Here is a 119,718-nt window from a genome sequence, read left to right on the forward strand (position 1 = left end):
TGTTTCGGCAGGTGGGTTAATAGTTTCATCGACCAAACCTAGCTTGTTCTTAGCACTTAGACTGATGCGCATAGCACGACTCCATGTGTTGTAGTTATCTCCTTGAAGAGTTTTGGAGACCAAGATGTTCCCAGGTTGATCAGATGGGTGTAATAAGAACAGGTTCGAGAGATCAGTAACCATCTCTAATGGTTTTGTGTTAGTTCCTGAATCACTCATGATGACGATGTTGTTTGTTGTGGTGCGGAAGCGTTGGGGGGGGTATTCAGAGTCACCAGAAACGGTGCTCTGATACCATGTTAAAATATGGACCTGCTAGGGTTTCGCAGTTCCTAGGGTTTAGGCCGTGAGAGGGAAATATTGAAGATAGTTTTATTTCATATCTTTTCTTTACAAGAAGTACAAGATTTATACAATATGCATGAGGCTATTCTAGGAAGTCAACCATACAAGGATTACACGGATCAATCTGTTCCTATAATAAAGGAAAGAAAACAATCTTCAATGATACTCCAAGATATTGTCGCTCAATAACAACGGCCTATAAATGCCTATCCCCGATACCAAAGCTTCGTATGGGCAACAACGGTCAACCCGTAGGATTAAAACTAAATCTACCCCTTATAAATGCCTTATCCCTGACACTTATGGTTCGTACGGAAAACCTTACTTGACACGTGGGATTAAAACTAAACCATACCCCTATAAACGTTTTATCCCCAACACAATTGGTTCATACGAGCAATAATGGTTGCTCTTGAGATTAAAACTAAACCCTACCCCATATTGACATCAACTTATATATGCTCTAATGCTCCAACCAGAGCACCAATGTTTCGTGCAGGCAACCATGATGAACCCATGCACCCGGGTCCGTCTCATTTTTCATGCACTGCCTTGTCTCGTGTTTCGCACCATTTTTTTCTTTCGCTAAGCTTGCTCATTATACGTGCAAGGAGCATGCCCAGCTTTGCGTGCTCGTCTTGTTTTTTGCCTCGTTTTCTGTGCACCAAGCCCGCCTCATTTCGCATGCGCGGAAGTTCATCTCATTTCCTGTAAGCAAAGTGCTCCTCATTTTATTTGATCCCATTTGTCAGAATTATATGAATTCAAGTGCACCTGCAGACAAGAGTTGCAGAGCTTTTGCTGGGGTTTACGGTTTACCCTACACACACACACACACACACACACACACACACACTATATATATATATATATATATATATATATATATATAATACTTTCTTCTTCCCCATAGGGAGGTATTTATATAGGAGTAAGTAAATATGTGGTACGACTAGAATAACTCAAATTTTGACTTATAATGAATTTTATAAGAGTTCTTAAAATCGATTGGAAAATGTGGGTTATCTAACTCAATAGTTTTTGTGAAAAATTGAAACTTTTAGTTTTAAGAAATATTTTGCGTGGGAATCAACGAAAATGTTGAAAGACGTTTGGATGTGATTTTATCCTTTATTAGCTCCCGAAACTATTTTTCATTGATTTTTAAAGTGGAAAAATAGAAAAAGTAATGAAAACTAATAGCGGGGTACCCAAAGAGATTTGTAGGTGTCCGAAATCTTGGGAATGTCCTAAATTAATTTTAGGAAACATGTGGTGCGAGTAGAATGACTTTAACTTTGGCTTATAACAAACGTTTTGTGAAAAGTGAAAACATTGAAATTTTTAGCTTTAGGAAGTATTTTGCACCGAAGTTAAGAAAAATATTTGAAGATCTTTGGATGTGATCCTACCGTAGGTCCTCAAACTATTTTTTATTGATTGTTAAATTAAAAAATAGAAAAATATCTAGGTTTTAAATCATTGATTTCAAGTGTTTAAATATGAATTATAATAGATTTTGCATGAAAAAATATATTTTGAAGAACGCGAATATGATAGTTTTGTTGCAATCATATTTAGAATAGGAATGTGATTGTGTAAATCCTAGTAGATTTAGGAATGTATCTTATATTCCTATTAGAAGTTGATTACCTATTAAGAGTTGTAATCCTAAAGGGAAAGGTTTTTACCTATCCTACTACTATAGATAAAGACGCAATGGGGTGATACAAACACACCTCACAATTAAATCACTTTCTTTTCCCCCTCAATACCGCCGGCCCCCTCTCTCTAATCCCTTAGATTAGTTCAATCAAATAGGCCTATAACACGTTATCAGCATGTTCTTGCCAGAAGCTGAGGAATTAACGGATCGTAGGAGGAGGCTATCTTCTACAATATTTAAAAGCTTATATATGTTTTCTGCTAATCAGGTACGCTTAAAGGAAGATATTTGAAATGTCCATGAAGCACAAAAACATTCCCCATGATGCATGAACTCCTCTACGTTTATATTTTCCTTATGATATATATTGTATATGTTCATATATTTGTCAATATATATATATATATATATATATATTTGTTTCATGCATTACACAATTATATTTGCTATTGTTTTTTTTTTCCCCTATTGTCCACATGCAACGCTACATTTGCTAAACTCTGAGCACAAATTATTAAGCGAAGGGCTCACCACCCTAATTATCCGATTGGACAACATTGGAGAGTTTACGTCACAGACTTTTGACGATTATTACATGTAAATATGGATTGATGTAGAACATCTTGTACCCCATGTTCACACCCAAAACAGCTTGGCAGAAGCTTTCATAAAATGCCTTCAATTGATAGCTCAAACTTTGGTTATGCGAACCAAACTACCGGTATTTGCCTGGGGTTATGCAATATTGCACGAAGCCATGCTGGTCCATCTAAAGCCCACCGCTACTCAACCATATTCACTGTTATAGTTGGTCACTAGATACGAGCCCGATGTCTCGTATATAAGGGTGTTTGGGTGTGTAATTTATATGCTAATAGCGCTGCCACTTCGTACCAAAATGGGTCCTTAGAGAAAAATGGGAATCTATGTCGGTTATGATTTGCCATCAATTGTTCGCTATTTGGAACCATTGACAAGAGATCTCTTTACCCCATGTTTTGCAGATTATCACTTTGATGAGATAGTTTTCCCATTGTTAGGGGGAGATAAACATGCTAACGTTCCCGTAGAACGCCGCGAATTGTCGTGGTATGCTCCCATTATGTCTTATTTAGATCCCAGCATTACCCAGCTTGAAACTAAGGTGTGAAGAATTATAGATCTTCAGAGCATTGCTCAAAGCATGCTGGATGCTTTTAATGATCTAGCAAATGTGACAAGATCACATATACTTGTTACAAATGCACATGCAATGATAGATGTACCTAACGTGCGTCAACAACCTGCATGGGAAGGCCAGACCTTCCTCGAAGGTGGGGAAGCCGCACCTTTCACGCGGCAAAGTACATTGGCGACTAGCTAATCATCTGTTCTGACCCTGAAGGGTGGCAGACCCATTGGTTCAAAGGATTCACAACCCCAGAAGTGGAAAATGGCACCAACTAGTGACCTTAGTTTGAATTCGATCATAGCTCACTCATCTGTTCAAATGCATGAGGTTATTCTAGATTACGGTAATGTTTTAGATGAAACATATCGGCCTCCTAAGAATCGTGATATTTCAGTCCATTACGCAGTATTGGATGAGGTTTGGAATTGGAATGAGATGATCGTCGATGATGCATTTGCATACTCAGTACCTACTGACATCATGCTTAGCGATGACATTAAACCACGTTCCGTCGATGAATGCCGACGTAGAACCAATTGGTCAAATTGGAAACAAGCAATCCAGGTCGAACTCGATTCACTTGCGAAACGTAAGGTGTTTGGGCTCGTAGTTCCTACTCCTCCATATATAAAGCCTGTTGGTTACAAGTGGGTTTTTGTGAGGAAGCGTAGTGAGAAGAATGAAATAGTGCGTTACAAAGTACGTCTTGTAGTGCAAGGCTTCACTCAGCGCCCTGGAATTGATTACGAAGATATGTATTCCTCCGTAATGGACGTTATAACGTTCCGCTACTTAATCAGTTTGGTAGTTTTCAAAAAACTAAATATGCAACTTATGGACATGGTGATCACGTATCTCTATGGGGATCTAGATACGGCGAAATATATGAAAGTTCCAGAAGAACTTCCATTGACTAGTTCAAATAGCTCTAGACCACGAAACATTCTCTCAATGAGGTTGAGGAAGTCACTCTACGGATTGAAACAATCTGGACGGATGTGGTATAACCATCTGAGTGAATACTTGACAAGTTAGGGTTATGTGAATAATGAATTATGCACATACGTTCATAAAAAATCACATTCTGGATTTGAAATCGTTACAGTTTATGTCGATGACATGAACCTTATTGGAACTCCCATAGAGCTTGAGGAAATTGCTAAGCATTTGAAATTAGAATTTGAGATAAAAGAACTTAGGAAAACTAGATATTGCCTCAGCCTGGAGATTCAACATTGTTCGAATAGAATCCTGGTACATCAATCGAACTATACTTATAAGGTGTTACATCGTTTTAATGAGGATAAAGCGAAGCCTTCGACTACACTTATGGTTGTTCAGACTCTAGACGTTAAACGATATCCCTTTCGTCTAAATGAGGATAAGGAAAAGATTTTGGAACCCGAAGTTCCTTACCTAAGTGCAATTGGTGCTTTATTATACTTGGCTCAATGCACTAGACTCGATATTTCCTTGCAAATCTATTGGCTAAATACAACAACGCATTTATACGCAGACACTAGAATGGTGTTAAAGAGATTTTTCGCCACCTCAAGGGTACAATGGATTTTAGCTTGTTTTATACCAGCGAATCTTCAAGTGTTGCTGCCCCCTATGGTACTCGAATTGATTCCCGCCTTGTTGGTTACGCAGATGCTGGATATATGTCTGACCCACATAGGGCACACTCTCAAATAGGCTATGTCTTTCCATTGGAGGCACCGCTATATCTTGGAGATCTGTTAAGCAAACGCTAGTTGCAACTTCGTCGAATCATGCTGACATTCTTACCCTGCATGAGGCATCAGGTGAATGCTTTTGGCTGAAAGAAGTCATGGAACACATTCGAAGCACTAGTGATATTATATCTGTCGTTGACCTTCCTACGACGATCTTTGAAGACAATGCAGCATGTATCGAGCAGTTAAAAAAGGGATACATCAAGATAGACAACACCAAGCACATAGCGCCAAAGTTCTTTTACTTAACCAACAACAGTAGCATCAGAACATTGAAGTCAAGCAAATCCGTTCCCAGGACAACCTGGCCGATCTCTTCACCAAGTCATTGCCCAAGTCTACTTTTTAGAAGCTCGTCCAAGGAATTGGTATGCGTAAATTATCTAAGTTGAATCACTTGTAGTTCTCTTATTTACAAGTTATGTCTAATTTAGAGGGAGTATCCTGAAGCTACTCACTTGATCTTAATGTACTCTTTTTCCTACGATTAGGAGCATTTTTCCCACTGGGTTTTTGCTACCTAACGAGGTTTTGATAAGGCACCCATCCTGGGATGATCATACTCCGTTGAGTTCACTACTTTCGTCCTGTTTGACGTTTGTTTTAGACATTATGCATACTTCTTACTTTTCTCCTTAGTTTATGGGTTTTCCTCATACCTTGGGTTTTACCATAGCGAGCTTTTGTGAGTTGTACTACCAATGCATACTTTCTTAAAATTTGAGACTCATGTTCACCCATTGTGCCGATGACTTCATTAACTATTCCACTTTCTCTGCTGAAGATCTGATGCAATGGTTTGTTGAGTATTTACACACTCAAGGGGGAGTGTTACAGTCATATTTAGAATAGGAATGTGATTGTGTAAATCCTAGTAGATTTAGGAATGTATCTTATATTCCTATTAGGAGTTGATTACCTATTAAGAGTTGTAATCCTAAAGGGAAATGGTTTTACATATCCTACTACTATAAATAAAGGCACAAAGAGGTGATACAAACACACCTCACAATTAAATCACTCTCTCTTCTCCCTCAATACCACTGACCCCCCCTCTCTCTCTAATCCCTTATATTATTTCAATCAAATAGGCCTACAACAAGTTTGTTGTTATGGTAAGAAAGTAAAAGAAAAAAAAATAAAAACTGAAAAAAAATAAAAAATTGAAAAGGGATGGATCGGTATGAAACTAGCGACTTTATCTGAAAATAGTCGCTACTTTCTAGTGATACCCTTCAAGGATGATCGGGATACAATCGCTACGTTCATAGTGACATCCTTCAAGGATGATCGGTATCAAAGTAACGATCGTATCCTTTTCTCTTCTTTTTTTTCTCCTTTTTTATTTTTCCATTGATTTTTTTCCTACATTACTTTATTTAGATTCAAATCCCTTTACATTTGGATTTAGATTTATATCCTTGTTTTTGAAAATTTTGACATTGTTTTTGAAAATTTTGACATGAATTATAAGAAAATTTTCACCGAAAATACATTTTGTAGAACATAAAGATGATAGTTTGGTGTTGTTGTATGGGAAAAATGAAAATTTAACAAAAATAAAAAATAAAACATAAAATTAATAAAATTAATGGTTTAGGCTTACGGAGATGAGCTCAAACTCACGCAAATACCCAAATTCATGCCATCAGGAAGGCCCAAGGCGTAGTCAAGCAATGGAGGCCCATGAGGTTTAGGGTTTATGAGTGTGTGAATAGTAACAGGGGAATACTATAGTAGTGGGCGATAAAAATAAAACCCTGATTTTTGAGCGTTTCAACTCACGACGCATTCGAATTTTTTCCCACAGTCGGAAGTCTTTGCTGATGCCTAAATCAACCCTGGCGTTTACCATTGCTGCTTCAGTGCTAGGACAAGGCATTGGCTTCAGAGCAGAGCGGTACAGCCTTAAGGCCGTGGCTTCCAAAACATTGCCTCTGACGACTGAAACCTCCGTTGGTGAGGTGATATACGATAGAATAAAACCCTTGATAGGATACCTTGTATTCCGTGTTCCACACGAATTGTATTAACACTTAAAAATTGGATTTTGTCAATTCATTTGTTATAACTCTATATCTACATGACACATCACAAGTTTTTAGCTTCAAGGATTAGAATTCCTTGAAAAATATGTATAAAAAACGCCAACTTACATTTAGTTACGTGAAACAAAGAATCTTCAGACCCATTTTTTATTGCAAAGACACATGATGAACGTAAAACGGGTGGACTAGTGTGCACATTACCTAATATTAAAAGCACAAATAATTTCTATGAACTAGGGGTACAACTTGGGTTGGACAAATCCAAACCCGCTCATGTCCAATTCAACTTTAAACCTAAACAAGTGGGTTTTTTTTTTTAATTATAACCCGTCTGAAGCCAAGTCAATTTCAACCCGTTCATTGATTGTATTGAGTTGGGTTGATAATTTGCCCGTCCATCCCCAACCCTACCTAACCCGATTAACCAACCCAATCTAATTAGATTGTAGCCCATGTCAATTAATGCTCATACTACACGCAAGTGTGCCAAGTCCAAAAACCAACGCCCTTTCTAATAATTTTTAACAAATTACCCTTTATAATTACTTAAGCTTTTAGGGAATAAGAGGCTTTGATTAGTCAGCCTATATCCGTAGTCTCTAAATCCTAAAGCTTTATAGTAGATTGATTTATGAAATTAGAGTTAGCTAGCTTTGATGTTAATTGGCTTAATTGTTTCTGGGAATTCTTTGAAACTAAGTTGTTACAAGATTAAACTTGAAAAAGTTGGGCAACCTAAACTAAACCCAAGTAAACCCTAACCCAATTAAACCTGAGTCCAAATGAACCCGAATGAAACCCAACCCGAACCAGAGCCCGAATTGTAAAAAGTGGGTTCGAATTGAATTGACTTTCCAACCTGCCCGAGTTACCCCAACTATGAACTTATGAAACCTTTCACAAAAGAGTTTGTTATTTGCAACCAAATATTAATTTACCAACAAGCAGATAAAAGAAAATTCAAGCCCCATTTTATTCCAACTTGAATAAATATGGGGCATAGACATTCAAATTTACAAATTTTTATACAAGTGATGTCTTTTTTTTTTTTTTTTTTTTTTTCAAATGAAATGATAGGGGCTTTATTATGATTTTTTTTAGTACATTGATATTTTTACACTAGGAGGAGAGAGAGTTCGGTGAAGCCACACAATGGACAACCTAATTTGGTAACAACTTTGCCATCCATGAGATTCAAACCTAAAAACTCTCACTTCCAAGTGAAGAGGAATATTACCAGACCGTAGTACCAAGTGGCTATGATACTAAAAATATTAAAAATTGATACAATCTTCATCAACTAGAACATTTTGGATAAAATTCAAGAAGTCCTTAATCCAAAGAAACTTCAACAAAACATAAAACGTCAACTTGACCAAACTAGTTGTTATTAATATCCCCCTATACAAATGTTTTGTAACCAGATTTAATGAACAATCTGAATTTACGTATAACAAAATACGAAAATTTACTATGTCCTAGTATATAATGTGTACCACAATTTTATATTGTTAGAAAATTCTCAAAATATAATCAACTTCGGAGTTGAATTCAAGTTTATATATAGTTATCGAAATTTATAGTTTGACCTAAATATTAGATTTTGAGGAGTAAATAATTTGGTATCATAAAGTTGTTTTTTCGTTAGAGAAAAATGTTTGACTTTTTACATGTAAGAACTTATTTCTCCTTACAATCAAATTACAATATGACACATGTGTGCATAACAATTTTTTTTTTTTTTTTGCTTTGAAAATTTTAAATATATGTGAGGTCATGATTTGCCAATAAAAAGAGAAATGACTCCTTACTGGTATATGTCAAACAAAATTCTTCTATAGACAAGCATCCTTCCCTAAATGTAAAGAGAAATAAGTGTGTGTAGTAAATGTAAGCTTTGAGCAGTCATATTGTTCAAGGGCAATCGTATATAGAGTCAAGTCCCTTTCTTGTGTAAGTATCTTGTTCATTTCTTCACACCAAAGACCCTACCTTCACCAAACCTTACAAAACCATAGCCAACCAATAATACCAAAACAACGTGAAAATTATATACTAACGTGATTGATGATTGAATTCTCAGCCTGTAAACTGCAAGGCCGGACAAGAAAGTGATTAGGTACAGAGACTACACAGCATAGATACACTACATATATAATGGCCAGCATCTGTATTTTGTAGTAAACAATTGCCAAGATTTGTTTAATTAATATTTCGATTAAACACTAAACGTACTGAGGAGTAATGCACTAAAATTACAATATTTGTTTCCCACGCTAAAGTTCCAGTCATATATGGATCTTGTTTCCACAATAAATTCAGCCTCCAAGTTCCAATTTCTGAGTGAATACAATCGTTCTTTTTAACCTACTGTATCTGGCCTCAAACTTTTTCCTTCTCTTTTGATGAAAATTAAAGTACAATATTGATTGTAATAAAATAAAAAGGTCCATTTGACTAATTAATTAAGTTTAAGAAAATAGGGTTTGGTAATCATTGATATGTCTCATTTTCTAATCCACTTTTACAGGGATTTGTTTAATTCTAGTAATAAAAAAACAATATTGTCAGGAAGTTGAAAAAAAAAAGTCAAGAACAAAGTCGCATTTCCTTCATCTAAGTAGACAAGCACCATGTGCATACTGCATAGGTTTCTTCAAACCCAGCTTTCTGGTGGGAATCTTGAGGGTCTGTCTTAATGCGTTTATATTTCTTCAGAGTTCCCCAGGATTTGTTGACTAAGAACAGAATGGCAGAGTCTAGGAAGGGGCATTGTTCATATATCGTACAGTTAGTGGGTTTTCTTGGAAGCCAACTTAATCCAACAGCTGCCCTTTTATTTTTAAGAACCGGAAACTGTTTAGTTAGAGGATAGAAACATTGAAGCAAATATAGGGTAAATAATGAGGAAATTGTGAGGAAAGAATACTACCATTTCAATTTGTAATGCAATTACGTTCAAGTATAATATCAGTTCTTTACAGTATACTATGAGGTTCACAATGTAAAGACCAACTTTGGTATATTAATACTAACATCATTACATGGAATTAGGTATAACAATAAGATTATTATGTAACTTTAAAGTGTGAATTTGAACAATATAGTGTAATTTACACTTTTACATAATTCACACATTGAATGCAAACCTCATAGGGAGGCCGTAAGCGAATTACGGTTGTGATTTCATGACGTTCTCAAGTATTAACCTATATCTATACTGTAATAAGACATCTATGGTATAACCTATGTATATACCGTATAATCATCAACATTGGTAGTAGTAACGGAATCACGTCTAATTAATAATAACATAATTTGTCAACGTAATATGACGTCAACAACATTACCATCAACCTTGTTATACTAATTTTTTTTGTCAATCTTTCTTATAGTAATTACAACATCGTTTTGTGTTATTAACTATCATTTTACCAAATCATATTTACACTGTAAATATAGAATATAATACTTGAACGTGATTGCATTACATTATCAACGTCCAATTTATATACTAAACGATAACCAAGAATTTCCTTTTTAAAATTATGCTACCTACAGATACAAAACAAAAATAAGAGAAAATGATGATTAGGAAAGAACATAAGCAAGCAATCCCATCCCCAACTGCATGTGTTAGGAAAGAGAGTGGCGGCAAAGCAAAAGGCCAAAGGCGCTAACTTTTTCTCTTACGCCAATAAACACCGCAATTGCCAATGATAATTCTGAGGACTCCTTTCTAGTATTTCATCCAATCCAAGTAATAAAAGAATAGAATAAAAACAGCATCTTGTAAGTGGGGGAGGCACCAAACCAAAGGTTGAAATTTGTCAGATTAGGGTTCTTATTGTACCCTTACCACAGTTACAAGACACCGTCTCAGACTTCAGACCCCGAGAAGGAATCTGATTCCAGACACTTCAATTCCCTCCTCCGGATAAGGTAATTCGAACCTTCACTTCTTTCTTGCCCAGTTGCCCTTCCAGTATCATACTCTTATCCTATTTTTCTATGTTTATTTAATATTTTGTGCAGTTTTTTGGAGGGATTGAATTGAAAATTTGTTTTCTTTCTTTCTTTGGTTGGTTCCTTTTTTTTTATGTGGATGAGCCAACAGTTATCAAATTTTGGTTCTTTTGGATTAATTCCTTGATGGGTTTTTCTGGGTTTTCGATTCGGAATTAGGAGCTGAATCGATTGGTTGATTGGTTTTTCCTTGTGGTATTTTTAGGTGGAGGCGATGCTACAAGTGGCAGTTCTGGATCGATTCCTTGATGGGTTTTCTTGTTTGATTATTTAGAGATAGGCCTTGGAAGCCAGTGATTGGAAGGAACATTTGTTTGTGATTTGGAGAGATTTTGTTGAAAATACAGAGCTTCAGATTGATTGGTTGGTTGCTTGTGATTGGATTTTAGTAATAATCGCAGCTTTAAGTTTAGAATTTCAGAGTTATTGTGTAAGAAATGGAGGGTCAGGCAATTTCTGGTGATGAGGTTTCTGTTAATTTAGTTAGAGAGGAAGACGAAGAAGAGTTCCGGAGCTGTTGCGAAGACGAAGATGAAGTTTGGAAGGAGACTGAAGAACAAGTGAAAGGGGAGACAAAAGATGAGTCAAAATATGATCTCGACGAATTTTCTGTGAAAATGTTCTTCAAAGGCATGTCCATAGCTGGCTATGGGGACCCCGGTTGTGGACTTTCTGGAATCGGAGTTGTCATGGAAAGATCAACCAATGTTCCTGCAATTCAGGTGCAGAAAAGGCTTGATTTTTATGTGGAGGAGCTTGTGGCTGACTATTTAGCCCTGATGGATGGTTTAGTGGAGGCTGTGCAGAATAAAGTCCGTAGGGTGTATGCATTTACAGATTCTGAATTGCTATATGATCAGGTGAGTCCTTCACTACTAAACAGTAATGTTTTTTTTCTTCATGTCGGTTAACGTTTTAGAAAGTCGTATTAAATATGTAACCAAGACTTTTGTGTTAACCTTGATTTTTCTGGCCCATCTGTTTGCTTTCTGTGCGTACTTTGGAATATGATTTTGGGATTTTTCAACAACTTTCAGTTCGAATTTGGGTTTCATAAGTTCATTGCTAGATTCTCCACTGCAATATCAGCATTGTGAGCGCTTGAATTCATTAAATAAAAAAGGGTTTATTCTGTTTGATTATCCATTATATACCCTTTTTAGCAGCACAATTTTTATAGTTGAGAAGTGGATAATACCGTGTTATTTAGAAAACGACACTTTGAGTGATTGTTCTTGAGAATTACTTCATCTTTCTTCATTTGAGTTGTAGCACTAGCATTAAATTTCCAAATCATCTTATTGTATGTCAAGTTTGTTTTAACGACTTGAATTTCTGACAGGTTTCACATGAGGAGAAACTTGAAGTTCCAATCCTAGTGGCACTGAGGCAAAGGATTTTAGAGCATGCCAGTAATCTCGAAGCTTTTGTTCTGAAACTTGCCCCTGATGTAGATCTTGAGCGGCCATCAAAATTAGCCCAAGTGGCTATTGGAGTTGTCTCTTTTCCTGCTAAGGGTGTTGAATCTCTTGAAAACTGTTCCATCTGTTGCGATGATAAACCATCCTTGATGATGATCACCATGAAATGTTCTCATAAGTTCTGTTCACATTGCATGAGAACATACGTTGATGGGAAGGTACAGTCCTCTCAAGTCCCCATCAGATGTCCTCAACTGAGATGCAAGTATTACATCTCCACTGCTGAGTGCAAATCTTTTCTTCCACTCACTTCGTATGAGTCATTGGAGAAATCCTTTGCAGAAGCAAATATTCTCCACTCAGATAGAATGTACTGCCCATTTCCAAATTGTTCTGTCCTGCTTGATCCCCTTGAATGTTTCTCAGCTAGGGCAAGTTCATCAAGTCAGTCAGATAACAGCTGCATTGAATGTCCAGTTTGTCAGAGGTTCATCTGTGCGGATTGTGGGGTTCCTTGGCATACTTCTATGAGCTGCGAGGAGTTCCAGAATCTCCCATTGGAAGAGAGAGATGCTGCAGACATTACCTTACATCGCTTGGCACAAAGTAACAGCTGGAGGCGTTGCCAGCAGTGTCGTAGGATGATTGAGCTCTCTCAAGGTTGCTACCACATGACTTGCTGGTAAGAATATTTTCATTATATTACACATACTATTTCAATTTTAACAGCACCGACTAAGTTGATTGAGAATGGATCTTCATGTGTGTTTTTGTGCAAAAAAATGTCTTTTGTATGCTTTGAACCAATGTGTTTGAATTTCTTGGAAACTTGTTGCTTGCCTCTGAGGGAGAGTACAATCTTTATGAAAAAATGATTTGAGTTCTAGATTGTAGTCGGTTATTATGATCTCAGACAATTTTTAGCTCATTGGAATATTGATTTTAAGCAGTATATGCTGTGAGTAGGTTGCTGATAGAGGCATACGTTTGTTTATTGAATCATTGTGTAACTATTAGATAAGAAATCAGTGTGTCCTTTCCGTTACAAGTTGTTGAAATTTACTGAGCATTTTGTGTTCCTCATCTTCAGGTGTGGGCATGAGTTCTGTTATTCTTGTGGTGCTGAATATCGGGATAGCCAACAGACTTGTCAATGTGCCTTTTGGGACGAAGACAACAACAACACACAAGACTTGGTCACTCAGTCTATGCAAGAATCCGAGCAATGGGCGTGGGAAACATTCAATTCACTCCCCATGATAATGGATGCATACTCGGACCAAGAGAAATCGCAGCTGGCGCTGATCCAGAGATTCCTAGCGGGGGGTTTCAGTTTAAGCGACCATCCCCCTTATCAATCCCCACCTCGGTGTACAGATTCTTATGTAGACGCCATGAAAGATCTCCATCAGCTTCCTTGGCTCGAGAGGTTTGTTTCCGTTATAAGTGATAACTACTACGAAGAATATATCCAGTGAATTATAGGACTTTTGAAATTCGAAAATAATCTGCACAGCTACCCGAGAATACCTTTCGTAGGAGTAAAGAGTGTCTCGCTCTATTCACTGCGGAGATTTATGTGCCTCTTTTCCTTTGTAGTTTCATAAGCATTGTGTTAAAAAGATTTGCGGCCATTATAAGGTACCTTGTGTAAAACATTGAAGGGCAAGCGTGTATGCTGATAGGCGATAGCTTTCTTCTTGAAAGAAAAGAGGGGAAAAAAAAAGATAGTGTATTGAATTGAAATAACATTTATCATGTTATTGAATTGAAAAAATATTTTCCGTTTAAGATGCACTTTCTGAGATGAAAAATACTAAATACTCATCAAAGTAAGAGTTGATATCATTTTTTTCTAGTGACATTGTAAGTAAGGCCAACAAAGTTTTATGGCACAGAATGTTAGACGGTCAAGCATTGATACATGCAAAAAATGAGTGTAACGGCAATGAGAATGTTTCGTCTAATGTATAGGCATACGAGAAATGACAATATTAAGAATGAGGATATTCAAGGTAAAGTAGGAGTGATCGCAATTGAAGATAAGATGAGAGAAAATCGGTTAAGGTGGTTTGGACGTGAACTGAAGATTCACAAATGCTTCGGTTAGAACATGCAATTACAAGACAGATGCTTAGGGCAAAAGAGGTAGAGGAGGTCCTAGTTTGGTACCGAGATGATTCTGAAAAAAAGTGGCTATCAAAAAAAGCTGGGATCTTTTTTATGTTTAGTAAACATTCAGCTTCAGGTTTTTTTCATATTTTTGGGTGAAAAAAAGCCAAAAACACAAAGCTGCAAAACCCAGCTTTGAAAAACCAGTTTTTTTCACATCTGTTTTATATAAAAGTTTATCAAACACTATAATAATGCTTTTTTTTCTTTTCAAAAACACTTTTACAAAAAAATTTATCAAACACTCAGCCGCTTTATTTCATAGTTGCTTATTCTCACAGCTCAGTAGAAGCAATTTTTTTTTTCAAAGCACAACAATACCAAACCAGACATAGGAAGACTTGAAAAGAGACTTTAAGAAAAAACAAAGAGTATTTGGAGATAACAGAAGATTTGGCGCAAAATCGAGTACAATGACGTTCTAGGATTTATACAATCGATCCCAGTTAATTGGATAAAGCTTTGTTATTTTGTTGTTGACATTGTAAATGCTCGTTTTCCAAGCAAACTTAGTGCAAATGAGTTGTGTACGAGCTTTATCAGCCGAACAACCAAAGCTCAAGTTTGGGTTGTTTCCTGAACGAGCAAAGCTTAAGACAAACCAAATCCAATCCAAATTCAATACAAATTCCAGCTATTTCGAGCCAATTTACATTGTATTCATAGTTGTCCCATTTTGTATGATAGACACCCTCTTTGTCATGTTTGTTTTTTAAGTAAATGAGAAAGAGACCACACTGACCCACCACTTATGATTGTACGGGTGGTGGTTGTGGTGGTGTTTGGTTTTGCAAAGTGAGTAGAGGACAAGTTGCATTTTGGATAAGGGGAGTTTCAATCAAGTTCACCATCTCCACATGTTTAATGGAACCGTCGTGCTTAAGTGGCTTCAATCCAAACCTACTACCAATTACACATGGAAAGTTGGTGTTCGTTGGCTTTTTATGGACTTGGCTTTTTGCTAACCTTGTTCAAGCATGGCTTGGCTTGTTCTCAAGAATCGAAAATGGCCCATTGGGCTTCACTTTGTTTAGTATTTTTCAACTTCTTACGATTAGATAAAAGAGTAATGCTTGAGTTTGTCGTTAGTTTTTTAGCATTTATCATACTAGATGACATTCGAGTCTTAAACAGTGCATTCATTCTGTTGTCAATTCTTCCTACACACCTTCGTAAATGATCATGGAGTGCATTTCTAAATTTTTTTTGTGTGTATATTTCCACATCATTTAGCCTAAGTTCCTTGGAGCTAGAAAATTCCTCATCCAAATATAGCCCAAAAATTTAATCCAAAAGCGGAAGGCAAAAACAAAGGCAAGGAGCAAAGTCCAATGGATTCAGAAAGACTGCTCTTGAAAGTGGAATAAAACTTACTAGTTTACATAGAGTGTTAAAGAAGAAAAGAAATTATGATTACACTCCTAATTACAAGTAAACCCTAAAGCATTGAGGGTCCCACTAGTGTAAATTTTCACCCAATTTCCAAGTCCGAGCACACAAAAAGAAAGAGAAAGCAAAATTTTGAAGGAAAATACTAATGAGATTCTTTTAAAAGTGAAAATGTTCATGAACTTTATATCATCTTATGTTTTTTGTATTATATTTTATAATATTTGTACAAAAACTAATATTAAACTAAAAAATAAAAAGTTTCTCACTTTGAAAAAAATCGCTTCACCATTTCTCAATTTTCAAATAAATACAAAGAAGATGATGTGCCAAAAGCTCAAAGTGTACCAAGGGACATGACCCTACCACTGCCACTAAATAACTTTATTCATTGGATAGTGTTAGACGTAACAAAGTGAGGACAGACCGACCTCCTTTTTCTGTTCAATTTTGGCACCTTCTATGTGGGTCATATGTACCTTCTTTCATTTAGGGGAATTTCACCTTTTTCTCTCTTTCATGCAAGATGATTTAAATTGTTTATTTTTTAAAAATCATATTTGTAAAATTAATTAGATTATAAAATCATTTAGTCATCTAATGATTATTTAATATTGACTAGAATCATTTTCTCTTAAATAAATCCTAAAAGTTTGATAACTTTCATCAAATGGTTTAACGATTTCTAATTTGATTTATTTTTTATTACAAGGTTGATCTCTAAAGAATGACTTAGAACTTAGACGATTCTACAATGAAAAGAATAACCAAAAAGGTAAAACAAGAAGATTAGAGTATAATTTAAAACAAATTTTTTTATTGATTTTTAAAGTTAAAAAATAGGTATGCTGGTAAGAATGTAAAACAAAAATGTTGCTACCACATGACATGCTGGTAAGAATGTTTTGATTATATTACACGTACTATTGCATTTAACGCATCTTCATGTGTGTTATTGTGCCAAAAAATGTTCTTTGTATGCTTTGAACCAATTTGTTTGATTTTCTTGGAAACTTGTTGCTTGCCTCTGAGGGAGAGTACAATCTTTATGAAAAAATGATTTGAGTTCTAGATTGTAGTCGGTTATCATGATCTCAGACAATTTTTAGCTCATGGGAATATTGATTTTAAGCAGTATATGCTGTGAGTAGGTTTACTGATAGAGGCATACGTTTGTTTATTGAATCATTGTGTAACTATTAGATAAGAAATCAGTGTGTCCTTTCCGTTACAAGTTGTTGAAATTTACTGAGCATTTTGTGTTCCTCATCTTCAGGTGTGGGCATGAGTTCTGTTATTCTTGTGGTGCTGAATATCGGGATAGCCAACAGACTTGTCAATGTGCCTTTTGGGACGAAGACAACAACAACACACAAGACTTGGTCACTCAGTCTATGCAAGAATCCGAGCAATGGGCGTGGGAAACATTTAATTCACTCCCCATGATAATGGATGCATACTCGGACCAAGAGAAATCGCAGCTGGCGCTGATCCAGAGATTCCTAGCGGGGGGTTTCAGTTTAAGCGACCATCCCCCTTATCAATTCCCACCTCGGTGTACAGATTCTTATGTAGACGCCATGAAAGATCTCCATCAGCTTCCTTGGCTCGAGAGGTTTGTTTCCGTTATAAGTGATAACTACTACGAAGAATATATCCAGTGAATTATAGGACTTCTGAAATTCGAAAATAATCTGCACAGCTACCCGAGAATACCCTTCGTAGGAGTAAAGAGTGTCTCGCTCTATTCACAGCGGAGATTTATGTGCCTTTTTTCCTTTGTAGTTTCATAAGCATTGTGTTAAAAAGATTTGCGGCCATTATAAGGTACCTTGTGTAAAACAGTGAAGGGCAAGCGTGTATGCTGATAGGCGACAGCTTTCTTCTTGAAAGAAAAGAGGGGGAAAAAAAAGATAGTGTATTGAATTGAAATAACATTTATCATGTTATTGAATTGAAAAAATATTTTCCGTTTAAGATGCACTTTCTGAGATGAAAAATACTAAATACTCATCAAAGTAAGAGTTGATATCATTTTTTTCTAGTGACATTGTAAGTAAGGCCAACAAAGTTTTATGGCACGGAATGTTAGGCGGTCAAGCATTGATACGTGCAAAAAATGAGTGTAACGGCAATGAGAATGTTTCGTCTAATGTATAGGCACACGAGAAATGACAATATTAAGAATGAGGATATTCAAGGTAAAGTAGGAGTGATCGCAATTGAAGATAAGATAAGAGAAAATCGGTTAAGGTGGTTTGGACGTGAACTGAAGATTCACAAATGCTTCGGTTAGAACATGCAATTACAAGACAGATGCTTAGGGCAAAAGAGGTAGAGGAGGTCCTAGTTTGGTACCGAGGTGATTCTGAAAAAAAGTGGCTATCAAAAAAAGCTGAGATCTTTTTTATGTTTAGTAAACATTCAGCTTCAGGTTTTTTTCATATTTTTGGGTGAAAAAAAGCCAAAAACACAAAGCTGCAAAACCCAGCTTTGAAAAACCAGTTTTTTTCACATCTGTTTTATATAAAAGTTTATCAAACACTATAATAATGTTTTTTTTTCTTTTCAAAAACACTTTTACAAAAAAGTTTATCAAACACTCAGCCGCTTTATTTCATAGCTGCTTATTCTCACAGCTCAGTAGAAGCAATTTTTTTTTTCAAAGCACAACAATACCAAATCAGACCTAGGAAGACTTGAAAAGAGACTTTAAGAAAAAACAAAGAGTATTTGGAGATAACAGAAGATTTGGCGCAAAATCGAGTACAATGACGTTCTAGGATTTATACAATCGATCCCAGTTAATTGGATAAAGCTTTGTTATTTTGTTGTTGACATTGTAAATGCTCGTTTTCCAAGCAAACTTAGTGCAAATGAGTTGTGTACGAGCTTTATCAGCCGAACAACCAAAGCTCAAGTTTGGGTTGTTTCCTGAACGAGCAAAGCTTAAGACAAACCAAATCCAATCCAAATTCAATACAAATTCCAGCTATTTCGAGCCAATTTACATTGTATTCATAGTTGTCCCATTTTGTATGATAGACACCCTCTTTGTCATGTTTGTTTTTTAAGTAAATGAGAAAGAGACCACACTGACCCACCACTTATGATTGTACGGGTGGTGGTTGTGGTGGTGTTTGGTTTTGCAAAGTGAGTAGAGGACAAGTTGCATTTTGGATAAGGGGAGTTTCAATCAAGTTCACCATCTCCACATATTTAATGGAACCGTCGTGCTTAAGTGGCTTCAATCCAAACCTACTACCAATTCCACATGGAAAGTTGGTGTTCGTTGGCTTTTTATGGACTTGGCTTTTTGCTAACCTTGTTCAAGCATGGCTTGGCTTGTTCTCAAGAATCGAAAATGGCCCATTGGGCTTCACTTTGTTTAGTATTTTTCAACTTCTTACGATTAGATAAAAGAGTAATGCTTGAGTTTGTCGTTAGTTTTTTAGCATTTATCATACTAGATGACATTCGAGTCTTAAACAGTGCATTCATTGTTCTTGTACACCTCGAATTCAACCCCACTGGTGACCCTCACGCTATAGGTGCTGACGTACGTCACCTCCAAAGACTCATTATCAACTCGATTGTGGCGGAGCGTGAGCGAGGTCGAGTCCGACGCCGGAACCAGGTCTTGTTGATTTCAAGTGATACCCCAATCTCACGTCGGAGGTGGCGGAGCATGAGGTGGTCAGGAACGCTCCCAGTCATCTCCTCTGTCTGACTCAGAACCCATATTTGCAGTGCACGACTCTGCTCATAGTCCTCTTCAGTTTTAAGGTATTACGTTTTAGGGATTTAGGATTGAAAATTAAATTAGGGTTTTCTAGATTTAGGGATTTTGTTGGGTTCTTGAACCTTGACCTCTGTTATGTTCCAATTTCAAATCTTTTATTAAATTGAATTTGAATCAATTGAGTTTGAAACTTCTGTTAAATTAAATTGAATTTGAATCGATTGTGTGTGTGAGTATATTTATATGTATGTGTGTGTGTGCGTGTGTGTGTGTGTGTGTGTGTAAGAATTGATGTACTGAATTATATGTAAGAATTGATGTGCAATGCAACCTTAGTTTTAAAAAACAGCTCCTATAATTTTCAAATCTGTTGTGATTCAAGAGAGCTAAAGAACAGCTCCTGTAAGAATTGATCTCCTGGAACAATCGTGATTGGAGAACAATTCGAGAACGGGGTGGAGTTAGGAGGAGAGATCGAGCTCTGAGACGGAGTGAAATGAGAGGAGTTGAGACTCAGGAGGAGAGATTGAGAAGACTAAGATGAGGAAAATTGTAGAAACGGGCCAAGCCAAAGGACAATTCCTTCATATTTTAAGATCCGCCCTGCCCCGCTAATTTCGTATACCTGAACCGCCCCGCCCCGTTTTGTGTTTAAAAACTTTGGACCCGCCCCGAACCTGAATTACCTGCCTTTACCCGCGGTTCCTATACCCGTTTGCCCACCCCTAATAAAGCCAATGGAAAAAGAATAGTGATTTTGGCACCCCAAAATAATGCATCAAATAAGGCAGGGGCGTTTTCATCATTTTGATAGTATTTTTTTTAATAATTAATTTTTTTGTGGTTTTTTATTTTTTTTATTAGTATACCTCACAATAGCTAGCAATAATGTGATTCAATTTCTCTATTTTTAAATATGTTCAAAACATCTTAAGTGGCATGTAATGCTAGTTATAAAAAAGGTCATTCGCACGCGAATAATAATGTGATTAAATTAGTTGTCAAATGATTGTTTTTTTAACAAACGATATTATCTACACTAAGGGGGAGAAGGGTGGGCTTAGCCTCATAATGGGTTAGCAATAATGTGATTCAATCAGTTGTTTATTAAATATTATTTTCTTTATCTTAAACACATTCAAAACATCTTAAGAGGCGTGTAAAGCCGGTTATAAAAAAAAGTCTTTCGCACGCGGATAATAATGTGATTAAATTAGTTGTCAAATGATTATTATTACTTTTTTAACAAACGATATTATCTACACTAAGAGGGAGATGGTGGACTTAGCCTCACAACGGGCTAGTAATAATGTGATTCAATTAGTTGTTTTTTAAATATTATTTTCTCTATTTTTAAGCACGTTCAAAACATCTTAAGAGGTGTGTAATGCTAGTTATAAAAAAGGTCTTTCGCAAGTGGATAATAATGTAAATTCTATTCGAGACCGATTTTATTACTGCAGTTTAGTGGTATTCATCTTCACTTGTAGGTGGCTAGCCATAACCCAAATGATTATGTCTCAACTCTACCCCAAGAAAATAGCTTGGGCTATTAGGATATCTCCAGTGGAGTCCCTAAATAAAGTCATTACCACCCTCTACCACCGTATGTCTTTAAATTTAGAGACTTTGTGACTTCCAATGGGATGGAGCTCCAGTCCCTAAGGAATAGTGATTTTGGTGTCACCAAGCTTCAACAAAAGAATTTGGAATACAATGAAATACCCTCACATGATATGACACAAGGCTTCCAATTGAAACTTGAAATTGTAATACATTTCTGGAAACATGATTTCTCATTGTGAAGCTTGTTCGTTTCAGTGGAGAATTATACATGCCCGAAGCATATCTCCACAAGTAAATCCTTCAAGTATACATGGAAACAAGTTGCTCTGGATAAATTCTAAAGGAGAATATGTCACGAAGTATAGAAAATCCCTGAATGATTCAAATTGCTTGAAGAAAGCCCTGGACGTGTAAAGCATAAATTATGTACTTAATACCAATGAATGGTATAAATTGCCTTAATGAGTACTATCATTATGATATTGTTGCAACATACTAAATCTTTTGCAAGAGTTAATAATCTTAGAATGAGACTCTTGAAGAGTCTAGAAAGATTTTAAAGTGTTGAAAGGAATATTGTCTCGAGCTGTAGTCGAACAATATGCCAACGCAAGTCTTATCCATGATGTTTATAGTATTAAAGAACCATATGGATTGAAGATCATGAGTTGAACACTCAAGTGGTTAATTAATATTTAGACACTAAGAAAAATCATTCATCCTTGTGAGGGAAATGATGAGTTGATGTTTGGTCCAGGAGCATCCAAAACAGATTAAGGTTTTAACGAGGCAGCCGAAATTGACATATGACCATCCAAAGGGGAGTGTTGTAATATAATGTGTGGATGGCCCACATGAATAGTTCATTACTATTCATCCAAAGAAAAGTGGATGGATTATTGGATGAGTATTTCGCTATACATTTGAGAAAAGGTTGTAAAGTGAATAATGTTGCTATAGTGATTCTTTTGTCTATAAAATGAATGTGAGGAGAAGGAGGAGAACCATACAACAAACGGAAGAAAGAAAGAGGAAGGAAGCAAGAGAGAAAGAAAAGAAGAGAGAGGAGAGAAGGAAGAGAAAGAGAGATACATAATGAAATACCAGTGAACTGGGCTAGAGAGAAAAGAGAAAATAGTGAGATTTATCTTTATATTCCTATTATTTTACGTAATGAAAGAAAGTACTGCTGCTGCCCCGAGGATGTAGGCATACTTGCCGAACCTCATAAATATTATGTCTCATTTACTTTATATTCCACTACAAACATATCGTCGATTTTATAACACTTGATGCTTATTTTATTTCCGTGTCTTATTTTTCTGAGAGTGTTGGTGAGAGGTGTGGTATAGTTTCTAAACTTATCAACCACATTGGTTTGGTATTAGTTCATAAACTAAATACCAACAATTATTCCATTCACAATTGAATCTTAACCATGAATATTCCAATTGCAATTTTCCTTGCATCAATTGCAATCTTTCTTTTCCACTTCATCAGGTTGAAAACCAGCAAACGAAGCAAAGAAATTCTCCCTCCAGGTCCAAGGCCATGGCCAATTGTTGGTTGTGTACCACAAATGTGGAGGAACAGGCCAGCTTATAAATGGGTACATAGCATTTTGGAAGAATTCAACACGGACATTGCCTGCGTAAAATTAGGAAATGTTCATGTCATCGCAGTGAAATCACCAGAAATTGCCAGGGAGTTTTTGAAGAAAAATGATGCAGTTTTTGCATCAAGACCTGTTACAATGGCCACCCATATTTTAAGCAGTGGCTACGTGACCACAGGCGTTGTACCTTGGGGAAGCCAGTGGAAGAAAATGAGAAGGGTCTTGATTGCTGATGTGTTCAATCAGTCTAGGGTTCACTGGCTACTTGGTAAAAGAAATGAAGAAGCTGATAATCTTGTTAAGTTCCTATATAATCAGTGCTCGGTGAATCCGAATGGTTCAGTAGTGAATGTGAGAACTGCAGCCCTATTTTACTCAGGAGGTGTCATGAGAAGGATGATTTTCAACTCAAGGTACTTTGGCAAAGGGAGAGAGGATGGAGGGCCTGGTTTGGAAGAGGAAGAACACGTATCCGCCCTTTTGACCATTCTTTTGCATGTGTACGCATTCTGTGTATCGGATTATCTTCCGTGGCTCAGAGTGTTTGACATAGGCGGCCATGAGAAAAAGGTGAGAGATGCTTTGAAGATTACCAAGCAGTATCAAGACCCTGTTATAAACGAGAGATTACATCAATGGAGAGATGGGAAAAGGACGGAGCCTGCGGACCTGCTTGATGTTTTCATATCACTCAAAGATGCAAATGGACAGCCTTTACTCTCTAGTGAAGAAATCAAAGCGCAAATCACAGTGAGATATTCTTACCACCCTCGAATATTTTGGATCCTTTTGTAATGTTTAATTTCCTAAATAAAATTGTGCGCTTATGTTAAAACTATGATTTATACGTATTTCCATTTACTGTTTAATGTTTTGTTGTCAAAGTTGTGGTGTCGTCTCGATGTTTTGTTGATGTTTATTGAGCTAAAAAATTTCTCATGCCCTAATTTACGAAGATTTAGACTTTCATTTCATTTTTTGCCCAATTTAATTATATGAGTTCTAAATAGTAAAAATAAAACTAAATGTAAAACGTTCATAACTTTGAAATGCAAAAGCGTAAGCATAACATACTAGAAGCACATAAACATAAGCTGACAGTCCTATTTCTTATTGTTTACGTGCAGTCTAATTCGATTTTTGTCAAAAGAAAAATGGTTTCAATATTAGGAACTGAATGGAAATTTTTTTTTTTTTAACATTTTTGCATTTATATTTAGATCAAATTTGAAAATTTAAACTGAACAACCCTAAATGATTGAAAATTATGCAGACAGTAGTTTGAAACTATAATATTAACGGTATGTTTAATTCCATAAACTACTATAAGTCAGACTTAAAAAAGGAAATGGATACCATTTAATTCCCAAATTTAAAAACTATTTTGTAACCAAATCAAATTATCTAGAACCCAACTTATGTATGCATTGTATTAATTGAATAGGAACTGCAGCTTGCAACAGTGGATAATCCTTTCAATGCAGGAGAGTGGGCTCTATCGCAAATGCTGAACCAGCCTGAGATGCTTAAGAAAGCAGTAGAAGAACTAGATCGGGTGGTTGGAAAGCATAGGCTTGTTCAAGTGTCTGATATCCCTAAGCTCCCTTACATAAGGGCTTGCTCAAGAGAAGCTCTTAGGTTGCATCCAGTTGCACCATTTAACCTACCCCATGTGTCCAATGCAGATGCTGTAGTTGCAGGCTACTTCATCCCAAAGGGGAGTGCTGTTCTCCTCAGTCGTTTAGGCCTCGGGCGCAATCCTGAAGTTTGGGAAAATCCATTGAGATTCAACCCAGAACGCCATCTGAATGGAGATGCTGGTCAACAAGTTGAACTGGAAGAGCATGAGCTGAGATTCATTACGTTCTCTACCGGAAGGAGAGGATGCATGGGTGGTTCGCTTGGGACTACCATAACTGTAATGCTCCTTGCAAGGCTTCTACAAGGGTTTACGTGGAGCATGCCACCCAATGTAGACAAGATTGACCTCACTGAGGCTCTATCCCTCTTCAAAGCCAACCCTTTGTATGCACATGCTAAACCGCGGTTGCCTGCTACTCTATACTTGGTTTAGTGACCATGCATAGATAATTTGCCGTTAATAAAAAAGTAATTATGGCGTATTTCTTATGCAAGCAATAAATGAGATGTTTTGTTTGTCTTTTTTGTTTAAGAAACGATATTATCTACACTAAGGAGAATGAGTGGGCTTAGCCTCACAGTAGGCTAGCATGACACGCCCCGACCTCGATGTCCAAAGGACAACGAGATGGCCATGTGCTGGACGACACCCGAAAGTGACACAAGCCATTTCATGAATGCATATGACGAGAACATGTAAAACATGCATAAAATTTTCGCGCGTAACCATGCAATGTAATATCCAAAAACAAACCTTAACAAAATAAAAGTAATAAGGTACGGGTCACTGGATCAAAGGAGAATATTCAACTACGAACAATTTAAAAGTGATAATGCATGAACATGTTCAGAGTATACTACTAATTCAAAATACAAGCGGAAGGAATATTGAAAAGTGTGATTACAAGAGATGTCCTACGCAGAGAGGAGGACACAAATTCACTGATATGGAAATACCTCGTAGCTCGGATCGTATGCCTCATTCCTAGGTCCTGAAGGGGGGCAAAACAAAATATGGGTGGACGAAGTTAATATATATATGTAGTACTAAAACAATTACTCTTCATCTGAAAACCCTAGCATTCCATAATACCTTCATAAAACATATATCATATATAGTGTGCTTAGTAGTGATATCATAATCGCCGGAAAGCACCTACATCACCTGCTCGAAGGCACTACATTGCCTGCCTGAAGGCACATATATATTCCGCCCGAAGGCACATATATCATCCCCCGAAAGCATTACATCGCCCGCCCGAAGGCACATTGTATGAATATCCACTAACTAAGCACAGAAAATCATGAACATAATCTTTCCAAAATATATATCGTCGGAACTCAATAGCTTAAACATCGTATCATAAATCTATAGGAGCGTTCTAACTCAAATCATCATCATAAACCATGTTCATAAGTATATATATTCATAAATATTTCAAAGAACGTAAATTCGATAAAGCATGATATTTCATAAAGTATAAATCCGATAACTCATAAACGTTTCATAAAACGTAGTCATAAAATCATGTTTTTCATGTATGCATTTCTAGTAATAAGATCATGCATTTTAGAAGGGGTCCACTCACAAATACTCCGTCGTCGAAAAGCCGTTCGAATTAGAGAGGATGGGGTTGCCACTAACAAACGCACCTAAGCATATAAAAGGATCGATTAGTAAAACTCTACTAAAATGATTTAATTAAGGAAAACGGAGTGCGGATTTGGAATAAGGACTTCGAAATTTGTCTAGGAGGGGTCCTTACCAGAACCCAAAAACAGTTAACCAAAAGTCAACGTTCACGGTCAACGCTGATCGAGAAGTCAACGGCTGACTCAGCCGAGCCAAGCCACCAGAGCTCACCGAAAACTGGAAGTTTTGGCCTGAAGTTTGGACAAACTTCAAAACTTTGTAACTTCATCATTTATTAACCAAATTCGACCCATATTAGGACGCCCAATAGTTGTCGGAGATGATCGAAAAATGGCTTGTAAGGTGACTGGTCCGTGGGAAAACTATGGAACTCACCGAAAACTAAATAAACTTTAAATGTTCATAACTTCTTCAATACTCAAAGAAATTGAGTGATTCATAAACAAAAATCATACTTCTCGACGAGACGAAGAGAATAATACCTTCTCGATGGCTAACTCGTCGTGGTTTGACCGAAAAATGGCTGCAAAGTGGCGGTCCACGCCATAAAACTGGGGAAGTTTTCCCCTTGAGTTTCCTACGTCCAAACATCACCAAAACTTCTCAAAACCACTTCTAAATATACACTAAGACATGATCTACAACTTTTGAACAAGTTTTGAGGTTTACCTTCGTCGGAGAAGGTGGAAACTCGCCGGAGAACTTGGTGAACAGTTAAACTATACTGTGCAGCAATGTAAGAGCTGTTTGGAGGGTTTTCTGGGTTCGTGGGCACACAGGTAGGGTGGTGGTGGTGCCATGGTTGTTGTTTGTTGTGTGTTGCTGTTTATGTGTGTAAAGCCCTCGGGTAGGGTTGGTTCCAAGGAAAACCGAAAGAAAGAGAATAAAAAAGTGTAGAAAAATGTGAGAGTTAGAGAGAGAGAGGTTGACAAAAAATAAAAAGGGAAGAAGGGGTGTCATAAGACAAGGGGAAAAGCAAGGGGACAAACTTGTGTCATGGGACAAGGGGAAAAGCAGGGGGATAAACTTTCCATTATGGGTCCCAGTGGCTCACAATTTAAGATTACTAGAGACGAAACATAATATCTTTGTTATAGCTCCAAATTCGAATCCCTTTGCACCCACGTGTTCATGGCGATGAGTACAATAAGAATAAAATAAGAAAGTTAGTCATACGCGTTACGACAAGGTGGTTAACTAAAGTCAACATTCTTTCCACAAGGGTATTTTGGTAAATTCACATCATTTAATATTACAGAAACGTTAAATTAAGGACGGTGTATCACAATCTACCCCCTTAAGAGAATTTCGTCCTCAAAATTTACTACCTCAAGTAAACAGGTACGGATATTGGCTTCTCATCAGTTCTTTTGTTTCCCACGTCACTTCCTCGACTATGTGATTCCTCCACAACAACTTTATCAATGGAATGACTTTGTTTCTCAGCGTTTTTTCCTGTCGGTCGACGATTTCCATTGGCTCTCAACATGGCTCATGTCCTATCTCACTTCACGTATACGGCTTATTTGCCCACTTACTTAGCGAACTCAACAAATAAGCCATTGATATTACAGTCGGCAACCCGCAATATCAACAATTCATTGTTGTCTCGATAAACAAGTAGTAATTTCTCGAAGGTGCAAAATTACCATTTTGTCCAACTCCAAGGCGACATCATCTAAAGTACACATTTTCCCATGTCGAAATTTCGATCATTCGAATACCAGTTTGCATTACTCTTCTGTCTAACAAGTGTTGCCTGTAGAATCTCTCGTACCATGTCTCAAATCATGTTATACCCAAATTGAAAATATTAACTATCATCGTAAACAACTCCAGTAGAGACTGGTGAAAAATCTACTCATGCTGACACCACAAACTGATGAACACAACACGTCCTCCAAGGTCTGGATAGTTCGTTCAGACTAGCCAACAGTTTGAGAATGAAATGGGATACAATTTAATACTGCCAGCATGCATGACATATGCTTAAATGTGAGCCTCATCAAGAATTTTCCTTTTTCATAGCTTCATTACCCTTAGGCAAAGACAATTTGTTTCTTATCAATAGAGTTATAACTCCTCGAACTTTCAAATCCCGTAACATGTCATCCGACACTTGCTCTTCGTACATTACGAATCAAACTCTTGGGTTTCTTACCCGAAATCTACCGATACATGTTTGACTTAGAAGTGAGCCGACAGTACTCTAATGGATCAGGTGCCAAAGTAATGCCAATTCCTCGAAGAGAAAACAATAGTGGAACATGGATAGCTCGGATATAGATAAGATGTCCAAGGGATTTCTGGCTAAGAGCATCAACTACGACATTTGCCTGACCAAGATGATACTCAAAAGTGCAATTAGAATCATCGATGAGTTCCATCTACATTTTCTGTCTCAAACTCAACTCCTTCTATGTGACAACACACTACAATTTCTTTGGTCATAAAGGATGCAACACTTCTTGCTGTAGAGATAAAATCACCAGATTTTATAGCAAGGAAAATTGTTACTAGCTCTAGGTCATAGATAGGATAATTCTCTCCATGAGGTTTGAGATATTCGGGAGCATAGGCGATGACCTTCCCATGCTACATCAGAAAACAACCCTAAATGTGACAAGGATGCAAAATAAGAGACTTAAAACTCATCACCAACGTCACGAAAAGCAAGGACGGTAGCATGAGTATGATGATGCTCCAAACTCTAAAAAGTTTTGTGCCCAACTTTCGTCCCACATAAATTTCTACAAAGAAAGTGTGTCATTAGTTTTTCAAGTAAGACAATAACCATTGGCTCAAGGTCGCATATAAGATGGTTCACTTCATGCGGTTCTAACCATCAAGAAGCACATGCGTTACTAGATCATGCTGCATCAACGTGCAGCCAAACATTCAATAAAACATCATCGTAGAATTCGAAATTTATCGATGTTATCGAAAAGTGTAAGAACAATGATCAGGTGAGACAATATTTTTGTTGTTAGAAACTTCGTTCACCTTCAACATCTTAAACAAAATTGACTTGCTACTTAGCCAAAAAGGAAATAAGGCTATGAATCGTTAAGAACTACCGACAAAAATTGACAAGACCAAAGATATTTCGTATTTCACAACACCTTGTGAGGATTTTCAATTTTCAATTGTCGCAACCTTTTTTGGAAATTGATAAGAATAACGTTTGCTACAACAGAGTCTCCCAAGTGAAGTATCTTATCTAAACAAAATCAATGTTTGAAGAATTTGGTGTAAAGTTAACTGTCGATGTTTAGTGAACTTGACCTCGTTGTTGAAGTAGACAAGAAGGTTATCGAGCAATCTCAAGGACATTGCTTCGGTCTAAACAAACTAACAATTGCTAAACTTCGTATACATCTGATGTTTACTTACTTTTTCCACACGAACTTCAGAGGTTTTGAGCAATCTCCATATAGATACATGACTCTGCCCGCCATTCCTAAGGAACGCAAGTTGCAGAGTATCATCTTCGTTTCAGATCTTCAGCTGGTCTCATCCAGACTTCCTCTCACTGAGATTTTTCTAATTCACGTCACTTCAATGTAAATCCGACTCTGCTCGCCATTCCTAGGGAATACATGTTTCATAGTATCGGCCCGTTGTTGAAAGTCATCCATCAATCTATTTAGTCACTGACGAGACATAATCCCGACATGAATTTTTGTATTTGAAATAGATGTGACAATTCAGACAGAATAAGGTTTACACAACTGCGCCAAAAGGTACCAAATACGGAAGCCGTGACATCCAAATGATGTCAAGGTCGACACACTACTAAAGTAAAAGAAGATCCTAAGTATGCTCTGAATAAACTTTGCTATGATACTAATCTGACACTCCCCGATCTCGATGTCTGAAGGACAATGGGATGACCATGTGCTGGCCGACACCCGAATGTGACGTAAGCCATTTCATAAATGCATATGCCAAGAACATGTCAAACATGCACCAAAATTTTCAAGCGTAACCACACAATATAATATCCAAAAAACAAACCTTAAAAAAAATAATAGTAATAAGGTACGGGTCACTGGATCAAAGAAAAATACTCAACTGCCAACAATTTAAAAGTGATAATGCATGACCATGTTCAGAGCATACTGCTAATTCGAAATACAAGCAGAATGGATATTAGAAAGTGCAATTACAAGAGATGTCCTACGCAGAGAGGAGGACACAAATTCATTGATATGGAAATGCTTCGTAACTCAAATCGTACGCCTCATTCCTAGGTCCTGAAGGGGGTGCGAAAAAAAACACGAGTAGACAAAGTTGATATATATATGTAATACTAAAACAATTACTCTTCAAACGTACTAACCCCCAGGTTTTCGAAAAACTCATATAGTATAATAAGTAGTAGGTTTTCCGAACACCCTAGCATGCCATAAAACCTTCGTTTAAAACATATATCATATATAGTGTGCTTAGTAGTGATATCATGTTGGAAATGTGCCCTAAAACCAATCATATGATGATACTTTACGGACATTTCAAACTAATGTAGTTTAAAGGGCAAAGATTATTGTTTGAGCCGTCTAATATAAATGTTATATGCTTAAACGATAAGTCCAAGGAATATGTGATTGGAAGAATGTGATCTAAAGAAGTTAGATTCATGAGACCATTCTTTCGTTGACACATCCTAAACGTTCCTGATCATAGGATTGTCAATTGGGCATTGACAGTCCGTTAAGATCAGTACGTGCTATGTCTTCTCTCAGGGAGAGTGACTAGTCTCGAGTCATTGGTGTGTGTGACATCAAGACAAGTACGTAGGTGCTCAATAGAGAATGAGTTCACTGAACACGATCAACGAAGAGTTCTCATATTCATGTCACATGAGAACTCATGGTTGGGATAATGCAAATTAGTCTTTTGACCTGAGGCATCACAGTTGTCTTGTGGTTAGGTCCTTAATCTTTGATTATGTCAAAGTCACTCTATCAGGGTGTCCACGGCATCGTTGGGGTTAAGCCACTTAGCCATGGAGGCAAGTGAATGCGCAACAAGGGATCTCTAACCTTCAAACTGTTTGAGGGAGAATACTCTATGATATGATTTAGAATCTCTGGCCAGAGTATGAATAAGATGTTGGAATGCGTTCCAGATCACATTCAAGGTAATCATATAAGTACAAGATTCACATTGGATAGTAGACATGAATAAACTATCAAACCAAACAATGTGGTCAAGAGTATTGTATTAGAGAAAGACCGTATTGCATTTGTAATCCTAAACTGAATAGGTTCTCCACCTCTTCTGATTAGCTTGGGTAACCATGATATGCTGCTAGGTGTCACTCATGGTTTGTGGAAGCCCTAAAAGTGTATTATCACTAACGGGAGAATTGAAAGTAAGTTTCAATTCACAATCGATTTGAAAGAGTTTGAATCGCCCACTGCCTCGCTAAAAGGAACCTAATGGATCGTACACCGTGTAAGGTAGAGATTGAAGATTCAACGGAGATGAGTAAGAATAATTAAATGGTTTAATTATTTATGGCAAGGATTAATTAATATGATTATTAATCAAACGAATAAGTTCGTTAAAAGACCTCGGGTTAGTTTTGGGCCGCAAGGTCCAATGGGATTTGAATGTCAAGCCCATTAACTCAAGTTGTATGACAACTTGAATAAAACAAAGGGCTTGAAAGCCCAATAAACCTATAGGCTAGCCATGTGTAAAAGAATAGGGCTTTTGGTCCATTAGGTCACTTATTTGAAGTGACTATATAAAGGACTTTATAGCCTAAAATTTACTAAGGGATATTTTTTGGGGAAAGGATGAGAACACAAGCTCTCCTTTCTCTCAAAAATTTTGGCCAATCTAGAGGGGAATAGCTAGCAATCTTACTTCCTCTAGGTCACTCATTTCTTCTACAATATACCTTGGTGTGGAGACTTAGAGGTTCTCAATTTTGGGAACTTGGAGAAACCTTTTCATCCATCCAAATCCATGGATCTAAGATGCAAGGAATGAAGGCCCTCTCTTTGGGTGATTAGCCTTTGCTTATGCAAAGAGGAATCTACAAAGGTATTGATTTCTCAACTCACTTTGTTTTGAGTTGAGTCTTGGTTCACCTATCTACTAGGCTTTGAATTTCATGGGTAAATGTTTTGTTTTTAAGTGCATACAAGCATGATTCCGCCTTTAATTGTTAATTGCATGCTATTGATGTTGCTTAAATGAACATGTTTTTCACAAATCTTCCTTCATATCATAATCGCCCAAAAGCACCTACATCACACACCCGAAGGCACATATATTATCCGCTCGAAGGCACATATATCATCTGCCTAAAGGCACTAAATCGCCCGCCCGAAGGCACATTGTACGAATATCTACTATGAAGCACAGAAAATCATGAACATAATCTTTCCAAAATATATATCATAGGAGCTCAATAACTCAAACATCAATCATAAATCCATATGAGTGTTCTAGCTTAAATCATCATTGTAAACCATGTTCATAAGTATATATATTCATAAATATTTCAAACAACGTAAATTCAATAAAGCATGATATTTCATAAAGCGTAAATCCGATAACTCATAAACGTTTCATAAAACGTGTCATAAATTCCTGCTTTTCATGTATGCATTTCTAGTAATAAAATCATGCATTTTAGAATGGTCCACTCGCAAATGCTCCGTCGCCGAAAAGCCGTTCGAACTAGAGAGGATAGGGTTGCCACTAACAACGCACCTAAGCATATAAAAGGACTAATTAATAAAACTCTACTAAAAGGATTTAATTTTGGAAAACGGAGCGTGGATTTGGAATTAGGATGTCAAAATTAGTCTAGGAATGGTCCTGGCCGAAACCCAAAAAAAAGTCAACCACAAGTCAATGTTCACGATCAACGATCAACACTAACTGAGAAGTCAATGGTTGACTCAGCAGAACCAAGCCGAGCCAAGCCGTCGAAGCTCACCGGAAACTAGAATTTTTGACTGGAAGTTTGGGCAAATTTCAAAATTCCGTAACTTAGTCGTTTCTTAACCAAATTCATCTCATAATGTAACAAAATGAAGTTAAGAAAGTGTATACCTATTCAGAAGCCCAATGGTTGCCGGAGATGGCTGGAAAATGGCATGAAAGGTGACTGGTCTGCGGGAAAACTGGGAACTCGCCAGAAACTGGGTAAACTTTAAATGTTCATAACTTCTTCATACTCAACGAAATCAAGTGATTCAAAAATGAATATCATACTTCTCGACGAGACAAAGAGAATAATACCTTTCTTGATGACTAACTCACAGTGGTTTGGCCGGAACATGGCTGCAAAGTGGCGGTCCTCAATGATAAACTGAGGAAGCTTTTCCTGTGAATTCCCTACGTCCAAACATCAACAAAACTTCTCAAAACTACTTCTAAACATACACCAAGACATGATCTATAACTTTTAGACAAGTTTCGAGGCTTACCTTGGTCGGAGAACTCGGTGAACTATGAAACTGCATTGTGGAGCGATGGAGAATGTGTTTGGGGGGTTTTCTAGGTTCGTGGGTTCACAGGTAAGGTGGTGGTGGTACCATGGTTGTTGTTGTTTGTTGTGTGTTGCTGTTTGTGTGTGTAAATCATTCAGGGAGGGTTGGTTCCAAAGAAAACCGAGAGGTAGAGAGGGAGAGGGTGTAAAGAGATGTGAGAGTTAGAGAGAGAGGTTGACAGAAAATGAAAGGGGATTGGGGGTGTCACAGGACAAAAGGGAAAAGCATAGGGACAAACTTTCCATAGTGGGTATCAGTGGCTCACAATTTAAGGTCACTAAAGACGAAGCGTGGAATACCCGAAAAACATTTGACGTTTCGAAAACGTAAAATCTTCGTTATAGCTCCAAATTCGAATTCGTTCACGCCTATGCCTTCATGGCGATGAGTACAATAAGAATAAACTAAGAAAGTTAGTCATACGCATTTCAACGAGGTGGTCAACTAAAGTCAACATTCTTGCCGCGAGGGCATTTTGGTAAATTCACACCATCTAATATTACAAAAATGTTAAATTAAGAACGGGGTATCACATAGCAATAATGTGGTTCAAATTTACCTTTAGTGAGAATCGAATCGAATATCTCTCATTTACCAGTGAAAGCGTGTATATAAAAGTGTGCCTTAAATTGTTCTTATTTATGACGTGAAAGTGGAACATGGTGAAATAAGGTTACTTTGCTGCGAAATTATTTGGAAAAATTAAATTTCTCATCTTATATTAAATTCACGCCTTGTTTAGTGTTTACACTATTTTTGCATTCAGTCTATCTAATGACGCTTATATTCTAGGGTTCACGACTTCAAATCGATAAGGAAATATGATTTTGATCTCCATGTAAGTAGAACTTTTACCTTCCCGAAATCTCTCTTTCCTTAGTAAAACCTTCTTGTTATGAACCATATAGAGTTTCAGACACATCACGTCAGGTACCTGTTAGGAAAACTAAAACTCGGAATAAGTGTTTGTCCTATTTGCGCAGACTTTCAAAATTTTGTACGTCTGGATATTAACCCAAGGTAAAGATGCTATTATAAGAAAACAAATTAATTATAAAAAATGTTCAAATCCAAACAAGTGTCTATCAAAGAGCCATATCTTATTCTTTTATGGTTGAATTACTTTAAATAATTCATTCCAATTTACTATAGATAAACGCACAAGTGGTAGAAAATATGTATCACATAAATTCCTCAACTCTCACTTTCTCTCTGTTGCTGCACCTTCTCTCTCCCTTCAATAAAAAGGGGCCACAACAGCCTTATTGGATAAATAAATTGTAGACATCAAAATTTCGGTGAAATGAATGTTGACCAATAATTAAAATTTCAACACTCACGTATCACATAAATTTTACATGTAGCGTGTGCCTCAACGAAAAATCGAAATAAATTGGAAAAGTCATCAAATATGACACGTGTCAATACCTGGCAGAAATGATTTATTTCATCTGATTATTTAAATCCAAAAATCAAGTTTTGGAATTCTATAAATAGGAGGCCAAAGGCATTCATTTTGAGAAGGGAGGAAGAAAAGAAGGAGAAGGAGAAAGGAAGGAAGAAAGAAAGGAAGGAGGGAGGAAGAAAAGAAGGGGGGAAGGAAGAAAGAAAGAAAGGAAGAAAGGAAGAAGCTTTGAAACTCTAAAGCTCTCAAGCAAATCCCGAAGGATCAAGAAAGCAATCTTCGTTCTTCGTCAAATCCACCTTCAAGATCAAGCCCCGACGGCCCTTGAGGAAAGTGTTCATCGTTCATCATCCACCTTCAAGATCAAGCCCCGACGGCCCTTGAAGAACTTCCACCAACTCAAGATCAAGCCTCGACGGCCCTTGAGGAAAGTATTCATCGTTCATCATCCGTTCAATTCAAGATCAAGCCCCGACGGCCCTTGAAGAACTTCTACCAACTCAAGATCAAGCCCCGACGGGCCTTGAAGAAAGTGTTCATCGCTCATCATCCGTTCATCCTGAGATCAAGCCCCAACGGCCCTTTGGATCAACAACCTCAACAAACTCATACACCCATTCTTCAAGATTAAGCCCAAAAGCCCTTGAAGATCCGCTCGTCCAACCAACTCAAGATCAAGCCCCGACGGCCCTTGAAGAACTCCCACCAACTCAAGATCAAGCCCCGACGGCCCCTTGAAGAAAGTGTTCATCATTCATCATCCGTTCATCCTAAGATCAAGCCCCAACGGCCCTTTGGATCAACAACCTCAACAAACTCATACACCCATTCTTCAGGATCAAGCCCAACGCCCTTGAAGATCTATTCATCAACTGTTCATCCTTAGATTAAGCCCCGACGGCCCTTTGGATCAACAACTCATCCACAAACCTACACCCTACGAAGATAGAATCAGAGGATCAAATTACAAAGAGATTGTAACCCCAAAATCATTTAATACAAAAAATATTATTTTGTACACGTATTCTTGTCTCTTGTGTTTCAGGAATTATTCGTGTTTACATAAATATCACAGCTTGGCCAAATAAAATTAAAAAACCTAGTTAACGAGGGAGCTTGCACGGGTTTGAATTGGAAAACCCTTCCAAAAGCCAAAGAATAGTCTGACGGCTATGAAATAATTTTATGAAGCCCACCAAATTATTATTTGGCCAAAAAAATATCAGGTTGGCCAAATGTAGCCTCTATCTTAGCCTCTTTTTGGGGCCCAACTCATTAGTTGTAATAGTTGATTCAACTTCAACCGCTAGATTCGAAAACATCCAAAGGTAATTTAATTGAATTAACCAATAAAATTAAAGTGCTTATTTATTTTTTGAACAAACGATATTATCTTCATTAAGTGGGAGGGAGTTAGGCTAAGCCTCACAATAGGCTAACAATAATGTGGTTCAAATTCGCCTTTGACGAGAATCAAACCTAAGAGCTCTCACTTACAAGTGAAGAACTAATAAATTATTGAGGAAGCTACGTTTAACTCATTTGGTTGTAGATCGTATATGAGTATGACCTGACACTGTTTATTTAAAAATAATTTTTTGAAGGGCTATAGTTAGCCATTTCGGTTGGAGATGGCCTTAATGGTTTTTGTTTACTTGTAGAATGTATGGAATTTGATGACTCGGCTATTGGCAAGTGGCAAGACAATTGAGTGTATTTGTGATTTTTCCAACAGACAATAACTGGAAAGGAAAAGATGGTACATAGAGAGCTTTGGATTCAATATTGACTGAGGTCAACTTTATCTTCCATGTACCTAACACTGGTGTTCCCTTCCCGCTTACACCAGACACTTATGATGGTTTTGTAATATTCGCAAAATCATGTGGGTTTGTAGTTTGATTAGTCATATGATCACTGGCTCCAAAATCAATGATCCAACAATCATGCACAAGACTCACATTTAATGCACTTCTTCAAGTTGAATCACAACACATACACTAGCAAATGAAGGAAGTTCAGTATTCATCAAGATGTGACTACGAAGATCTTAGTAGTCAGAGCTCAAGCTAGCCAACAGTTGAAAGATTTTATCTTCCTCGGCCCTTTTTAAGAGAACAATGGCATCTGTAGCGTGAAGCCTATAGACATCTAACTCATTCCACATACCCGTCAAAGTACCAAGATGTTGAACAAATGTCTTACTTTCTTGTCGAAGGCTTGAGATGTCCTTCTTGAGTTGAAAAACGCAAGGGAAATTATTTTGGTTTCCATACATTTCTTTCATCTTTGACCGCAAGAGCAGTGATGACTCAGAATAACTAAAAATTTCAGCTATTTTTCTTTCCATAGAATTGAGAAACCATGACATAACCAGTTGGTCCTTGCACAACCATGCTTTATATTCTGGTGATGTGATCTTAGGAGTTGGAAGGCTGCCATTAATAAACCCTAGCTTTGATCTCCCACCAAGATCCAAAGTAACAGCTCTTGACCATGGCAGGTGATTAAACTTATTCAGTAACACTGAACTGAGCCTTTGATTGGGGTTGATATCAACCTTAGAAAATTTGCAAGAGGAGACGTAAGATTGCTTTCACCCTCCTAATTAACAGAGTTTTATTCCACTATGGTTTCAAAGCTAGAAACAACTCACAACAAGAAGGATGCAGAGACAGACTCGAAAGGATGTCCGCTCTGATCATTAGTCCTTGTAAAAGATGAGTTTAAAAAAGGGGTGTGCTATCCACACATCCTTTGTTAATTTATGTTCATTGATCTTCTACAATTCATCCGATTCGACAGCTGAAAATTAAAAAGGTGTGTGAGAAGTAAAAAGATGTGTGTGGATATCACACTCCTTTAAAAAAAAAACATGGTCCTAGATCACATATTCAATTTAATCCCTTAAAGTGTACTTTTATTAAATTTATATTATATTTTTGTTATTGAATGGGTATTTCTCCACATTAAAATTTTAATTTTATTAATACGCACATATTAGTTCTTTCAATTATAAATTAACATAAATGAGAAAATATTAAAAGAAATTAGTGACACAAATATGTAAATACATAAGTGTACATAAATGACTATACCGAAATGTTTATACCGACATATATAATTATAATGAACCTAAATGTATGTATCGGAATGTATTATATTAAATTAATGTACCTCAATGTCAATATCGAAATGTATGTACCGAAATGTACATACTAAAATATATGTATCGAAATGTATTATATTAGATTAATGTACCTATATAATTGTATAGATGGATATACCAAAATATAATCAAATGAATTGATGTACCTAAATATCGGAATATACTATATAAAAAAATTAGTTTACCTAAATGTAAACATCAAAATATATTATGATGAATGAAATGAAAATAAAAATTAAATGTAATTATTAAAAATAGGAAAAAAAGAATCAAACATCAAAACATAATTAATAAATGAGATGAATAAATGTATCAGAAACTAAACTAAAATTAGATTTTAATCTTACACAAGATTATAATCTAAAACTCTTTTTTTTTTTTCAAGGATTAAAATAAAATTTTCTTATTAAATTCAAAGAACGTATAGCTTTGAGTTGCACCAGCGAAACACGACGATGGAAACGAGATTAATCATTATGTATCCTTTCCCATTGCTGAGGGGCCTAGCTTGAAATGTAAAGAAAATCATGGAAATTAGATCCTAATTAAATACGCAAACTTATATAGCCGATATCATCGGACCGAGATTCAAATTGGGGAACTCATGAGATTGGAAAACGATCTTACTCGTTTGTCTATCCAATGTGATTAAAATAAATAAATAAATAAAAAGAGCTTTTTCCATTTAGTCACACTTATTTGTTCTTTCCTATTGTTTAATTTTTAAGATTTGTTTCAAGTTTTACCTATGCTTTTTATTAATATATATATATATATATATATAGATTTTTTAGCCAAAATGGTCCATGAAATTTACATAACACATCACTTTGGTCTCTGAGATTGAAAATCAAAAGAAATGGTCCATGAGATTGTTCACCATCCATTATTTTGGTGCTTCCAATAAAAACTCCGTTAAGTGTCCCGGAGCTCTTGGCCGGAAGTTGGGGCAATTTTCAATACTTCGTAACTCAATCGTTTTTTAACCAAATTCGACCCATAATATATCAAAATGAAGATAGGAAAGTGTAGAACAAGATTATACCTATTTGGAAGCCCAATGGTTTCCGAAAATGGCCGGAAAATAGCCTGAAAAGCTTTTGGTCCGCAGGAAAACTAGAAAACCCGTTGGAAACAGGATAAACTTTAAACATTCATAACTTCTTCAATACTCAACGAAATTGAGTGATTCAAAAACGAAAATCATACTTCTCGATGAGACGAAGAGAATGGTACCTTGTTGACTGCTAAATCACCATGGTTTGACCGGAAAACAACTCGAAAGTGGATGTTTTGGTCTCAAGTTAGCCACTTTCGAGCCGTTTCCAGCCAAACCACAGAGAGTTAACCGTCGAGAAAGGTACCATTCTCTTCATCTCGTCGAGAATTATGATTTTCGGTTTAAATCACTTGATTTCGTTGAGTATTGAAGAAGTTATGAACGTTTAAAATTTACTCAATTTCCGACGAGTTTTCCATTTTTCCCGCTGGCCAGTCACCTTTTAGGCTATTTTTCGGCCATCCCCAACAATCATTGGGCTTCCAAATAGGTATAATCTTGTTATACACCTTCCTATCTTCATTTTTATATATTATGGGTCGAATTTGGTTAAGAAACAATTAAGTTACAATGCTTTGAAAATTATCCAAACTTCTGACCAAGAGCTCTGACACTTAACGGAATTTTTAACGAAGAACCAAAATAATGGATGGTGGACAATCTTAGCGACCATTTCTATTGATTTTCAATCTTAGGGACCAAATTGATGTGTTATGCAAATTTCATGGACCATTTTGGCTAAAAAGCCATATATATAAGTGGTATAATTTGAAACCTTGTGTATTGTAATTTTATATTTTTGACTGGACTTTCTGGATAAGCTCCCTTCTCAAAATCTTTCCCGAAGCCGACTTCGGGACGCTGTTTATAGATGTCACTCTCCACAATCGTTTGAATTGTGCAACCTGTAAAAGTAGAGGAAAAATACCGTCAAACTTTCAATTATTCAGTGAAACATATGTCTAAAGAAGTGTTCAGATTCTAGACCACAATATCAACTAAATTTTTGACAGAAGCAATATTGGGGAGGCGGAATTGAACTCGGAACTTTAGGGGCAAGTCGCAAGGGTTCATGCTCTTAACTAACCAAGCTACGTCATGCATTCAGTATCAGGTAAAGTGAAACAAAAATCATGTAGTGCTATTCTGTGTTCTACGTTTTGCAGAAACCTTACCTGTTAACAAATTTCTGTATTTGTTGCTCAGCTAGCAAGCTATTTGGTGCACGAACAACGTACGCAATTGGGACTTCCCCGGCTTTAACATCTGGAAATCTGTAATGGAAAATTGATGTTAAAAATCGTGCAGTGTTTCGAAGTTATGGAAACTGAGAACAATGGTGTGGAAAAACAATGTATGGCTCTTGTACTTACGGGATCACAAGTTCACAACAGCATCCAATATTTCAGGGTGAGAAAGCAATATCCCTTCTAGCTCCGCAGGAGCCACCTGTTGTTACATTAACCACATTACCTTTTTTTCCCTACAAGCGATATTAGAGGAGGGAAGGTTCGAATTAAGAATCTTGAGTGCAGGGGCAAACACTCCAACCACTTTGCAAATCCCTTGCACTCGAAGCGCATAATATTTAGAAAATTAATTATACCTGAAAACCATAGCACTTTATGAGCTATTTAATTCGATCGACAACAAATAATTGCCCCTCTTCATCAAAATATCCAAGATCTCCAGTGTGTAGCCAACCTTGTTCATCTATCGTCAACTTTGTGGCTTCTGGATTATTATAATAACCTGAAAAGCAATTTATATACTTGGAGTTTATTTCTTTCATTATCTACAGAATCATTTACAGTCTTAATCTTGAAATTTAATAATTAATCTTGTATTACTTTGAAAGAAAAGTAAAAATGGCAGAAAGCAGATGAAAATATATATTAGGTTAACCTTGCATCATATTAGGTCCCCTAACCCATATTTCTCCCAACTGGTTAGGAGGAAGAAGCTCGAGGGTATCCACACTAACTATCTGGGAATTCAACTCCAGGAGCAAGAACGCCGCTCGATCCAGAAATTTGAGATCCTTCTGTAAAATTTTCCAAAGAAACGATCCCACAGGTTTCTGTCAAACCATACCCCTGCCACAAATACAACACAACATGGATTTTCAAGTCAAAATTCAATTTTTGTAATTGATGCTGTAGGTAGCACATTGATCATCTAATGTGACAGCCACTGTTCATTAACAATGATTGTAATTGATCAAATATATTTATTTGTTTGGTAAACTTCCACGTCATAAGGTCTACTAGGCAGAAAATGTGATCTTTTTTAGCATCTTAAATTATATATTTTTGTTTGTGAAATCTTTCAAGAGCAATTGTATAAGATTATTTCACAATAATCAACTTGTGTGGAACCCCTCATTGGTCGCCTTAATATTTTATATTAAGCATTCGATAGTGATAGAATTCCTTCTTTTTTATTTCGTCAAAGATAAATTAGTTAGATTAAATGTTAGATTAAAGAGTGGACAGGATTTGAAACCACGTCGTGATGCAAAAGATAACATTCAATTTTATCATTATGGTAGAGGACCACTTGCGATAATGAAATTAAATAGATGTGTTTTTAATGTTTTATCAACAAAATTTAAGATTAAGCGATCAAAGATTAATTTAAACCATATTATTATTAGCCCATCGTGAGGTTAATTGCACCCCTACCTTAGTGTAAATAATATAGTTTGGTAAGCAACAAAGACTCGACGAAGGTGACGATTCCAATTTACCTGACCAATCGCAGCGTGAGGAATGGTCTTAGCACAATCCTCCATCAAATCCTTACCCAGCGGCGCCGCAGCCGAAATGATGAACTCAACCGATGACAAGTCGTACTTCTAAACAACGCTCTGCTTTGTCAGCGCGATCACCAGCGGCGGAACCACGAATAAATACGTAACCCTGTACCTCTCCACCACCTTCAACGCCCTGTCGATGTCAAACTTCGCCATCGTAACGACAGCGTTCCCTCGCCGGAGTTGCGAGTACAAAATCACCAACAGCCCAAATAAGTGAAACATCGGGACAAAGCACAGAAACACGTGGCGCGGCTCGCTGTACCGGTCCTGATCGGCCGCGACCATCAACGACGTTCTAATGAAGTTCCGATGCGTCATAACCACTCCCTTGCTCTTCCCAGTCGTCCCGAACGAGTAGAGCAGCGCCGCCACGTCACTCTGATTCACATTAACCGCCGGTAAACCGGAAATCAGATTCGAATCGTCCGAAAGCTTAATCAAATCGGAGAAGGAATGGATATTCATATTCCGGTATCGAATTGGGAGATTGAAGCCCTCGATCTTCGGCAATAGTTCGGAGACGTGATGATGAGCTTCGGATTGCAATCGCTGACTTGACTGGCGAGCTCGGAGACGGTGTACATAGAATTACAGCTGGTGGCGGTGGCGTCGATTGCGGCGATTGAGAAGAAGCAGACGGGGAAGAGGATGGAATTGGAAGCGAAGATAAGAACGACGTCTTTTTTCTGGACGTTGAGATTGAGGAAGGCCTGTGAGATACGAAAGACTAAGGATTTGAGCTGGAGGAAGGTTAGGGTTTCGTCGGTTGCAGCGTCGGCGAGGGCGAGGCTCTGAGGGAAAGAGGAGGAGGTGTGGAAGAGAAAGGCGGTGAGAGAGAGGTTGGGATCGGTGGAGAAGGGGATGGGAGGTCGGGGAGAGGTGTAGATTTGGGTTTCGGGGTTGAAGGATTTTGGCGCCATGGATGTTTGGGACTGAGAAAATTTGGATTTTTCGTATGTATAGAACTGCATTGTGAGTGACGAGGAGGAGGACGAAGGGGTGTGATGAATTGACTTACCCGCCTAAAACCAAACTAAAATCTGTAAACGAGAATTTTTTTTTTTTTTTTTTTTTTAAACAAACGAAATTATTTATATTAAGAGGGTGTGAGAGTGGACTAAGCTTCATAAGTAAAAAGTATTACAATATCAGTATTGGTGGAAATATCGATATGCAAATTTTACAAAAATATCGATAATATATCAGATATCGATATCGATATCGGTTGCATTTGATGGAAATCATAGAAATTTGCTAAAAACATTAAAATTTGAAATTATTGTTTAGGGAATGTTGTATGAAGCCACAACACACATATGAATCAATAATTAATGACTAGATATTGTGTAAAAACAAGTATGTGATATGTGATAAGTGAGAATGAAAAACAAGTAATAAAATAAAACACTTCACGAGAACAAATAAATTACACATAACTGAATTGAAACTTTCATCATGAATCGGCACAAGTTTTATTGAATTAAACTAATACCATATAAAATGCATAAGTTCATGAAGTTAAAACTATAGTCAATCTTCATCTTTCATTTTGATTAGGCCTTCCAACGTAGTACATTTCAATTGCACCAATCTCCAAATATATGATAGATTGAAAACTGAATTCACATAGTAGAAAAAGAAATGAAGAAAGAAACGTGAAAAGACACAAAGAAGAAAACTCGACCACTAGTTTGTAACTTTTTGTCTAAATTTCTGCAAGGATAATAAAATATCGAAAAAATTGACTGATTTTTGGAAATATCGAGAATATGGGGTGAAATATACATTTCATCCTCCTCCCCTTTCATATGTTCCATGAATTTTTGGATATTTTTGTGAAAATATTGAACATATTCAGAATATTTTAAACATTTCCCGTAAACGAGATTATTAACCATTAACTAATCAATTTTTATTGAATGTCGAGCTTTTAATATCAGATTACCGTTTGGGTAAAAAAAAAAAATAAAAAAAATGGATGTCCCTAGGTTACTATCTGCCACAGGAGAATTTAGAGGAAGGGCTAGTTAGGAATTGTTGTGTTTTTTTTCAAAACTGCTTTTACTATGTAATGAGAATACATAGCTGTGGAAAAAAAAAAAAAAAACAAATGTTTGGTAAACTATAATAGTGAAAGTGCTTTCAGTAAAATTAAAAAAAAACAAAGTTAAAATGTTTTGTAAACTTTTATATAAAACTACTGTAACTTTGTAAAAAGACATGTTGCTAGATATATTATTAAGTTAATTAGGTTAATTGTTGATCAATTTGTTACAAATACTAGTTTCCTCTTATAACCTCTGTTTACTTTACCTAGCTCTAGAAAAAAAAAGAAAACTAATGAAAAGTCCTCAAAAACTTTAGTTTTTAATCAAAAAAACAAAATAAAGGTATCAATGAATAGTACCAGAAGTGGCTTTTCAAGGTAAAAATATCCTTAACGTTAAAAGTAAACAATACCGAAAGTATTTCATTAAGATTCCCCTAGAAAAACCCATAGCAATCTCGTGGTCTCATAGCAACCCCTAGTCTTGTAGCAATTAGCAAACCCCTGGGTCAAAACTAAACCCAAAAATAACAAAATAAAAATCTCTCTCGAAGTTACTTTTTCTCTCCGTGGTGAGAGCTTCTCAAGCTGAGAGTTTCTTCTCGCTTCTTGTGTGAGGCATTCAATCCATAGAAATCCTAGTGGCCTTAACTTTGGCTGGGGTCAGTTGTCGTTTCCTTTTTGCTCTCCTTCTGTTTTGTTTTTCTTGCTTCCACTGTTTTTTCTCCCAAATTTATACTCCGGTCTATTCTATTTCTCTATCCCCGTGGGTATTACTCTTTTCAGGCTCTTCCATGCTCCGATCTTTAGCCATGCATCGTACTGAGATCGTGCGTAGAGTTCCGGTGTATCCACCGGCTTGGGTGTTGTCAACACCACCACCTTCTCGTTTTGTCTGTCGATTCCAGCAACATTGTTCGTGGGTTTCCACGAGCTTCATATTGATAGTTGGCTTCTCTCGTTTAGACGCTGGTTATCTCTAGTTTATGGTTATGCTTGGTAGCATTTTGGGGCTGGATGTGGCGTTTATTGAGGCGGTGCTCGAGGGTGATGAAGGAATCGAATGGACTGACTGGTTCTGGATATAGGGGAGAAGGCTGTGGAAATCTGGTGAAGCTTTTGGCTTTGGAGGCTTACTGTAAAGTTTGGGCCTAAATGTTTTTTTGGGCTCAGTTTGTGTTCTCTAGTGTGTTTGGGCCTACTTTTGTTTGTTGATATGTTGTCTTTGGACCTTCATTGTACTGTTTGTTAGTTGTTGGTGGTTTAATAAATTATCCTTTTACAAAAAAAAAAAAAAAAAAAAAAAAAACTCACAAGTTTACATAAAGAGTGTTAAAGAAGAAAATAAATTATGATTACACTCCTAATTACAAGTAAACCCTAAAGCATTGAAGGTCCCACTAGTGTGAATTTTCACCCAATTTCCCAAGTCCAAGCAAACAAAAAGAGAGAGCAAAATTTTCAAGAGAAATACTAATGAAACTCTTTTAAAAGTAAAACTGTTTATAAGTTCCGTGTCATTTTATATTTTTTGCATTATGTTTATTTGTACAAAAATTAGCGTTAAACTAAAAAGTAGAGAATCCATAAAAAAATTCACAATCGCTTCGACAGATCTCAATTTTCAAATAAATACAAAGAAGATGATGTGTCAAAAACTCCAAGTGTACCAAAGGACATGACCCTACGACTGCCACTAAATAACTTTATTCCTTGGATTGTGTTACGCGTAACAAAGTGAAGACAGACTGACCTCCTTTTTTCTGTACAATTTTGGTATTTTCTGTTTTGGTCATATGTGCCTTTTTTTTTTTCTTTTTTTTTTTAAGAAACTTTAAATAAAAGCTTTCAGTATTGTTCTTTCATATTTTTACACTAAAAAATCAATCATGTTACTATTCACTTTATTCTTTATTTTGTCCTTATCGTTAAAATTCAAAATTTTCAAGCTCTTTTTATTAGTTTTTTTATTTTTTTTGGTGAACATGTACCTTCTTTCACTTACGAGAATTTCATCTTTTTGGCTCTCATTCCTGTAATGTTGTAAGATGATTTAAACCATCTATTTTTTAAATCATCTTTCAAGAATCATATCTACAAAATTAACTAAATTAAGAAATTATTTAATCATCTAACGATTATCTAATATTCATTTGAACCATATTATCTTAAATAAATCCTAAAAGTTTGACAACTTTCATCAACCGGTTTAATGATTTCAATTTGATTGATTTTTTATTGCTAGGTTGATCTCTATAGAATGACCTATAAATTAGACGATTCTAAAATAAAAAGCATAACCAAGAAGGTAAAACAAGAAGATTCTGAGTAAAAATTACTTACATTCCATCAAGATTCAAGGAAAAAAAAAATCAATCGCCTGAAAACTACATATAAAACTAAATTTTGAAATTTACATCAATAATATAATTTGGTGCTACTTCAAGATTCTCTGCTACTAATTTTCTCTACAAAAGGAAAAAGAAAATCTGAGAAACTATACCAACAAATTTGCGCCGGAGGGAAGAAATAATTTGGATTACGCGGCGGAGCATTGAGTATATCCATTGGCTGAAAAACTGATCGTCAGACTCGACAGGAGATGTCGTTGGAGCCATAGCTAATTGCTTGAAGACTTGAGCCAGACATATTTGTCATCCATCTTTGAGGGCCTTTGGATTCCCCTAATATGTTGTATGCATAAGAAGGCCACCTTACATCCACGCCACACGAGCTTGTGACGCCCGTCCTAATGAGCTTCTGCGTTCGATCCAGAACTATAAGATTCGAAAATGTTGAGAAACTGTTTCCCACAAAGACATCAGCCCTTAAACACACTTCGTAGTCGATTGCAGACTGAATGAGATAAGAGAACTTCTTGTAATTTCCTTCGACGCCCAATTTCTTCTTCTCGAAAGGAATCAGGCCTTCTTTCCAGCCGTTTAGAATAGACGGATCATGAAGAAGACTATCAGCTATAGCTAGATAAACAACGACAGGCGTTTTGAGGCCAACAATGTTGCCTACTCTTTCCATGATCTCCTCCTTGCTACTACAAATTTGGGTTATGTTTGATCTTTGCTCTAGCTTCTTACAATGAATCATCCAATCTATCTCTATCCTCATATGTACAGCCACATAAGGCACCGGCTGCACGAGAGAATTCTCCGCCGGGCTAATGCCAATTTGCGCAAACTCTTTCTGACTACTTACTTGTGCTGCTCCTATCTCTCTAATCCGTGACACAACTTTATCCGCTTCATTCATTATCTCATCAACCAAAACCATGCACTCAAAGATTTTCGCATAGTCCTTCACAGGCCAATGATCGTGCCACAGAAACGGATTCTTTCCTACGATTCGAATTACCTCGTACTCATTGTATGGATCCTCATTATGCTGTTTCAACTGATCCATGTCCCTCTCGGGAGTCCACCTCCTTCCGCTTCCTTTCTGAAGCTCAAATGCTCCTGTTCGGTTTCTAACATCTGAAAGTTCACCCAACTGAACGAATCCATTACAGAGAGAATTAAACTTCTTGAACTGGAACACCTTATCGAAGGAAATCGGCTCCAAGAGCTCAACTTCCTTGTAAAACAGGGAAGCACTCAAGCTAGGCATCAAAAGCGTCCGGTTCAGAAGCCTTGCGGTCAGACAAGCTCTTGCAAACGCTATTTTCTGGTTGTTTAGTCCCCAAACGATTTGAGGAACCTCCAGAAACTTATCTTTTCGGATCCCAGATTTCTGACCGAATGACAACGAGAGATTACCGATGAATACCAAGTTGTCCTGTTCAGTTCCATCAAAGATGGAGAATGTAGGAAGCAGAACAGCTCTAATTACCAGAGCAGTCACAGCTAAAACAACACATTTGCATGCGAACGAATTCAAATGGCAACCGAGAACTTTGAAATTCTTACAGTAAGGAGGCACGTCCATTTAAGATTAGCAAACCCTATTCAATCCAGAAATCCCAGAATTTCAAATCATCCCAAGAACATAAAATTCATCCGGTACCAAAAAATCAGCATGAACCCTTTTCAATGCAGAGACAATTTGCACAAAACCAGAAGAACAATCATTCCATCGTATGAAATTCGAGGCTTTTTATGCAGAGTTGTTGCAACAGCTGAATTCAAATACGTGCAGGACACATAAAATCTACATAAACCCAACAAATATATACAAATTATATGACCAGAATCAAATTCTATAAGGATTGTATGTGAATTGTGAGAAGAAAACTTACCAATTATTCACAAAATTAATCCGGAATTTGTAGAAAGAAGCAATCTTCCAATCGAACCCAGATTCCAAATTCAGAAGTAGAAGGCTCCGAGAAAGGCAAGCATGTGATATGGTTGTCCCACTGCAATAAAAATTCAATCACAAAACTGTTAAAAGGTGTGTCCTTTATACCCCATAATTCACAGAATAAAACAACATATAATCCTAAATTCCAAAGCCTGCAGGAGACCTGCAGATGTTGCTATAATAAAACAAACAAAAAAGACGGACGCAGAGAGAGAGAGAGAGAGAGAGAGAGAAACTGCATAAAACTCACATATTTGGAGTTTGAAAGCCTGAAACTCAAAACCCAACAACAAAGAATTCCAAAAACACAATTGGGTTATGATTTCATAAGAGTCCAATCTGAATTTTCTGATGACAACCCAGAAAGCAGAAGACACCACATAAGAAGAAGATGAACATGTGTCAAGGAAATACAGAAAAAAAAAAAAAAAAAAAAAAAAGCCTGAATTCCTGTAATCCAAAAAACGCATGCCAGCCCATCACTCTCATGACAACATCATATTTTTAATTAAATAAAACAGAGTTAGTAAAGGTGGAAAAACAACAACAACAAAAATAAAAAATAAAAAATAAAATTGAAAGAGGAGACATGCTTCAAGAAGGGAAATAAAATAATGGAGATGAAAGTAGGGCAAGAATCTTGTGTGACACAAAAGGATCTGATTTCTCTGCCTTCTCACTTCTCATACATTCTTATATTCTCTTATTTGTGCGGTCGCGATTAAGTCATATTAATATTTTATATTATTATTATTATTTATTTTATTATTTTTATAAAAAAATTAATATAAAATATTAATCTAACTTAATCATGATTACCTTAAATTAAAAAAAAATGAAAGTATATAAGAAATAAGAGGTCAAAGAAGCCAGGTCCGTGACAGAATGATGTGGTGGGAAATGGCAAGAAAAAGGCCAAATGGGAAGTGACAAGGACCTCTCAGAGATGAGCAATGTAGACAAACTGTCTAATCAGGCAAGGCAAAAAAGGACGGACAAATGAAGCTCTTATTCCTCTGAGCCTCTGCAACGTATCTTAGTAAATAGAAAACGAGTAATGCATAAACTAAATTTTTTAGATTACATTTTGTATGTCAAATAGCTATAAATAAAAAATAATCATGTTAATTAATAATTTTATTATTTAATTTACAAAATTTAGTTTATTAACATATTATCTACAAGAAAAATCTCATAATAGTGTAGTTGTTAAAAACATCATTTATTCTCATACATTGTTCTATTTTGTGACATATATTGCACATCCAAACCGCAATTATAGTTCTATATACTAAAAAGAAAAGTGATATGTAACATTCAGCAGTTAAGAATAATTATATTTCAAGTTTGAGTTTTTTAACGTACATAGTATAAAGATTATTTGATGTCGTTATGATTTGTATGTAATTACACATATTGAAAACTTATTTTACGATTTTTTTTCTACAAATATGAATGGTGAGATTGTCCTCCAATCATATAAAATTTGGGAGAACTAATAAAAAATCCCTCACCAAATGTTTTTTTATTAAAAAACACTTAGACAAGCTTTTCTTGTTATTAAGGATACTTTATGTATTGTAAGGAGAAAAAAAAACCTAAACGAAAGTCACACTTTATGAGGGTTTTAAATTAACAAAAAAATGTCCTTAATAATTAAAAAAGTGCCATTAACAATATAAAGATGTCCTTAATGATAAAGAAAGTTGTCTAAGTGTTTCGTGATGGACTTTGTATTAATTTTCTAAGAAAATTCGGGAAGTATAAAACAAAATAGAAAAAGCATTGGGGAAAACAAGAAAAGAATTATAAACTCTACCCTTTTATACATGTAATTTGTGTTTACTAAGGTAAGAAGCCAAGAAAAGCATGGGGAGCCAGGGGAGGGAGACCTTTTGTGAGTTGGGACCTGGGAAAGGTATGTCTGTTGTAATGCTTACGACGGGACTTTTGAGTTATACCATGTGGATGCATTTGTCTTCCAACGCTTTCGTATTGTTGAATGTGTTGACCCACACAATTAAACAAGTTCAAAGAAATTGGTGGAGGGTTTTCCAAATCTCTAGCAAAGGTCGTTGGTGATCCATCATCTTGAAATATGTGACATCATCGGTTGTATCTCTAAAAAAAAAAGAGCTTAGATATCTGAACTCTACTTAAATTAATATTGTGATATTTTTGTAAAGAAAATCTCATATTTGACGGATTGTGCAGATGATAGAACAAGTTGGGGACAATATCGATGTTATTGGAAGTGGGACATTTGACCAGTCTCTTTGATAATTTGACATAGTATCAGAGCCAGAGAGCATACTTGTACTGTCACGTAATAGGTGAGTCCCCTTGGCCTCGTGCAATGATGGTGGGTCATTTGGCCCTGTGTGTAAGGTGAATCTCCTTGGCTCCACCAATACTGAGTCACTTTGTGATAAAACCTCATAGCTGATTGATTGTGCATGTGTTGATTAACAAATTTAGAATAACATCGATGTTGTTGAAAGTAGACATTTAACCCGTCTCTAATAATTTGACAAATCATACATGTACATATCAAATCTTTATTTGCCCTTATTTATTTTGTTTAGCTGTCATCTATTTGTGAAATTGCTTGTGGGGCCCAGGAGTAACATGGATGGAGGTCGTGATTAACTAAAATAAACACAACCAATTAGCAAAGGTTAATCACGAGACTAAAAAAGCCTAACTGGTCGGGAAAAGAATTGCTGCAAGAGCTTACAACTTAGCTGGTTAAAATTATGGGAAAAAAACATATATATTGACTTCTCTCATTAGAGATTTTAAGTTCAAATCCCCCCTTCTTAGTATCATTTGCATGTAAGGACGGATGCAACTAAGGCTTATTGGGGACAACTACCACCATTGAAGTTTAATTTGTAGAGAGAAAACAAACCACAATGAACCGAACTTGAACTTATGGTATTCCAGTACTTTAATTGATAAGTTAAATTTTTTTAATAATATGTTGACACACCCCGACCCAGAAAGTCCACTTGGACCCTAAATCGAGCTGTGCTGGGCGACACCTGGAAGGTGACGAAGCCATAAAATGTGATAGTGCATAAAAAGTGAATAAATTTGAATCTAAAAGTGTCTAAGTACCAGAGTGCGCTACGAGTGGGAGCAAACTCATTTCACACGCGATGTCAGAGCATAAGTAAGGTGCAGTAATGTGGGTAAGAATCATACCCTCAAAAATATCCATCAATACTAAGATTCGCCATAGATTCTTTTCGATACAAACTCAGCAGCTAAAACCTGGAGGGCACCAAACAGAAGGTGTGAGTAAGCAATAAAACCAAGCTTCCCAAAGTTACTACCTCTCAAAAAGTAATGCCCCTAAATGTAAAACCCGTATCGTTTTCCATAAGACAGTACAACATATATACATATATCCAAACCATACTCAGAAATGACCAAAACCACGGTTTGCCATCACATCCACCATACATTCATAAGTAGGCCAAATGAACTAAATCAATACAAAGTGATATATCAGTCAGAGTCAGCTAAAATGACATGTACAACTTATCCGTATCTCATCAATCATGGCTAGCATATAAGTCGGAGTCACCTATAGTGACATGTACGACTTATCCATATCTCGTCAATCCTGGCTAGCATATAAGTCGGAGTCACCTATAGTGACCTGTACGACTTATCCATATCTCATCAATCTTGGCTAGCCAATAGCTCAATAGGTATACCTGCACACGAGTCGGAACCACCTAAAGTGGTATGTACGACAGGACTGGGTGTAAATAAATACGCTCAAGTGCTACGATCACGTGAAGACTGGGCGAATAATCATGGGTCACCTACGAGTCGGAACCACTTAAAGTGGTCTGTACGACAGGACTGTGCACCTACCTTGGATCCAAGGTGAGCGTAAGGTGCGGGAGGTGAACATCACGTGAAGGACTGTGCCCTGGCCACAGGCGGGAGCACTAACACCGAGGTGCAGGTTTATGAGCTCTCAATGCATCTCAATATAACATGTGCAACTCATGGCAACCAGTACGACCGTATCGAAGTTGCCTAACTCATAACTGTAGTCATGCTATAACGCAATCGATTCAACTAGTACCATAAACTCACCTGAACTTACCTGGGTGTCCTGAGTTCACCTTTGCACGTGAAAGCATTCCCAATAATTATATGCAAGTAATATACATATGGATATATCATGATGCAATCTACTACTCAACCATGTCGTAGCATTTTCAATTATAAACAATATAGTGTGAAGTGTACAATCAATAACGCCCTACTCCCAAACTACTTATTTTCAAGGATAATTATTCATGACAACCCAATTAACACTAATTTAACTAACTAATTCATAAAACTAAAACTTGCCTTAACCAATTTCCTTCGCATTACTCAATTTCCCAAGCAAGGCTTTTGTCTCAAATATTTTATGGCTGCATCTAACGTCTCGTTAGACTGCCTACGTACCCTAAACAGGGATCAAGCCATTCGTAGTTCACATAGTACTTCAAGCATTCACAATAATTATAAATGAAAGTAATATGCCTAATCAATTTAAAGGTGTCGATAGAACTCTCAATAATATGTACGATAAAAAGGAAAAAATACACTCACCTGGAGTCCACGCTATGATTCTCTAGCGCACGCATCGAGGCGTCCTAAATGATTGGTCCCTGCCATGAAGTCCAAAAGTGGACGGAAGATGGTCAATTTTGCCCACGAAGCCGGCGGATGCCTAAAACTTCCCGACGTCGATTCGTCGTCTACGGTGGTCCAACGGGGTCAAGGTTGGTTGGGTTTTGCTCCTGGGATGATGGGCTACAAAGCCCAAGTGGTGGCATCGGCCATTGCTTTGCCGATTTGCCGGAAAATCGAAAAGGGTGGCCGGAGCACCATTGATTTTCGTCAACTTTTGTGGCTTCAAACCTCCACATCCCATGGTTAATCAAGGTGGTTCTTGGGTGGATTTTGTAGAGGGGAATGAGAGCTTCAAGATGGTGGTGGTGGCATCGAAAAACTCCACCGGAGTTGGCCGGAATCGGCCTTGAAAAATGGGTGGTCGCGAGTGGGAAAAGCTGCGATTTTTTTTTTTTTTTTTTTATCTTTTTCTTTCTTTCCTTTTTCTGATTGGGCTTCACCTTAAATAACCAATTTCTGATTGGGGATTTAATTTAATTAACACTAAACCTTGAATAACCAATTTCGAACGTCCGTAACTATACCGTTATAATCCGGACTTGCAAACGGCTTTCGCCTATGCGTTCACATCCACGAGTATTACGAGAATATGTTAAAAGAATAAGTTATACGTCTCTCTAGACGATAGTCAACAGAAGTCAAAGTCCTTGCCTCTAGGGCAATTTCGTAAATTCACACTTTTAAAATAAAATAAAAACGTAAAATTTGGAACGGGTTGTCACATATGTATAATAAGATATCATTGTGAAAAAATATCTACAAATTAACTCAATAAAATTTGAGAAAAAACCGAAAAATAATAAAATTATAGAAGAAATTGTACTATAATGAATTTCTTTTCCTCAAATACAACAGGAGGTTAAGTTCGCCACCAACTGAAAAAACAAACAAGCTCCGTCCCTGTTTGTATGAACAAAAAGTATTTTTATTAATAAAGTTCATTTGAATCAACTCTGCCATACTATCTTTTCTAATCGACATATATATATATATATATGTTAGGAATGAAAGGGAAAGTTAATATATATATATATTTTATGTGCATGGAAATTCACGTTTGTATAAACACCATTAAATAATTTTCACGAGGCATATTAAAAAATAATAAAAATAAAAATATTCTTGCAAGGCACATGGGATGGTCGATCAAGTCATATTTCAAAATTATAGTAAACAAAAGTGATTAGTTCAAGTGACTACGTATACTACTGTGGCCTGTGGGCATTATTTTTTAACCTAATGGACATGTTTCGGTAATAAAAAACTAAAATACTATAACACATCACTAGACTAACATGTATTTAATTTATGCTTTATGTTTTAGGTAGCTAACTCAACTGCTGCCTTCAAAACCTCCTATTCTATTAACCAATAATAAATGACCAACAAGATCCTGGTTCTTACCTCCCTTCTACTTTCTCGTCATTTATTTGTTTTCCCTTCATGCATTCACCTGTCGCCCACCCCACGCCCTTTCTATAATTTGGCTCACATGCATGCAATGCAAGCTGATGCAGTAGTGCTTATTATTCCACTACTAAAATACGTGGATAATTTTTTTTTTTTAAACAAACGAAATTATTTATGTTAAGGAGATGGGGTGGAGGAGTCCGAGCCATAAGCTCTAAGGGAAAGAAGGGTGAGGTTAATAAATGTTTCATCTAGGAATTTGTGTGGTGAAGATGTTTTCAAACTAGTGGCAAAATGTTTTATCATGGGCACATTCTTGATGGTCTTGGCAGCACACTGATTACATTGGTGCTTAAAGTGCAAAACCCCTTCTCTATGGCCCAATTCAGCCCAATTTCTCTGGGTAACTAACACCATCTACAAATGTATCACAAAAACACTAAGGGGTATAAGAGTAGGCCAAGTCTTACAATCTCAAGCCTTATAATAGGTTTGCCATAATAATGCGGTTCAACATTGATTTTAACGAAAATCAAATATAAAATCTTTTACTTACAAACGAAGAAAAATACAATCAGACCGTAATAGTAAGTGGCAATAGATCAATGTATTTTATATGTGTTTTCAACTTTTCATGATTTAACATTTTGTAATCCTGTGAAAGTAAGAGACACGAAGCAATAAAAGTTTCAACTGTAATGAAACAAGTGCCAAAAATATTTGCATGGAGAAGTCTCGGAAGAAGAGATTCCTCTCTCTCAACTACAAGCAGCCTAGCCCAAGTTCCAGGCAACGGATTAACCCTGGCCCATTCACAAAAGGGTGTTAGAAAATGATCTGGGTCATCAAGCCCATACTGCCCAAATATTGATATAGATGATCTGTTCCAAATTACCATGGAAATCATGAACTTGAACTATGACCTTGGAACCCAACACGACCAAAGACATGACCGCAGCTCTTGAAATTGAACCGATCCTCTCCGGATCTTTGTTTGGAATCTAAGGACTTAGAGATTCACGCCGTTGAAAAGACAGAGAGATCTGAACTCTTAATTTGTGTAAGATGGCTCAGTGGGATGAACTAATGAAAACCGCATGATTTAAAATGAGTAGCCGGAATCTAAAAGTCCGTCGGCTCTGGACGCGTAGATCCAACGAACTTACCTGCATAAGCATGATGAGCTCAGAAGATGTGTGTTTTAGCAATGTTTTTGTTGTAGTTATTGTTTCTATCCAATTGTACATGTTGTTATTTGTACCTAAATATGGTGCGCATAAGGTTTGCTTACCTGCCCTCACGGTGGAACGACTGGACCTCAATATTTGTACAGATGCCCTAACTGATCCCCACTTTGCAAGTCAAGCATATATATATAGCACCTTAAACTCGAACAAGTTGCGCCATGCAATTGTAATTTTAATTACTAATTGAAAAACTGAGGAAGAAGATGGCTAAAACCTCAATGTCAATCTGCCTTTCTGTGCTCTTGGTTTTTTTCATCGTCTTTGCAGTTGCAGGTAAGAAAAGACAAGTCTTTAAATGTATTGGAAACACTAATTGCCATGGGGTGTGTAATTCTGCCTGTTATAATACGGGTGGAAGATATATTTGATATGTTTCACTTTTTAAGTATATTAATAAATAGCAAATACACGTGTTATAATTTGAGTGGAACAGTAACACTGTGTGGACACACGAAGCATTTGAGAAACAAAGTGGGGAAACCCTATTTCTCAAGAGTAAAAATTAACTCTAATTTTCTATCTTAATGATGATGGTTTTATGAGTTTATATAGCACCCAAGTACTTCTTGTTAAAGAGATGTAACTTTTCATCTGTAAGTATACATCATTTGACAAAGGAATGCACCTAAATAACATAACATTTCTAAGAAATATGGTTAACATTGTTTTTTATTCAATTATTAAAATTACATATTACAATATTTTATATTATAATATATAATTTCCAACAATGACGTTGTGAAGAAGTCAGCAATATTGTCTGGAATTGGATTGCTTAACTTCAATCTCATGTCGCTTGACTGATGTGATGTAAATGCAATATGTCTTGGCGTTGACTTCGTTATGTATCATGTTTTGGTCTAGTCGATATTATCTACACTAAGAGGGAAGGGATGGGCTAAGCCCCACAATAGGCTAGTAATAATGTGGTTTAAATACGTCTTTGACAAAAATCGAACCTAAAACCTCTCACTTACAAGAAAAGAAAACTATTATTAAACCGTAGTACTAAATAATCTTCCTTTAATATATTTAACTTAGGGTAATAACATCAACTGCAATAAAAAACTAAAATACTGTAACACCTCACAAGATTAACATGTATTTAATTTATGCTTTATGTTTTAGGTGGCTATCTCAACTGCTGCCTTCAAAACCTCCCATTCTATTAACCTATAATAAATGACCAACAAGATCCTGGTTCTTCCCTCCCTTCTACTTTCTCGTCATTTATTTGTTTTTCCCTTTATGCATTCACCTGTCGTCCACCCCACCCCCTTTATATAATATGGCTCACATGCATGCATGGAAATTCAATCTAATGCAAGCGGGATATATATCATATATGGGGAGCGATGGAGGGAGGGAGGGAGGGAGAGAGAGAGAGAGGTCCAGCTGGGCATGGGCATCTCCACCTGCCGGCCTGATGCATGCTGATGCAGTAGTGCTTATTATTCCACTACTAAAATACGTCGATAATATTAACATCAACGAAACCTCCTATCCCAACCATCACGCCTTAACCCACGTTACTTGTAAAAGTCTAAACAAATATATTAAGAGATAAGAGAGATCTAAAATTCAAAATATGTAGGCCCCGAGTCTTGAAACTAAAAACAAAAAGGAGCAACGGAGTAAATGATAAATTTCTAGAAAAAATACATTGGCAATAGCACGTCAACGTATTTTATACGAGTTTTCAACTTTTCATGATTCAACTTCTTGTAATCTTGTGAAAGTGAGGCACAAAGCCGTATTAGTTTCAGCTGTAATGAAACAAGTGCCAACAATTTTTGCATGCAGAAGTCTCGCAAGAAGAGATTCCTCTCTCACAACCTCAAGCAGCCCAGCCCAAGTTCCAGGCAACGGTTTAACCCCTAGCCCATTCAAGCCTACACTGCCCAAAAATTGATATGGATGATCTGTTCCAAAGTGCCACGGAAATCATGAACTTGAACTATGTCCTTGGAACCCAACACGACCAAAGACATGACCAGAGCTCTTGAAATTGAACCGATTCTCTCCTAATCTTTGTGTCCAGAGTCCAAGGATCCAGAGATTCGAGTCGTTAAAAAGAGAGAGATCCAAACCTTTAATATGTGTTAGATGGGCCAATGTAATGGACTAATGAAGAAAGCAGGTTTTAAAATGAATAGTTCAAATCCAAATGTCCGTCGGCTCTGGACACATAGATCCAACGAACTAACCTACATAAGCATGATGAGAGGAGAAGATGTGTGTTTTAGCAATGTTTCTGTTGTAGTTGTTGTTTCTATCCAATTGTACATGTTATTTGTACCTAAATATGGTGCACATAGGTTTGCTCACCTGCCACACTGTGGAACGAGTGGACCTCAATATTTCTACAGATGCCCTAACTGATCCCCCCCTTTGCAAGTCAAGCATGTATATTCAGCCCCTAAAACTCGAACAAGTTGTGCCATGCAATTGTAAATTTTATTACTAATTGAAAAGCTGAGGAAGAAGATGGCTAAAACCTCAAAAAAAATCTGCCTTTCTGTGCTCTTTGTTTTGTTCATCGTCTTTGCAGTTGCAAGTAAGAATATAGACAAGTTTTTACGTGTATCGAAAACACCACTTGCCATATGGTGTGTAATTTCTATTGTTATAGTACAGGTGGAAGACATAGTTGATATGTCTCACTTTCAAAGTGTACTGATAAATAGCAAATACACATGGTATCATTTAAGTGGAACAATAACATTGTATGGACACCGAAAAATCTCTTGTAATGAAAATGGTCATCGATTGACTTCTTTTCTTTTTATTTCGATCTTTTACTTATGACTGTTTATGTTTCTTGCACAATGCAGATAGCGAGCTTATAGGATGCCGTGATTGGTCTTATAGTAGTACATGGCAGGGTTCATGCTTGTGGAGTCCAAACTGCAACAAGGCACGCACATAACGGGAAGGTGCGACTGCTGGAGCCTGCTTACTTTTCAAATGTGTTTGCTATGACGGTTAAGGTGCAAGGCAGCCTCCCTGAACACTAGCTACATGCACTAGGAATACTCCAAAACTGCATTCATTTTCAACGTATATACATGGATCCATATGTGTTTGTGAATGATTTAGTCTCTGTACTATGTATATTATTCGCCAAAGTTATATACAAATAACGCTTACTCGTATAATAAATTAAATGATGTAAAAGTTCGAGACTTTTTAGATACAGTGTTGTTTATTTATAGATGTTGTGTATGTACATTATATTATATTATCAAGCGTCTGTGGGTTTATTTTGGTTGGCGCATGGGACCATGGAGCGTTAGCTAATTATAACTTACTCACTAAACAATGAATCCGACAATTAAAATTCATTAGAAAAATAAAAAGTACAAAACTTACTCAGTAAACAATGTATGTGACAATTAAAATTCATTAGGAAAAAAATTATAACTTACTCATTAAACAATGAATCCGGCAATTAAAATTCATTAGAAAAAAAAGTACAAAACTTTAATGTGCGTTTTGTTGGAATTATCTCAATTTCATGTTGTACTGAACACGCATAGACAGAATGGTTTTTTCTTCTCTACGTGGTGCAAAATAGGAGAGATTTTTTAGTCTGCTGGGAACACGACTCGATACGCCAAATGTAATAATACAATTGATTGGAAACTTGAAAAGAAAGTTTTTTTCAACTAATTATACTACAACACTTTGTACACGTGTCGTGTTCCGACACACTGAAAAATTTCTTCAAAAATAGAGTGTCAAGAGCCGGGGGGAGGTAAACAGAGATATAATTGGAAGGCTAATTGACATTATAATTGCACTCTAACCTATTTTTGCACTTAGGTTGTTAATGGAAAATGACCTAATTAACCTAAGCTAAAGAACAAACTAATTATTCTCACTTTACCCACCCACTTAAACCCACAACACGCTAAACCCTAGAACATCTACTCTCCTTATCTCACACATATTTAGATACCTACACCAGTTTTGCCTTACATGTTTTTTGCAAAGAAGAAACAAAACATCGATCCTTCAAACAAATATATTCTCAGTAGGTACATCCTTACTATAAAAAGATATTGATTATTAGGGGCGATCTATTATGGGCACGGGCATCAAGGGAACCAAGACTAGGGATGACAATATAAGGACTTAAAACAAGAACGTTAAAATTGCGATATAAAAAACCAATCACGCAACGTTATATGAATGAGTTAAAATATTATATATTACAATACCTATATATTTCATAGTCAAAATATCATATATTACAATATATATATATATATATATATTTATATATTGTTGTAGGGCCTAATTATCTGACGAGTTATAGAGAGATTGAGAGAGGTGTGGCAAGCATAGAGAGAATTTAGAAAATTCAGAGGTATGATTTCTCATCCCACTGAGCTTTTATTATAGTAGTAAGAAGGTAAATTCCTTATCCAATAGATATTATAACCTAAACATGATACTATCTAAAACATATGGTAGAATCTCATAAAGATTGACTAGGATTTACATAATCACATTCCTACTAAATTAGGACTGCAACACTCTCCCTTGAGCGTGTATATATTACTAAGTAAATGGCGCATCACGTCTTCAACGATGAACTAAGTTCAGTTGATGAAGTTGTCGACTCAATTAGTGAATGTGAGTCTCAAATCAACGAGAGAATGCATAAAAATGTAAAACTCTCAAAACCTTGTTATGGTAAAACTCAGTATAAGAGAAAAACCTATGGACTAAGAGAAACGTGAGAAGTTTGTATTAAGTTAAAACTAATGTATTAAGTCAAAACTATACGCCATTTGGATGAAAGTAGAATGCTCACAAAGGTATGACCATCTCATGATGGGTGTCTCGTTAAAATCTAGTTAGGTAACAAAAATCTAGTGGGAAAAATGCTTCTAATCGTAGGAAAAAGAGTACATTAAGATCAAGTGAGTATACTTCTGCATACTCCCTTGAGTTTGACAAAACTTCCAAATGAGAATCGCAAGCATCGCACCAATTCCTCAGACAAGCTTCTGGAAGGTAGCCTTCGGCAATGACATCGTGAAGAGGTCAGCAAGATTGTTTGGAATCAAATTGCTTGACTTTAATCTCCTGATGGGTTGCTGATGTGATGTAGATGCAATATGTCTTGGCGTTGACTTCGTTGATGTATCATGTCTTGGTCTAATCGATACATGTGACGTTGTCTTCCCAGATCATCACTAGGACTCAACAATAGATGAAAACATCAGATACTTCGAATATGCTCAACAAGTGCTCTCAACCATGTCTCATGTGTGGCATAGTGAAGTGTGGTGAGTCTTGGAATGATTCGAATATTTCGCAACCAAGACTATATCGTGGACCTCCAAGATATCGCGATATCCAAAATGGTAAAGACTTAATCATTTGAGAACGTACCTTGTGCAGATTAGATACCTGCATCAACATAACAAACAACGCAAGCATCACACTATAACCTACAAAAGAAATGTTGTTTAGCAATATTTCTGTTGTAGTTGTTGTTTCTATCGAATTGTACATGTTTGTTTGTACCTAAATAAGGTGCACAATAGGTTTGCTTACCTGCCCACACGGTGGAACGAGTGGACCTCAATATTTCTACGGATGCTCTAACTGATCCCCCAATTCCAAGTGAAGCATATATATACAGCACCTAAAACTCAAACAAGTTGTGCCGTGCAATTGTAATTTTAATTACTAATTGAAAAGTTGAGGAAGAAGATGGCTAAAACCTCAAAATCAATCTCCCTTTCTGTGCTCTTTGTTTTGTTCATCGTCTTTGCAGTTGCAGGTAAAAATAGACAAGTTTTTATGTGTATTGGAAACACCACTTGCCATATGGTGTGTAATTCCACTTGTTATAGTACGGATGAAATATATAATTGATATAGTCTCACTTTCAAAGTGTACTGATAAATAGCAAATATATGTCTCACTTTTACTTATGACTGTATATGTTTCTTGCACAATGCAGATAGCGAGCTTATAGGATGCCGTGATTGGTCTTATAGTAGCACATGGCAGGGTTCATGCTTGTGGAGTCCAAATTGCAACAAGGCATGCACAGAACGGGAAGGTGCGACTGCCGGAGCCTGCTTACTTTTCAAATGCGTTTGCTATGATGGTAAAGGTTGTCCGCAAGGCCGCCTCCCTAAACACTAGCTACATGCACTAGAAATACTCCAAAACTGCATTCATTTTCAACGTATACGTACATTGTACATATACATGGATCCATATGTGTTTGTGAATGATTTAGTCTTTGTACTATGTATATTATTCGCCAAAGTTTTATACAAATAATGCTTACTCGTACAATAAATTAAATGATGGAAAAATTTGAGAGTTTTTAGATACGATATTGTTTATTTATAGATGTTGTGTTAAGTACATTATATTATGAAGTGTCTCTGTGTGTGTGGGTGGGGGGAATCATGGAGCATTAGCTAATTATAACTTACTTACAAAACAGTGAAACCGACAATTAAAATTCATTAGAAAAAATTATAAAGCGTCCGTGTGTTGTGTTTTTGGGTGGAGGGGTGGATGGAACCATGGAGCATTAGCTAAGTATAACTAACTTACAAAACAATGAAACCGACAATTAAAATTCATTATAAAAAAAAAGTACAAAACTTTAATGTGCGTTTTGTTGGGATTATCTCATATTCATGTTGTGCTGAACAGGCGTAGGTACAATGATTTTTTCTTTTCTATGTGGTGCAAAATAGGAGAGATTTTTTAGCGTGCAGAAATACGGCTCGATACGTCAAATATATTAATACAATTAGTTGGAAACTTGAAAAGAAAGTTTTTTCAACTAATTATGTGCACAATGTCATATTCCCGACGTTGAAAAATTTCTTCAAAAATAAGAGTGTCAAGAGCGAGGGGGGGAAAATTGGAAGGCTAATTGACATTATAATTGCACTCTAACGTATTTGTGCACTTAATTTTTTAATGAAAAATCCATCTGTTGACGAACAAACCAAAGTGACCAAATTAACCTAAGCTAAAGAACAAACTAATTAATCTAACTTTATCCACTCACTTAAACCCACAACACACTAAACCCCAGAACATCTTCTCTCCTTATCTCACACGTATTTAGATAGCTACACCAGTTTTGGCTTACATGTTTTTTGCAATGAAAAAACAAAACGCCGATCCTTCAAAGAAATATATATTCATTGGGGGTTTTACGCCTGCAGATAAGATTCCTTGATTATTTTTCTCAAATAGCTACATCCTTACGAAAGAAAAATATATGGATTATTATGGGCGTTGAACACAGATCCTCTTCGGATTTAGGAAATCTGAGCTTAAGGATCAAATGATCTGGCCGTTGAAATTTGATCTAACAGACTACAATTATTATAACTTTTATAGAGGTCTCTTGTTTGTAGTTGTTGGATCAAATTTAAACGGTCCGGATCATATTTCCCCAGATACAGAGAGGATCTGGGTTCATGGGCGATCATTTGTCAATCATTTGTGGGCCCAGGCATTAGGTATCGTTTGGTATGTAGACGGGACGAGACAGGACGGGATGGAACGGAATGAAACGAACGGAACGGGACGAGACAGGACAGAACGGACGAGACAGGACAGAACGGAACGGAGCGGGAGCAAAGATGCCCTCGGATGGAAACGAGGAAGAAGAAGGAGACGGAGAGGTTATAATTTTGTGTTCCACGGATGTGGAACGAGTCGTTCCAGGGGGGTGAGGCGGAACGAAAATTCACCCAAAACTCGTCCCGTGGAACAGCTCGTTCCACCCATTTTAGGTGCACCAAACGTAGGACGGAAGGCCTTGTCCCACTCTGTTCCGTCCCGTCCCGTCCCACGTACCAAACGGTACCTTAAGGAACCTAGACTAGGAATGACAACTTAAGGACTTATCTAAAACAAGGACGTTAAAATAACGGTGTAAAGATCAATCATGTATTGTTGTGAAGGAGCCAAGTAAAAACATTTCTAGTATTAATAACATTTTTATTCTACAAATAAGAACCAACTATGGTGTTTGATATTTTGTAATTTTATGTGCGACAAAATTAGCTTTACGATAGATAGGTTTTTATGAATGTGGTAGAAAGAATTGTCATGTAACATATGTCATCCAATAAAGTCTTCAAGGGCTAATATGTATCACATCTCTCAAAAAAATGCAATGGATATTTAATTTTAAGTCTCCTTCAACATATAGACATCCTTGTAGGTTTGCTGGACAGCAAGCACGAGAGCATTTCTAATCACCTTTTCAAGCTTTCTAGTGCCAGTAGTTAAGGTGTTTCCAAAGTAAAACTACTACTGATATCTTAAAATTGTTTTAAACAATGTGAACCTCGACACTCATATTTAAATTCCTTAACTTATAACTCTGATAAGATTATAATATAGATAGATTATAGAGTAGGATCAAATTTATAGCGATTTAAAGGAGGGTATTAATTTGTCGATTTTTTTTTTCTTGTCACGCATGACATGTCAATTGTAATATCTCACATTGTTCAGGGGAGTGGATCCTCACCTTATATGTATATTCTCATCTCTACCTAGCACGAGACCTTTTGGGAGCTCACTAGCTTCGGGTTCCATCGGAACTCCGAAGTTAATAGAGTAGCACGCGAGAGCAATCCCATGATTCATGCTATGTTGGAGTTGAGCCTGGGATGTGGTGGGGGTCCGAACCAGGATGTGACAATTTGGTATCAGAGCCAATCCCTGGCTGGAAGTGTGCCAACGAGGACGTCGGGCCCCTAAGGGGGGTGGATTGTAACATCCCACATCGCCCAAGGGAGTGCCTTATATGTATATTCTCATCTCTACCTATCACAAGGCCTTTTGAGAGCTCACTAGCTTTGGGTTCCATCGGAACTCCGAAGTTAAGCGAGTGGCGCGCGAGAACAATCCCATGATAGGTGACCCATTGAGAAATTCTCGTCTGAGTTCTCAGAAACAAAACCGTGAGGACGTGAAACGAACAATATCGTGTTATGGTGGAATCGAGCCGGAATGTGATGGGAGCCCAGACGGGAATATGACATTAATTGTTTGATTTGCAAAATTCATTAAATAATAATGATTGATTAATGCCATAATGCCATAATTACATCTATTTACATGACATCAATATGATTGTGATGTTTGCTACATAATTGCTAATTGCCTGATTTAATAAACTAAAATATTTTTCTCACGTGGCTCACATCTTAGTAATATTATATTTTATTTGTGTCCGGTAAATAATTTAGAGAAATTATATTCACATACTTCAAATAACTTATTCCATATCTTTTTAATTTTTTAATATTTTCTATACACCACTAAAACTTGATAAAAAATATTAAAAAATTAAAAGAGTGTAGAAGAAGTAATTTGAGATGTGTGAATATAATCTCCCATAATTTAACATATTTATTAACGAATTTTGACACTAAGAGAAAGTGAAATGCAAGTTGAATGTCAAGAATTAAAAATATGAAATTGTTATTAGTATTTTAAAAATATCATTTGGTATTCTAAATTTTCTACAATTAAAAAGAAAAATACATTTACAATGAATATAGAATAAGATTTTTAGAATACTAATAACAGTTTTCTAAAAAAACAAAGAATTTTAAGCATGTGTTTCGTAAAAAATGGAAAAAATAAAAAATAAAAAAAGTGAGAGGGATGGCGATTGGCGAGAAGGAAAGAAACAGAACACGCCATCAAAATCAAATAGTCCGTCCGTTAGATTCCTCACGCTTTTCCTCAATCCTTTCTCTTTTGCAAAACGCGGGACCCACTCTCTGTTCCATCGAAACTTCTCGATTTTTTTCCCCCCCAAAACGCAAAAACGCCCGGACATTTCGTCTTTCCAACCCTTCCTCGTGGTTGACTTGCGCGACAATCCCCGCGAGGGCAATAACGTCATTTCGGTCACTCCCCGCGCATATGAAATGGACCAACTTCTCATTTGTTGGTTTTTGTGGATTTTGAGAGAGATAGAGGGTAGAAGAAAGCGAGGAGGAATTTGAGTCGAGTTTTCTCGTTGATTTGTGCGTTTGCTCCCGATTCCTCCAATGGAAAGAGGCGGTGGTAGCGGTGGATACAGAGGAAGGGGAATGGGAAGAGGGAGAGGCAGTGATGGTGGTGGTGGTGGTGGAAGGGGTGATCAGGGCGGGTATGGCAGAGGAAATGGAGGGAGCGGTGGAGGAGGTGGAGGAGAGAGAGGAAGAGGCGGTCATGGTGGCGAGCCACAGTTCCACCACCATCAGCCACAACAGCAGCAAGGACAGCCGAACCAGAATCGGAGTCAGCAAGCGAGGCCTAATCCATGGATTACTCCCGCTCCTGCCAGAGTATGGGGCCCCAGAGCGCCTGCTCCGCCTGCATCTCTGGCCGGACCGGCCCCGAACATCTCTCCTGCTCCTGGTATGAGTTTTTCTTCTTTCTTTTCATTCGAGGTCCTTTTTCAGATACAATTACAAGTAATTAGTAACTGTGATGGAAGACTGAAGCATAGTTAATTTGGAGAGTAAGCCATTGCAATTTTGATCTGATATAGTTTCTGTTTGGGTTTTTCACTGGTATGTGTAGTGTTTGTTATGACATATAATGCTTTAGTAATAAATTGTATGCTTGTTGCTTATCTACTTTGATTCAACTGACCCATAGGGAGCGGTTTTGCGGTACGTTTGGTTCGAGCATTTGATTGATTTTTATTAAGAAATGTTCCATCTTTGCTATATACATTGGATAAACAATTTGATTTGGAGTCCAGTTTTCGGAAACATATTGTTTTGTATGAGTGGAAAAATTGTTTGTCAGAGTTGTGCAGTTTTGGCTTACTGACTCTGCATTTGTTCTGTGGATCTTTTGCTGCGGTTAGTCCAGTTATTTGAATTTGCATGAATAATTTGTTGGTGATATACCTTTTGTTTGCTATGTTTTCTGCACAGATAATCTTGTTCCGGCAATGCAATCAATGGCAATTTCAAGACAGACTCCCGCTTCATCTTCTTTAGACAAGGCGGCCAATCTTGTCCCAGTAAAACGGCCTGATAATGGGGGCACAAAAGCTATCCGAACTGCTAGGCTTCGCACTAATCATTTTAATCTCTCGTTCAATCCTGAAAGTATTATAATGCACTATGATGTTGATGTTAAACCGGAACACCCTGCTAAGAATGGCCGTCCTGTGAAGATATCAAAGTCTGAACTTTCTGCAATCAGGAACAAGTTATTCTCTGATGATCCTTCGAAATTTCCCTTGTTAAGTACTGCATATGATGGTGAAAAGAACATTTTCAGTGCAGTGCCGTTGCCCACTGGATCATTTAAGGTGGAGATTCCTGAGGAAGAAGGCACACGGTTTAGTTCGTACATTTTTACTATAAAGCTTGCGAAGGAGCTCCAGCTTCGCAAGTTGAAGGAGTACCTAAGCGGTCAGCTGTTGGATATCCCTCGTAATATATTGCAGAGTATGGATTTGGTTATGAAAGAGAATCCAGCTAGACGCATGATTGCTGTTGGGCGAAACTTTTACCCCACTGAATCTGATCCAAACGATGACCTTGGATATGGTGTTGCTGCCTTCAGAGGTTTTCAGCATAGCTTGAAGCTCACGTCCCAGGGTCCTACCTTGTGTCTCGATTACTCAGTCTTGGCATTTCATAAGCGCATGTCAGTTACAGAATTTCTCCAAGAGCAGATAAGGGGTTTTACATTAAATAATTTCAAGAGGTTTAGGAGGGAGGTTGAGGATGTATTGAAGGGATTGAAAGTTACTGTGACTCACCGGAAAACCAAGCAAACGTACATCATCATGGGGCTGACTGATAAGAATGCAGGAGAAATTACATTTGATGCTGTAGACATAGATGGCCAGATTCCACCAAGGAAAGTTAGACTTCCTGATTATTTCAGGGACAAATACAGAGAGATTCAGTACAAAAACATTCCGTGCTTGGATTTAGGGAAAAATGGTAAAAGGAATGATACACCAATGGAGTTCTGTGTCTTAGTTGAGGGGCAAAGGTATCCAAAGGAATCTTTGGGCAAAGAAGCAGCCATCATGCTGAAGAACATCTCATTGCCTTCACCAAGAGATAGACAGAACATGATATCGAACATGGTACGATCAAAAGATGGACCTTCCGGGTAAGTGAATTTCTGTTCCTCGTTTTTCTAGTAAATTAGACTTTAATCACCTTCTACTGTTCATTTGAATTTTCGTGAACTCAGTATTCCTCGTGCATGGAAGATTTTGAACTAGTGTATATGATTTTAGTTAGTACGTAGTTGCTTCTCTGAAAGTGAGAAGTGCGAACTCTTATTCTGTTTTAGGGAAATCTAAGCATATAGAATCATAAACATCTTTTTACATGAACAATGCTCATAATATGGCGATAGTCATTACCATTTTGAGTAACTTAATTCGGCAGTGATTAAGATCCTGATTATTTTGTTATTGGCAGTGGTGGCATCATTCAGAATTTTGGATTTGAGGTCAACCAGAATATGACACCAGTGACAGGGCGTGTGATTGTCCCACCTGAGTTGAAGTTGGGTGCTTCTGATGGCAAGGTGATTAAGGTGACTGTTGACGGAGAGAAATGTCAATGGAATCTGGTTGGGAAGACTCTCTTGGAAGGAAAACCAATCAAGTGCTGGGCCGTACTTGACTTCAGCAGTTCTGATCGTTTCAAACTGGACCCTAACCAGTTCATCCCAAAGCTCATCGCTCGGTGCAACAGACTGGGAATCAGAATGGGAGAGCCTGTTTTGTATGAAACCACTTCAATGAGGCCATTCTCTAGTGTTCAGATGCTTCGTCCGCTGCTTGAAAGCGTTAATGAAAAGGCTAAAAAAGAAGGCAATGGCTACTTGCAGTTACTTGTTTGTGTAATGTCTAAAAGAGACCCTGGTTACAAGCATCTGAAGTGGATTGCTGAGACTCAAATCGGTATAGTGACGCAATGCTGCTTGTCAAATATGGCCAACAAAGCAAATGACCAGTACCTTGCAAATCTTGCACTCAAGATCAATGCCAAGCTTGGAGGCAGTAATGTAGAGCTAAATGATCGGCTCCCCCTTGTAGGGAATGCAGGCCATGTTATGTTTGTGGGGGCCGATGTCAATCATCCTGCTGCGCGAAACACAAGTCCATCAATTGCAGCAGTTGTTGCCACTTTAAACTGGCCTGCTGCGAATCGTTATGCTGCACGAGTTCGATCCCAGTACCATCGTGTGGAGAAGATAATGAATTTTGGAGACATGTGTCTGGACCTTGTTGAATCTTATGAGCGATTGAGTAAAGTCAAGCCAGAGAAAATTATTATCTTCCGTGATGGAGTTAGTGAGGGCCAGTTTGATATGGTTCTCAATGAAGAGTTGCTAGATCTGGAGATGGCTTTCGAAAGTATAAAATACCATCCAACCATCACACTTATTGTTGCCCAGAAGCGGCACCATACTCGTCTATTTCTGGAGAATCCAAGGGATGGGGGTTATGCAGGCAACATATCACCGGGAACTGTTGTGGACACAACAATCGTGCACCCGTTTGAGTTTGACTTCTATCTTTGCAGTCATTATGGAGCCCTTGGAACAAGCAAACCCACGCACTACCATGTTCTTCGGGATGATCATCGGTTTACTTCAGATCAATTACAGAAGCTTATATATGACTTGTGCTTCACCTTTGCAAGATGTACAAAACCTGTATCATTGGTCCCACCGGTGTACTACGCTGACCTCGTGGCATATAGGGGGCGATTATACTACGAGAGTACGGAGGGACAGTCTCCAGCTTCGGTATCCTCCTCGTCCTCGTCCTCGACATATTCACCGCTGTCAGTGGCTTCTCTTGATCAAAGGTTCTGCAAATTGCACGCGGACTTGGAAAACATGATGTTTTTCGTGTGAAGGCCAAAGCATGATCCCGTAGTCTCTTTTTTTGTGGAGCAGGAAGGTTATGGTTCCGTAAGTTGGCAAACCCATTCGCATTTCCAACCTCCTGAAAAGGAGTTTGTGCGTGAATCTAATAGGTTTCTGTGTCGTAATGTTATGTTTAGCGTTTTCTCTACTTCATACGTTCTGTGCTCATATGTCGTTTCGAATCATTTTGTGGATCTAAATCAGTGGTAAGTCCTGGTTATGAATGTGGGTTTGATGTATCATTTTAAAGTTGTGAAAGTAAGAATGTTGGATGACATATATATTTGTGGGAATGGAAAGTTAATCTGGCTGTTAACATCGTGTTTTCGTTACAATGAATTTCTTTTTAATTTATGTTATTTTTTTAGCAGTATTATTTACGTATAATATTAGAATTGCGAAAGGAAAATATTCTTTATTTACTTCCCACTTGTTTTTAGCTACAATCGATATCAATGGTGTTTTGAAGTGCATACTAAAAAAAAAAAATTGATTCTTTTAATGAAGTTTGGGGGTAAAATCGGGATTATCCAGACTCATTTCGCCCCTTTGAATAGAGGATATAGTAATTTCTCTTGGATTTATCAGTCTAACACCAGAGCGACTGGGTTTCCCACTAAAAACCCCGAACCTTTCCAACGGTCTTCTCGGCGGTTGACCCTTCGCGACCAAGGTAATTGAGCAAGGGCAAGATCGTCATTCAATCTGCACCATCGCATATAAGAAGAAAAAGAAAAATGGAGTGAAATTCGAGGCCACTTTTTCTCTCGATTTTTTGAGTTCACTCCCGATTTTCCAATGGAAAGCAGCGGCGGCGACGATTGGCGAAAAGGAAGATGGAGAGACAGAGACGGCGATGAAAGAGGGAGTGGCGGAGACAATGAGACAGGAAGAGGCAGTTGGGGAAGTTATGGCGGTTCCAGGGGTGGTGGTGGTAGAGGGTCCCAGTACCACCGTCAACAACCACCGCAGGAGCAGCGTGATAACAAGTGGGGCCGTCCGGGGAGACCTTCTCCATGGAGCGGTAGGCCCAACAGAGCGTGGGTGTCCACAGCGCCCTCCCCTGCATCTCCAGCCCTAGCGAACTCTCCTACTTCCCCTCCTCCTCCTGGTATGGATCCTCTAGAACTAATTGCATTTTTTTTAATCCCTAATTTTAATCTGATTAAGTTTTCCTGTTTGAGTTGTATGTGTTACACTTGTATGTATAAAATGAGAATGTGGTGATATAATGTTTATTTAGTGATTACAATAAGCCTGTTTGCAATCGCTTCTCAAGAAAGCACTTTATCTCATAAGAGCTTTTACTAGAATCGTTTTTATTAGAAGTACGTTAATTTTTTTTAATATAAATCCAATTGCTTTTGGCCACTTAGTACTAGTGAGTGAGAAGTTTTAAGTTCGATTCTCTCCAAAGATGAATTCGAACTAAATTACTGTGGCTTGCCCATTGTGAGGTTTAGCCCACTCAAAAAAAAAAATCCAATTGCTTTTGAAGCTTTTCCAAGTGCTTTTGCAACTCAAAAGCGTTTTTATAACAAGTTTTTCTGCCAAATTTTGTCGAAAAAAAAGTTAAAGGCGCTTCCGAACATTGAACTGGGCATTTGGTTGATTTTACTGAGAGTTTTTGCATAAATATGTTCACAGTGGAAAAAATGCGTTTCAGTAGTCTAGCATTTTTTTAGTTTGCATAAACAGTCACCACTGAGGATAACACATAATGTTTTGTTTATTTTTCTACATAGATACTTTTGTCCCTCGATTACGATCTCTGGAAATTTCAAAACAGACGCCTCCTTCATCTTCTTCGGACAATGCAGACAAGAATCTCTCAGCAAAACGGCCAGACAATGGAGGCACAAAAGCTATCCAAACTGTTATGCTTCGTTCTAATCATTTTAATATCTCGTTCAATCCTGAGAGTATCATAATGCACTACGGTGTTGATGTCAAATCAGAGACCCCTGCTCCTAATCATATGAAAATTTCCAAGTCTGAGCTTTCTGCAATCAGGAAGAAGTTATCCTCTGATAAACCTATGGACTTTCCCTTGTCAAGTACTGCATACGATGGTGAAAAGAACATATTCAGTGCAGTGCAGTTGCCCACAGGATCATTTAAGGTAGAGGTTCCTGATGAAGAAGACACGCGGTTTACTACATACATATTTACTATAAAGTTAGTAAACGAGCTTAAGCTTTGCAAGTTGAAGGAGTACTTGAGTGGCCACTTATTGTCTATCCCTCGTGATATATTACACGGTATGGATTTGGTGATGAAAGAGAATCCAAGTATGCGCTTGATTGCTGTTGGGCGAAACTATTACCCTGTGGATTCTAGTCTCAACGATGACCTTGGACATGGTATTTCTGCATCTAGAGGGTTTCAAGATTCTGTAAGGCTCACTTCCCAAGGTCCTTCCCTGTGTCTTGACTACTCAGTCCTGGCATTTTATAAGCGCTTGCCAGTTATAGATTTTCTTCAAGAGCAGATTAGGGGTTTTACTTTAAATAATTTCGAGAGGTTTAGGAGAGAGGCTGAGCGTGTGTTGAGAGGACTGAAAGTAACTGTGATGCACCGTAAAACCAAGCAAAAGTACATCATCAAGGGGCTGACTGATAAGAATGCAGGAGATATTGCATTTTATGATGTAGACATAGACGGCCAGTTTCCACCAAGGAAAGTTAGACTTGTCGATTATTTCAGGGAAAGATACAAGGAAATCCAGCATACAGACATTCCTTGCTTGGATTTGGGGAAAAATGGTAGAAGGAACGATACACCTATGGAGTTCTGTGTGTTAGCTGAGGGGCAAAAGTATTCAAAGGAGCGCTTGGACAGAGAAGCAGCCATGATGCTGAGGAGTAGGTCATTGGCTCAACCGCGTGATAGACAGAGGAAGATATGTGACATTATACAGTCTGACGATGGACCCTGTGGGTAAGTAAATTTATGTTCTCTCTTGTGGTTTGTGAATCCCATTTTGCTAAACTTGCACAGTTAGCAGGCAGTTGGTTTCTCTGAAGGTTGAAACCAGTATTCTGTTTGATTCTTATATATATGGCGATAGTTATAACCATTGTCAGTAAAGTAATCCTGTATAAAAACTGCTGTCATTATTAAGTATATGATCCTGTGTTATTGGCAGTGGTGGCATAATCGAAAATTTTGGAATTGAAGTTAACAAGAATATGACACCAGTAACAGGGCGTGTCATTGGCCCACCAGAATTGAAGTTCGGTGCTTCTGATGGCAAGGTGAATAAGGTAACAGTTGACAGAGAGAAATGCAACTGGAATCTGATTGGAAAGTCTGTAATGGAAGGAAAACCAATCAATCGCTGGGCTTTACTTGACTTCACCCGTCATGATCGATTTGTACTGAACCACGGATTCATCCCAAAGCTCATCAATCGGTGCAATGAGCTGGGAATCAGAATGGAAGAGCCTCTTTCATACCAAGGCACTACAATGAGACCATTCTCTAGTGTTCAGATGCTTCGCCAGGTACTTGAAAGTGTTAATGAAGAGGTACACAAGAAAGGAAAAGGCTACTTGCAATTAATTATTTGTGTAATGCCTAGAAGAGATCCTGGTTACAAGTATCTGAAGTGGATCTCTGAGACTCAAATTGGTATAGTGACGCAGTGCTGCTTGTCAAATATGGCCAACAAAGCAAATGAAAAGTATCTTGGAAACCTTGCACTTAAGATTAATGCAAAGCTTGGAGGTAGTAATGTAGAACTAATTGATCGGCTCCCCCTCTTTGGGGATGCAGGCCATGTTATGTTTGTGGGGGCTGATGTCAATCATCCTGCTGCGCAAAACAAAAAAGGTCCATCAATTGCAGCTGTTGTTGCCACTGTAAACTGGCCTGCTTTGAATCGTTATGCTGCACGAGTTCGACCCCAGCAACACCGTAGTGAAAGGATATTGAGTTTTGGAGACATGTGCCTGGAGCTTGTTGAAACTTATGAGCGATTGAATAAAGTCAAGCCAGACAAAATTGTTGTCTTCCGTGATGGAGTCAGCGAGGGCCAGTTTGATATGGTTCTAAATGAAGAGTTACTAGATATGAAGAGGGCTTTTGGATGTAAAAAATACTATCCTACCATCACACTTATTGTTGCTCAAAAGCGGCACCATACTCGTTTGTTTCTAGAGAATGTGAAGGATGGGAGTCCAACATGCAATGTGTTACCGGGAACTGTTGTGGATACAACAATCGTGCACCCGTTTGAGTTTGACTTTTATCTTTGCAGTCATTATGGAGCCCTCGGAACAAGCAAACCCACACACTACTATGTTCTTTGGGATGAGCATAGGTTTACCTCAGACCAATTGCAGAAGCTCATTTATGACTTGTGCTTCACCTTAGCAAGGTGTACTAAACCTGTAGCTTTGGTACCACCGGTATACTATGCTGACCTTGTTGCATACAGAGGGCGGTTATACCATGAGAGTATCGAGCGACAGTCTCGAGATTCAGTATCTTCTTCCTCCTCCTATTCTTCATCATCATCAGCAGCAGCAGCAGCGGCATTGGCATCGTCACCACACTCAGTGGCTTCTCTAGACGGAAAGTTTTATAAATTGCATGCTGACCTGGAAAACATTATGTTTTTCATATGAAGTTCGACGCTCGTTCCTATGATCTCTTTTTTGTGGAACAGGACGGATATGGTTCTGTAAGTTGGCAAACCAGGACGCAATTCCAACTTCCTGAAAAAGAGTTTGTGCGTGAATCTAATGGTTTTTTTAATCGAAATGGTATGTTAAGCATTTTCATTGTAGTTAGTATGTTAGTTCTTGTGTGTTCTTTAGTGGTTCCAAATCGTTTTGAGCACTTGTGTTTCTTTCTTGTGTGTGATATGTATGAATCGAGTCGAAATGGTACAAAACACGGAAGGTTTAAATTAGAAGTAGACTCCAGACACCATTGTCCTTGCTGTCCTTTCTGCTCATAAATTGAATGCTGCGAGTTTCAGTTTTGTGTAGAGTTTATAAATAGGAAGGAAATACACTGTTGGGGCAATTTTTGGATTATTTACAAACACAATATATGTTGGGAAATGATTTCCGCACTCCTGTCTACTTGTTTTCCTTGATTCTTCTTTGAATATTTCTATCCAAATGCTAAAAATCTACAAGGGTGTGTAGGTGGAGAAAAAAGTTGTGTAGAAATCACTTCCATATATGTCTACAAAATTTGTAATTACCTTTGCATCGAAAGATATCTAAAAGTTTATGGCTCCCCTCCCTCTAGATTTTTGCCTGCATGTATGCTGCAAGTGTTTTTACTTGTGGTCCTTTCCTTGGTTTCCTTAGATTCCTGGCATGTGATGGTTGGCCAATTCTTGGGGCTCTGTTAGGACCACAAAAAATGTGCAGGTTATCTGCAGACATATGAACTTGGAAGGGATTTGCTGTTTCTACTGGAGAGATTCCCCTCTTATTATGTATAAGGACAATGGGAGAGAAACATGTCATGATCAGGGACTAAATTTGGATATATTTGTTGATTAGGGGGGAGATTCTAGTTCTGTTTCTATTTGTGCAAACTTATCAACAAGGGCACAAGTGTGGAAGTTACTTCTGTCATTGGTTGCACTTGTTTGTGCTAGATTTCTTTGAGTGGATTGAAACGACAGGTCATTCTGGGCGGTGGCCCAAATTCTTAAATCATTGTGGGACTTGAGGTATTTGGGTGGTGAGTGAAAAGGTTTTGGGTATACGTGGAGATGGCAGGTTCAAACTTTGAGATTGGGATGTTGGTTATTTTTGCTACTTGTTTGGGAGATATTTTTGCAATTAGACGTCTGTATATAAGTGGATTGATGGTACTTGCATTTGGTGACGGTTTGGGTTAAATTATTGCGTTTGTAACGTTGTCTGTATATAAGTGGATTGAACAGATTTCGCAACTTCTCCGCCTAGGTTCATTCCGGCGAGGTCAGGTCAAGACCCGTCAAGTTTGGAATTCCTAGTTGTATCAGGCTGTGTCCTCATAATTTTTTGTTTGGATAAATAATCTTTTTCCCCTCAAATATGCTGCACTATACAAAAATAGCCATTTTTGGAAGAAAGAGAACCATTACAAGCAAACATGTGAACGCGCATACACACACCAACAAAGAAAAAAGGAAGCTGCCTCCAAGGAAGTTTCACTAATTTGGAACAAATTTAGGTCTCGCGGTGGAGAAAGACTTGGGCGTCACCGAGAGTATATCCTTGCGTGAGTATATCACTCATCGTGTGACCTTCGCTAACATGCAATAATCCCCCTCACAGTGAAGCCCTTAGTTGCTTGTGATGATTGAAATAAGCTCATTTGCCGTCCATGTCACTAAGGACAGGTTCTGAAGTTTCCTAAGCAACTCTTTTCCCACTGATGATAGCATAGGGACGTTTTCATGAACTGAAATTTTTCACAACACAAATAAATAAATTAATTAATCAATCAAATTATTTAACTTTGAATTTTGGAAAGACGTACCTGAACTTTTTGCTAGATTCAGCAATGTATATGAAGCAAGCACTCTTTCCTCCACATCTCTGTCATAATTCAGTGATTCTAGCAGCTGAGGCACAAGAACTGAGCATGCCATGGACCCTAAATCTTCATCTCCGACTGCGTCGACAAACCTACTCATCCATGACACCGTCACGAGGCTCGATCGCGCTAAACTCGGGATGCCATTAGCCATGGAATCCGAAAGGGCCACGAGTAGTTTCCTGTTGCCGTTTTTGAACAAAACAGTGGCTGTTTTCCTTTGCCAATTTTCCGTTGCTGCTTCGTCTTCGTTCTGATTTTTCGGATCGCATAAAAATGGTGCCATTATTTGTTTGTTTTTCGAAAAATTTCAGCTGGTTTGGGGTAGTAGAAAGCTTACCGAGTGCGCAAAACCATCCACAACATTTTCTTTGAAGTGAAATGAATTTCTTGGCCAGTGACTGTAACCGGCTTGTTGTAAAAGCCCCTGTTCTGTTGATGCCTCGCCGGTATAAGAAAACCGGCCTCCCAACATTAAGAGAGCTCTTGACGATCGTTGCTGGACTTTTTTGCTGCATGTTCGACTGCTTAAAGCTTCTACGATTGCTTCAATGGCTTCTTCTCTATATACACTGCTCCTGAAAGGGTCTCCCTGCAACAAAACTGCTACTCCATATGGGAACTATTCAAGATATATATTAAAACCCTAGGGCAAAGATTTAAGTACTTATCTGAACAGTTTGGTTGCCAGAAGTTGAAATGAGTTTAGAAAGATTTTACAATTTCTACGAGAAAGTTGCGTAATCACAAAGGATGGATTTACCATAAGATCAAGCTGAAGTAAAACGACGGCAATCAACAGGCGTTCTTCAAGTGGAGCTCTCTGCAGATAGACCAACAAAATCTGCATTGTGTTAATGCCACGGGATCCTTCTTTCAGTCCATTTAGGATTTCAGTGATTTTTGTTCTTCTGCGAAAAATCATTCAGTTGCTCAAAATGTGAAAAGAAGATATAAAACGTACAAGAAAAATGAAAAGAGTTCAAAACAAATCCATACCTACTAAGGCATAGCATTTCGATCAGTAAAGCGATTGCAGAGCCAGTAGAGTTCTTGCCATTTCCAAGTACAATGAGTTCAAGAAGAGAAGCCTTGTTGAGAAAATCAGCCAAGTAATTTCGACAGCTTCCATCAGCTCGAACACAATGTGCAATGACTGAAGCAATGTTGTTCCTCTCATGAGTTTCCCCTCTCTCGATTTTTGTCACCAGAAGGCTCAACCCTCCAAGAGAAACTACCTCTCTTGCATTCTCCAAGTTTCGGTCTTCATCAAAACCGGTAAGAAGCTGGTTTAAAAGGTACAACGCCGCCACTTGAGGACTGCAACGAACTGTGAATAGTGTCTGCAACTGATCTCCAAACTCTAGTACTCGAAGGACTAGTGCCACCCATTCGACAGATATCATCTGTTTTGCCTTTGGCTTCAACAAGTAAAGCAGAATTGCAGCTTTCAAAAATAGACCATTACTTTTTAGAAGTCTCATAAGAAACTCAAGCTGTGGATCCGAGTTCAGTATGATCTGTCTAATCATCTCGTTTCTCGCTACCAATTCAGCTAAAACCGAGATTACTAATTCCAAAATTTCGTCATTACTAGAAACAAACAACACCTCCAGCATTCCCTGAATAACAGGTGGATTTGATAGCTCAACCTCAATGACAGGATCACCATGGGAGTCCAACCAAGCCTTGGTAATCACACGAATTGCACTTTCGCAATCGCTTAGATTATCGGAGGAGTAGATGGTGCTAATAGCCCGGCTTAAGTTGCTTAGAGGTGGAAGATGGGAGTTATCTTGGTTACGGATTGAATTGTTCTTGACTATGAGATTCTTGCTCACCAAGCATTCTGTTGGTTCATTCTGGCATCTAAAGAATCCAAAATGGCCCGTCTTCTGTGTCTCCGACTCAGGCCATAGCGCAATTACTGGATTTCTATGATTTTCGCTTGATGACCTTCTCCGACTAGACCTTTCTCCACTCTGACAAAATCAGAAAGCGGTGACAATGTGAATTCTCCCTGCAACATTCAATTACTTACGAAAAATGAATGCAGTAAAGAACTGAGATGAAGACAGATTCACTCACATGAACATAACCGATATGGTTGTAATTATCTTCATCTACACACAACTTTTCCACCTCATCTAGACCCCAAGCATCGTTTAAAACTCCATTTCGCTGATTGAGCTCCACAGATGTTCGCTCAGGCGTGGGGCCAAACACAGCGTGGTATCTTCAGTGATTTCCGAAGCCATCAAACAAGATACACAATTACAGCACAAACTACAAATCAAATATACTTTCAAAATGTTTTGCAAAAGTGATTCAAACGTTTTCATGTATTAGTACTACTTACAAATTTTTGTTGAGCGAGGAATGTGAAGTGTAAGAATCCGATGATCTCCTTCTCGATGATCTGCAACTGCGTATCGAAGAAGGCAAAGGTATAGTAGGAGGAACAGGAGGGGCCTCAGCCCCAACTTGAAGCCACTCTTTGTAGTACAAAGCAAACTTTGTAGTTCCCATATCCATTTGTTCATCGTACGCTCTTGCCACGGCTTTCATTTTCTTCTCCTTCTCACCGTCATCTGAGCTCGAAAGAACATCCATTTCCCTGGCATACCAAATCTTCACATGTAAAAGATGTGGAAGAAAGAAATGCTCCCAAAGATCAGGAAGAAAATGCGTTCGTGCCGAACTCGCCGAATCACAGAACACTTGAAGCAAGTGCCTCGCCGAAAGCCGGTCATTTTTCTCAATCTTGTGAACAATCGACAAGTAGAGCTGAGCACAGGCAGAGAGATGAGAACTGCTAGATTTTGCGGAACCAACAACGTTCAAAACCCGAATCGTATTCTTCACTTTTTTCGTCCTAACTTCCTTACTTTCCGACCATTGATCTTCCACCAACTTCTCAACACTTTCAATACCCAGTTCCAAGTTTCCCAACATCCCATTATCCAGATCCTTTTTCTTTCTCACCAAGCAAGACCTGCACTTTTCGCGGATTGTTTCCCGAAAACCCTCATCCTTCACGTACCTCCCAACGTAACCGCTAAGTATCGAAACCACAGCTCTAGTGGTAACTTCATCAATGGCGGCAGGCTCACCATCCATCGAACTCTCCGAAACCAATGACTTGGAATTCGACCTCTCCGAAGTAGTACTCACCCTTCTCGACGACCCTTTTCGCGTCCGAGCCTTGTGGTGCGAAAAATCGTAACTTTTTCGATCCTGGCAGATGTGCACAGGCAGAAATAGAGCCGTAAGTTCATCTCTCTCTCTGTACATCAATGGTTTCTGGCCTTTCGGGTACTTATTTTTTTCGAGTCCGACTCGTTCTTGGCTGAGCAGTTCCTTCAAGGAAGCCATTTTTCGGAGGATGATTGGATTTGGGGATGGAGGAAATAAGTGTTAGTGTAAAGGTTCTTCTGCACTGACATCCCACAAAACCAGAAGATACAAAAAAGACAGCTATGTTAGCCATTACAAGGGAAAAAGCCGAAAGATGGTTACAGAGATGAGGACAAAGACTGGACCGGAGTCTTGCCTGATTCCGTTTTAACGTGTTAACCGTTGGGTAATGTTAGGACGACTAAATTTATAGATAAAATTTTAGAAACTAAATGATATAAAAGTTGATAATTGGTTTATTGCTTAAACGTTGATAAACGTCCTAATTCTTATTGGTGACATATCATTTAGTTTGTAAATTTTATCTACAAATTTAATTTTCCTAGTATTATCCTTTTACTGTTTAATATACGGTCGGGATCTGAACCGGTTTGAACTTGGACCGGGATGAGTTTTTTTGGATAGGAAGATCAAAGATGGTTTATATTATTTTAACAAGATATGACGAATAAAAAATATTCTAATTTATTAGGGCAGAGATTTGAACTTAGGTACAAAGAGGCAAGGGCAATATTTCAACCAACTTACATAACCCACGTCAACCTTTTTTGATATTTTATTTTTATTATCCTTGATGTTAAACAAGAGAAAGTAGCATTTTTTTTTTTGGGTATTTGGAACCAAATACGAGCTGCTTATTGTTGTGGGGCTTTTGTGTTGCAGGTGTTGATGGGCTTGTGTTGTAAAGAGGCAAGTTTTCCTATGGAATGTTTTGGGTCTAACTCATGAATAGGAGACGTGAAGATTTTGATTATCTCTTTACATCACAAGCCATCAAAACCTTCGATGCAAAACTCTCAAATACTAATTAAGAGCATTTCTAATAAAAAATGCATTTTTTCTTGGTGTATTATTATTTCATCTCAAGTCAAATGCATAACCTCTGATTAAGCGTGGAATAACTCACAAACAACAACAATCAGAAATCACTCGCACATATCTAGGCGATTTACTCCACACATTCAAGAATATGAATATATAGATACTTATTATTTAATATATACCCAAGCAATTATGCAAGTTTGACCATTGACCATTGACCATTGCTATAAGATGACATGTAACATGTTGCATAGTGGGTTAGAGAGACAGAGAGAGAGAGAGAGAGAGAGAGAGAGAATCGTCCACGCCACTGTTGTCACATGCAAAAGTTAATGTAAAAAAAATAGTAAATTGTAGTAATAGTTTATCAATTTTAATCAAATTGAAGCAATGATTTTTCAAGTAAAAATCTATTACAATTGGTCTTTTAACTCATCAAGATATGTAACTATGGTCATTTTTATTAACTTCGTCAGAATTTTATCAAAATAAGTTATGTTGGATGAACTATGGCTACAATTGGGGTCCCTTAACTCATCAAAACATATAACTATGATCATTTTCTTCAACTTTATTAGAATTTTGTCAAAATGAGTTATGTTGGAATGACCCTTGTTACAATTGGGTTAAAGTTGAGAGACTATTGCTCCAATTGGGTTAAAACTGAGGGACTATTTCTTTAGTTGGATTAAAGTTGAGGGGCCAATAATAATGAATTTTTAGTTGAGGGATCAATGGTAATGAATTTTTAATTAAAGAACCAATTTACTCTAAGAAAAATTCAAAACAGAAGCATACAAAATAGTTGGGACAAAAACAAAAGGTAATACCCCAAAAGTTCATGACTCATACGAGTCATTGACACTGTGCTTTTGTTTGTTATCTCCTCCTCTCATTTCTCCACCTCTCTCTCTACCATGCCATGTTTTCTTCTTTGTTTTCCAAAAATACTAGTAAGTGGCTTTGCTACAACAGTCTATCTTTTTGAGGATCGAAATTCACAGAGGTATTTAAATTTCCTTTTGGCAACTATTATATGATTCACCAACGTTAGGAATCGAACTTAGAACATAGTTTTGTAATACAAGAATTGAAATTCATCCCTAACTACTAAATCACCTTATGATAGTTGTCATTTGCCATGTTTTCTTCTACTGTTGGCACGTCTTGTTCTTTACTAAATTGACAATTGTTATCTTCCAAAATATCACTTTCTCTGAACCGGTTTAGACCAACGGTTTTAGGGTTCAGACCGTTTTAAGTTTTCCTTGGGCAGAAGTGGTATCCGACCGGTTTTGTTTTGAAGGGAAGTCGTGACATCAGCATGATAAAGAATTTGCCAAACCTCTTTCATTAATTTATTAAACAAAGAATTTACCAATAAAATTGGAAAAAAAACAATTCATTAAGGTCTTTCAAGTGGACCAAGAAGGAGTTCTACTTTTGTCAAGACAAAAGGTTTGAATATAATATTAAAATGCTTATTAATTTTTTTTTAGTATAAGCAATATTATTTAAAAATGAGAGAAAAAAGAAAAGGTACGCTACAATTAACATAACAACCAGTCGAAAAACGCTAGTTAACTAGCTAGCAATAAATTTCTCTCAAAGGGGCTTGTGAGACCAACATCTTGGGGCTAATGTTGGAGCCGCTCAAGGGCCTATTTAAAAAAAAATAAATAAAGGACAACTGGTGGCAAATCACAGTTATCCATCCCTTTCGGGGGCTAGGAAGATTTACAGAGGCATTTCAGCCTCCCTCTAGCTACAAGTCTAGCTTCCAGACCAAGCAACGAGTTTCAAACTCGACCCGAGACCTCTAGTTTTTAATTTTAAAAAAATTTGGTAATTCGTCATTAACCACTAGACCACCAACTCGTGATTGCTCAAGAAAGTACTTGGTTTAGTAGAATATCTCATGCATTCTTCAAATGGCGTAGGTCATCTTTGGAGGATAAAAAATGGGTCGGAAGAACAAGTTTTAAACAAATATTTTAAGTTATATTTTTGTGGAGGACGAATATCTTATTTACAGAACAACCCCACCACATGCTGATTGATTTATAAAGTTAAACAATTAGTCAAAAGTAATGAAGTTAGGGTCTTGATGATGACCACATGATGAGGATTGCATGCAGATCATATGGATCCCTTGATCGTGAACCATAGATCCAGTCTACACCAATCAAACATAAAATAATTTTCATTGCTTAAAAAATAATTAATACATGTTAACATAGTAAACAAAATATATGACGTACGAGTAGCAATTTCGCAGCAATCGAGCATGCAAATATCTGTCGTGTACTCACAGGCCACACTCAAACATAACATTAGATAATATGGGATGATGGGTTCTTTTGTTTCTTTTTAGTAGTAGGTAATATTTTCTTATCACATTCGTCGTATGGGAAAGAACATTTTCCATATATGTCTGTATGTGTGTGTGTGTGTGTGTGTGTGTGTGTGTGTGTATCGACGATGGGACATGTAGATTATGTTAAATAATGTAGTCAATCGAGTGGCAAGCATAGAAAAACATGTATATAGCTATGTCCACTCCCTACATCTTGTTGACCAAATGATCATATCATCCTCTCTTTTTCTATAGAGGAGAGGTAACGAAGAAAAAGATATATTAATTACGTCGTAAGATTCTGTTCATTTTTATAATTGATGTATTTTTTTATATAAAAAATGAAGACGAATAATTACCAATTCATGCATGTACTAGTATCTATTTCGTTTAGAAAAGATTTAGAAGTCCATTCAAATCTTTAAAATAAAATTTGTAAGGTTTTAGCTAGGAGTAGTTTAGGAATAAGTAAAGTGTTTTTTTTTTTTTTTGAGAAATGATAAACACAAATTCTTTTTAAGTTCACACACACTCATGTTTAATTCAGTTCGTTGGTTTGGTTTGATTTATTAAATCTGATGATTAGAAATAAAAAAATATATATATGTGAGAATCTAAAAAGAGAGAAAATCACTTTTTTTTTCCCTTAACTTTTGTGGGAGGGTAAGGAAAATATGGAAGGTGAAATGAACAGTGAATAGGTGAAAATAGCACTTTAATACCACGTTTATCTAGATATTGATGCTCGTTTTGAAGTATCTTTAAAATGTATGAAATCGTATATATTGAAAATATTTTTGAAATCAATCCCTAACAAATATACAAGTGAATCTTAAAAAGGTACTTAAAGTGTTTTATGCAAGAAGAACTATAATTATTTGCTTCTTATAGAAAGTATTTCGCTTTTGGAAACCTAAAAATATTTTTCTAAAAGTGTTTTCAGTTATTTTAAAAACAATTCCAAACAAACTATGATTAGGTTTGCTAATGTTTTTGCTTATTCTGTATGAGAGCTTAAACGACACAACCAACTCTTGCATCAAATATCAGTTCATATGCTTGACCTTCTTCTTCCTGCAATTCACTGCCCTTAAAATGCAAACAAGCATTACATTTAATTTCTTTCTCCTGATTGTACTTGCGAGCCAAATCTATCAGCCATCTTCGAGCTGCTTGTCTGCCGGAATGCCTCCTTGATTTTCATTTTTGTTGTATTTTAAATTTTAAAAATGTGATTTTTTTTTTCGTCTACGTGGCGCCAAATGATTGGTTGTGTGGACTTTGTGTATGCCACGTCATCAAACTGATAGAAAATTTAAAATATTTTGATAATCAAGGATTACATTGATGTGTAGTACTTAATTTCAAAAACGATGTTACTTGATTTTGAAAGCGAGAAACTATTTTGATAACTTGAGTTAATTTCAATAATCATTTGCTATAAAAGTCATTTCTTTATAACAAATTCCATGAGAAAACATCACAGTGTTGCACATCTGGGCCATTTTAAGGGCAAATTCTCGTTACTTCATGACTCTTAAATGACTAGGGGAAGGAATTACATTGACTAATATGTTAGACTCTTAAATGACTAGGGGAAAGAATTACATTGACTAATATGTTAGGCACGACATAATTACATTGACTTTATTTATTGCGCTCACAACCGAGCTTTTATAAAAGAAATGCTATCGGCAAGATAGAGAAATTTTTTACTGTGCTTGAAACACATGACAATATATATATGTCATTATATAGTTCATGTTTAACTCATTACATAATAACATATGTTATACTGTTCCGTGTTCTAATATACTAAAAAATCTCTCGATGCAACATCCTTAAAAAAAGCCATGTGTGCTGCATGCTACGTGATTCGTTTTGATGAAATTTTGACCGTAATTGACACTGCAAGCAACTTTTGTGTGTTAAATTGTCAAAAAAGCAAATAGTATATAAGCCTAACTTCTCAAGGAACGAATCAAAAAAATGCCGAGGCTTAGGCCATCTCCAACCAATGATCCAGAGGGCTAGAGGCTCAAAAATAGCACTAAAATCGTCTCCAACCAAGGGTCAGGCCAAAGGGTTTGTTGGCCCCACTGGACAAAAAAGGGCCAAATGGCCAACGGTGCCAGCCCCAAGTCGGGCTGGAATTCAAATGCACCGGTCATTTAGCCGTTTTTTTTTTTTTTTTTTTTTTTAACAAAATTTGTTTAAAAATTTTTAAAAACTCTTTTTTTTTTCCCTGTACCTTCCTAAACCATTAAACATTACATAACATTAAACAATATTAAACAATATTAAATAACATTAAACAACATAAGAATTATACAACATAAAAAAAACATTTAACAACATGAAACTTAAACAACATTTTTAAAAACATTTAACAACATAAAACTTAAACGCCTACTCCATGTTATTTTTGGCCCAAATATGTGTAACAAGATCCTGTTGTAGGTACTTGTTTGTGGCACGGGAACATATCATTCTATAACGCCTCATGTACTTATTTATAGGGATACTACTAGTTCTTGGATTGAAAGGCAAATTAGGCCCATCATATATTTTTGCACAAGCCTTTCTTGACCTATTTGGATTGTCTTGGTTGTCATCAGACTCTCTATCAATATACTCATCTCGCTCATCCTCTACAATCATATTGTGTAATATGATGCAAGACATCATGATGGAGTCCAAATTTTCTCGACTCCACCCTTTTGCCAGTTCGTTGATGATCTTCCACTGTGCTTGTAAAATACTGAAAACTCTCTCAACATCTTTCCGGTATGCCTTTTGGTGTAAGGTAAACAGCTTTTCGGCGTCATTCACAGGGTTTGGAATTGCTTGGATAAGTGTCGCCCTCTTTGGGTAAATGTCATATGCCAAGTAATACCCCATATTATACTGACGGTTGTTGATGTAGTAGTCAGGTTGAGGTGCTTTACGTTCTGTCAGGGTATTAAAGAGAGGTGAATGCTCAAGAACTGTAATGTCATTTTGGGATCCAGGGACTCCAAAGAAAGCATGCCAAATCCATGTGTCATACGAAGCAACCGCCTTTAACACAACTGTTAACTTTCTTGACCTTCCGCAAAAGCCTCATTGCCATCCAGTGGGACAGTTCTTCCAATCCCAATGCATGTAGTCTAATGACCCTATCAAGCCTGGAAATCCACGGTCTTTAGCTTTGCGAATGAGCCGATCCAGATCTTCTTGATTTGGCTTGCGAAGGTACTCGTCTTTATAAAACTGAACCATTGTGTCATAGAATTCAGCAAGAGTATCAAGGCATGTAGACTCAAATATACCATGGGTTTCATCCATCGAATCAGCTGAGGAGCCATAGGCCATCATTCGAAGTGCAATAGTAACCTTCTGATGAGGTGAGAAACCAGCACGGCCTGTTCTATCCCGCTTCTGTCGAAAGTATGGATTAACATGTTGGACATCATGAAGTAAACGCTCGAAGACATGACGCCTCATCTGGAAGCGACGACTAAAATCCTCTTTTGTGTACACCGAGTTGGGGTTGAAATAGTTATTCATCAGATTGGCATGCATCATCGCTCTATTTCGTGGTTTGTAAGAGCGGCCAACAATAAAGCCACCCTATTGAGGTTGTTCTTGAGTTGGCTGACACACCATGGCCGCAGCCATGGTTGCTATTATGTTTTGTGTGTTGCGCCATGCTTTATCTACTTCATCTGCTTCATCAGACTCCTCATCTTCTCGTCTCATCTATGCCCATTTTTCTTCCAATTTGGAATTGGATGAGAACCCCAATTGGAATCAGAAGAGGATCCAAAGTTGGAATTCATTGCAAACTTGAATTGAAATAGATTGAATTTAAAGGTGTGTGAATTATAACCCAATATCCACCCTATTTATAGCAAAAAAAATAATATTTAAATCCAACGCTAGCTGATGTCACTTAGCCGTTGAATTTAAATTTAAGTTGCAGTTTTTAAATAATAAATTATGTTTGACCCTATAACCTTTTGGTCCTCGATTGGAGATAATTTTTTGTGACAGGATTAAAACGAGCTCTATGGTTGGAGATGGTAAGAAATATAACCCTATACTGTTCATTAAAATATTATTTTTTTCAAAGACCAGAGATCTAAAACGAGTCATCTAGCCAACGTTCGGTTGATGATGATCTTATCATCCTAGCATTTTAAAATAAACAGACAGATGACATCAATTGCTTATGAATCACACGGTATGTCAACTATGGCCGACACCAACTCCGTCTCTAACCTTTTGCCCCTTCTCTCTATCTCTCTCTCTCTCTATTCACAGATGAAAGCGAAAGATTAACCAAAATAATAAACTACTGCGCCTACAATGGCTCTCTATTTTTCCACACTTGCAATTTTTGTAATTTCCAAACAAAAACAAAACACTTCCATTAATTTACACCGAGCCTGCGTCATCTCACCCCAGCTGGGATCGCTGATGCTATCTCAATCGTCACCACAGCGACTTCATCTCCCTCTAACGAAATTTCTCAGCTCCTTCTCTCTCTCGCTGTAAAAAAAACACATAAAAAAAGCTTGTTTTCTCTCTGTTGTCTCTCTCTTTCTACTTTCTGACCCTGTTTCTCTGAATTGAATCCTACCCTTTTGGCCCCCCACCTCTCTGTCCTCCCTGCCAATCTTGGGATTTGATATCTGTGAGTTTTGTTCTGGTTTATATGGTTGAAAGTTTGCTTCTTCTTGTTTTGGGAAATTTTGGGTTTGCTACAATTTTCCTGGGATGAGTTCTTTTGATGTTATGGGTTTTGAAATTCAGGTGGGATTTGATAGGAAAACTACAACTTGTAGGAGAAGCCAATAACAGTACATGTGTAAATTTTTTTTTATTAGTTTTTATACAACTCTTTTGATTAAATCTGCAAAAGTTTCTGTTTTGTGCAGTATTACAAATCACATCATATAATATATTGGATCCAATATTTGGTTTATATTGTTGTAGTTAGATCTTGACCATGAATATTCTAGCTTTGTATTTTAGATTTTGTTTCTAATTCCAATTTGGAAGCTTCAACTCATCAGTTTTAATTTGGAAGCTTGAAATTAGCAGTTTTAATCCAATAGTTTTGTATTTTAAGTCTTTTCAATGGAACCCACCTTTCAAAAGTGAAGAGCAAAATCACAATTTGTGCTAGGTTTGTATTTTGAGTGTTAAACTTGTAAATTTAAATTTTGTGATCATATTGGATCATCCCCTTTTGTTAAGTAGTCTGTTTATCTTGCTTTTCGATTCTCAAAAGCACTTTTGCTTATAGGTTTTTACCATACGAATAAGATGGATCATAATATTTTGAGAGCTATAGGCTATAGCTTGTGTTGGAAGAATTAGACAGCTTTGGGGGTCTTAATTCTTCAAGGGAATTAGTTATAGATTTTGCTATCTTCAAGCACTATGTGATTAGGCTTGACATTCATACATCCTAGGCTCTACAGGTCCAAAGTCGATTAATGGCTCATTCAGCTGAACCATCATCCTCTCTGAGCTTTACTTCATCGCCCCATTTATCAAATGGTTCAATAAGCCACAACTTATCGTGTTCTGGCTCCGAATCGGTGCCAAGTCTTGAAGTCATCAGTTTGTCCAAGCTTAGCTCTAGTTTGGAGCAGTTGTTGATTGATCCTGGCTGTGATTATAGTGATGCTGATATCGTAGTTGAGGGGATTCCTGTTGGTGTACACCGATGTATATTGGCTTCTAGGAGTGGATTTTTTCGCGAGCTATTCAAGCGAGACAAGGGGTCTTCTGGAAAGGAGGACAGGCCAAAGTACTGTATAAGTGATTTTCTGCCTTATGGTGATGTTGGATATGAAGCCTTCTTGGTTTTCTTAAGCTATGTGTATACGGGAAAGCTTAAGCCTTCTCCCGTGGAGGTGTCAACCTGCGTTCACAATGTATGTGCCCATGACGCATGTAGACCTGCTATCAATTTCGTTGTGGAATTGATGTACGCCGCTTCCATTTTCCAAATGCCTGATTTGGTTTTGATATTCGAGGTTGGTCTTCTGTTATTCTGTCTATGCAACTTATCATTTACTCATTCTTTTGGTAATACAAATGGAAAATAGTTCTGATTTGATTGTCTATGTGTTGGCAGCGGCGCCTTCTTAATTTTGTTGGGAAAGCTCTGTCAGACAATGTTATCCCAATTCTCGTGGTTGCTTTCCATTGTCAGTTGAATCAGCTCATCGATCAGTGTATAGATAGAGTGGCACGATCAGATATTGATGACATCTCTCTTGAGAAGGGACTTCCTGATGAGGTTGTGAAGAAAATCAAAATTCTTCGCCGCAATTATCAGCAGGATTCTGACCCAAACTTGCCACCTGCCGATCCCTTGCTTGAAAAGAGAATCCGAAGAATACATAAGGCTTTGGACTCGGATGATGTCGAGCTTGTGAAACTTCTTTTAACGGAGTCTAATATAACCTTGGATGAAGCAAATGCTCTCCATTATGCTGCAGCTTACTGCGATCCTAAGGTTGTGACCGAAGTGCTTGCTCTGGGCCTCGCTGATGTTAACCTCCGGAATGCTAGGGGTTATACAGTGCTTCACATTGCTGTGATGCGCAAAGAGCCATCAATTATTGTATTGCTACTGACTAAAGGAGCTCGTGCATCGGAGCTGACATCAGATGGTCAGAGTGCTGTTAGTATTTGCAGGAGGTTGACGAGACCAAAGGATTACCATTCAAAAACAGAGCAGGGGCAAGAAGCAAACAAAGACCGAATATGCATTGATGTTCTAGAGAGGGAAATGCGGCGGAATCCAATGGCTGGAGATGCATCTATATCTTCCCAAATAATGCCTGATGATCTGCACATGGAGTTGCTGAACCTGGAGAACAGAGGTAAGATTCCTAAGACATTCTCAATTTTATTTACACCATTCAAAAACACTATTTCTTCGTTTGATTGGTTTAGTGTGCCTCTGAGTCTCTGGCATGACATCTTTCACTTGTTATTGCAGTGGCATTGGCCCGATTGTTTTTCCCTGCAGAAGCCAAGCTAGCCATGGTCATTGCCCATGCGGAGACATCTGAGTTTGCTGCGCCATCATCATCGAAAGGCTCAAGTGGGAATCTGATGGAGGTTGATTTAAACGAGACCCCCACCGTGCAGAACAAAAGACTTCATTCCAGGTTGGAAGCCCTTATGAAAACAGGTAAATCACAAATGCATGCTTTTCTCTGTTACTGCGGTCGACTTACATAATATTTAGTCATTTGTTCTAAGCTTCATCGTATTGTGGCAGTCCGTTTGGGTAGATGCTATTTCCCTCATTGCTCGGAAGTCCTGGATAAGTTCATTGCGGACGACCTCCCTGATTTGTTTTACCTCGAGCCTGGCTCCTCCGACGAGCAGAAGGTAAAGAGGAGGCGTTTCATGGAGCTCAAGGAGGAAGTACAAAAAGCATTTGACAAGGACAAGGCCGAGTGTAACCTCTCCGGATTGTCTTCATCATCCTCCACGACATCTCCGGAAAAAATTGGTGCAAATCAGAAGGCTAGGGAACGGTGAAGGCGTGTAAATTTGTATCAAATAAGCCTTCGGAGGTTTACTGACGAAAGCGTAGGAAAATGTTGGCTATATTCGGAGGGGGAAATCTTGGCAGATGTGAATTGTTCTGTTAACTGCACAAACTAGCAAGTATCCTAGTTTTGTAGTTCTGTAGAGGATGATTTTGAATAGTAGGTGTATCTGTTCAATGAAAATTAACTTTTATATTTCTTTTAAATCCGTCTCAGGAGATTTTTGAACTCAAAACTTCGCATTTAAGGAAAACACTCTTAATGAATTTAGATGTATTCAATTTCAATACATAATAAATATTACTTGTCAAAAAGTTAAATTTGATTTTTTTTTTCTTTTCTAATTAACTCTAGATTATCTTATTTATCTAGACTTTGGCCTTTAAATTTTAATTAAAAATTCAATAATTAAGATTTAGGCCTAAAAATATTTATCATCTTATTTTTCTTCTCAATATACTTAGAATCATATTAGATACACTAAATTTGTTTATCAAATAATGTGTCACTAATTAAATTTATACTTTAATTCAAGTTGGAACTTGATTAAATAGTGGTAATATAGTGTAAAATGTGTCGCATCATATAGTGCACAAATGCAAGAATTTAGTGTGTGTAGCACCACCAATATACTTAACATTAAAGTTCCAAATTCATCCATCACGAGGTGGCCTAGTGGTTGGGAATGAATTTCAAGCTCGTATTTTACACGACACGTTCTGAGTTTGATTTATGTCTTGGTGAATCACATGATGGTGGCCAATGGGAGGTTGAAATGCCTCTATGAGTCTTTCCGGCCTTTGGAAAGGTGGACTGTCATGTCGAAGCCATCAATTAGTCTCCTTTAAAAAAACTAAAAAATAAAAAATAAAAAATAAAATCCAAACTCCATAATCCATCCCTCCTAATAAATAAAGAGTATCACTCAGTACTACGATATAATAGTATTCCTCTTCATTTGAAAGTGAAAGGTCTTAGGTTCGAATCTCGTGGATGGCGAATTCGATACCACATTAGGCTGTTGGTTTTGCCGAACCCCCCCTCCCCTTAGTGTAAAAATATCGATGTACTAAAAAAAAAAAAAAACAAAAAGGTGGTGCTATACAATGATAAATTTTTACCTCACACACTTTTGTTAATTTTTTTCCATCAATATTCTTCAATTCATTCAATTCGGCAGGTGAAAATTAAGAGGAATGTGTGAGACAAAAATAGGTGTCTGGATAGCAAGCGCAGCATCACCCTAAATCAAACAAGTGATCAATTATGGTAGTAGTTAAATCTGACTTTTAACCCATAATTCCATGTTTAAATCCTATTCTAATTCTAGCATGTTTCCTCACTTCTCTCACTACTTAAGCTTTAAACCCGGGAGTTAATAAACGTGGAAAACTTGAACCACGTTAGCAACGTTAAAGCATAATCGTCACTCAAACGCCGTTGACTATTTTCGTAGTAACATCTTCAACCACCTCCTGCATTTATGTGACCCCATCAATCATCAAGCTTTGATGATCCATCTCATTAATCTCCATGTTTAAAATCTAACGCAAACTAAAAATGGCCGATCCATCATCCTCGTTGAGCGTCACCTCATCCTCCCACGTATCCAACGGCTCAGTAACCCCCAACTCCTCCTCCCCCGCCGCCGACACCCCGCCGCCCACCCGGGACTTCACCTGCCTGACCAACCTCAGCTCCAATTTGGGCCGGCTGTTGGCCGACTCCGGCGGCGACTACAGCGATGCCGAAATCACCGTCGAGGGCGTTCCGGTTGCCGTCCACCGATGTATTTTGGCTTCGAGGAGCGAGGTTTTCGCGAAGGTATTTAGCCGGGAAAATGGGGGTTCCGAAAAAGAAGGAAAACCTAGGTACTGTTTGAGTGATTTGCTGCCATTTGGGCATGTGGGTTATGAAGCGTTTGTGGTTTTCTTGGGGTTTGTGTATACTGCAAAGCTGAAGGCTTTTCCGGTTGAGGTTTCGAGCTGCGTTCATAATGTGTGCGGCCATGAAGCCTGTCGACCCGCCATTGATTTTGCTTTGGAGTTGACGTGTGCCTCTTCGGTTTTCGGAATGCGGGAACTTGTTTCAGTACTTCAGGTTGGTTGGTGCTGTTTGCTTTCTAAATTTCTGATCAAACATTTTAATCACATTGAGAAATTAGTCAACTTTCGAGTTCTCATTGCACATTTGTTCAAGTGTTTCTGCAACTTCGTTATTCAAGCTTGGATCTTCCAATATCTCGAATGCAAAGACAGATTACTAATTAATTTGGAAAGAAAAATGGAAGGTTGTTCTGATTTGGTTCTGTGTGTATTGGCAGCGACAACTTACTGATTTTGTTGTTAAGGCTCTGGCGGATGATGTTATCCCAATCCTCGTGGTGGCGTTTCATTGTCAGTTAAGTCAGCTCATTGATCAGTGTATAGAGAGAGTGGCACACTCGGATCTTGATAGTATCTCTCTTGAGAAACGACTTCCTGACGAGGTTGTGGAGAAGATTAAAATTCTTCGCCGGAATTCTCAGCACTACTGCGACCCAAACATGCCGATTGTGGACCCCTTGCGTGAAAAGAGAATCAGGAGAATACATAAGGCACTGGACTCCGATGATGTTGAACTTATGAAACTTCTTTTAACCGAGTCTGATGTGACCTTAGATGAAGCCAATGCGCTCCATTATGCTGCAGCCTACTGCGATCCTAAAGTTGTGACTGAAGTGCTTGGTCTGGGTCTGGCTGATGTTAACCTCCGGGATTCCCGGGGTTTTACAGTGCTTCACATTGCTGTGATGCGCAAGGAGCCATCAATTATAATATTGCTTCTGTCTAATGGAGCTCGTGCATCAGAGCCGACCTTAGAAGGTGAGAGCGCTGTTAGTATTTGCCGGAGGTTGACAAGGCCAAAGGATTATCATACAAAAACAGAGCGGGGGCAAGAAGCAAACAAAGACCGAATTTGCATTGATGTTCTAGAGAGAGAAATGCTGAGGAATCCAATGGCTGGAGAGGCATCTATATCTTCCCAAATGACGCCCAATGATCTGCATATGAGATTGCTGAAACTGGAGAATCGAGGTAACATTTCTAAGACACTCTCACTTTGATTAGTCAAGGATTGTGGTGGCATAGTCGGTATCATTTTTCTCCAGAAACACTTGAATCTCAACCTTTTGCGTTTCATGTTTCATGTTTTGATTGTTTAATGTGTGTTGAGTATCTGACGTGATATCCTTCACTTATTAGATAAGGCCTGAATCTGAAGTGCATTATTTATTGCAGTGGCACTTGCCCGATTCTTATTCCCTGCTGAAGCCAAGCTAGCCATGGCGATTGCTCATGCAGACACAACGTCTGAGTTTGCCGGGATCTCTTCAGTGAAAGGATCAAGTGGGAATTTGATGGAGGTTGATTTGAATGAGACTCCCACCGTGCAGAACAAAAGACTCCTTTCTCGGTTGGAATCCCTTGTGAAAACAGGTATCATGGTTGTCTCTCAGATAAATTATTGTGGTTGAATTGCAGAGTTCTGGTTGATCCTTTTCTTCGGCTTATTTATTTGCATGCTTTGACGAAACTCTCCCTCCCCTCTCCCCCCCCCCCCCCCCCCCCCCTCCCCGGCGTTGCCACAAGAACTTGCAATTGTATGACTTTGCCCCTATGCTTCAGTTGTCTCGTGTTACCCCATTCCGTCAAGGGTCAAGGTGTTACGAAAATCATTAACTTGGCTGATGTGGAACACGGGAAACAAACGGAAAAACCCATTATTTTTGCCACATCAGTCAAATTAACAATTTTCCTAACCAACTTGACATGCCTTGCGTAACATGAGGCACGAAATGAAACCAAGGAAGTTATTTTTACACTCCACAAGACATCATAAGTCGAACCACAACAGCAAATATTTAGTATTTAGAATCTGCTAGTTAAAAGTACTTGTAGTGTCATCGGTTTTATTCTCTTCTAAGCATTAGTGTTCTATTGTGGCAGTCAGCATGGGTCGATACTATTTTCCACATTGCTCGGAAGTCCTCGATAAGTTAATTCACGGCGACCTTCCTGATTTGCGCTTCCTTGAGACGGGCACCACCGACGAGCAGAAAATAAAGAGGCAGCGTTTCTTGGAGCTTAAGGAGGAAGTACAAAAGGCCTTTGACAAGGACAAAGCTGATAAGAACGTCTACGGGTTGCCTCCGTCATCCCCATCGCCACCGGAACAAGTTGGTGCAAGTCCAAAGGTTAGAAACTTGTGAAGGCATGTAAATTGTATCGAATCATAGGCCTCCCAATAAGGACGAAGTTAGAAATTTCTTTTAGTAGGGGCATCCCGAAAAATATCTAAAAAGACCATATTATAGGATGTCTTAATACCCAATATGATAATAGGGATGATTTCAAATGATGGTGTATCACAAGTCCAATGGTACAAAAATTTCAGTCTAGTAGTGGAAAGTGGCAAAATGATGAGAAAAATATTCCTACATGATAGGCGGGATAGGGTTTTTTGGTTTGAATGACAGAACAAGAGCACTTTTGCTCATATTATGCAGTGAAGTAATATGAAGGTATGTTGAACATTAGATACATATATTTACTACAAAGATAACGTGTGTATATTATATAACCGAAGTTTGCAGTTTAACAAACGAATTACTTGAGTGGGGGCATCTGCCCCCAGTGAGCCTTAATTGGCTCCGTCCATGCTTCCTAGTTATGATCAAATTTTGCAAATGGTCCGAGCTGGAAGCATGTGAATGTCTTCATATGCAGGATTTTAGCTGCCAAACTTGTAAAATGGATCTATTATTTCCAATACTTCAATCAACAGATGGATTCTTTGATCAATGAAACAGTGTAATTCTTAACATATCTCTCGGGTGCGAAACCAAAGTTACCACTGCAACATGAACCGCAGATTGAGCACCATACGAACCAAAGGGAAGCACATGAATGAATTTACGTCAAAGTATTTAGTATACAAGACGGGATTCGTTGCGAAAATCTAAACGTACAAGATTACAAGGATGAAATTCTTAGCCTTTTTGCGATTTTAAACTTTCCCACATGGCCGGACCTTCAGGATGGACATCTACGAAATATTTTACAAATCGAGCATCTGAACATGCAAGGAGAGTGCTCAAGGATAGCATAGGCTTTGCCGCACCTTTCCCCTTAAGCCACAAATACATCGAGAATCGGAGATTAATCCTCTCCATATCGTAACATAAATATGCCGGGAATGCCGCCAGAGAATCGAGCGGATAATTTAAACTGTTTGTTAAGCAACTGATCTTCTTTTCAAGCACATCTTTGCTTTGGTTAAGAACATTAGGAGCTTGTTTAACTGATCTTTGATACGACATTGCAGTCCAAGCCAGCTTGAACTAGGCAATCAAATCTTTCCTGCAGTTGGTCCCCTCTGCCTCTGAATTTTTTCAGAGCTTTCATCATCTCCTCTGAGTTTTCAGTGTATCCCCATCGCAACAAAAACGATGTTTTCTCGAGATGATTACTAGGAACTGGGGATATTACTTGCTTGATGGTTTTACATTTGGACTTTGAAGCCAATCTCAACACCTTGTGTGGATCTTCCGTTATAAGTTGGAGCAGACCGACTCTTTTGACCTTCAGCTCTTTACATAAAGTCTTAGGTCTTTTTAAACTAGACGAACTCAGAAATTCAATGTCATCGGCTACAATGTCTGCTATTTCTTCTGCCCCCATTCCAATCTCAAACAGAAAATCCATTGCCAGCAAAAGATTTTTCATGCACTTAACAGACAAGACCTGAGGGTTTCGCATAAACAACGAATAAACCTCATCCATCCCGAGACCCAATTTGAGTAACCGGCCAAACAATACATACACGTTCTTCCCAGAACCTTGTAACAGTAATGCAGGATTTCTTTTAAACAAAGCACACATTTGCTCCTCTGTATAACCCACACTATCGAGAAAATCCATTGTATCAAGCATTCTGTTCCAGTTGTACGTACTGTTATGTGATGCATACCTTCCAATCCAATCCATTCCGAGGCCTATATCCTTCATTTTTTCGTGAACCTTGACAAAGTCGCTATGAACACCCCCAACCAAAAGCAAGGGGCAACAACTAACAAGCTTAATAACTGTTGGTATGCTTAACCCCAAATTTTCATAAGCTTGAAGCTTTGAAGCCAACACTTGATAGTCATATCCAAATATCTCTCTTGCCTCCCTGTACATTTACCAATGTTACCACGGGGGATTCCGTAATTGCATAAAGCATGAACATTATCAACCATAACACGATCATCACTCAGAAACATCAAGCGCCGGTAGCAGCGATTGCAGCTCAGACGGGCTCAAACCCAAGCTCTCAAAGAAGGGTTCAAACTCATTAACGGGATTGTAGCGTAGAAACCGTGTTAAAGAACGGGCAACATCTTTCTCGGAGTCTATCTTGGAGAGCAAATTCTGAAGAAAAATTGGGGAGTTCTTGCTAATGTGCTCGGCATCCATGAAGCTGAAGCTTCGAGTAGAATGCAGGTAGTCGAAAAGGGCTTCCTGAGCCACGGTTCTAGCATTTCGAGAAACCCGATTCAAAACTGGAGAATCAGATTGCGTGGACTCCATGACTGAGACCCTTGCCAAATGGGCAATCCTAGAACTCCAAAAGTATCGATTTTTAACCCAAACGAGCGACGGGTTTTGCACAGAAGCGGTTGTTTCATGAACCAGAGGAGAGAAGGGTACATGGTGTTTGAGTTGGGCAATCATTTTCGAAACCCTTTTGTGGATTCTATTCATTAACATAGAAAGTGGCGAAGGAGGCATACAACAGAGAGAGAGAGAGAGAGAGAGAATTTTGTGGGTGAATCACATTTTTGCAATAATAGTTGAAAACTGGAAGTTGCAGAGTGTGAAGATTGAAAGAGATAGAGACAGTTGAGAAGAGAGGTTACCTTGGATTGGATGAATCCTCTCGGGATTTAAGTCCCTATTGTTCCTTTCATTATATCCTGTCTGGGTTTTCCAGAGAAGCGAAGATGGACTATGTGCGCCTCTGTTTCTGCTATTATCATAAACCCTAGAATTTGGGGGTTTTAGCCGCCTCCTTTTTTTTTTTTTTTTTTTTTTCAAATATTCTTATTTATTTATTTATTTTGTAATTCTCGGGGTCAAAGACTATAATTAATACTCAATTTACACTTGTTCAACACCACGGGTGGCTTAAGGGTTAGAGATTAATTCAAGGCCTGTATTATTGATTAGGGGTAGTTTGGAATAACTCTATAATTCTTCACAACCCTCGAAATGATGGACGGTTGCAAAGTCATCAGTCGGTTCATTTTTAGAGCAATTCCACCCCAAAAAAATGAGCTGACTCAAAGTCTATTTAATCCACCCAATTGAATGGTAATTGACTCCAATGAACAATAATTGACCAAGTATATCTCCATACCTAAAAATTGAGTTCAGCAATAGTCTAGTTAATTTGTATTAAAATATTATTAATTTTTTTACAAAATAATTAAAAATAATTTTATTTTTAATTTCGGATATAATTTTTAATTAATCTTATCACACCCGTGTCGTTTTCCGAAAGTACAATTTTTGTGAAAGATGGTTAGGTATTTATATATCTATAATCTTTTTTTTTTCTATATTTTTAAACAACTTTTTATACTTTTTTATTAAGTTAATTAATCTTTGGTTTTGTATTTTTAAACAACTTTTTTTTATAATTTTTTTATTAAGATAATTAATCTAAACCGTTAGATTTCAAAATAATGAAATCCAACAGCCCAAAAGTAAATACGTGGCCCACGATAAGATTCTGACATTTTTTTTTAAATGTTGGAACGCACGCTCACGTGCGCGCAACAAAAAAAAGAAATTCACATGGCTGACGTCATGTCTCTTACTCAATCCATTATGTGCTGGGCTTAAAGTTAGCCTCCATTTTGGGCTAGCCTATTGGGTGGGGTGAAGTGGGTTTTTTTTTTGGGGTAGGGGCCAGCTTATTGAGTGGGGTGAAGTGGGGTTTATTTTTTTGGAGGGGGGCGTTAGCCTATTGGGTGGGGTGAAGTGGGTTTTTTTTTTGGGGCAGGGGGGCCATTCTATTGGATGGGGTGAAGTGGGTTTTTTTTTGGGAGGGGGGGGGGGGCCTATTGTGTGGGGTGAAGTGGGTTTTTTTTTTCGAGAAGGGGGGGGTGGCGGGGGGTTGGTCTAAAAATTAGACTTTGGGCTAACATATTTGTTAGGGGTGGAAGTGCTCTTAAAGAGAAAAAATTTACACTTGTTCATCTTGTTAATAAAAAAGAATGCTCATCTCATGTTCAAAAGTTGGTTCCGTCACTCTAAATAAGTATACTTAATTATCCTCTATCTCCATAATTAGCCAAGTGTTTTATGTTCTATTTGACATGATCAGATCTAAAGTTGAGTTTCTTTAACCATCTGATGATCAATTTCGGTTCTCCTCAGGAGAATTAATTATCATCAACATCATCACTCCCAATTGATGGAAGCTGATCAACAAGCTTCATTTTATCAAGTGCATATTAATCGCATGGACTATACAAATGCATCGATCAACATCGACGCGCTTGTTGGGTGAGTATGGCAACGAGAGTAGGCTAGTTTGGGATTCGACTCCGATGTAACCCTAAACAATACATGAAGAAAATAAATCTGCACCCTTTTTGTTGTAGTGACGCTGCAACAACCCTTATGAGCCAACCTTACACGCCAAAAACACCAAACCCAAATCCCACCACGGCAATTACTCATCCTCTTTTCTTTCAGTTATGAATCCAAATTTACAAAGAAAAAGGAGCTCACAGGGCAACAATGTTGTTGAAAAAGTGGAAACTTGAACCAAAAGACAAGTTTTACTCGAAACTGCTATCTGCTGCTGCCCCATGCATGATGCAGCAGCATGCCCTCAACCGGCTAAGTACCCAACCATGGATTATCTCCTATATAACATAGTATAAGCTTGATTAAGGTCCACTCATAGTAATGATTACCATCTGATTCGGTCCTATCCAATGGCAGCCCAAAATTCGAACATTTGGGGGTTCAAGTGTTAAAAATATAAGTTTTTTTAATATAAACATAGCTCGAAGTGCTCAAAAAAAAAAGTCAGTTTATTTCCTAAGACATTTCATCGAACATATAGTGACTTGTTGTTGTCAACCAAATCATGTTGCACGCATGTCAATAGATATCGACATACGCCGAAGCAATCTGATGAGTGTTATTGATATAATTTGTCAAGTGCTCTCGACACGCAACATGTCGAGGTTTCGACAAGATATGCGGCATATGCTTAATAGGCATTACATCGAACACTTGTGAGCACAAAAGAGAGTCATACCTAACTTTCAAAGAGTTATCGGAAAACTTTTACATGTATATTTCCCTAACTCTGAATGGTCAATGGGACCACCTTGACCCCAATGTACATCCATCGCAGGGCATTATACAATTAAAGGATCACTTAAAAAAAAAAAAAAAAAAACTCTTTTCTCCAATTATACAATCACATGTGGTATTCTATTTCGTATTCCGAACATAATAAAAAATCTCTCCTATTGCAAGAATTAGTCATGATTTATTTATTTATTTGTCAAATCAGGAAGTAGTCATGATAGGTAATATAGCAAAGCAATATGATAAATGATGTAACAACCATAATCATTGGGGTAGGATGGTGTTGGTGATGGAATATCACCAATGACATAAGATAATAAGTTAACATTGTTAATATACAACCTAAGATTAAAATAAACAAAAAATATGGGTAACATAACTTAGAAAATAATCAAGTAAATATCTTCATTTGATATGCCACCACAAAAGTCCACCACATACAAACAAAAATAATGTTTTTGTCTTTTGTAAATATCTTGCACTTCTCCAAACAAACTTTAAATTCCAAAATATTAGACTAATTTTTTTTATAATTTACTGGTATTTTTTTTTTATATTATTTGAAACAGTTGTGAGTTCGATCCTCTTTTATGTTAATAAACAACTCCAAACATTAGCATAAATGCTAATGAAAACAAACTCTAGAATCCAAATAGGCCAAACACATTATGAGCTCATTTAAAAGTGCTTTTAAAAGGTCAAAAATGCTTTTGGTAAAATTAATTTTGAGTTAAAAGCATTTTAAGAAGCATATTGTTTTTTCATAATTAACTTAAATTTTTACTAAAGATTGTTTTCAAAAATATTTTTACTAAATTGACCTTCAATCATTTTAAAAGTACGTTCAAATCGGTCATATTTTCATTTCTCACTTCCCTATCCCATTTGGATAACAAGAAAAATTGCAAATCCACCCAAAAATTCACTTATCATTTTCGAAGTTCCTTCCCTTATTATTTAACTAATAACTCCTCTTCTTTACTTTATTATTACATGTTCGGTTGGATATTCCAAGCATTCACATTTTTCATTGATTTCAACTCTTCTGTTCCCTTTTCCTCCTTCCGTTTTACATGTTCGGTTGGATATTCCAAGCGTTCGCATTTCTCCATTGCGGTCACAAATTCTTCAAACCCATTTGTTTTCTCGATTACCCATCTGCATCCGCGCCTCAAGTTTTCGACTTTCCTTGTGATTTGTGGATTTTGGCATTGATTAGCTTCTGGGTTCCTGTGTTTCCCCAAATGCCCATCTGATTTGGAGGGGTTTTTGGCTGTTAACTTTTGTGACTTCATGCTCATGGTGAGGCCTCCTCCCTCTGATTTCTGAGCTTCTCAGCTTTTAATCCTCTGTTTTAGCTTTCTGGGTTTTGTTTGACATTTCATCTGCTTTTGGTTATATTATGGTTTCTGATCTCATGTGGAGGTGGGCTTTGATTTTGAATACCCCATTTGATTTCTCATGTGATTGTGGTTGCCTCTGGATCTGAGTTTGTTTTTCCCTTTTGATTTCATTTTCTGGTATCTTCTGGTACTGCTTGATTTTGTCATTTTTTTTTTCTAATGGTGTTTGTAGATCTCCTGCATTAGCTTGTATTGATATTGTTCTGTAATCGTATCGAAGTATTGATGGAGTACCTGCATTTTACATTGACTTCTATTCAATGCCCACCTGGTTTCTGCGGTTGAGTCATTTGTTCCTTTTCGAATGAAGAAACTGTTAGTGGCCAGTCATGAGATCAAATCTTGGGTCTTGGTGCTTGACCAATGTATGACTACACTATCTAATCCTGTCAGCGAGTTTTTTTAGTGTAGATTCATGCATTTGTATTTGAAAACTCCTAAACTGGAGTTTGGGAGTTGCTTAGTCTCTTTTTTATCCTTCTAGGTGTTACTTGGATCTCATCTGTCTCTAATTCTGTTTTGTGATTCTGGTTTTAGCCTTTGCGTTTGTTGTTTTTATACGAAGGTTTTTGTTGCCCAAATCTATTTAAGTTGGTTTCAACAAATAAAGATGTATTTGTGCGGCTATTTCTTGTCGTTGGGCTGTGTAGGTTGTTTGTGGATTATGTTTGTAGGTATAAGCACATAAGCTATCACATTACTTACTGTTTACCCATCTGCTAATATAAGCTACTCTGGTTAAATGTCATCCTCAGATGCTCACGGCCGTAGCCAAAGGAAAATGATACTGATAAAGACGTGCATATTTTGTGATTATAAATTACTATCCTGGTAGCTTCCTTGCTCTTTGAGTATGCTAATGGAAAGATTAAACAGGAAAATGAAGTGGGGAAGCTAGTACGAGAAAGTAAAGAAGGGAAATAAGAACTAGTAATCTAGCACATTGCAATGGAAATGTCTACAAAGACAGTTATGGCGATCAAATCTTACCAAAATCAGGCCGGAGTTCTTGTTAAAAACTACTTGCTAGCAGATCCCTTCATACCATACACTTCCATTATTGGAGGCATAATTTTGTGCAAAATGGTATGCTCTTAGATGTGCTATAGGGTGCCTCATTCAAGCTGTAGATTTGGTTTTCTATTTTCTTATTAACTCGTTAAATATTGCAGGTATATGATCTTACCCAATTAATTAGTACCTTTTACATTAAGGCTTATGGTGGTCTTACAAAAATCCAACGAATTGAGTGGAACAGTCGGTGAGGACACCCACTTTCCAACTGTAAAATACTTCCCTTCTGGAACACTACTTGTAAATTTTTTAATTTGAAAAGTTAACTTTTGCAGTGGTATCTCCAGTATTCATGCCATTTTTATCACAGCTCTGTCCTTGTACTTTGTGTTCGGGTCCGATCTCTTTTCTGACCAACAGCACCTTGGCCTTATTACATTTCGAAGCTCACCACTGTCTGTTTTTGGGTTAGGGGTATGTGCCTTCAATTATTAATTTTATTATGAATTCTCAATTATTATCAAAGTATTATTTTACATGTATATTGTTCAAGTGTAATATCATTGTCGGTTTCAATTTGACCTTAAGCTCGTAGGAAGTGATGAACAAATCCCAACATTATCTTATTTGCTTCATTATCATCTGACCAGGCCTAGCCTAGCAGTTAGAAATTAACGCATGAGCCAATCTATCACAGATTGACGAGTGATCTGGACTTTATATATTGTTGGTTGTTTCATCTATATGCACTTTCTTTTGTTTGTATCTCCTGACATTTTTCTGTGGGACATAATTAAGATCATATATCACAGGTCTCTGTTGGGTACTTCTGTGCGGATCTGGGAATGCTGTTATGGCTATATCCTTCTTTAGGTGGAATCGAGTATGTAAGTAACTTCTATATGGAAGACAATTCATATATAATTTATTGGTTTGCTCTAACCGTCTTGACATATGGGTCAGAAGCATCATTTACCAAGGTTATAATAATCCCATTAAGGTGATGCTTAATTGCACAGACATGTATCTAGAAAGTAGAGAAGAAGAGGTTAAGTGAACGGAAAAAGAAATCACATTTGCATATAAATTAAGTTAGTCACTTTTGATTAGACTTTGGCATTTTCTCTTGGATCAGTTTCATTGGAATTTAGGGCTTTTCATATTCAGTTTTCTCTTATAATAGGAGAGGTGGCTGTAGTTGAAATTCGATATATGTTCTGCTTATCTTTGTAATGGTTGGCACTTGGCAGAGGTGTTGTTAGAGTTTAACGGTTTTACTTTTGTTGTTGGACTTTTTGGTGGTAAAATAAATTTTATTTCTTTCCAAAAGAATGTATATAATAATTAAACAAACACTAGTCAGCTTATACACAAATCTTTTATTAGAAACAAGTAACGTTCACCACATGTTTGCAGCTGTATAACTCTTGATATGGTGGGATTCAATTTCAGGTTTTCCATCACTCACTATCTGGAATTGCAGTAGCATACTCCATGTTTTCTGGGGAAGGGCAACTTTATACATACATGATCCTCATCTCTGAGATCACTACGCCAGAGATCAATATGAGATGGTAAGTTTATACACACAAGATTATGTTTAGTTTATGGTTTTCCATCTTTAATATAAGCTTTCGGTTTCATGAAGGTATCTTGATACAGCTGGTCTGAAGAGGTCCAGCGCATATCTCCTAAACGGCATTGTGATATTTTTATTATGGCTGGTCAGTTGAAGTCCTTTTGTATTATTATCTTTTGATCATTAAAGGTGGGGCTATCATATAATAGAGGGAATTCAGTTGCAACAACACTTCCCTGATACTTTCACTTATAATATTGGGTAGTGCTATCCACACACCCATTTTTACTTTTCACACTCCCCTCTCAATTTTCGGCCGTCGGATCGAATGAATTGAAGAGGATCAATGGCCAAAAATTAACAAGGGTGTGAGAGGTGTGTGTGTGTGAATAGCACTATCCATAATATAAACTCAGTCATTTCGTAGCCACTTGTCTTGATGTAAGCAGCATCATGAGCATATATCTTTCTTGTCCTCTGGTTACATAACTATCGTTGTTAGACATGCTTTCTGAAGGACTTTATGGAATGCAGGCGGCAAGAATTCTGCTGTTCGGTTACATGTTTTACCATGTTTACTTGCACTATGATATGGTAAGATTGCAACTCCATGAAGAAATGTACCACCTACACCTTGTATTTTGCTTGCTGTATACTTTCAGTCTTCAAAAGTTGAGTTATGCACTTTACATTCTTTGGATAGTTCTCTGAGAAGGGGTAAAAAGTTTGGATCTTTGCATTTTCAACACCGTCCTCTTTTGGTGTGCTTTTCTTGGGAACAGGATGAAATCTTGAATCTTGCTCATGGAGTGCAATATTTTACATTTTTTAACCATTCTAGAAGATTCTATATTTCTCAGGTCGTACTTCTTTAAACGAAAAAAAAAAAGAAATGAAAAGGGACGAAAACATCCTTTACATGTTCCCTTAAAAGCAATCTTTGTGAAATTTGTATGAATCGTCTTTTCAGATTTTGGAGTGTCATTTGTTGCAAGTAGTTAATCATTTTAATTGGATTGCAGATCATCCAGATGCACATCTTCGGATATCTTTTGGTCTTTGTCGTGCCAACAGTGCTAGCAGTAATGAATTTGATGTGGTTTGGAAAGATTATCAAGGGATTGATGAAGCAATTGGCCAAGATGCAATGATGGATATCCATATATATACATATATATATGTATGTATATGTGTATATATATATATGTATATGTATATGTATATATGTGTGTTTGAAATGAGTCGAAAGGCTTGCGCTTTAAGATGGATCTGATCTTGTGCATTCTTCTATATTGTTGCTGTATAAATGATAGAGGCCCAGAGGAGGGTTAAAAAGCAATCAAAACCGGAGGCATTTTGGAGGCCAAAATTGTTGTAGATGATTCCAAGTTTGTTGTTAAGTTACGAGGGGAATCGATTATGTCACGATAGTTAAATGGTTCAAAGTTGCATGCGTTGTTTCAGCAACCTCTTTAATGTTTTCACTAGTTTTGCTACAATGCTTAGCTTATTATGGATGTGCCTACCCACAAGTTGAGATGTGCAAATCCATATTGGACCTGGATTGTCTGCCGTTCTCATCTCATGCTCTTTCCATTCCCGCTTATTTCTGTGGTCACGGTTAAGTTATGTCAACATTTTATATTGAATTTTTTTTAGAAATAATAAGACAAAAAGCAATAGGAATATAAAATATTGATTTGGTTTAATCGTGATCATAGAAATAGGAGGGGATAAGAAGGGTATGGGATGGGGATGGCAAACAATTCAGGTCCTATGCACAAGGACCCTAAGCATGTTCCGAAAAGTAATTTCCACAGAGCTCGTCCTTTTTAGAAATTGTAAGATTAAATAAATCAAATAGGAATTAAGGTATCGTTTGGTATGCAGACGGGACGGGACAGGACGGAACGGAATGAGACAAGACGGGACAGGACAGGACGGAACAGAACGGAGCGGGAGCAAAGATGCCCTCGGATGGAAACAAGGAGGAAGAAGAAGGAGATGGAGAGATTACAATTTTGTGTTCCACGGATGTGGAACGAGTCGTTCCAGGGGGGTGAGGTGGAACGAAAATTCACCCAAAACTCGTCCTGTGGAACAACTCGTTCCACCCGTTTTAGGCGCACCAAACGTGGGACGGAACGCCTTGTCCCACTCTGTTCCGTCCCGTCCCACGTACCAAACGGTGCTTAAGCGACAAAATAAACGATGAGTCCGAAAGTTAAAAATGGAAGTGTGTTCTTATTTATTTGTGATTTGTCATCATTTGGTGATTTTACGTCGCATTGAAGACAAAAGTAGGAAAAATCTTGAGGATCAACCTAGTACCGCACCTGCGACGGATTGCAAAAGCATCCATGTACCATTTTCCCCCTCTACGTAAAATAGAATAGCTATTAGGTATCTATCAGTCGGGCTCGTGGTATCTAATTTCTAGAATTTCTAGTGCTCAAGTAAAATATATATCAACTCAACTCATTTTGTTTAACCAGTTTTTTTTTTTGTTGGGTACGATTTAATTATAATTTTTTAAAATGCAGATATGTTGTCAATGATATTAATTTTATCTATAATTTGACCTTTAAATTATCAAGATCCGTTGAATATGATTGTTTATAAACTCAACTTCCCTTGCCCAAAGGCACAGTCAACCTCGAGGGAGGACTGGATGCATAACAAATTAGCAAGTAACGACCGTTTACATGGAACAAGTGGAAGATAGAAAGCATTGAAACGAAAACATATATATATATATATATATATATATATATATATATTCTTTAAGGGAATGGATACGTTTCAAAAAATAGAGATTAGTTGTGGGGCCCACATTCCATTGAACTTCAACGACCCAAACAATCTATTTTTCAAGTTGCACCTCATAGATCATTCTTGCAAATATTTGAGGCATCTAATTGAGTTCAAAGAAATTGACGAACACTGTGTTCTAAGAAATGTTAAAATTTCATCGTAACAACTAAATGGATAAATGGTTTCAAATTGAATAGAATTGTTTTCATAGATCATCTATGAATTGAGATTTACAAAATTGACGGTTTGGATTGTTGAAGTTTGATATGGAATGGGTCCCACAACTAATGCCCATTTTTTGATATTATAAACTTTGTGTTTGTTCAAATAAGAAGTTTACAGACTTTGAGTCTTTATGTTAACCATACCAAGTACAATTGTCTCTGCAAAAAGAAGTTTTTCAAAATTAAAGTTGATTAAATCTTATCTTCGGTCAATTATATCCAGGGTTTAAAATTTCTTCGATATAGTCGATATTTCCATGGAAATATCCAAAAATCATAGAAGGGTATGGAAATGGGGAAAAATTCTAAACTTCACCTTATATCAGAGAAACTTTTAAGTTTAGGCTGAAATCGACATATATTGTTGATATCTTATACATCTGTTAAATATTGGAGAAACTCTTATATTTTGTCCAAACCAATGTTTGACAATTCCTAAAATTTCTTTATAAATTTCCATTATTTCCATCGATAGCAACCGATATCGATATCAATACTTCCACTTGTACCGATATTTTAAACACTGATTATATGACAAGAAATATTAAATGGATTAGCTATTTTATACTGGAAAAAAAAATGGTTGAAAAATTAGATTATGTAAACTTAATTATTATATTTTTGTTTAAAAACGTGAGATGTATAATATTTAAGTAATGTTTGTAATCTTTCTTCTTTTGATATTATTTTTTAATAATATTTGACGTAGTTCTCAGGGTCAGATGTGTGTGTATGATATGACAAAAAAAAAAAAAAAACAAATGTATTTATACACACACACTAATTAACATTCTCAATAAAATCTGGTCCACCAAACGTAGGTATCCAAAGTGTTGAGTGAGTAGTGTAGCCGTGTAGTGCAAATCAGAACTGAATTAGTTGGGGAAAAGCTATTGTGACAAAATAGTTTTCGAAGCTGATACTATATATATAATGCGTTACTTTTATAACTAATAAACGAAAAGTTAGATAGAACCATATATCATGCAAAAAACAATTCAAAAGTGCAAGCTTGGTTAACATGCATTCGAACAGCAGCCGATATAGGCAAACTTAATTAAAGAAAGGATGGCCAGGTGTCATCTTCCAATATCGTATTTTATTAACATTTGAAAGTACATTCTTAATTAATCCGTTAAAGTATGCAGTAAAAGTACAGCGACAGCTAGGGTTTAGGGTTAGTGGCATGTAAATTATGTTCTAAGCATGTAAATTATGCAGCAAAGTACAGGTACAGCTAGAGTTTAGGGTTTAGTGGCATGTAAATTATGGTCTAAGTATGTAAGTTATGCAGCAAAGTACAGGTACAGCTAGGGTTTAGGGTTTAGTGGCATGTATTATGTCCTAAGCATGTACAGATACAATTTTTATTAGGGGGTATACTAATACGAGTAATCTTCCTGAAATGGTAGTAAAACCCATGTGAGTTTGTGGAATGGCAAGCAAGAACTGATCGGTCCTCGTCAGTATTATCCTGTGGTTTGAGGATGTTGCGTCATCTCCAGCCGAGAAGGTTCCATGTCTGACATGTTCCAAATTCTATGTTCTTTGTTTGTTTTCGATAATGTTAATATGACCCATAAAACCCGCAGTTTTTGAAGCTTAGCAGATTTGCAGGGCATGATCGTGATTCGTGAGTGCCATTATGTATCTAGGAGTTTATGATGCATGAACTTGCTAATTATTCTTAATAAAAGTTCACATTTTGGCAACAGCAAAGAAATTACAACGCATGAAATTTTAATCCAACTTCTCATCGGGTGTTCGAATTTGCTTAGTCGACCAAAACCTGTGTATAATATATAATAAAGCATGCGCAGTCTTTTTATGATTTCTGGTCTCTGTGTGTGTGTGTGTGTTATATCTGAGCATGCACGGATGCTATACATCCCTTCATGTGCGTGCGTACGTGTAGCGCACACACTCGCAATTTTAATTCAGAACCTCTGGATGATAAACATCTGTTACTCCATATGAGAAAACCCTAATGCAGCTCAGATAATTAGTCTACCTTTTAATTCATTGAATTAATGACCTCTATAAATAGGTACTACATATAACAAGGATTCACCTGTCTCTATATACCTAATCTTTTGATCCCAAATGGCAACACCCCTCAGCACGACCTCCCTTTTCCTTCTAGCCGTTGCAACATTCTTCAGTTTCAACCAAACCCTAGCCAGCCATAGCTCCAGTTCTACTTCCCTGGTGCTTGGACTAACACATTCTCAGGTTTCCCTTCCAAGCCCGAAAGCATCTTCTTACTCGAAAAAGATGCCATCACAAGTGTCAGACATGGTAGAGCCATTGAGGGAAGTGAGAGATGGGTATTTGATATCTCTTAGTTTAGGGACACCCTCACAAGTCACTCAAGTATATATGGATACCGGGAGTGACCTAACTTGGGTTCCTTGTGGCAATCTTTCTTTTGTTTGCATAGATTGTGATGACGATAGGAACAACAAACTAATGCCCACTTTCTCTCCTTCAGCTTCTTCTTCGTCTATTAGAGACCTTTGTGGGAGCTCCTTTTGCATTGACATCCATAGCTCAGATAACTCTATCGATCCATGCACCATTGCTGGATGTTCGCTTGCTACCCTTCTTAAGGACACATGTCCTAGACCATGCCCTTCATTTGCTTACACTTATGGCGCAGGTGGGGTTGTCCAAGGGACACTTAGTAGAGACACGCTAAGGGTTCATGGAATTAGTACTACCCCCAACAATATTGTCACTAGGGAAATTCCCAAGTTTTGTTTTGGGTGCATCGGGTCTACCTATAAAGAGCCTATTGGGATTGCAGGCTTTGGTAGGGGAGCGCTTTCCCTCCCATCCCAATTAGGGTTTCTACATAAGAGCTTCTCTCATTGCTTCTTGGCTTTCAAGTATGCAAACAACCCTAATGTTTCAAGTCCACTAGTCGTAGGAGATGTTGCTATTTCTTCCAAGGAAAACTTGCAATTCACTCCAATGTTGAAGAGTCCCATGTACCCTAACAACTACTACATTGGTCTAGAGGCCATCACAATAGGTAATGCCAGTGCAGTAACACAAGTGCCCTCAAGCTTGAGAGAGTTTGATTCACAAGGCAATGGGGGTTTGCTGATTGACTCAGGAACCACTTACACGTCATTTGCCTGAGCCATTTTACTCCAATCTTCTCTCCGTTCTTGAGTCGGTGATTTCGTATCCTAGGGCCAAGGAAATGGAGACAAAGACCTCTTTTGATCTTTGTTATTTAGTCCCACACACAATGAATAATACTATCACAAATCAGGAAGACCTACTATTTCCTCCAATAACTTTCCACTTCTTGAATAATGTGAGTCTTGCTTTGCCCCAAGGAAATCACTTCTATGCCATGGGAGCTCCAGTAAACTCGAGTGTGGTGAAATGCTTATTGTTCCAAACAATGGATGATGGAGATTACGGGCCAGCCGGGGTTTTCGGTAGCTTCCAGCAGCAAAATGTGGAGGTTGTGTATGACCTGGCGAAAGAGAGAATTGGGTTTCAGCCAATGGATTGTGCTTCAGCTGCAGCCTCTCAAGGACTTCAAAGAAACTAAGTAACTCCCTTCCATGTTTTCATGATACGGTCGTTCTTGCTGTTTTAAAGTTGTGCATTTCAGCAGACAAAATAACGAGGCTTCGGCAATTGCAGTTTGAAATTTTGCATAATGTATTTTGCTAGTTTATTTTTGTTTCAATAAATTTAATTCGCTTTTTGTTCTTGGCCAAATATCATTGTGTGAAAATGATGAGCTGGTTATATTCCAGTTGATTGGTGAAGATGGAACCATTTGCAGTGGAGTAACTTAATTAGCAATATTCTCTGTGAACCAATTGTTTACTTATCTTTATTCTCCTTTTGTTTATTCAATTTAAGCCCTAATTTAAAATTTGCAAACATATAGGAACACTATTGACCTATTAATGCAATTTATTTACACTCATGCCACTCATACTTTATGGTTCCTTTTTCAAATTCCTAAATTTATGCCAAATTAAAAGTAGTAGAAAAAGTGAAATAAAATGAAAAAAGTGTTTGCATTAACCGTATCTATGTTAAACTAGAAAAGTAGTTTTTTTTTTTTCGTGATATATTTTGTAGCAATTTTATCCATATTAATTGGTAGGTAAATTAGTTTGTTCCAATTATTTTTTAAAAATAAATACTACACCTATATTATATATTTTGAATCAAATAACATTCCTCTAACTTGTAGGTAAATTATTTTATATGTATTGTTATATATGTTAGACACGTTTTGTTGTTGTATAAACATGAGTGGAACATAATATTGTTGATTTTATATACATCAAACTGCATTTCTTTTGTTATAGGTAAATTATTTTCCATGTACAAGTACTTATGTTAGGCAAGTTTAGTTGTTGGTACCTACACCCATGGTATAATTGGTGTAGGTAAATTATTGGAAATTAATTTGTAGTTAGGTAATGAACATTTTGCATCATTGGAAATGAACATTTCAAAGAGTAGGTAGGTAAATTAATTTGTTCTGATTATATAAAAAAAATTACACGACACCTAGTTATATTTAATTTTTCCAATTATTAAAAAAATTTATGCTACACCCAACCAAATAACATTTCTCTAACTTGTAGGTAAATTATTTTCCATGTATTGTTAGATATGTTAGGCACGTTTTATTGTTTTATAAACATGGGTGTAACATAGTATTTTTAATACTATGCATCGAACTACATTCCTTCTTAATATAGGTAAATTATTTTCCATGTAATTAGTACATATGTTAGGCATGTTTTTTTGTTGGTATATTATTTTGCATCATTGTAAAAAAGAGATATTATATTACACCCATGGTATAATTGTTGTAGGTAAATTAATGTGCATGTAGATAATGAAATAAAAATGTCAGAAATAACAGTGTGAGAAAAAAAGCGTGCGGGAATCACTTCCCTATGCCGATTGGTAACAACTGAGAATTGCGAGCTAACGGTACGAAACGAATAGAATAGAGCATTGAACATGCACGATAAGTAGTAGGAGGCCTGCAAGTATGTATGTGCTAAAAGTCGGATCTTCATGTTGAAAAACAAAAGTGCTTTCTGCCGCAGATAGGCTTATAATAAGCCGCTTATCAGGACAGCACAAACAAAACACCAATAGGTAAGATGTACTGATACAGCTTGAAGGAGATGTTTTTTTAAAAGGAAAACTAATAAAAAAAAATATTCAAAACTTTGAATTTTAATCAAAAGTCATTAAATAACTTTATTTAATGATAAGAACAAGTGAAGGAAAAAAAAAAAAAAAAAACTTCTCAAACGTGTGCGCAGTCTCCTTTGCCGTTGCATCTTTGGCTGCTTCTTTTTTCAGTACCCATCCACTGGGGTCCAAAAATTGCCTGCCAAAGCAACTCCAATCATGGTTGCTCATATCTATTTTACAGCACACACCTCTATATATTTGTACTATATATATACATACACACCCTACTACCTATTATATATTATGGACATATGAAGCACTGAAGACTACCTTGTGCAACTTTATTGACCACGCCACTACCTTTTATACCTACAATTTTAATTTACATGATGCACCATTGAGACGAGTGTGATGTTCCCAGCAATTTCCATCCACGAAACCGTCGGCGCCGTGAGATGCTTTGTAAATTGTATGGTAACCAAAATTCAAGGTTTTTAAGTCCAGGGCTCATATCCGTGGGTGTATTTGATTTTATTGATTTCATTTGCATTATTTTTTTATTTTGCAGAGGGAGAAGGTGAGATTGTAGGTGGAGGAGAAGAGGAAGCCACAGATGGGTGGACAATAAAAGAAAATTAAGTAATTGGTGAAGAAAGTTAAGAAATCGAAGGGATACAGAAAAAATTTGATGAGTATCAGACAAAATTAGAAGAAGAAAATGTGTTTGGAATATGAGAATATGCCATAAACAATCAAGAGGAGAGAGAAAAATGTAACACCGTTAAATTATGTCTTTTTTATTAAAATTTAAAATCTTTTGTCCTGTTTATTAAAATTTAAGAACTTTTCATTAAAATTTATCTTTTTCATTAAATAAAGTTATAGCATAATTTTTTTATTAAAATACACTTAGCCCAAAACCTTTTCATAAAGTTCCCATTTTTAAAAACAAACGAGTTTTCAAACCCAACTAATATAATGCTACTAAGTACTAACAACTTGCCCAAATGAATCCCACAATTGCTAGCCACAGCATGTATCGATTTCGATTTTCAAACATCCCTATTTTTCTTACTAAGCTGAACTGTAAAATGATGCTAATATATGTACTTTGTGCGTGTGGGTGCTGAAAACTGGGCAACAAGGACCGACTTCGTAGTTTCCACTAAAATTATGTTCAGTTCTAATTAAAGAACAAGAATTCTTATTAGTTACTACCAAACATCCGAGTATTTTCATGCCAAACCATTTCATTACAAGAAAAGACAATCACAATCTCCATATCTAAACAAACATGCATATACAAATCTGAATTCAATGTACACATTCAAGTGAAACTCGATAGCTGATATATCATGTTCCAACCGTGAGTTACGCGAGCTATTGTGGAAATACCGAGCAGGCAGTGACCGAAAGCACCGTAGAAGGTTCTCCGGTCTATGAGCAACAAGACGAGCTTGCCACCCTTTCAGAAGGTCTGTCCATAAGAACCATTCCTGCGGGTTCTGCACAGGCTGCACTCGAGGTAATCTCTTTGCTGTACCCCAAAACAGAAGAAAACCGCAATCAGATCACTAAATTACATTATAACAAAAACCAAATAAGCAAAAAGACATGCGTAAATCCATTTTTTAACAGTTAATTCATTGCGCTGAAATGGGTAGATGCTATTGCTCCTATAAAGACCTTATAAAAGTACCTATCTCATAGAAAATGTCATTGACATTGTCTGCAGTTTTTGCAGAGGTTTCGAGGAAGAAAAGGCCATTCTCTTGAGCATATGATTGTGCATCCTACAACAGCAGCAGCAATTATACGAGCAGCACTCAGAATGAATATACATATAAGTTATAACAAATAGATTCTAGTCAAGCAAGCTCCATTAAACATCGTACTTTATTATACAGTTCCTTTTGTTTGTCCATTCTTTCAAAGTAACCTCTTCAAGGAAACAAATATAAATTTTAATTTCACATTATTTAAATCTTTTTCACACATATTTTTCAGAAAAGTGCAGTACCACAAATTGCGATACACAACCTGGAGTACATGAACTACAGTCCGCAAGCCTAGGGAAATATGCTTAGTTGCTTCAAACTTCAAAACTAAATATCAACATTGGATAGATGAAAAGAGACAGAGAAAAAGACAGCTTGCAGTTACCCATGTCATATAATACGTGCAGAATGGAGAACTGGAAGATATTACTATAAGAATGAAACTGTAATAACGTTGTCCAACACTAATATATAAGCATACTTTATACAAGAAGAACGAATGATTCAAGAATGAGGCGTTTGGACAGGAAAAATATCTAGTGATATAAAAGTTCAACCAGTAAGCAGAACAAAAGAAAGCAGAAAGTAATGACTTACCTCTGCTGCCACTTTCCTGGCCTCCACCAGATCCGCTTTATTACCAGCTAGTGCCATAACCATGTTTGGGTTACCTTGTCATATGAGAAAAAAATAAAATTATTAAAAATTAATGTCACAATGGGAAAACTAAAGAAGCCAGTACCAAAACTTAGCATACATTAGTTTCCATGCCCCATCAATTAAATAGAGGAATGTCTACAGGCTACAATAAAGTGATAAAAAATACCTTGTGACTTGAGTTCGAGGACCCATTTTTTTGCTCGCTCAAATGAGGCCTACAAGAAAAGTAAAATTAAATTTCTATTTAAGATGCATTTGACTTAATATATCACATTAGCCAAAAAATGAGACACAAAAGCAATAAATGATAAGATATCCAATAGGAACAACCTTCAACTAGGGATGACTAAAGCCTGAATTCTACTGAATGAATGCAAATTCAACATCAACAAAGAAATAAATTTCATGGAAATCTAAAATTCCAAACACTGGAAAAAATGTTTTCAGAATACTCACTTGATTTGTTAAATCATACACAATAATTGCAGCAGCAGCTCCTCTGTAATACATTGGCGCCAAACTATGGTACCTCTCTTGACCTGCTGTATCCCAAATCTCAAATTTTACAGTTGCATCGTTTACAGCCAATGTTTGTGAGAAGAAGGCAGCACCTATTGTTGATTCCTGTATCATACAAAAAACGGTAATGGTCTGGACCAAAAAGAAAAGGCTTCCTTTGAAAGTTATAGAACAAACCTGAAATTCAATGAATTGTCCTTTTACAAAGCGCAACACCAGACTAGACTTCCCAGCTCCAACATCCCCAAGAAGCACCTGAACCAGCACATCAAACATCAAACTGGTAATGACGAAATGCAATACCCAAAGAAAAATAATAAACAAATTACTAAAAATTATACATCACATTATGCTAAACTGCATATGCCTACATATATTCGAATTAGTGATCAGTATATTAGCAAACATCTTTCAAAGAAAGCACAACCTTTATGTTGACATGGACTCCTGCTTTTACATTTGTATTCCTACTTATAATATGGTAGCATTGTGGCAATACTGACATCATATACCAAGAAAGTTATGAGACTTGCACCAGTCACAGTATGTTCATTTGTTCTCAGAGACCCTCGGGTTAAAACATCGGAACCAGACCGAGATAAACAAGAATACGAAAGAGTAATAACTTTGGTCTAAACGGATAGGAATCCTAACAAGCTTTCAGTCCCATTTTTTCTCAATGCAGCGAGGATGCTAAAATAAATTAAAAAACCATGACCATACACAAGCAAGAATACAACTATGGAAAAACAAAAGTGCAAAATTTCGACATTAAAAGATGTTGTAATTGACTACCATTCCAGGGTTTAAAGAAAAGAAAAAAAAAAAGATATTGTTAACCCACATTCCTTTATGTTAATTAAAGCAATCAAATCCATTAATAACGAAACATAAATCCAAATATGAACTGGCCTGAAAATACACAATAATCTGAATATTACGCACAAATCATGCAGAACAAAATTCACAGCTGAACAAATCAGACCCAAATCAGAATATCCAAAATCCAAAACAAATTGCATGAGAAACAAACCAAATTCACATCACAATTCTCATTGAATCGTACACAAACCGATCAAAAACACAAAATTTCCTAAACCCCAGTTGAAATTACACAAATCCCATACAGGACAGCATCAAAGATCAATCAGAATCGCACAATTTCATAAAATTGAATAGAAAGCAGGCTCAAGAAAAGGGCTTTTCGCAGAAGCAGAAACGCGTACCAATTTGGCATTGATGTTCTTGTTCCCGGCGGTGGCCATGAGTGCAATGGATTGAAAATTGATGAGATCAGAAAATCGAGCAGAATTTGAGGCAGAGGAACGCAGACGTTGACGAAGAAGGCAAGATGGGGTCTGATGCAAGCAGAAGCAGAAGAAGAAGAAGAAGAAGGCGGCAAATCGAGGAAGGATCCTAAAAGCCAAGCCAAGACCAACAACCCTTCTCTCTCTCTCTCTCTCTTCTCGAATGCGAAGACCTTTACTGAAGCAAATGACCTTTTTTTTTTTAACGGAATATTATTATTTCCGATTATTTTATTTTATTTAATACCAACGTGTTCCGCGTGGCAAAGCGTACGAGACGGAATAATCTTCTTTCATCGTTCCAGTCCAACCAGGCCAACCAGCCTGTCTACTCAGCTTCCACTTGGGCACCTTTTGTTTAAGATAATGAGCTCATTCGACGGGCTTGGACTTGAAGTTTAGGCCCAACACAATCATGGACCGGCCTAGTACTTTTGAGGCCCAACACATTCCCGGGATTAAGTTGGTGAATTGGAGTCTTTTCCTTCGAACCTGTATCCCGATTTAAACCATTTTCCTTAGAGGGTACCCTTATAATATTGGGACGTGATATCAACATTTTTTTTTTTATCTTTCACACATTTTTTAATTTTCGACCATTGGATCAGATGAATTGAAGAAAATCAAAAGGCAAAAATTAATAAATGATATATAAGAAGTAAAAAAAATGTGTTTAGATAGCACACTCCATAATATTTTGTGAGCTGTTAACTCACACAAGAAACGTCACGTGACTCACTTAGTAAAATATGTGACATGCATGAATTAGGCGTTCAAGAACCAAGACCCCTTTCGGTAATTTTCTGTAAAGCAATTTTTGAAGAATTGTTTTGTAAAACCGAAACGACAAATAGGATTTCGCATTTTATGACTTGAACATGTGTTTGGTGGTTTAATTCAAGATTGATTTTTGGGAAATGAAAATCTTGAAAATGCGTCTAGTAACTATATCTAAAATGTTAAAATTCGTATTTGGTAGTAATGTGGCGGTGGTGGTATTCAAGATTGAATTTTGAGAACGAAAAACGTTGAAAACACATCTGGTAAATATATCTAACATGTCAAAATTCGTGTTTGGTAGTAATAGTGACAGTGGTGGCAGCTATCGTGGTTGAGAAATGTGGTAGTGGTGAGGGTGGGGTGGGCATGGTGGAGGTGGTGGTAGCAGTAGCCATGATAAGGGTAATGAAGGGAGGGGGGGGTGGGATGTGGTGATGGTGGTAGCGGCAGCGATTGTGATGGGATGTGGTGGTGGTGGTGGTCATAGTAGTGAGACAATAGAGGTGGTGATGGCCATGGTGACGGGAGTGATGACGGTGGATAACATGGTGGTGGTGGTGGTGAGAGCAGAGGTGCAAGTGGTAATTATGTCATTTTGAGCATGGTGAGACGATGGAGGTGGTGGTGGTCATGATAGCGAGGGTGATGGCAGTGGTGATGATGATGGTGAGACATTAAAGAATGTTATGATGGTGGTGGTGGAGATGGTGATGGTAGTGGTGGCTTTATAATGTATCTTTTATTTTCTATTATTTTGAAAACTGTTTTTGGAAAACAAAAGAAACATCAATTTGATGTTCTACAAGCTCAGGTTAAATAAATATGAGATTTTGTTTTCACAAAACAGTTTGCCAATCGCATTTTTCACCCATCTTTGTATTTGTAAAATGAGAAACTGTTTTGTAAAATGTTAACGAATGAACCCTAAAATTTTTAAGTGCAGCAAACAACATCTTTATACCTTGATTAGAATTTATCCTAATTAGTGAGAACTTTAAAGTTTGTAAAGATAAAAATAAAATTGTAAGGGAAGTATGAGGCTATCTTCACAACTCCTTCACTTAGCCGACTTCATAACTCCTCCCAAAGATTCAATCTAAAACATCGTGTTTTTCATGTGAATGCGAACTACGAAAATGAGGCTAAAATCCACACACGCACCTCCACTGCGGCGGTACGTACGACCTCTCTTTTTCTCCACGTACGTACTTCTGATCGGATATCATTTCACATGTTTGCAAATACTTTCCTTTGATTCATTACAATGACGTATTTGATTTTCATGCCTTGGGTTTGCTTTTTCTACGTTTTTTTGCACAGTGCACATGTTCAACATGGCAGAGCTACTAAAGGACTAGAGTGGTTTTAGATCCATCATGACAACTGTCTAAAAAATTTCTAGCCGCTTCAAGCTTGCAATTGTAGAACAATGAAACATAATGAAGAAGATGAATTGTCCCTATGAAGAAGTTGAGTCCAACGATGTCGTGTTTTATATTTTTCTGACAGTTTTGTTTATTTGGTCTTTGTGATTTAGTGAAACTCAGGGGTGGAGTTTTAAAATCAATTTTAATGTTATTTCTAAAGCAACATAATCAACTATTATTTGCAGCCCTTCTCTTTGCCCTCCTTCTTCAATCAAACGATTCAAACCAGATTTCTTTGTATTTTCTTCCTATAATTTCTATTGAATTTGGTGGGTCTTTCAATTTTGTGAAAATTAGTTCAATTGCTCATGTTATGAGTTTGAAATTTATTCTTAATACGGATATAAAAGACCCTCTCTCACAAAGAATTCTCGCTCCGCCAGTGTCAACATTTATTCATGTCTTTCCTGCATATTGGATAATTGGCAAAATACATATGGCTATAGAAGAGCTGAAAGACCCCTTTGTATATTTGTAGTATTTTGAAGGTTACTTTGTTTTTTAGATAATGGTTTGACCTTTCAACAAGCGATGCAGGTTTAGGTTAGGTATCTCTACGCGTAAAAAAAATATTAAAAATATGACTTTAACCCTTGAAATTCAAGTTTCTTTATATATATAAAATTCGATATAGTCTTTTTACTTGAATAAAACCCAATGACTAGACTCCACATAAGCAAATTCATTACTTTTGAATTATCTCTTTAATGGAGATGGGACGATATGTGTTAGTGAGCTCTACTTCTATTAGATAAATGATACAAATGATGGTTCAAAGTGTAACATTACATTACTCATACTATATATAACTTGATGCAGATGACCTAGACTCTTGGGTCAACTTATCCACCAGTAGTGCAATCTTATATGGAACCAGGCACGTGATAGTACTATACCATCAAAATTCAACCCAAATTTCCTCGTAGCACTTATACAACTAACTCATTGCACTGGTAATACGAACACTTACATATAACATGAATCAATATGTCAATCCATGCATCAAAGATGTTAGTATACTATTTGCATGGTAATAGGTACGTACCTCTTCATTTT

The 119,718-nt window shown here is 37.2% G+C and overlaps 12 protein-coding genes, 1 long non-coding RNA gene and 2 pseudogenes across 16 annotated transcripts; 9 read left to right on the forward strand and 6 right to left on the reverse strand.

The window, feature by feature from the left end:
• The first annotated feature begins 10,576 nt into the window (after nt 1-10,576).
• On the forward strand, nt 10,577-14,207 carry LOC103945135 (E3 ubiquitin-protein ligase RSL1). Its single transcript, XM_009355659.3, has 4 exons — nt 10,577-10,911; nt 11,201-11,855; nt 12,338-13,098; nt 13,507-14,207. The coding sequence occupies exons 2-4, from the start codon at nt 11,433-11,435 to the stop codon at nt 13,892-13,894; spliced, it is 1,572 nt and encodes a 523-aa protein (XP_009353934.1). The 5' UTR covers nt 10,577-10,911; nt 11,201-11,432; the 3' UTR covers nt 13,895-14,207.
• Nucleotides 14,208-16,848: 2,641 nt separating this feature from the next.
• On the forward strand, nt 16,849-17,954 carry LOC103945134. 2 transcript variants are annotated; one of them, XM_009355658.2, is made up of 2 exons: nt 16,849-16,871; nt 17,254-17,954. In XM_009355658.2, the coding sequence occupies exons 1-2, from the start codon at nt 16,861-16,863 to the stop codon at nt 17,639-17,641; spliced, it is 399 nt and encodes a 132-aa protein (XP_009353933.2). In that variant the 5' UTR covers nt 16,849-16,860; the 3' UTR covers nt 17,642-17,954. The 2 variants fall into 2 exon arrangements, with proteins under 2 accessions (XP_009353933.2, XP_048429586.1); XM_048573629.1 differs by lacking the exon at nt 16,849-16,871 and adding an exon at nt 16,941-17,120.
• A 4,051-nt stretch (nt 17,955-22,005) lies between these two features.
• On the forward strand, nt 22,006-25,058 carry LOC103945226 (tryptophan N-monooxygenase CYP79A68-like). Its single transcript, XM_009355767.2, has 3 exons — nt 22,006-22,490; nt 22,786-23,650; nt 24,345-25,058. Exons 1-3 carry the CDS (start codon nt 22,459-22,461, stop codon nt 24,972-24,974), a joined length of 1,527 nt encoding a protein of 508 aa, XP_009354042.2. The 5' UTR covers nt 22,006-22,458; the 3' UTR covers nt 24,975-25,058.
• Nucleotides 25,059-40,137: 15,079 nt separating this feature from the next.
• On the reverse strand, nt 40,138-46,458 carry LOC103945225 (annotated as a pseudogene).
• Nucleotides 46,459-46,533: 75 nt separating this feature from the next.
• On the reverse strand, nt 46,534-49,213 carry LOC103945133 (O-fucosyltransferase 23). The gene is made up of 3 exons (XM_009355656.3): nt 48,776-49,213; nt 48,461-48,580; nt 46,534-48,372 (listed from the first exon to the last, which is right to left on the reverse strand). Exon 3 carries the CDS (start codon nt 48,148-48,150, stop codon nt 46,798-46,800), a length of 1,353 nt encoding a protein of 450 aa, XP_009353931.2. The 5' UTR covers nt 48,151-48,372; nt 48,461-48,580; nt 48,776-49,213; the 3' UTR covers nt 46,534-46,797.
• A 6,017-nt stretch (nt 49,214-55,230) lies between these two features.
• On the reverse strand, nt 55,231-56,211 carry LOC125472611. Its single transcript, XR_007254528.1, has 2 exons — nt 55,934-56,211; nt 55,231-55,808 (listed from the first exon to the last, which is right to left on the reverse strand). It is a non-coding gene; the product is annotated as an uncharacterized LOC125472611 (long non-coding RNA).
• A 9,528-nt stretch (nt 56,212-65,739) lies between these two features.
• LOC103945132 (protein argonaute 2-like) lies at nt 65,740-70,143 on the forward strand. Its single transcript, XM_048573668.1, has 3 exons — nt 65,740-66,320; nt 66,848-68,048; nt 68,366-70,143. Exons 1-3 carry the CDS (start codon nt 65,969-65,971, stop codon nt 69,813-69,815), a joined length of 3,003 nt encoding a protein of 1,000 aa, XP_048429625.1. The 5' UTR covers nt 65,740-65,968; the 3' UTR covers nt 69,816-70,143.
• A 288-nt stretch (nt 70,144-70,431) lies between these two features.
• LOC103945131 (protein argonaute 2) lies at nt 70,432-74,817 on the forward strand. The gene is made up of 3 exons (XM_009355654.3): nt 70,432-70,938; nt 71,573-72,767; nt 72,976-74,817. The coding sequence occupies exons 1-3, from the start codon at nt 70,626-70,628 to the stop codon at nt 74,456-74,458; spliced, it is 2,991 nt and encodes a 996-aa protein (XP_009353929.2). The 5' UTR covers nt 70,432-70,625; the 3' UTR covers nt 74,459-74,817.
• A 1,009-nt stretch (nt 74,818-75,826) lies between these two features.
• On the reverse strand, nt 75,827-79,846 carry LOC103945129 (putative E3 ubiquitin-protein ligase LIN). Of its 2 annotated transcripts, none has more exons than XM_009355653.3 (7): nt 78,739-79,846; nt 78,468-78,615; nt 77,379-78,361; nt 77,143-77,290; nt 76,720-76,971; nt 76,323-76,632; nt 75,827-76,244 (listed from the first exon to the last, which is right to left on the reverse strand). In XM_009355653.3, the coding sequence occupies exons 1-7, from the start codon at nt 79,752-79,754 to the stop codon at nt 76,126-76,128; spliced, it is 2,976 nt and encodes a 991-aa protein (XP_009353928.2). In that variant the 5' UTR covers nt 79,755-79,846; the 3' UTR covers nt 75,827-76,125. The 2 variants fall into 2 exon arrangements, with proteins under 2 accessions (XP_009353928.2, XP_048429640.1); XM_048573683.1 differs by having other exon boundaries at nt 76,720-77,001.
• An 8,614-nt stretch (nt 79,847-88,460) lies between these two features.
• Nucleotides 88,461-90,539, forward strand: NPR-1 (regulatory protein NPR3-like). Its single transcript, NM_001302312.1, is given in 4 exon segments — nt 88,461-89,006; nt 89,108-89,861; nt 89,981-90,175; nt 90,266-90,539. Coding segments are annotated over 4 exon segments (1,761 nt in total). The 3' UTR covers nt 90,532-90,539.
• A 1,401-nt stretch (nt 90,540-91,940) lies between these two features.
• LOC103945126 (BTB/POZ domain and ankyrin repeat-containing protein NPR1-like) lies at nt 91,941-95,121 on the forward strand. Its single transcript, XM_048573802.1, has 4 exons — nt 91,941-92,642; nt 92,866-93,619; nt 93,824-94,021; nt 94,532-95,121. The coding sequence occupies exons 1-4, from the start codon at nt 92,103-92,105 to the stop codon at nt 94,792-94,794; spliced, it is 1,755 nt and encodes a 584-aa protein (XP_048429759.1). The 5' UTR covers nt 91,941-92,102; the 3' UTR covers nt 94,795-95,121.
• Nucleotides 95,122-95,357: 236 nt separating this feature from the next.
• Nucleotides 95,358-97,800, reverse strand: LOC103945127 (transcription termination factor MTEF18, mitochondrial). Its single transcript, XM_009355651.3, is given in 4 exon segments — nt 95,358-95,886; nt 95,888-96,768; nt 96,771-96,856; nt 96,858-97,800. Coding segments are annotated over 4 exon segments (1,779 nt in total). The 5' UTR covers nt 97,358-97,800; the 3' UTR covers nt 95,358-95,574.
• A 3,146-nt stretch (nt 97,801-100,946) lies between these two features.
• On the forward strand, nt 100,947-105,424 carry LOC103945125 (TLC domain-containing protein 4-B). Of its 2 annotated transcripts, XM_048574269.1 has the most exons (10): nt 100,947-101,263; nt 102,120-102,162; nt 102,241-102,450; nt 102,537-102,625; nt 102,714-102,852; nt 103,191-103,265; nt 103,831-103,952; nt 104,027-104,102; nt 104,492-104,551; nt 104,980-105,424. In XM_048574269.1, the coding sequence occupies exons 3-10, from the start codon at nt 102,313-102,315 to the stop codon at nt 105,106-105,108; spliced, it is 828 nt and encodes a 275-aa protein (XP_048430226.1). In that variant the 5' UTR covers nt 100,947-101,263; nt 102,120-102,162; nt 102,241-102,312; the 3' UTR covers nt 105,109-105,424. The 2 variants fall into 2 exon arrangements, with proteins under 2 accessions (XP_048430226.1, XP_018502452.1); XM_018646936.2 differs by lacking the exon at nt 102,120-102,162.
• A 3,764-nt stretch (nt 105,425-109,188) lies between these two features.
• On the forward strand, nt 109,189-110,563 carry LOC108865324 (annotated as a pseudogene).
• A 2,815-nt stretch (nt 110,564-113,378) lies between these two features.
• Nucleotides 113,379-116,537, reverse strand: LOC103945124 (ras-related protein RABF2b). Its single transcript, XM_009355650.3, is given in 8 exon segments — nt 113,379-113,690; nt 113,693-113,728; nt 113,891-113,984; nt 114,567-114,640; nt 114,796-114,844; nt 115,086-115,253; nt 115,326-115,403; nt 116,375-116,537. Coding segments are annotated over 8 exon segments (600 nt in total). The 5' UTR covers nt 116,414-116,537; the 3' UTR covers nt 113,379-113,628.
• Nucleotides 116,538-119,718: the final 3,181 nt, after the last annotated feature.

The sequence above is a fragment of a genome, unplaced genomic scaffold (assembly GCF_019419815.1).
Source record: "Pyrus x bretschneideri cultivar Hongxiangsu unplaced genomic scaffold, Pyrus_bretschneideri_v1 Contig7, whole genome shotgun sequence".
Classification (NCBI taxonomy): Eukaryota; Viridiplantae; Streptophyta; class Magnoliopsida; order Rosales; family Rosaceae; genus Pyrus; species Pyrus x bretschneideri.

Excerpts from the sequence above, each read along its gene's own strand:
- LOC103945135 (XM_009355659.3), top strand. The coding sequence starts at position 11,433 with ATGGAGGGTCAGGCAATTTCTGGTGATGAGGTTTCTGTTAATTTAGTT. Across the intron at positions 11,856-12,337 it reads CTGAATTGCTATATGATCAG|GTTTCACATGAGGAGAAACT; the intron begins GTGAGTCCTTCA and ends AATTTCTGACAG. Across the intron at positions 13,099-13,506 it reads TGCTACCACATGACTTGCTG|GTGTGGGCATGAGTTCTGTT; the intron begins GTAAGAATATTT and ends CCTCATCTTCAG.
- LOC103945226 (XM_009355767.2), top strand. The coding sequence starts at position 22,459 with ATGAAAGAAAGTACTGCTGCTGCCCCGAGGAT. Across the intron at positions 22,491-22,785 it reads ACTGCTGCTGCCCCGAGGAT|GTTGAAAACCAGCAAACGAA; the intron begins GTAGGCATACTT and ends CCACTTCATCAG. Across the intron at positions 23,651-24,344 it reads AAATCAAAGCGCAAATCACA|GAACTGCAGCTTGCAACAGT; the intron begins GTGAGATATTCT and ends TTAATTGAATAG.
- LOC103945133 (XM_009355656.3), bottom strand. The coding sequence starts at position 48,150 with ATGGACGTGCCTCCTTACTGTAAGAATTTCAAAGTTCTCGGTTGCCAT.
- LOC103945132 (XM_048573668.1), top strand. The coding sequence starts at position 65,969 with ATGGAAAGAGGCGGTGGTAGCGGTGGATACAGAGGAAGGGGAATGGGA. Across the intron at positions 66,321-66,847 it reads GAACATCTCTCCTGCTCCTG|ATAATCTTGTTCCGGCAATG; the intron begins GTATGAGTTTTT and ends TTTTCTGCACAG. Across the intron at positions 68,049-68,365 it reads TCAAAAGATGGACCTTCCGG|TGGTGGCATCATTCAGAATT; the intron begins GTAAGTGAATTT and ends TGTTATTGGCAG.
- LOC103945131 (XM_009355654.3), top strand. The coding sequence starts at position 70,626 with ATGGAAAGCAGCGGCGGCGACGATTGGCGAAAAGGAAGATGGAGAGAC. Across the intron at positions 70,939-71,572 it reads TACTTCCCCTCCTCCTCCTG|ATACTTTTGTCCCTCGATTA; the intron begins GTATGGATCCTC and ends TTTTCTACATAG. Across the intron at positions 72,768-72,975 it reads TCTGACGATGGACCCTGTGG|TGGTGGCATAATCGAAAATT; the intron begins GTAAGTAAATTT and ends TGTTATTGGCAG.
- LOC103945129 (XM_048573683.1), bottom strand. The coding sequence starts at position 79,754 with ATGGCTTCCTTGAAGGAACTGCTCAGCCAAGAACGAGTCGGACTCGAA. Across the intron at positions 77,291-77,378 it reads GAAATGCTATGCCTTAGTAG|AAGAACAAAAATCACTGAAA; the intron begins GTATGGATTTGT and ends GATTTTTCGCAG. Across the intron at positions 76,633-76,719 it reads TGGATGGTTTTGCGCACTCG|AACGAAGACGAAGCAGCAAC; the intron begins GTAAGCTTTCTA and ends CCGAAAAATCAG.
- LOC103945126 (XM_048573802.1), top strand. The coding sequence starts at position 92,103 with ATGGCCGATCCATCATCCTCGTTGAGCGTCACCTCATCCTCCCACGTA. Across the intron at positions 93,620-93,823 it reads GCTGAAACTGGAGAATCGAG|TGGCACTTGCCCGATTCTTA; the intron begins GTAACATTTCTA and ends TATTTATTGCAG. Across the intron at positions 94,022-94,531 it reads GGAATCCCTTGTGAAAACAG|TCAGCATGGGTCGATACTAT; the intron begins GTATCATGGTTG and ends CTATTGTGGCAG.
- LOC103945125 (XM_048574269.1), top strand. The coding sequence starts at position 102,313 with ATGGAAATGTCTACAAAGACAGTTATGGCGATCAAATCTTACCAAAAT. Across the intron at positions 102,853-103,190 it reads TGTCTGTTTTTGGGTTAGGG|GTCTCTGTTGGGTACTTCTG; the intron begins GTATGTGCCTTC and ends CATATATCACAG. Across the intron at positions 103,266-103,830 it reads CTTTAGGTGGAATCGAGTAT|GTTTTCCATCACTCACTATC; the intron begins GTAAGTAACTTC and ends ATTCAATTTCAG.